Raw genomic sequence first — 144179 nt, forward strand, 5'->3', positions numbered from 1 at the left:
CCTTTTGGACTACCTCACAGAGACCAGAACAGTAGTTAGTGAAAAAGTGGCTGAATACTATGTTTATACAATGATCACAAGAGTGGCTGTTTATCTTGCCTCAAGTGACTTACAATTTGAATACACTGTCCAAATTTTTTTTTTTTTTTTCCATTTCGTAGAGTAGAAATAGATGTTCAGAATGGAGGGATTTGCACTTAAAGTTCATACAGGAAAATGGCAGCATAGTTGGGAAGTGAACTGAGCTCCCTGTTCCTAGAGTAGAGTCTTATCTGCCAGGCTGTTCTCTCAGTGTCTGTAGGTCCTTCATTGATGCAGGTAAATGCTATGGTATGAAATACAATTCAGCTGATTTACACCAATGTGAAATTGACCTTTGAATTTTTGTCATCTTCTTAAAAGAGTCTGATTATCCACTTCAAATATGTTTTGATTTCTTAGTACAAGGACTTAATCTAGAAGAGAGCATGTCTAGAGCATGTCTATTGTAGATTAAAATTCATCTTGCCTCATTCTGTATTTGCTCGTTTGCTCTATTGAGTAATAAGGTTATACAGAAAGAATGCTACTTCCTTTTTTTTTTTTTTTTTTTATTAATGATATAACGCTTGGGTAGGTATTTGGATTCCATGCCTGTGCTATATGTTTCTGGCATCTGTTAACCCTGTTAAGCTTATACAGTGTGCCTTCCTGTAAGATGCATGTTTATGGGATGGGGAAAAATGAATAAAAACATGGCAAAATTAATTGCAGAACTATGTTCACTGAATAGAATTGATAATGAAAGACATGATGTGGAAAGAAAAGTTAATGAAGAAACAGATGATAGCAGAATGACATTTCAAAAGAAGTGAGGTTTGGGTTTTACCTATATGGTTAAGAGTCAATTGCTGTTACTTTTTATGATTTGATGATATTGAGGTTCAGCTATATCAAATCTTTGAAAATGCTGTAAATAAGCTTGAGCTAGAGGCATTGCTATATATATTCTGTAGTCTTTTGTAATATAATTTATCATTTTACAGTGGTAGTTGGGAAAGGAGCAGACAAAATTCCAACTGAACTGGGGTGGGGGAGGAGTGAGAAGGCTTTTTTTTCTTCTTTTTTTTTTTTTTTTAAATAATGGTCACCAGCCATATGCCATTTCTGGTGAACTCTTGATTCCCTGTCTTCTGGGAACAATATTTTTGTGGCATTTTGACATGTTTAGCTGATTCTTCACCCGACATTTCATTAACTTGTTGGTTTTGATTTTTCCCTTACAGGGATGAAAACTGAGAGCAGCATACTGGTGTGCAGCTAGTGTGAATGAGACTGGGTTTGAATTCAGTGACAGAATCCTCCTCCCAAACCTACTGCTCAAAACATGCTAATGTGTCTTCTGGGAATCTGAGACTCCAGCTAGAGGTTGGCTAATAATACAATCTGTATAGTCTTCACCCATGTGTTAACAACTGTGCTATTCTAGCTCAAGATCTTGCACAAGAAAGTGGTGAACTTGACTGTAGAATTGATTTGGCTTGTAAAGAAACTGGCAAAAAAAAAAGAAAAAAAAAACTTCTTTATTTTCAGCTAAATCATTTTCAGTTCTGTTTTGTTGGATGGCTGCCAAATTCTTATAATGGTCTGGTACAATGGGTAAAAGCTGGCAGCAGGGATGCAAGATTGTCATTATTTTATGCTAACACTGCTGTGAAAAAGTTATTGTGAAAGGGGAGGAGGTGTCTTGAGGTGTTTTCCCTGTGTAGCTACTACCAGGTGCCAGGACAAGCCTGCAATACTCTGTTAAACAAAGTAGAAAATGATTCCCTGGTCTGGAAACTCAAGTAATCTTCCTTCTTTCTGTTTTTGAAATTATTTTTAAGAAAAACATTTTTTTTCTGTTTGATTGATTGTTTGTTTGTTTGTTTTTGTTTGTTTGTTTGTTTGTTTTTTCCTCTAATCTTGAGTACTTTTATAATTATATCCTAAGAGTATTTTTTTTTTCTGCATCTCTATATTTCCCCCTCTGATATTTTGCAGATGCACGTGATACACGCCAGCAATATGAAGAGATTCTTGTGGAAGAAAACAATGCACATAGCAATAGTGTTTTATACTTCAGGGATTAGCTAAGTAGGTCAATCCTGACTGGGGTGAGGAGAACAAACTCAGTTTCTGGTGAGGAAAAAGAATTGTGTTTCTTTCTGAGTGGTGAAATAGGATGGAAAAGAGAGACTTTTCTGCTCTCAGGGATAGATATTGACATCAGACTTGAAAATGTAGTTAAACCTTTTGTTGAAAGTTTCTGGTGGTTCATGTAATCCTCTTTTCCTTCAGTGTTAGGACAGAGTAGCTGAACCATAGATTGATGCAGCTACACTAACATAAAACTGGAATAACCTAATAGAGAAGGAGCATTCTGAATTTTAATTATTATTTTTATTAGAGACTCTGTTTCACTGTGTGCTACTGACTAGTTACAAGGTCAAATGCATCTAAAACTTGAGCTGTGGGAGATTTCCAGCTGTGTACTCTGTCTCTATTCTAAACGGCAGATTTACCATTCTGACTTCTATTAGAAATAGAGTAGTCCTTTCATTTTTGATTGTCATAGGAGTTACCATGAATATGCCCATATTATTTAATGATGTATTAAAAATATAGGCATTGCGTTTGATTATGGTAGTGTTTTAAAAGGAAGATTACCAATTAGGAAGGGGATGACAGAGTTTGGCAGTACCACAAAATGGGAAGCACTCAAATAAAACTTATCAAGATTTCTGGCTCCATTCAGAATAAGGCAGAATTTTCTTCACTGCAAATTGCTTCTCACTTAGATATTCTGCCAGCAGACAAAATTGGATTTTTTTTTTTTTTTAACAGCAGCCAAAGTATTGTATTTACATTATCTGAGCACATAATTAAGCCATTAAGCTGAAAGTTTCCGGGTTTGAGCATACAAGGAGAATATTTGAAAAGAGTTACAAAGTTCAAGCAGTGCTAAGACACTATAGACTGATGGGTGCCATTAGAATGGGCTGAGCTCTGCCAGAAGGCTTTTACAAGTGATGTAGGAATATCAGATGCTGCTGTTTTTACTGTCTTACTCTGACCCATAAGAGACAGCAGACATCCCGATCACAGGCAGAGCTTGCTTTTTGTGCAGGACCCGTTAGACTTATAAATACTACACTTTTAAAACTGTAGGAAAATGGCAAACAAGTCATGTCATCAGCTGTCTTATACAGAGTTGCAAGTCTGTGTACAAAGTTGTGCTTTTGAATTGCAGTTCTTCATCCTAGTATCTTCTTGCTGCTGCCTGTGGCCTTTACTACTACCACATTACATGTCTGACTGCTAGGATGGCTGAAAGCCTCTTTCTTCTCCTCTCCTTCTTTGCCCGTTCTCTGCAGATGCCCTAGGGAGGGAGGAAGGAAATGGATTTAAAATGAGGAAGGAGGCTAGGAGAAAAGTTCAGGAAATAGCAGCTTCCCCATACACAACTCTGTAGTGCTGATCAATATTTGCATTAATGACTCAGGTGGTGGAATAGAAGAAGTGCTAGGCTTATGAAGAACTTGCAAGCTTATTACATTTAAATTAAAAGTCAAGATATTCTGGAGAGTTGAAGATGTGACATGGATAAGTCAAAATATTGTCCAGAAAGGAGAAGTGGAAGTTCAATATTTAGGCAGAATTAATCAACAGCTTCAGTACTGGATGTTGGAATATGGGTATTACCAATTCTAAGGGAAAACATCTAGCTTGGAGTTATAGCTGATTATGAGTTGGGCTCAAACCAAGTACCTCATGCTGCTGTGAATAAAGCAAACATTACAGTAATGTGTAGCACAACCTTTCTGCTATATCCTCTTATCCCATATTCAGCACAGTCTCAGCTGAGCATACAGCTGAGCATACAATTCTGGCTGCTGCATCTTGTGAAGGATATGGAACAACTGGAGAGAGTGCAGAGGAGGGCAAAGAGAATGTTTAGTGACTTGAAAAACAGCAAGTTTCAGTAAACTGGGATTGTTCAGATAAGAGAAGACTGATCATCATTTATAAATGCAGAACAAGATGCTATAACAAGGGAGGGAATAACCTGCATTCCATATCTACCGCCTGGAACAAGAAATTATAGATTTACAGTGGAGAAAAAGGGATTTAGCTACTGAGTTAGCATAACCTCTACTAAGGATAGTGGTGTACCAAAATAAATTATCATCAGAGGCTGTTGAGTCTTCATTACTGTGCAGAGGAAATCTTTAGGAACATAAAATGCGGATCTGTCAGGAATGGCATAGGTATTGTGGTTCTGTCTTCTAGAAGGGATGTATGGATTTCTCAATTCCACTAGAGGTACAGCCTTTGTTTTCCATAAGTGCCTGTGATTTTTCTCAGCTGGCAGATTTAGAAGTTGACGCAGTGAGGATCATAGGACAATTCAGATTGGAAGGGACCTCAGGAGCTCTCTAATCCAACCCTCTACTCAAAGCAGGGTCAGCCTGGTTACTCAGGGCTTTATCCATCTGGGTCTTCAATACGTCCAAGGATGATGATGGCACAAAGAGCTACTTTTACCACTGAACTGTCAGTGCCCCTTTCTGCCATCTGCTGCCCACCTGGTGAACATTATTCCTCTTCCCTGCCCCAGTGCAGTTGAACCCCATGTCTTCTAGATTTCTCTAACTCCTGAATATGAAAGAGGCTTTGGCCCTTGCTCAGGATAACTGTGCAGGCACCTTATACCATGACACTGAGCAGAAAGCCCCTAACTGTGCATTCACTGAGACCTAGATAGTGTCTCTGTAGAGACACTGTCCTTGACTTAGAAGTGAGATTTTCAGAGGAAATCTGGACAGTTCAGCCCAATAAACCACTGTTCTGCTTTAGGAAACCCCACAGTCAAATAAATACAAGATTTCAAAGACAGATGTTTTTCTTTTCAACTGCTGTTTGTGGATGTTTTAGGAGGCATTGGATTGAAAATAATGGTTGTGTTACATGAAACAGTTAAGAGAGTAATTCTGTGGAGAAGACTAAAGTAGAGGAAAGCAAGATAAACAGGTACCCAGGGAACCATAGGTAAGTTCAAGAAATGAATGTGAATTAGGACTTCATGACTGACTTATGTATCAAAGGGGAATGATGCATGTTTTAAAATATATATATCTTGTTTCTTAACCAAAGTGCTTATTCTTTGGTTTGTTCTCCAGTTACTCATATTTTTTTTCTAATTGTTCTGTAACAGTATTGTTATGAGCAGATACACTTGCTAATAGATGGCTTAATCTAGCTCCCTCTGGAGACAAGGAAAGATTTCTATTGATTTCAGTGGGAAATGAATTAAGTCCATTTTCACTGAACTTGGCACAATTTTTCACTGCTTAGAGCTATTGTTCAGGAGACAGTATGTAACAGAAAAGATGGGAATTAGTGTCTGATCATATTGCCTAAAATGTGCTCTGAGCCAGATCCAACTTAGATATGAGTTTGTATGAATTCTCCATCATGTCAAATCAGTTTCTTACTACTATTGTTTTTCTTGCTACTATTCTGAGCCATTTTATGTTTTACCTTCCCATCTGGGCCTTCAAGCTGTATTGACCCTCAATTTGCTTGTGGCCCTCAACTTGGGGATGCAGCTCTCATTGTGCCCAGCAATGGGTTTAATAAATACCATATGCCTTGATGATGTTTTCCTGTCCAGGCCAGTCCTGTTCTTTTGTTTTGATGTTCTAGTTTCCTCCTTTAGCAGACTGCTGACTTGAAAATGTCCATGCAAATGGTCTCATTCTAGTGAGCACCAGCAATGGGGGCCTATTTCCTCTAACAGCTGGCTGTATGTCATTGTAAAATTGTAAATGCTCAAAACTTTTGCTCTCAGTCCCAGGGGTTCCCCATTAAAATAATTTTGCATTCACTACCTGCCAACAGGGCCTGTAAGTGAGCCAGCAAAGCAGCAGATTAGGCATAACTATGAATTCTGAGTGGGGCAGAGGGGCTAGAGATTGAATTTTTAGCTGCAGAAAAATGGGCCTTTCATGTGAAACAAAAGTACCAAGTGCTCTGTGGGGCCTTTGTATTGAACTGTAGTTCACAATTAACACCTCTGCTGTTCTCTCACCATGGGAATAGAAATCCTCCAAAAAAGTTGATTATATTAAGATTTGCCCTCCACATTTTGGAGATCATCTTCCAGCCAGATCCTCTTATTTCTGCAGACAGAGTAAGTCTTTGTGACTTTCTCTTTAAAAAGAAGCTGGGTATTAAATACACCATTCCAGCCTTTTCCCTAGGCTTGTAATCAATGGATCTTGAGTTTTAATCCTTTCAGTTTTACAGACCTGCAGAAATAAATAATGAGAGAAAAGCCTCTTGCATACTTTCACCTTTAAGAGCCCAACTTTTCAGTGTTATGAACAGACCAATTGTGTAGTACAACAGATACTGTGGTCTTTCATCTTTCATAACAAGGAAGGAAAAAAGTCAACTAGATACTTGTGATGTGGAAGCATTTTCTAAGGAGTGAAGCTATCTTTCTACAGTGAATATTTACCAGAAGATTTTTTCAGTTCTTAATTATTACCGATCTTTCATTTTACTTCTATAACCTATGACTGTGAGCATGGCAATTTGTTCTTTTTCTTTTTATGTGATTTGGTGGCACACATGTGTTTGTGTTTCTAGTAACAGACCATTTATTTTAAACAGTTTCTACTTTTATTTCTCAGATGGTAACTTGGCCTACATGTTGATGATTGTCTGCTGATGTTGAAATGCCATACCAGTGTATGTGTTTTGTTAAATTGGAATAATTATATTTTACTATTAAGGGTTTTATGTAATAGGTACGGTATATTTTTGTTTGATGGAGAGATAGAGGACATGCCATCTTTTTACTATTGAAATTCACTTAATGTTGTACTGTGTTGTTTTTAGTGGTGTACATGCATAATCACTTGATACTAGAGAGCTGCTAAGCAAGAGATAATTGATTCCTATCTCAGTGTTCGGTAGCATTATTAGACCTGACACCAGTACCTAAATATAGAAAGAATATTTTGTTGGTTGACATAATGGAAGTTTAAAGCAGGAAGCGCAAGGCCACAAGTAACCTGTCAGTTTAGGCTTTACAGATGCTATTTAGAGACATGTTTTCAGTGGGAGTCCACAAAGGAAAATGATCCAAACTAAGCAAAGGCGGGGCAATATTTTCTTTCTTATTTGTACTGGGTTTATTCTATTTTCATTTAGGAAAAGACAGAATGCCAGAATAAAAGTATAACTCCCATTCCTTTCCTGATAATCAGCCTATAAAACTATTAGCTAACACTGTAAATAACAGCTGTATAACTGCTGAAAGGTCTGGAAACTGAAATGTCTGGTGATGTATGATGGAACAGTAAGTGATGACTTTAAAATATTATTGGTTATATATTTTCCCTTTCTTGACAAAACTCAGGAAAAAAATATGAAGGCCAAAAATAATTAAAAATGGGCTTTAGGTGTGCTTGCTTTTTTCTTTCTTTCTGTAATTCCACATTAAGAACTTTATCTATGTGCGTATATACATATATTTCAAGATATTTGACAGCATAAGCATTCTGAGATTAATTTTATTCTTTAAGCAAATGAAGGAAAACATGGCAATACGATCAAACTGAAATATGAAAAAAAAAAAAAAAGAAGAAGCATATTTCAACTAGGTATAGACAGCAAACTAGATGAATGTATTTTAGGCTTTGTAGTCAACATATTTTACTTTTTGTTCTTTCTATTTCATCATGCTTGACTTGAGTTGTATTATAAACTGTGACATAGCCCATGGTTGAAGATTGGAGATCTTGAAAGGAATTGGACCATGTTACAGAAACAGGATTTTTTTATATATATATATATTTTTTGTAACATTTCTCCTGGGTAATTCTTAGATCAAAGGAACATTAAAAGATGAGAAGTGCACTCTGGTATCAGAATACTTGCACCCCCACCCCCCAAAACAAGGGGAACTTAAGGAAAAATCCCCAAACAATTAACTTAAGTACAGAAAAACAGAAGAATAAAAATATTACTTGTTCAGAAACATCATTTCACAATTGAGCAGGTAAAAGGCAAGAAAAAGATTGAGTCTTTGTGTTCTGCCTAATTGTTATTGAATTTTTTGTTTGAGGCACTCGTAATTAATGCCATGTTTTGGGACAAGTGGCTGTGCAATGGCTTTTGGATAGTTCCTGGCACTTGACTCATAGTGACAGTGGCCTCAGCTCTTGAGCTATATGTGCATTAATTAATTTATTTTGTTAACTCCTGAAGGTTTAGCTTTCCACTCAAGAGGGGGAAAGGATGGCTGATGTGGTGTGCTGCAACTGGGCCAGGGCAATCCTGAACATGAGTACAGACTAGGACAAGAACTCATTCAGAGCAGATATTAATATCAAACTATTCTTATAAATCCCAAAGATGAACACAGTCCTTCTAGTTTTAAGAAGTATATCGAACAGAAGAAAATTACATCCGTGTTTTTATTTGGAAAAAATATAGATGTCTTTATAAGTTACACTCAGGCTGGCGTTAAATATAAATAAACCTGGCAAGTACAGGTATGAAGAGCAGTGTGACCTTTCACAGTTTAAAGTGCTGTTTTTTTCCTTAAGTTTGACCTACAGTGATACAGTATTAATAATAGACATGAGATTGGCTTTGCCTTTGAGATACTTTTAAAACAATATGTTTTATAGCATTACATTTTATTTGGTGGTTGCTGTACCTTTGATGGGGTTTGGCTGCTTTATGCTTTCAAGGGTCTCTTAAAAGCTGAGGTAAGAAATTATTTTGAAATTTGACCTTCAGATAGTCACATGACCCTTGCAACTGATTTTTAAGGAAACGTTCAATACAGTGAAAATTTTGGTAAAGTTGTGGGTGCTGGCAACGTTATTCTGTCCATGCATATTTTTGCATGCACCAGTAGATAGTATCAAAGTTCTGATACAGCAGTGGTGCTTAGAAACATGATACAAATAGCCATTTCTGAAATGGACTGAGCATATCTAATTGTTTCATATGAGATTATAAAGCTCAGCCATAACTGTGGGTTTTAACTGGTTTTCAAACATTGATTTGGAGATTAATTGAATCACCTCTTGTATGAATTTTTATTCAATTTTAGCGGTACATGGAATACCATCTACGTCCTTTATTTGCAAGCTATTTTAATGAGTCAGAAACATGATTATCTGCAAAAAGAATCCCAGAGTATAACAGGATTTTGTTTTTTTTCTGAAAGAAGTACTTGGGGTCTTTCAGGTTTTGCTAACCTAAAAGTAGTTTGTGACTTATAGAAGGTAGGGGGCTTGTTGTCCCAGGATATTGACTTTTCTGGATCCTGTGAAATACAGAATTAGTACTGAACATTGCAAACACAGTAGATGAATGCTTTTTCCTGTGAGGGGAGAGGTATAGAAATGTCAGGCTGACTGGATGTTTAGGGTAATGAGAATTTGTTGTTGGCCAGCAATGCTCACACACAGGACTTTACAAAATTCCTCCAATATTGTTTCTATATCTGTAATTATATAATTACAGAGAGGTGTTGATTATGTTTGCAGAAGAAGTGATTTTTTTTTTTTTTTTTTTTCTAGAATTCATACTCCACTTCCACCTCTCCCAAGCTTGCCGTTTTCTTCCGAGTTCCCATATAACTTACCTCTCTGCAGATTGCACCACTCCTCGTGTTGGGAAGCACAAGGTGAGTCAGCCACTGCCATAAATATTTTTGGGGTGGGGGGGTGGTGGAAGTTTTTTGCTGTGGTGGTGGAAAGCCGTATGAGTAGTCGACAAGCTAGCTTGTATGAGGCAGGGCAGAGCAGCTTTTTTTTCTGGAAAACTTAATTATTACAACCCTTTTCCCTTTTCAGCGTATTTCAAGGAAATGTGGGACAGAGCTAGGCTGCCCAGATCATGGCATTTGTAGGAGACTCAATAGATGTCAGGTTAGCATCAGTGGTATTTTCAGCAAAACTTTGAAATCTGAGGGATGGGGATCATGTGAGATTTGTCCATTGCAAGCATTCATAAGTTAGAGCACCTCTGTCCCAGTAGACACCTGCAAGATGACATGCAGAACTGAGTAAGAGGTTCATGTCTGCTCTAGGCATAAGCCAGTTTGTGTGTACTTGGGATACAGACTTTTTCTATAATAAAACTGATTGAATCAAGACACTATAAGCTCCTAAATAGCCTCAAACTATAATAACTGTATGTAAAGCAGGACATTAATCAGATGGATTTCTAAGATATGCTACCAGTCTTCTCACTGATACTTTTTTCTCTTCAGCCCTGAGGTCATATTTTGCCTGTGTGTTTTGCTGAGTGACTTATAAGAACTCTATAAATAAAAAGTTATAACTGTGTTTGCATTTTCCTTGATTAAAATGCCATGTAAATGTATTTAAAATGATATGCAAATTATATGAAGGCTCCAGGCATATTTTTTCAGCAAGACCCTACACATTGGAAAGGTTGTTAACAGAGCAAGGAATAAATAAATAAATAAATAAAATTGAAGTCATTACTGGGAGCAAGAGGACAATGAAGGAGTCCTCTTACAATTATAAAATGGATTTAGATAGAGAAATGTTGGTGCAGAAATCACTGTTTCCTGGTGGCTACCATAGGAAATTAACTATATCCTTGTACCTTTTGCTAAGGCTTCCTTCAGGAGTGCATGCTGTAACTCTCTACTTGTTAGTGCTTATGTGTTAAGCCATAATTATGTATTATTAGGACAGATTTTACAAGGCTTTTTTTTTTTTTTTTTTTTTTCTTTTTAAATCCTAGAGTTACTCTGAAACAGTTTCAGAGGAAATGTGGGACAGAGTTTCAGAGTAACTTTCATTGATGAAATTTACAGTTTCAGTGGTTTCTTGTCCAAATTTTGACATATCAATTTGGTGGGACAATAAGTTATGATAAGAATCTTTAGGCTACAATTATAAAACACAGGGTTGTAAAGTAAGGGCCAGTAAGGTCTCTTAAAATATTGTACGCTATTCACAAAGCTGTATTCACAGAGGGATGTCTACAAATTCTCTTAGCATAGGGTTTAAAATTTCAAATCTTTGCACTTTCTGCTTGATTAATGTCATACTTATATTTTTTTGATTCTATGATTTTTTGTTTTCTCTTATAGCTATGTGCATGCATATATAAGGATGTTTGTATAGACATGTATTTCAGCGTGAACAAAATGAAAGGTGGTGACTATTCTCTTCCTGAATCTGTAAGTAATGGACAAACAGACACTGTTGAATCACGGCATATAGGCAGTTTCCTAATGGATTGGATTGCCTTAATGTATCTCTATATAAAAACACAGTAAGATGAAATCTCTGATTCATTCTGCAGGTTTTACCCCTGTTCTTTTACCTTAACTGGCTTTAGAGCTGCTTTTGGTCACTGACTTGGCATAAGGCATCTGGATCCCGCTACTCAGCTAGTTTTGCACTAGTTTGCTGTAGGCAGGAATGAGTGCTTGGACTGAAATTGTCTAGAGGTACCTCCTTGTTAACAAAGAAGTCAAAACTTGATCAAGCCTTCCGAACTAGTGCAGAAAATTCTCACCAATGTGAAATTTGCTGAAGGATTGTAAATCTAATTCAATTATGAATAAGGCAGCTAAATGGCAGAATAAAACACTTCATCAGGTATTTTTATTTAAACAAATACAGAACTACAATCCTCACTTTAACTTTTGTATATGCATTATTTTATCTCACCCCAGAGATAAATATTTGTCATTGCAGTGCTAAGAAAAGGGAATGTACTTCTTTCCTAGGTTGGGAAAATTTAGAAAGGGTAGATGTGATCTTTATTATATATATGTATATATGTATAAAGGCTCAGCTGTTCTGGGATGCAACAGGATAAGTCAGATGTAATATGCTTTGGAGCTGATCAAATTCTGTGGCAACTAGATGCATGAGTTATGAGCTGACTTGGCAGGTACCGTTCCCAAGGCAGCTAATTGTTTCTCAGCAGATTTTCTTTTATTTGCTCTCCTTTAAGAACAGTTTTCCTGGGTGACACAGAAGCCAATGCAAATATGCATAATGAGTATTTCTTTAGGTTTCAGGCAGGACACAGGGCTTCCCTCACAGTATGTGAAAACTCGAGATATTTCCCACAGCTCAGACTGAAGTGCAGAGTTGTGGTAAGATTGGGCTTTAGATAAGAATAAATGAACCCCCATGAGAAAAAGCCAGGTTATGTGGCAGGTAACTCCTTAGGTCAGCCACCACTAATATGAGAGAGATTATTAGAAATTCCTTTAATGATTTAGTTATTTATTCTTTTTTTTTTTTTTTTTTTTTTTTTTTTCCCCTTGAATGCGAGCTCAATTCAATTAACTGTGGTAAAACAAAAACAAAAAACTACCAAGGTCTTTGACATATAAAGTAAGGTACACCAATAAAGTCAAAAGGTATGTTAGTAAAGTTCAACATGTTTGTACTAATAAAATCAGTGATTCAAGAAACTCACACTTCTGTAGTCCTTGAATGAGAGGACTTGTTCACTAGGTGCGAGTGAGTCACATTGAATGCATGTCCAGACATTTCAGTGTTTTATGTTCATGAGGGTAATGTTGTTAAGAGTGCCACTGAGCTCATAAGGAATACAGAGACGAAAAAATTTCCCCTACCAACCTTCACATGTTTTTGGGAGGGAAGGAAATCTGCAGAGGAATTCATCAAACATGACTAGTACATTTAAATTGCTTGTGGTGATAACAAAATGAGACATTAATAACAGATAAAGGAGTTCTTAGTTACACACTCAAAAGCTTATTTAAAGAGCCTAGATTAGATCATAGATCAACAGAGCCTCACTGGAAAGAGCAGCCTTGTTTTACACATAGGGCTACACACGGCAGCACTTAACTGAGACTTCGGTGAGATAAAGCTGTTTGGCTTTAAGTCAACCTTGAGATGACTTTCCCTTTAAAAAAAAAAAAAAAAAAAAGCAACACACTTTGATTATGTGTTTGGTTTGCATGTTAAATAAGCTGCTCTGCTAAAAATATACCCTCACAAGGAGCTTATGTCATCTAAATGAGTGACAGATAGTGAAAGACAGGGAAGGCAGAAGAGGCAATACAAGAGCCCGAGTTTTAATTACAGACAGGATGAACTGCAAAGTTTGTATTTAAATTATCTAAGACCTAGAAGACCAAGGCATTTTCTCACAGATGATAGCAAATCCATGGCAGTTAGTGGACAGATCTACAAGTAGCATAGTCATGTGCAGGTCTGTGGACTTTGTTAATCCTGGGCTGTTGTACAATAACTTCTAGTGCTCCTATGTACTGTGAGGCACTTGTATTCAATGTTAGTCTACTGCTTATTCTAACAAACACAGCAAAAACAGCTAAAAAAAGTTGCTTCAGTAGGGGTCAACTCCTTCACCTCAGTCCCACTGTGCATTTTCTAAACCAGGTACAGAGTTGGCTGTCCCAGATAAAAAGCTGAACTGATCTGCACTATAGTTGCTGGCTGACCCTGGGCCCACAGACAGCACACATTGTGGAGCGACAGGTAAACTAGATTTATACTTCCTCCTGCCGTTTTTTTAAAAGGATATGCCCTCCAGATAAATTCAAGCACTGTCAGAACTGGCACCCTTCTCAAGAATTATCAGGAAGCAAAGCTCTGAAATACCAGATTCCTAGTAAATTATCTCAGCATTTCATTATAACCAGAGGGTTGTAGATACTCCAGGAGACCCTAAAGGGCCTTTTTATTGTTTCAAGGAACTTGTTGGGGTAATTTAAATAGATGGGAACACCGTGTCCTCTGGATGAGAGGTGGATAAGCCATGATAGGCTATTATTTTACTAGAAGGTAAGGGATGAAGAATGGGGTGTGTTTAAATTTAGAGTTCCCCACCACTCTGATAAAAAATCCAGCTCTGCCCAAGGGCTGTGGAGAGGAGGGCAGTTTTCAAAAGCCTATTCTTCTTGGTTTACTGCATTGTGACTTTTTATTTTGTAATCTCCTCAACAAAACAGGGATCAGAAATGGAAGAGGAAACCTCAACAATGCAGACTGGACCCTGGGGAGGCAAGGCTGATTAATGGACAATTTTATGGCTCATTTGTAAAAAGGGAAACTCTAACAGAGTACTCTGTTTACTTTGTCCATTTGATTCATATCAGAGTTTCAGGAGAAAAAAAAAAGGTATTGGATAGCTTGGGAGAATAAGCAAATAGCTTATGAGCATCTGCAATGAAGAGTCCAAACTACTGGAGGATTTATTACAAAGATTGCATGTACTAGAATGGTCAGACTCCAACAGATTTTTCTTTATACTCATTCTTCCTATCAATTTAATTATAAATGTAATTTTTGAGATTAGGGATGCATTTTCCTCCTCTAGCAGTAGCAGTGGTTATAGACCTGCAAGACCTGCAACTAGTCTGGGAATTTAATCACTTTTTGGAGTCAATCTGTATCCCTTTATGTGCTTTGAAATGCACGGTTTAGTTTGCAGTGCTGTTTACTAACTCTGAAATTATAACAGCAGCAACAGCCTATTCTGCATTTTCTGAACCTCAGTAAATTAGTCTAAGGTATTCTGACTATTTTCCTAAGTTTTGATTCATCCTTACCCATTCCAATTCCAAAAGATTTGCTGAAATAAATGTAAACAGCATCCACTACTCTCATGTCATCATAGAATGCTGTCCAGTTGGTCAGGCATGATTTCTCTTTAGAAATCACTTGATCAGCTTCCCTAGAGACATTGTAGAATTCCCGTCATTGGAAGTTTTCAAGATAAGATTGAATAGGATGCTTGGTAATCTCATCTATGCTTGTTATCGCAGTGGAAGGTTTGACCTCATGATCTTACAAGATCCCTTCCAGCCTGGACTACTCTATGATTCTAAATACTTGTTGAATATTTCACCTTCTTGTACTTTGTATACCTGGAAATGGTTTTCAGACTTATTTGCTTCATCACCTCCACAGGGGCTGAGGTGAGGCTGATTAACCTTAGGTCCTTGGATCCTCATTCTTGTTCAGCCTGTTCCTTCTCTACTGTAGTAGAGTACACTCTATTGCGATTAAATCTTTCCTGCTCCAGATGGTTCCCCTTGGACCCAGGGGTCTGGGCTTCCTGACAGGTGAATCTTACCAGTAAAGGGTTGGGTGAAGAAGGCTTTTATTGAATACTTTGGCTTTCGCCATGTTTTTTTTGTCTTAGGGTCCCTTGCCTCATTCTGTGGCAGGTCCACATTTTCTGTAGTTGTCTTTTTGCTGCTGATGTATCTCTAGAAGTCCTTGTTGTGTAAGTCAGTCATAATAAATATGGTGTTGCTCTAACTAAAACAAGCTCTACAGCTGTTCTAACAGCTTATCTGAATTCAGCAAGGCTCTATTAATTTTGTTTCTCATGAGAAACTGCCCCTGTGCATGAGGTAGTTCTCTGTTTACACTTAAATCAAAACAGAATTTGGTTCTGGGCACAGAGGATCCAAGTCACCTTCTGTATCCACGGCAATGCACAGATATAAACTGAAGTATTTGGCCTAAAATGTACTGCATGTGCTAAATTTTCTCTGATGAGACTTGAGTAAAACGTTGATAAATACTGATTGTAACCTCTTGTAGACTTAAGCAGTTATTTCTACAGTTGGTAAAATAGGACTACATTGGGCATTTAAGTGTGTGGGATGCCCTTTTGTAAAAACTGGGACCAGACCCAAAGACAAATTTTGAGCGAGGTAGTTTGTAGACAAAATGCGGTTACCTTCAATTAAGTGCTGTTCTGCTCAGCCAGAGTTTCTAGTGAAATGTAACTCTCAGTGTGTCTGTTACTATATGTGAAGGTTGAGAAAATACATCTCAAATTTGTTAGTTTTCATGAACATTCATTACTATCTGATTTCACTAGTTAGTGTTAAAATTGTTGCAAAACAAAGCAGAGAAATATAGGAGGTGGAAATAACTGGGGAAGCTTGCATCTAAGTTTTAATTTTACTGTATGATTTTCCACCTGAAGTGCAAAACAACGGTGTCACACAAAGAACTTCCTATCACAAAATCCTAACAGGATCTCAGAGATGTGTATCTTTGACTTTACCACACCCAATGCAAAACTGAAAGCTCACATCTGACTGGCGGATTTCCACACTGTGCTTTATTTCAGGGTATTAAACAAATAAAAGCACTGAGATTTATTAAATGTTTGTCTTGCCAGCATTTTTATTTTATTTTATTTTATTTTACTTATGGTCTACTCTGTGCCCTGAGCTTTGGGACTACTTTACCATGTGATACCTGTGGAATTTGCTTTCTTCTAAGGCTGCCCTGACTTATTAGACCTTTAGACCTCTACACTTCTATTTAATCTAATTTTATGTATGTTTGAACAGTTAATTCCCTAGTCTCTTGGCAGACAAATTAATTGGTTAATTGACTGTTGTTATTCTTTCATGCAACATTCATAGTCATCTATGAGGGATTGTCCTTGTCTGTTGTACAGTCTTGTACATTGTGGAGGTTTTGGCATTGATAAGATGCTTTTGGCCAGACTGGCTATATATTATTTATTCCTGTTTCTTCACATACAATTATTCAAAGGTTGACTGTAACATCAAACAGAAATAACCAAACCTACAAATGTGTCTGATCAGCTTTTAACTGTCTGACAGTGCTGAGTGTAGTGGTACATGCATGTTATTGGGCACAAGCCATCGATCTCTGGAGAGGATTCAGAGCCAGAAGTCAGCAAACTAAATGGATTGGCCAGAAACTGTATTCAACAGTGTGTGCTGTGAGTGCCTGTGAAAATCTGGCCCTCCATATTTTCATGGGCATTTTAATGCCTTGGGGTGCCATTTCTCAGAACAAAATAACAGGAAGTCTGGGCTCCTCATCATGTTTCAACTGCTAGATATCAGAGGTATCCTTAGTACTAGATCTCCTGTTGTTCCTACTTCATAAGGGACTTTTTGAGGCAAACACTTACTAGGAAAAACATGGACCCATACACAAATGTAGCTATTGAAATACTTTGCATTAAGAGGGTTTCTTGTGTGATGCTGTATGTAAGGCTTGTCAAATGAGATCCCTTCTGGGTGGCCTTTGTCCATCTCCCAGTGTTTTCATGACACTTCTTTTACCGCAAAGAGGAATGAAAGGCCTTCACCTCAGAGGTTCAGGAAGAGTGGAAGGGGGTCTTGTCTGAATGATGATATACCCGGCACTTTTGTTCCTATCTCCTTCCTGATAAGCTCAAGCTGTTAAACTCCAGCTAACCAATCAGCAGAACAATTTACTACCCCTGTGTCATTTTAAGTGGGCTGTCTGGCCGGAGCAGGATGTATTCAAATGAAAGTTAACAAAGTATGTTTTCTTTTGAGGATTTGTCTGCTCTAAAGAGCTTGAAGGGAACCTTTGAACGGGTATTCTCATCCTGTTGCAGCTGAAATATCCATTGTGCCTCCCACAGCTTCAATAACTGCAGTTATTTTCATTTCTAGCACATTTGGAAACAAACAATATTGAATCTATTTTATTTGATGGGAGAGGTTCATAAAGAAATGGCAAAGGGCTTGCATTTTTAAAATATTTGGCCTTCAGATATCCTCTCCTTTCCAGATCCTTTAAGCCATGCTCAGGTGACCCTTACAGGCTGAGCAGCAAAACCCTGCTGGGAGAGAGGGGCCCAGAGCCGCCACAGTCTCCCTTGTGGTCCCTGCCTATCAATGTCTGCTCTTATTCCACAATGAGGCTGGACTGTCTTGGCAGGGAAAGCTTCATGGGATCAGGTATAATCCCCCAAGGAAAACAATTGTATACAATAAGAACTTGAAAGCATGAAAGGAAAAGACTTTCAACTCCTCTAAGCAGAGCTTTATTGATTAAAAACTGCATCTGCCAGTTTTCTCTAGTTAGTTCACTATTATGCTAAAAAATGTAGGAAAGCAAGGCTTGTGTTATTGCATAAATGAGCTTGTCTGGTAATTGAAAAATAAAATAAAGCTATTTGGCTACAAACCTTAATGTAAGGTAGATATCTGAGTGTTTTTTTTTTTTTTTTTTTTTTTTTTTTTCTTGTGCAGACTTTGCACATTTTCTCACCCCTTTCTTAAATCCATCTGCAGAAATGTTTATTCTCTTTATACCCTAAAGCCTGAATGTTATAGATTCTGGGTGAAATACTTATTTCAGATCCTTTTCTCCTTTTCTTCTGTAGCAAGTCAAGACTTGTTGGTTCAGAGAACATGAGTTCTTGTCTTTTCTTTTGTTTTTCTTTTGGTATGGTCACATTATTGGATTTTAAAACATGGTGCTAGCTAACAGTGAGATGACGGTGAAATATCTGTTTACCTCTTGTGTGACTAGAGCAGTACATTTTCCTTTAATGCAGAATGTTGAAACCAGGAAAGCTACAAGTCTATTTTTTCTTTCCGCTGCTGAGAGAACCCTTGAGAATATTCTTAAATGCCACTTTATGGGATAGCTGAACCCTGCGGGTAAATGTTACCCATAAAAAGGGAACATCATACTTGTGCCATATGTACCTGAAGTGCCTTTCTGTGTGACTGGGTTGTCAATAGGAATTTCCCAGGCACCACGCAGAACTGCAGCTAAGAACAAAGGCACTAAACTGATCTTTTGTCTGCTGTGACTGCCTTGAAAGCAACTTTATAGGCGCTCATTTTCTTTCCCTCACAGCCCTTGGCCTGCTGTGCACAAACAGGAGAGAGGCAGCACTGCCTGGGCTTGATGCAGGGTGATGGGCAGAGATAAATGGTTGGAAAGTTCTTGCCTCCATTCAGTGTGAGCCCTCAGCCCTCATACACAGCCTCAGAGAGCATATGTTTTGGGCACCTCGTGAGCCTGGAGAGCCTTAACCTTTGGCCATGTTTCTGCCTGATCTTTATTCAAGCCATCCTTTCCCCCCCCCCCCCCCCCCCCCCACTCCCCCCCCCCGGTGTGGTGAGTCTGCTAGTTAAATTAACATTTTTTAATCTCCCTAGAAATAAGACAGAACATGAAGCTACACTCCATCTTTATCTGGCAATCAAAGCTCAAACTTCAGACTACGAGAATGTAGAATAGATGTTAAAATCATACTTTCCTCCTTCCAAGGAGACTAAATGAGCACAAGGTACAATTAGGCTACTTTATTTAATCCCAGCTGTGAAGAGAGAGTTCTGTAAGAATGATGTTTTTGACATCTGTCACTTGCACCATCACCTTTCAGTCCCATCAGAACAAATCCATTATCCTTTCTGATTAGAGAGGGATTTTAGCTAACCAGAGTTATAGGGTGATACCAGCTACAGTGACAGATATATGTCCTGGAATGCTTTCCCAATCCTGATGTGTTTATAAAAGGGATACGTTCAAGACAATGTTAATTCTTTATGGCCACACTTCTGCGAAGAAAAAAAGCCATGTAAATCAACTAACTATTCTTCCCACAAAGTAATACTCGATATGCACGTATAAATTGTTTTGATAGTACACCTAGCAACTGCTAGAAGTAATGGGCACGCAATAGTTTCACAAAAAGAAAATACTACAGCATGTGTGTACTCAGGTAGCAATGGGAAATGCAAATTCACCAATGTATTTCTCATGTTTACTTTTTTATTCATTGTGATTAAAGAAGTTCCTAACTTTAAATGAAATAATATAGAACGGGATTTTATGCTGTCATATCAGTGAAACCTCTTCAAAATCAGAGTCAGATGAAACCCCTTTATCATAACATTCTGAAATTTGGAGGGATTGTATAAAACCTGAGCCTCAGCAGGCCATAGTCAAGTAATTACAGCTTTGTGATGGGTCAGCCAAAACCCCAAATCCAAATATTTCTGAACAGTGGAACTTTTAAAATATGAATTTGGTATGACTCTGTGGCTTAGCTCTGTGTTTGAAGATAAAGAGAATCCCCTTTCCCTAGACCGAAAATCACTGGGAAAAAAAAAAGTTACAGAAAAGGAAGGAAACGTAGTGGACTTCAGGAGCTGTAATTTGTGATACTCCATTTTGTAATTCATTTTTGTTATCATACTCACCTTATGATCTAACGTGCATGTCATGTGCACAGATGTACAACTGACATGTGCTTAAGGTGTCACCTAACTGAGCTTGTATCTTTGTCTTAAAGCCATGTAGTGCCTGCATATATCTGCACAGGAAGGAGAAAGGTGTTTGAACTACTGGTAACAAAGGTAAATGGGAAGGGACTTGGCTCACAGTATTCTGAAAACTTACTGGTATGTGGATATAGGTCTCAGGAAAAGGATGTCCCAGGAAATGGATTTCAAGCTGACTTCTGGTCCATGGAACTTTAATTATCTATCTTGGGAGTTAGCTAGCCATCACCATAAAATTGACTGGTATTTAATGAATAAAACTGTCAAGGACTTTTAGCCTCCAAAGCAATACCTGATAACTCTGTAGTAACACAGAAATTCAGGCTATTCCTAGTCGAGCCTTCATTGGGGCCCTAAAAAGTATAACAAAACTTGGCTTGTAGAACCGGCATGTGCAGTTCAGATGATCTTTCATGATAGTACAACGAAGATGCTTGATTAACTTTGCATCTTTCAATTATTACAAGAGTGTGTAATTGTTTGCTTCCCTTGATTATAAGTAGGAGTCTCTTTGAGAAGGAAATTTAGTAGAAAATTTAGGAGGGAAGCTCTGAAACTCATTGGAACAAGGAGTTGGAACTAACCTTTTACTATATGAATATGCTTTTCTTTAATGTTTTCTGCCTCTTCCTAGGTTAAACCTTCCTAGATCAAATGATCCCTTTCCTGAGTGGTCAGCAATAAAGATAGAAAAATTAGGAAGTTAGAAAATAAAGAGTTACCTCAGAAGGATAGCACTACATAGCACAGTTTGTTCCTTCTCAAGAGTTCTGCTAAAAGCTGGCTGAAACTGGTTCTCAAATGAATTGTTGAATTGTTTAATAGTAAACATATTTTGTACATGTGACAGTTTTTCTTTCCTTACCTCTGCTCTGAAATGTATGGAAGCCAATGGAAGGATTCCTGTTGCCTAAAATGAATTTGGGATTCTGCCATATCAGCTGAGTGTGGGAAACAAAGGCAGTCTGTGTCTGGTACTCAGGAATGGGGAAGAGACACCTGTAATATTGGTCTTGTTCAGTTGTAGTTTTCATATCCTTTTCATATGCTCATTCTTTATTTTCATGTAATTCATCACATATCAGTAAAGGCAGCTGCAATCATGCAAATAGTGACAGGGAAACAGGAGAAATTAGTCCCCCAAACCAGTAAATATGGATTAGGGAAGGGGAGAACCAGAGAAGGTTGGAAACATTGTTTATGCTAAAAAGGCTATTTGCTCCTGTAATTTGTGTTTCTCATTGTTAGGTGGCAGGGAGCCCAGTGGCTCCTTGGCTTTGGCTCAAATAAAAGCAGTGCTGTACAGAAGGCAGATCATCTTCCTGGTGAATTGAGAGTATGCTATCTGCTGTCTACAGTCAGCATGGAAATCACACAAGCCTCCAGTGACTGCATTTGATGGGTTACTTCAGCATTTATCTGAATCATTTTTCCAACTCAGATGCTGAGTTCAGACTCTGCCCTTGCACTACTTTTAAATAGATTCACTGTGTTCAACAAGGTGAATCTCACTATTCCTTTCGCCCTCTTCGCTAGTACACACTGTGCTAAATCCACTGTGAGGGAGGTTTCCTGTTCACGTGGTAAAACTTGGGCTGTGAAAACTGACTGGCCAATTAATTCTTGTGGTACCTGGGGATCAACAAAGTCTGAGAAACCAAATTCCTCCCCCCCCCCCCCCCCCCCCAATTACATTTCTGTGGTAGTGAGGATGAGGTGGGGATCACTAGAATAATTTGATCCAATTTTTTTTTTGGCAGGATTTTTCTGTGGTGGACTCCACTGCGTTTACAACTGATTTGGGATGATGTGGTGCTGTAAAGAGCTACCAATAAACTAGAAGTTTGGTCTAACGGGAGAAGAGCAGGTGAGTCAGGCTTCCTTTATGTGTCACAAGGACAAAGAGGGGCAGTTTCACACTGAACATACTTTAAGGAGTATCAGCCTCCCAGAACTCTTGTTAGAAAGCATTGCCAAGTGAAGTATCATTTTGAAACAGCTGGACAAGGCAGGAGGCAGGCTATGCCAGACAGTCAGCAGGTGCAGAGGACAGCAGGAGGGCAGCAGAATTTATTATGAAGCCTGCCATTAATGATCATTTTTACTAGTAATTTTATTAACAGGAAAGGTTTTTTATTGTTACTGTTTTTTCATTAGAAAGAATAGTGCTGGTGTGTGAGGCACTTTTATAGATTGTACACCAGGAGTAGTTTTGCTCACCAAATCTAAAAGAGCATGTTGTGTACTACTGAGCACATTTCAGGCTTTAAGTTGCATTTTGCTCTCATCTCAGTCTAGTGTTTCTCAGTTGGAAAAGCTGACTAACCTGTGTGATTTACATACACAGTAAATGCGTTGACCTGGGTTTTGGAAGGAGAAGAAGAGAGTTATGTGTGGCATATTTATTTATTTTGTTCAAATACTGCTTCAGGTGTTAGGTTGGCAGAATAAAAGCTGCCAAGTTAAGAAGAAAGTGACATTCTCTATGCTGAAGTCCTCAGGAGAATTCCTGCAGGATTAAAAGAGCATTAGAAGAGTCTCCTTTCTTCCTGTAACATGCATGCATATGACCACACACACACACACACACACACTTTGCTCTCTGCTAGCACTTACCAGTTTTTCAACAGATCTCCTTTGCTAAAATTTTGCAAATGGCTGCTTCATTCTTTGAAATGACTGTTCTGAATACGAGTCTGTCATAGATGGCTTTATCAGCTGGATGGTTAAGTGCAATTCCTTTGCAGCAGCAGACAGTCTGTTTTACTGTGCATTAGAGAAGTCAAGAAGTCAATTAATACACTGGCCAAGACAAAATAGTTCTTTACACCTATAGTCAATCCCACTGTGGACTCTCTTATGAATAAATTATTAATAATAAGTATATTGCAAGGCTCATTTCATCTCTCCAGGAGATACTTAATCCTGCAAGTTGGATCAAGACTCTCATTTGCTTTTAATCAGATGAAATGTAGCTTTGTGTATGCGAAAACACTGCTTTAGCTTTCTGCATTCTGCTGGTGAGGCTGGGAGTCAGATAGCTATTGTAATTTGAGAATTCTTTCAGTGTTGGGAAAAGCGAATAAATTCTCTATTTCAGGGTTTTAGTATGACTCCTGCGGTTTCCTTTGCCTGTTCTTTTAGCAAGTATTTCACTTAGATGCTCAGAAACAATTTGGGCGGGGGGAGCAGTATGAGGGAGAGTCTTAATGGGTCACAAGCCAGCTGCTATTCCAATTACTGAGTTGTTTTATGTTACAGACTGGCAGCTTAGCAATACATTGCAGGTGCAGCCTCAGGTGTAAAGGCCATTGAACATGGAGTATCCGATGCATGACCATCCCAGACACACCTGTGTCTGTGTATTCCCAAGGCCAGATCCCGAGCTGTATTCAGCTGGTATCTCAGTTGCCTTGCAGTACCAGGACTACACCGGCAGAGGATAGCTAAACTCAGAGGAGTTACAAGGGCATCAGAGTGAATAGGTGAGGTTCAAAGAGAGGCTCAGTGAGAGGAGAACTTAAAGTATGTGACTGTGCTGCTGATTAACCTAAAAAAGCTCAGGCTTTTCCAGAATGTTTCTATGCTCCTCAGCAACTGAGTCCAGTAAAAGGCAAAATGAGATGAATTTCAATATATGTTCTTCCCTCCAAAGATTGAGGTGCTTGGATATAATGTTGCCCTAAAATACAGAAGAAGCAAACTGGGATAGATTCTGTGCCTTAAAACCTGGTGTGAAGTAAGAATAAACTGGATACCATCGTTTTGTATTTTAATTGGTAAAAAAGCAGGATTTGGCCCATTAGACTTGATTTGCAATGTGTGGGTGCTATTAAAATTCTACTTTAAAAAAAAAAAAAAAGTGAGTTGCAATCTGTCATTTAATCTGAAGCATCACTGCAGCAGTGATATTCAGGTAAGAACCAATTAATGATAATGGTATTAATGAACATTTCCAAATGCACATTTCATTTAGCTATAACAAGATAGTTATATATGATGCATTGAATATCAAATCAGCTACCAAACTATGCAAGAGAGACTTAATAGATCATAAAAATAGCAAAATACATAAATCTTTAGCCTTAATATGAGAGTTATGTCATCTGGACAGATAAATTAAAAACCAAACAAATCACTATCTGCAGAATTAGGTTAAATAGTAATCTAGGATTTATTAAATGACTTTAACTCTAAAATCATAGAGATCATAAAGAATCATATTTGGTGACTCCTATAGGGGATAAGTCCAAGTGTAGACTGAAGGATAATTTCACCTTTATTTCCTCTGCTACCAGCAAATGCTGAGCATGCTTGTAAGAGAGAGGCTTTTATCAAGATACATGCACTGTACTGTAAAGGTCCAGTAATATAACAGAAATTACACTGAATTGTTAAAGAAAAGATAGTATGTTTTATTATTTCACTCATAGCCCAATTTTGTGGAAATGAATCTTCTGTTTCCTGTCAAATTATTTTTAATGATGTTAATATAATTCCTCCTCTACACACAGTGATTTGTTCATAACTCTGGCCAGCGGTAAGAGAAAATTATGTATTCTTTGAATTTTGCCAGGCACATTTTATTTTCTCAAGGGCATATTTACGTTAATCACAATACTAGCCAGTCAAAGAGCCGGATTGCCCTGACAGGGAAGCTAAGTACAGGATCCGAGTGTCTTTCATGTGATTAGGACCACCCATCTATCTAAGCTGGGTCTGGACATGGCATGAGACTCAGGAAAGACCTGTCACTATGGCAAGTGTTGAGCCAGCAAGAGAAGAGAATCATCTCCACAGGCAGAAGGGCAAGAGTGAAGGTGAACAGATAAAATAGGTCTCTTTAACTCCAAAAAGGTCCAGACCATTGCAGAGGAAATCAAGGGGACATTACAGAGAGCACACGTCATGTATCTTGCGTAGTAGTCATGCATCCCTGCCTCCCTGCTGAGGTGTCACTTATGGACATGCTGCAGACATTGTTAGATGTCTCAGCAGTGCCCAAGAAACATGTTCTCATCCTACCTTGTCTGATGGAATTAAGGCCAGGGAAACCTGACTGCTGCAGCAGTGGCAGTCAAAGCAGCGGTGCAAGGTGCAAAGCTTATGCCTGTTTCTCACTTTCCATTCAGCTCCCAGTAACTCAGTACTCAGAAGCCTCTAAACTTTCTCTCCTGCCAAACGAAATCCCCTGTTGCGCCCCTCCCACCCTCTGTCCCCCAAGTAGCAGTGCGCTGCTTTCTACTGCCAGTAGCCATTTATATCTTGCTTCTGTCTTAGTTTCTGAATCCTTCTGACACCTCAAAATGTTTAGCCCTGCTCCGCATCTTACCCCAGCCAAGATGTGGGATACCGCTAGTCAGCCATAATTTGGATCTATAGAAAAACAGAACTTGGAAACCTGCAAATAATTTTGTTCCTTAATGTAAGAAAACTGTCACAGAGCAAAGGAAAACTTGATGGGTGATTGGCTAAATATTGTTAAAGGAAATCAGATGTTAAGCAATGGGCAGGGTTGTGAGGAAATTCATATTCTGCTGGTTCCTGAGCAAAGTGATGCTGAATGGCAAACGTATGAGCTCGAGATGTGGTGAGCAGTCCACCGCTGATATCTAACCTGACTTCTCTATGCCTTGGCTGTCTAAACCTGAAAGGGAGCCAGTAGGTCTTTCCTACATTAAGAGAAATGTTTTAAGGAAAATGCATGTAGTACTTCAGTACTGCAATAAGTAGAATGCAATAGTCAGCAGGCAGATTTACCTAATGTAAGCAGTAATCATAAAAGACTTATCAACTGGTTTCATTTTAGAAAAGCAGAAGAATGAATTGAGATTTAACAGATTTGGTAACAGAGGAATACTCAATTCTCTCTTTGCTACCTTTTCCACAGTAAATCCACAGCTGATTGTTTTCCATCACAGGCTCAGCAGGTACAATTCAGAAAAATTCCAGTAACTTGTATGAAAAAAAAAGTGGTGGCTGAGAATCTAATTGGTCTTTTAGTACAGATCTTATATGGCCTACATGGAAGAGGCTTGATATATAATAGAAAACTGATATTGATTTATACATTTATATTCATTTTGAAATATGCTGGTGATGTGAATTCAGAGTGGTGATGAGGAATATTTCAATCTTAAATGCTTATTACCAAAACACAGCAACAAATTGTTATGGTTAAATGTGATGTTGTAGTAAGTGGCTTGCTAGCCTTTTCAGTGGCTCTTCTGATTAAGCTCTACTTGGGCCTATCAGAGGCAGTTGTGGAGGCTCTGTAGGAGATGTAGTCTACAGGTACAAAAAGCAAAAATATTCTTAGACATTCGCTGTGTGAATTAAAGGAAGAACTTGGTGCTCAATGCCAAGTTACAGCTTGACATGACCCCTTATAATGAGACCTGGAATAGAGCCCAACGTGCACTTTGTGAAGATACACAGGAAAAAAGGAAGGAAAATGGGGTTTGCAGAGGCTTCTAAGGAATTATGAAAATCTGCGGAAGCAAGGAAGGAAGTAATAAAGAATGGCCCTGGGTAGCCTGAGTCAAGCTGGTGTTGGGGATAGCATCTCAACAACTGTCTCTGAGTAGAAGGTTTTTGAATCCAAGGCTGGTGGGTAGAGATTGTGCTGTCTCTTATACAGTGCTAAGTAGAAACCTAAAGTTTAGGAGAGGAAGAATGGTTTTGCTTGCAGGAGCAAGGTAGATTTGAAGGAAAGGCCTGAAGGCATACAACCAGGATTGTCATTTGGAGGGCTTCTTAAAGGACAGGTTTTGGTTGCCCAGAACCAGAAGACTTCCATTTATGACATGAATGGCTTACTTAAAAAGATCCACCTCACATTCCCATTAAGTATGCCTCAGAAATGAAACAGGTAAAGAATACCGGCTATCTCTCTGTGCAAACGGTTGCAAGTCTGACCTGTCCGGAAAGCATTTGTGATAAAGGAAAGGATCTTTATACCTTTTTTTTTTTTTGGTGTGTGGACATCTAAATCTCATATTCATTTATGATCATTGAAATCCTATCTTCTCCAAATTACTTTCAAAGACTGAGCATGGGAAGCTTATAGGTTTTGCTTTTCTGACCGTATGTGTTCTCTCTTGATTGTATATTACAAAGTCACTCCTATTCTCTTGTACTATAAAGTTTTCTCCCTAAAATATTTGTGGCAGGCAACAGTGCTGCTTTTTAGGCCACAGATGAGCTTTCCTTTCTATATCAATTCAGAGTCAGTGGGGTCAGTGCCTTAAAACAAGGAATCCCTTGAGATGTACCTCCAATAGCAAAACGCCATCCCATTGTTGTCAGCTAGAATGCCATAATTGCTCTGGTTGCTACTTTAAGTCTGCCTTTCTTGGATGGAAATAATTAAAATTCACTGTTTTTTATGAACACTGCTATGCTTTAGTGAGTTTCCTCTGAGCAAAGTATTGGGAACAAGTAAAGAACACTTGAAGGGGAAAATGGTTAATGATGGGTTTCTGGTACTAAGGATGACTCTCACATTCAGGAACAAAACCCAAGCAAAATGTTTTGTAATCAGTGTCAGTGTGGACAAAGCAAAGGAATGGTTCAGTGGACTGGCTGCAACTAATTGTATATGTTTATGCATTATCAACCTCAGGTAATGAAATCCGTCTAAACTTTTAGGCCCTGGTCACCTGATTCAGAAGACAAATGTAGCATATGTGGGGCAGACAGCTGGTAGGTAAAGAGACAAGTTTCATTGGGACATCTTTGAATTAAACTGAATAAATGGCATGCTGCCATGCCAATGATCTTTCATGGAATGCAAATAAGTCTGTCTAATGTAGAGAAAATGCACATAATTCATTTTAGACTTTAATTAGGTTTTAATTTAATCATATATTGGTACCAAAGCAGACTTTGGCAAAAGATTCTGATATTAAAGCCTTCAAAGCTTTTCTGGAGAACTCTAAATGTCTTGTGTGGTAATAAATCAACTTCCAAAGTGGTGAGTATACAACACATGTATCTTTGCTCTAAAATGGTTGAAACAGGACTTATTATAAAACTTAAAATGGGGAGCAAGGGGAATGTAGACTTTTATGAGAGAAAATGCTAAGTGAGTCATACTGTGAGTCACTCTTTATGTTAGGGAGATTATTTATTTTGAGCATTGCCTTTTAGGATAGTAGTAAAAAGATCCTGTGAGACCTGTTGTCACTATCTCGCTCTGCTTGCTCAGCTTGGGGTTGATGGGGCATCCTCCTGAAGGGGCGGGCAGAGCCCTGCTCCTGCCATTGTGTCCCTCAGCTCCTGGCTCCTCTACCTACCTGGAGTCCTGCTCTTGCTACTCCACGACATTACTAAAACTCATACTACCTGTGTTTCTGCATGTATGTGTACTAATCTTGTACAGTTCTAGTTGTTTTACAGCTCTGGGAGAATTTAACATATCTTCTAGATGTCTGTATAACTTCTGAAAATTAACTAATACACATTTTTTTTTTTTTTCCCTCAGAGAAAAAATCCCTTTCTCATGGTGCAGGGATACGTTCAGACTGGACTGTTTATTTTTGGTTTGCTGCCAATATGTTCCTCGGATAGGACAGGGCTTGTTTAGATGTAGTTTCTCTGTCATAAAAGCTGCTACCCCTACTGCAATGGTGAACATGACTGTGAGCTTTAAGATCCAAGAGGGCTGTTCTAAAAGCAAGAGTGTGAAAATGCTCTATAACTACAACTGGTCATCCGAAGTGCCAATGAGAGAGCAACCATGTGCTTCCCCACCAGAGAAGGCTGCTGTGCCCTGTAGTCCCTCTAAGGGCCTGACTGTTGGAGAAGAGGGAGTAGCCTATCTACTTACAGATGAATTCCAGAAGGTAAGCATGGGAATGGAAATGAGGAGGGAAATGGAGGGAAAATTGCTGTGAACCTTAAAAAAAAAACAGAGCCATTTTGTGTAGATTTGAGCTACTCTTAAGCTCCGGTTTTACCTTTGTGTACAATGTCATGTTTATATCGCCAAATCCCTAGAGGTGGAAATAACTCAGTGGCTTTTGGAATATTTACAAATTAAAGTCAGACTATGATTTTGATCAATAGTACGTGTTTCTAGAGGACTTCTGATTGCTGAGGTGTTTACCAGAGCCTTAATTGGAAAATGCATCTTGCTCCCCTGAACGCTGACCACAAACAGAATTTGTATGTGGCACTTCTGAGAAATGTTTGAATGTTTTGGTTTGTTGAGTAAGATCAAAAAGTCTTGTTCCGGATCGTCTTGTGGCTGAACTATATCCCCCTGAACTGACGTAAAGTCTCATGGGAGGCATCATTCTACTACCTCGTGCTTTTAAAGCCTGGGATTCCTGGCCAGATCATGGCTCCCATCTCTGTTAGAAGCTGGTGTGTAAAGGACTTAGTGTTTTCTGATAGCCGGTTTACAGTGAAACCCGGGGATTTGGTCCTGAGCTCAATGAAATGAATGAGAAAACCTGAATTTGATGCACTGGATCTCCTACAGGGCAGTGAGATAGCAGACACTGTACTTTCAGAACATGGGGAAAGTCACTATCTTCACTACAAGCCTAACTTTCAGTTTAATGTCCAAATCGTAACTAGTATTTACTCACCAGGATTATTTGATTTTGCGGTTAGTCTTAAAAGCATATATGCTCAGTCATACACCTTCCGTAAGTAATTCAAACTTGCTTTAAATATAGTACATTTTTATGGTGGGCAGGTAAGGCTTTTTAAGCACTTACAGAAAGAAGCATGCATTAGAAAAAGCCTACACTGGCTGTAAGCTGTGCAGAAAACTAGCTTGTTTTGATATGGAGAGCAGTGGCTGTTGTTTATCTTGATTTCAGCAATTTTTTTGACATCCTCATAGACAGCTGTTGAAGTATGGGCTAGACAAATAGTAAGCTGGGATGAAACCAGGTTGTGTTGCTGGGCTCAGGGTCTACCTGAAGGCCAGTCACTACTGCCACAACACCATGGTTGAGTTCAATGCTGGGGACAGAGTGTACAATGGGACAGAAAGAGTGACTAGAAAGAGTGACTGATGCACCAGCTGGTTGTGCTGCCATGGAGAGGCACTTGGACAGGCTGGAGAAGTGGGCTGATAAGAATTTCATGAAGTTCAACAAAGAGAAGTGCAAAGTGCTGCCCTTAGGGAGCAATACCTGTCTGTATACCAGAACAGGCTGGAGACTGACTGGCTGGAAAGCAGCTTTGCAGAAAAAGACCTGAGAGTCCTGGTGGACACCCAGTTGACCATGAGCTAGCAATGCATCCTTATGGCAAAGAAGGCAACAGCCTCTGGGGCAGCATTAAGGTAAGCACGTCAAGGGAGGTGATCCTCCCCATCTACTCAGCCCTGCTGAGATGCACCTGGAATGCTGTGCCAGGTGCTGGAGATACAGGGAGACACTGGGGAGAGCCCAGCAGAGGGTCACAAATATAATTAAGGGCTTGGAGCACCTCATATGTGAGGAGAGTCTGGGAGAGCTGGGGTTGTTCAGGCTGGAGAAGACAAAACTCAGAGGGATCTTATCAATGGGAAGGGGGAAGAAGATGAAGCCAGACCCTTTTCAGTGGTATACAGTGACAGGACAAGAGGCAATGGGCACAAACTGAAATACAGGAAATTCCACTCAAATATAAGAAAACACCTTTTTACTGTGAGGGTTGCCAAGCAGTGAAATGGGCTGCCCAGGGAGTTTGTGAAACCTCTCTTCTTGGGGATGATCAAAACGTGACTGTGTATGGACAACCTGCTGTATCTAATCTTGAGCAGGGAAGTTGGATAAGATGATCTCTGAGCATCCATTCCAAGGCCAACTTCTGTGATTGTGACAGACTCCTGTGTTGATGAAATCTGATGTTGGTGGATGGAATTGTGAACTTCTGTTAAGATACCATTTTTTCTAGGGCTTTTTTTTTTGTGAGGTAATTATAATCCTTTCTGGTAATGATAGAATGGATTAAAATCTAAGAATAATGGAAGTATGATAGGGAAAAAAATTAAGGTGAATGGAAAAAGTATGAGTTACACACTGTTATGATATTACCTCTGAAACAGGACACAGCATCATATAAATAAATATTTTTTTTTTTTTTTTTTTCCTCCCAGCTGCTTAGACAGAGATATATTCTAAGCTTGCACAGTGCCACCTTTACCCAGTTAGCTTTAGACTGTATTATGTAGTGAACAAAGATGTTACACTACTGTCTCCAAGACAGGTTTCTTTCAGAGAAGATTCTTTTCCTGTAGCATATTAGAGTGTGCCTAATCTGTTATAAGAAGCCCTAATATTATTGACAATTTTTCCTTACTGGCAACTATTTCAATTTTCTATTCCTTGTAATCCTTAAAGAGTTCTGAACTGTAGCAGGAGATTTCAATACAGAAGAGCTGATCTTCATAAATAAATGAATAAGCACTGCAGCAAATGAGGTCTATTGTGAGTCTTCAGCATCGCATCTGGACTTCAGTTTATGAATTGATTCTATTCTTGCAGTGTCCACTCAGTTCAAAGGAAGGTTTTGTAATTTGCTAGGAATGTAGGCTGAAATAAGTATAACTTTATAGTAGGGTGGATCTGTGAGACAATGCAAACTTCAACTATTAAAAAAAAAAAAAAAAAGGAAAGCGCTGTTACTTTGCATCACAATGGCAAAAGCTTGTTGGCTGGACAGTCTATAGATGTTTGCAGCAGCTTTTTTTCTGCTAAATTGTGACTAAGCAGTTTGTCTGTAAGACCTGTCAATTTAGCATCATCTAGGGCCTTTGAGCTTACTTAAATGCCTTCCTTGTAATTAGGAGATTGCTCATTATTTTGCCAGTGTCTCAGCAGAAATGTTACCGGCTCAGTTTCTTGGACATTGTTATGAGTTGCTTTCCTGCCTTGCATTGTTTTCTTTAAATTGCTTCTTAGGAAGGCATGGGCTTTTACTGCAATCACAGAGAAAGTAAACATCTTAAATTAAGACAAACAAAGATTGGTTGTTAGGAGGAGAACCAGTCAGGCAGGAAATGCCAAGCAAAACAACATTCTTTGGGCGCCTGATATAAATATGATTCTTTAGGCAGCCTGTTGGGTCCTGCTGGCTGGGGCTTCCCTACGCTCGCTGCGGACATGCAGAAATGCAGGATTACTGATCCTGGCCAAGATGTAGAATTTCTCATCTGCCGTGGTATAAAGTCTTAGCCCTTAACATTATTTTACATGGATGCAACCTTTGGCATGCTCTAAAGAGCAAGGCAGTCCTGAGGCTTCCCCCTTTTGCTCTTGGACTCTGTAAATGTGGTCTGGAGCCATGTTCCTCATATAGTGTTGGTGTGGCTTGGGGTCTGATTACTTGAAAGCACCCTACACATCCTGACCCCCACTTTGTGTGGAACTGCGTGGTAGGGCTTAAAGGGTCTCTTCGTCAACCGAACCCAGGATCAAGTATGGAATTTAAAAGGAATTGTACGTCATCACCAGATCAGACCAAGAAAAATTCATCATAATGTAAAGTTAATCATCTTTTAAAACTTAAATTATTTGCCAGTTTGATGGCTTTCTGCTTTCTTCTGTCTGAAAACAAAACAACAAAACAAAACAAACAAACAAACAAACAAAAAAACATGAAAGCATGACGGTGTGTAGTTGGGGACTTCTGTATTTTTTGTTTGCTGAATTTTAGATTTGATTTTTTACAGTCATACTGCACACATACATGGCAGGAGTATTTTCTGTAGGATAAGCCTGGGATTTCTATGCAGCATTCTCTAAGAAAATGTCAGCATCACCAGGCAGATAGCTCATACAGTATTTGTAGCTCTCCTTTCTCTTCAAAATGGAAGAGGTACAAGTCAAAATGCTTTGAGCAAAGTATAGATCTCTGTTAACATATCTTTCTGCTCTGGGGAAATTATGCTGCTTTGGAAATGGGAACTCCCAGCAACTACAACATGAGCAGGGAACTGTTTCCATTTGAAAAATATGGTGTGCAGTTTTTAGTGTAACCTTCCAGTGCATTCTGAAAAATTTGTTCTACTATTGTTAACAGCAAAGCAGTTTTAAGTAGAAGACAAAAAGGATTTTGAATTACTCAGCTGCATTCTGATGCATCGAAAAGTTTTAAATATGTGCTTTATTTCAAATATTCATTCCTACTGAAATCAATCAATGCAGAGGTTAGACAAGGGTGCAGCTAACTTTTATGAAATTACAGATTTGTATGGTGTTAGAGCCATCATTTTCATTAATGTTGGACTTCTGAAAAATTGTTACTGATGGGCAAAATATCTTATTGAAAGAGGCATTAAAAGCAGCTCTAAGTTTGTTTACTAAATATGTAATAGGAAGCATTTTGCAAAGTTTCAGTCTGATACCATGCTAATGACTTTCTTGCTAATGTGATTAAAATTACTTCCCCCTGATGGCCATCATATTAATGATGGTGATCTCTCCTTAAATTGAATGAGCTGTGTAATAAAGAGAATGTGAATTGAGTCCCCATTCAATAGAAGCATGGCCTGTACCCCTTAGGACTGGTGCTTCACCTAAAGATCATTTCTGAAGCCCATCCCAAAGCTTCCCTACGCTCAAGGCATAACTTTGAGGCTACAAAAGTGAGAAATAAGGTTTCATAAAGGATCTTGCCTCACTGATGTTATAATAACGTCTGAAAGTCGAATTTGTTTAAATATAGGCCACCAGAATATCCAGAGCTGGGCAGGAACTAAATTTGGCATCTCATAGGAAGTTGTCACCTTGTTTTTAATTCCAGAATAAAAGAACACCCTCATAATTCCTTTAAAAACACGACCCTGCAATAAATCCTCCATCTATCCATCGAAACTACAGTGTAGGATTTAACCTGAATTTGTTGGTTTATTGCTACAAAATGGAAACTGATACTACATCTATCATCTGGATAGCAAAGGGCCAACTATCAGTTCTGACACTGTTCATCTGGACATGTTGTGGGAATTAACCTGCATTTCTAAAAGACTGAAATCCATCTCTTTAGATGGTTAGCTAACAGTGGGCTAAAGTGACTTCACAAAATTCCTGACCTGGGTAGCTGGGAGTTGTGGAGGGAATTTCTGTTCCAGACCTTCCAGTTCCTCACCATTGCCTTCCCTTGCCACCCTTCCCTGGCCAAATTCAGATGGGGGAAAGCTTCAAATTTCACTTACGTTCCCAGGGGTTAACTAGAAATCTTGCTTGTTTGTTCGCCTTTCTTATATTTTACATATATTTTAATTCCTGAAGCTTCAGATCAGCATATTTTTTCCTTTAATAAACATTTAAGTTTACAGCCTTTAATCATTTTTTTTTTTTTTATTCAAAACCACAAAGAAATGCACAACCTTTTATGAATTCAAATTAAAAATGAAGTGTGGTGGAAATGATTTACAGGCACTGTAGCTTAGCAGGGAAAATATGCAACTCTTTTGCAGTACATCATATTCTGTTCCTTTAATTTATAAGCAAGCTGTAATGTAACGTATTAATCACACAAAGAAAATGTTGCTTTGGTTTGAAAGATTTGTTATAGTTGAGCTTCACACACCTGCAAATTATTTATTTCTAAAAAAGAAAAGAAAACATGTGCAGCACACACTATTGCATCCACCAGGAAATCAAACATATTTTTGAAAAAAAAAAAAAAAAAAAAGGCACCAAACAGTAAATGACTTCTTTTTTTTTCTTCTTTGTCCTCCTTCAACCACCTTCATCTCCATTGAGCTTGGCTTCCCATGTTCTTTCAATCATCTATTCTGTCCCCTGTGGAAGTTAAAGGTGGCTGGACCCAAGGGAAGAGGTTGCATTTGCTACTTCGAACCTTGTGTCACATTCTCCTGTTAGAAGGGCAAGAAACTACCCGTTACCCTACAGAGGGAAGAATAAGGTTTGAAATAGTAAAATATTTTTCAGGTTAATATATTTTCATAAACTGCTTCCCTTGACCATTAAGATAATCAAAAAGATGAGGGAAAAGCTGTGCTAAATAAATGACTCAGCAAGTGTAATCAGCTTTACTGAGTACATTTATTATTTGACTGATGCTAATAGAAGAGGAGGTTCTTTTTAGTGCAACATATTTGTAAACATCTGCTACTGAGCTGACCATTGCTGTATAAAAGCCTCTCTCTGAATCTGGCAAACAAGCATAGGAGACTTGCAGGCATGGAGCATTTGGAGCCTGATCCTCTTAAACTGCAGGCAGATTCGCAGGGAGGGAGGGACTCAGGCAGGCTGCAGCCAGCATTTCAGAGTCTGAAGATGGTGTGGATATCTTTGTGATGTTAGGTTGGCCTGTGGGTTTCTTCCTCTCTGCTTTCTAAATTAACTCTACCTGGCTCAAGACACTAGGGTGTCTCCACCTTATGGGGGTGTTTCTTTCAAGAGCAAAATGATCTTGCAAAGAGTTTGTGGAGGAGGGAGAAATCATGATAAAAAATTTTGCCTTTTACCTCCTTTCCCAACCTGAATGGGAGAGGTAGTTAGGAGATGATAAACAAAAGAGGGAGTAACAGGGAGGGAGTAACAGGGAGCGAGAGGGCAGCGGCGAAACTCCCAGAGGGAATGGTGAGTCTTGTTCTCACAAGTCAAAGGCCTGCAATAATGAACCACTAGGGGTAAGTAAAAAGGTAAAACATAAGGTACAGGAAGCCAAATGCAGTGCCTCTGGGCATGTTTGTGTAGAATGTATACAAGGGAACTTTTAACTCTTTCTTTCTGCATCACTGTAAGGGTGAAATTTACCTCATGTATGTGCACCCACTACTCCGCTCCATTGAAGTTTTGGAAAATTGGCTGATTTGTTCGTATGGCATCTGGCAGAAGGTGTGGCAGAAACGGTCACTTTTGCAGATTTCCTTCAGGTTTAGGTGTTACCATTTCTGTGGAGACAGCTCACTGCACCACTCTAGTGAATTTTGATTGTCTTAAAGCAAAGGGTAACTGATAACATGTTATTGAGTGGCTGAAAAATAGAACACTTCTGCTTGACTGAATTTAATGCAGATCTGCTACTTGTTCCCTGTCAAATTTGAACATTCCTTTTTTCATACAAGCAATATGCCTGTGAGAGCAAAAGATTTGTAACTCTGGAGCCTTGAGGATTAATGCTGCCAGCTGAAGACCCAGGGAAACTGAATGACCTCCTCTATTCCCTTTTGCTGGGTTGATTCCTTAGTCCTCATTGCAAAGGTAATGTGTTAAATGGAGGAAAGAGAACTGAGGGACTAAACTAAACATGGGTTGGCTGAGATTCATAAATGAGCCAAAAGTAGCACTGTGGTTCATTTGGAAAAGCCATTTTTCCATTCAGTGGAAAAACCATTGCTTGATCTAGTGTGTTTTAGAAAACTGGGATGTGTGAATTTTGGCGCAGCACAGTATTAATGCGGTCATGCTGGTATCCGACCCAACGTGGTCAGAGGTCAGCTCCCTGTCTCCTCCAGCCTGTATGGGTGGTGCACACAGAGAGGCTTCCACATGCAGCAGCACTTACATGGTGTGCTCTCCCAGGGCCTCACGCACTTTGGCTCAGGTTTGCAGTTTGAGATTCAACCCCACCCTGCTGGAGGACTATGCCTTGAAAGCACAACCTGGGGCTGAAGAGGCAGCTGGCTGGTGTACAGCAGCTCTTGCAAAGTCTAGGAGGCTTTACTGCAAGGCTGGGGAAGCAGGAAAGGAGAACGAATGGGAAGAAGGGAAGGAGAAAGGCATAAAAGAACAGGGTACATTTGCACAAGCCTAACTGGGAGTTTCAGACTTGAATTCTGAATGCTTGATCGAAGAGACCATGTATGTTGAAATAAAAAAGAAAACCTGAACCACTGCTGCAATCAGAAAAATGACATCCCCTCAATGCTTTGGAGTGAGTAGTGTGTCTCTATGAATAGTTGAGAATGGTTTTTTGCCACTTTTGCCCTAATGTGAACTTGCATAACACCCTCCCCCCACCAAATCCATCAACACTGAGACATTTTCATCTGGAGCAATACTTTCAATATCTGGAGAAGTTTGCCAATCCAGAGGTTTGTTCCCAAGGAAAGCAAAATGAAGTTGTGAAATCCTCCACAAAAGGAACTTCCATCCTCCACATAAAAGGAGGATAAAAGGCCTGAGATATAGATGATAACTTTGTTCTAGTGCAAGACCCAAAAGTCTATTATTAAAACAGTTTATTTATTAGCAAGCTCTTCTAATGAACCAGACATAACAGATGTGGGCAAAACTCTACTCGAGCAGGTACAAACTGAAATAATAATGATGGAAGGAAAATAGCTTGACATTCAAATTACTGGCTAGACCTGCTTTTAGTGCTGCTTTGGCTCCATCTCTAAATAGAATAGCATAGTTTTAAACCTTTTCCTCCACAAGGAAAGTTGGAAATACCTAACTGAAATGGCTGGCTAAACTGATGCTGATTTAGTTCAAATTCCTTGGTGCTGAAACCACATTTCGGGAAAAGTGTGGCCTTTTAATCTTAAAAAAAAAAAAAAAAAAAAAAAGTCATTCATTGATAGAAAAGCTTTATTTTGTACCTTTTCTTCTCTTTCAGTCCCATACTCTCTTCCTTACAAGTGCACGTGTAGGTGACAAATGCCCAATGACAGATTCTGATAGTGCTGCCCTGGAATTGGGTAGTGTGCTGTGTGGTGTCTCTGCCAATCGCTATTTGCAGCTACAATTTAATTTCAGATTTGTCCCATCACTTTTGTTAGGTTTACAGAGGTTTTTTGTCAGTTCATTGTGTTGCAGTCTCTTTTACAATGCTTGTCTTAATAAAGAATATTGCTTGTTGAGTTCATCTAATTTATTGGGGGGAGGGAGGGTGTTAATTGGCATACAAAACACCACAAGTTAGCATATGTTTGTAATTTTTTCTATTAGTGCTCTTCCCACAATAGCAATTTAGATCCCTCCTAAAGACCTCTAGAAAATGATGACAGAACAGCTCATATTTTTTTGTGTGTGTGGTGCTAAAAGCTAATCGGGTGCAGCTCTGTCTTATTTTTCATTTGCTGTATGGTATTTTAGACTTTCTTTTATCCTACTAGCATTTATCTAAATTTGAAAGAGGACTAGAAGACGGCATTTTAAAAAATGTGAATGGTTGTGCTTCATGAACATGGAGACTCTGGAGAAAGAAGTATTTTCCCCCTCTGCTTCCTCCCCCTGAGTCACTGAACATCAGATCCTTCTTTTATAGCCTTTCAGTTTTGAATTGGTGCTATGCTGGCTGACTATGCAAGTCAAAAGGTAATTGTTGCTGCTCCCTGACAAAACCATGTGGGACAGGTATATATTTGAAAAACAAGGAGTAAAAATACCTCAGAGCACAAACTATGAATAAGGCTAGATTCTGACTCATTTTATAATGTTGAAAAGTCTTTGCTCTTTGGACTTCAATATGACTTCTTCCTTGGTAAGCATTACTCACTGTGATTAAAGGCTCAATTTTCCTGCCCCGTGTTATGTAATTAAAATTATGCAAATAATTCAGCTATCCAAGACAATTCAGATTGTGAACGGAATAGTCAATTTTACTCTTCACAACCTGAATACCTTCAGAACACGTATCGTATTTGTTAAAGAAATAAATGGAACTATTTGCAGTAATGAATATGTTTTAAGGTTCTAACAATTTCTTTGTGAAAAGTAATGGACACTGATTCTGAATAAATTATTTTCCTGTTTTCAGGATGGCTGTTTATCCCTCCTGCTGTCACGTTCCATCTTTCTAGCTTGTGAGCTTTTGCAAAGCAAGGTTATCAGCAATCTGCTGTAGAGTCCTTCCCACTCAGTAAATCAAAGCCTTGCTCTTCTCTGGTTCGTTTCCATGGACAGATGATTCAATCCTCCTTCACTTCCCAGCAGGAAAGGTTAGTTAAATACTTGCCTGTAGCTCCTTCCAACGTTTATGAGAATTGTTTACATAATTCTGAAAGATCTTCCTTCTTTGCTCCATGACGGTTAGACGTGCCTGCTGAGAACTGGGTGTTCTGTCCATTAATTTTCTGCTTGCAGAATCTCACTAATGAGCCAGGACTTGAGGAGAAATATAACTTTACTGAAATGGTTCCTGCTTCTTGGAATATTGTCCACAAACAACTGAATAGTTGATGTCAGTTCAGTGAAGTGAATGATACAGTTCTTTTTGGTCATCTTATGTTGTTTTTAGGGTTGGAAAATTGAAAGTGTAATGTTAGAAATACACTTAATACTGCTTTGAGAAAAGTTGTATAGTCAGTGGAATTTTGAAATGATTCAAAAAGTACATGCAAGTTAATAGAAAGATTCCTATTGACTTTACTGGAATTTGGATCAAGCTTGTTGGTATGAATCAGGAATTTATGGGAGCCTAAGCAGCAGTATGCAGGAATGTATAGTTCCTGCATACAGTATGCAGGAGCAGTACTTGTAGATAGTCTTCAGATTTCCCAGCTAATTAACTGTGCAGATCATTGCCTTGAATAATGCTGTAGAGCAGGACAGAAATAAGTTTCTATGAATTTTAAAAGGAAAAAATACAATCTGTTGAATTAACCAAATATACCATGCAAACCAAGCTCACATATAAAGCATATCGATTAAAGTATTACACAGTTCTTGCAGATCCCATGGGGTGCCTCTCCATTCTTTAAGCTTCATATGCCTGTTCTTCAGCCTGTCATCCTTGAGCCACCGCCAGCCCTGCTGACCCACTGAGCCCTGCACTGCTGCAACCATCTTGATCGGTCCAGATCCAGCCTGTCCCTCACAGGCAGCCCATCCTCTCCTCCCCTGCAGCCCCCATCTGCCAGCAAAACCCCATGTATGAGAAGTGGTAAGTATGATTTTCTATTGTGCTTTTACAGCTTTTTTTTTTTTTTTTTTTTTTTTTTTTTTTTTAACAGTTAGTAAGGTTTATCTTGGGCCATGTGTGGCCACTGCAGCCCCGTCAGGGTGGTGGGTGCCCAGGGGGGCTCATTCTCCGGGCTGTGAGTGGGCTCTTGGGCATGAGGTTGCCTTGCTGCTTCACTGTGTGCTGCTTGGGCTTGTTTTCTTCGTATTCATTATCTTCCCTGATCAAAAACTGCTATCAGTTTTTGGAAGGGTGTGATCCTCTAAGATCTGAGTACTGTGCAAAATCTGCAAATCTGCAGCTGACACAAAAAATGTAGAATTTAATCTCAAACCAATATTGTCTTCCCTTCCCAGGAGAAGGAGGGGCTCATTTTACAATGACATTAAGAATTCATTCCTTTAAATGAGGTATGTCACCTTGCCATTTTAACTTGATTCATTAAAATAGTGGCTCATTAGTTATTCCCTTGTGTGGTATAGAATTTGCACATTAAAGGCGTATGCATTTCACGTGCTCGCTACATTCAGGGATAAATTTCTAGCTATCCTTTTTTGAAAGGAAGAAGTGAGTGTGGGTTTTGGAAAAGAAAAAAAAGGTAGAAGGCATACAAGTCTGCTCCTCTTTCCCCCCATCAGTCTTTCAAACCTATTCATACCCTTAATATTTCATTTAGAAGGCCATGCTATAGAGACGAAGGACCCACTGAGGTAGTGCTAATCTTTTTTCAGACCTGTGTATTGCGTGTTGGTCTCCTATGTGCCTTGTGGGGTCTAATACAGTTTTTCCTTTTCTTAGTCTTGCCATGAAAATAGTGATGTCTGAGCTGAGACCTCAAATCCTAGGCAGAGAGGAGTTCTGCTTTTGGCTGAGTGAGAGCAAAACTCCTGCGGTTTTTCAATTGCCTTGTGTTAGGTTGGTCAGAGAAAGGCCTCTCCAGCCATCTTCCAAACATAAGCCTCTTCCCTGTGACTAGATGGACACATCCTCACAGTCTCAAATCTGTATTTTCAGGCAAAGGCCCTGCGTTATAATTCAGAACAAAAAGAGCTTGTTTCACCATTATGCATGCTGTGGGAAAGCATGGATCAACAGAGGAGGGCAGGGGTGCTCTGGGACAAGTCCCTTATCCAGCGTAGTGAGTGTGCTCTGTTGCATGAGAGAAAAGGGCAATGCTGTGTAGCCTCCTTGCTTTCCCCTGCATTCACCTTTGGGCAGGCATCTCTCTCGGATCTCAGTAAGGTTAGCTGATGGACTGGAAGGACCACAATTCCCTGAGGTCTCAGGGTGTTAGATTAAGTTCTTGAACCTTGCAACATGAACATTAAAAGCAAAGCAAAACAAACAAATCAAAAAATAACATTCAACACAGAGAAGGGGTAAAATCTCAACTAAGGGTAGCTGGCAAGAAAAAGAATAGGAAAATAATAAATTTGTTTCTAGAACTGAATCAAGCAGACTGGGAAAGATATTTGATCCTTTATGTAACATTTAGGTTCATTCCAGACCCTGACTGATGAACTGCTTCCATCTCAGAATTTGAGGGCAGAACTGTTGTTCATTTAGTAGTAAATGCTAGGGCTGGATGGAAGGAACATCACCCCTAACTAAAGCTGAAGTCTAATCCTTTGGTTTCACTGGTGACTCAGATTGCAATAATATGATATGGAGAACATTTTTCCCTCCTTTCTTACTGCATTACAAGTTACTAGTAAAATAAATGTAGCAAAAAGCTGATCCTGCTAAAAATGCAGTTAAGTACATCCACATTCTGTCTCCTGTCTTGCCTGTGATTTTCTTTTTTCCTTACCTTCTCAGACTCTGATCATCAACATCATTTGTGCTTTCAGGATGCTTGTACTGTAAGTCATTTTTTAAAATCCTGAACAAGGAAATCTTTGCCATGCAATAAAGTCCCATACAAATACAGCTAATGTCAATAAAGCTAAAAAGATATGTCAGCAAAGACCCAAACACTCAATTTATTACAGTTAAACATCCTGCCTAGACATTTTATTTACAATCAAAGCTTGTTATATAAAGCAATCCCTCTTCCCTTGATGTCTTTTTTTATCTCACAGTTTACAAATTACTGTCTTTCTCTTTGTATCCCATATGAAGTACTGAATTCATCTGTGCATGTTGACTACAGTCTTTTTGTTTCCTTTTAAAAAATGTCTTTGGATGATCACTTGAAAACATGTAAATAAATAAAAAACAAACAAACAAACAAACAAAAAAAAAAAAAACAAAAAAACCACTGAATTTGGTCCTTTTAGTCAAAAGAAGCTGTATCGTGTAACTTAAAGAAATGAAAGATGTCGCCGAACACAGTTTCTTGTTAACAAAACTACCAAAATGATTTAGAAGCATAGTTTACAGAAACTTACATTTTTCCCTTATTATCTTACATTTCATTATACCCCTTTTCCCTTATAAATAAGTACAGGAGGAAATGTTCATAGTTCTTCTTATAGCTTTTCAGAATATAGCTGTTTGGGGACAGAGGAAAAGTACAGGCCCTTCTGACAGAAAAAGAAAAAAACCTAGTCTGTCAAATATTAAGATACAAACCCAGCAAGTCATTCACGTGTTTGTGATAAAAAGACTGTTTTTTGCCTCATGAAGCAGACAAATCAAACCTGTTTAAGGCTTCCAAAAAAAGCCTTTGTGTAACCTCCCAACTGTACATAGCTTCTAAACTGGCCCTCAAACAACGTTATGGGAAATCTAGGAAGGAGACCTCCTATTAAATGACACTTTAAATCAATCATCTACGTCTTCTTGTCTGTCAGGGAATACCTGGGACGGGTGTTCAGCTTCTATCTGATGGAGTCCGCATATGTGAGTGGGTTCCAAGACACTTTATCTGGCACAGGAGAACAGTAAAGGCTTCCCTTCTCCAGACCTGCTCCAGAGATACTAAATTCCTCTGTGATAATGAGGTGTCTAGAATAGTAACAAGAGGCCAGCAATGTACTGTAGGTTTAACTGTGCTGGTATATCTCTGCTGACTTCACTGTGGGCAAGTGCAAATTCACACCAGTGTACCTGAATGAACTTGGGCCACGGTGAACAATGAAACCTTATCGGGTGCCAGATCTCGTGGGCTGTGCGTGAGAGGTATAGGGTTACTGCATGTCTAGCGCAGCTGCAACAAGCAGGGTGAGAGGAGACTGAATGTCAAGCAGGTAGAGCCGTTTCTCTTCACAAAGCTGTAGTTCCTGCTTATAAGGCTTTTTCCTGGGCTTTAATGCTCATGGTAAGACATAGTTCTTTCTTCTCCCCTGCCATGTTTTGCACGCAAAATACTTAGAAAACAATGCTCCTTTGCAGGTGCAATCAATACAAGTACTAAGGAGCACAAATAATTACCTGTCTGGCAAAGTGAATGGAGAAATACTTCCCATTCGAGACTCAGATAGGTGGAGAGTGGAACTGTGGAAATTCCCTGAATTGTGTCATTTTAAATTCTGCAGATGTTCTCCCTATGGCATTTCTTTCTCCCATCTCTGGTTTAGGCACAGCATGAAAATGTTTTGACCAACACTACAGACTCAGGAAAGGTCATACACATACCTTCTTTTACATGTTTTTCTAACCTCTATACTTGCTGTGGGTAGTCTGCAGCCTCCTGTGCTGACAAGTTTGTGATGGCTAGGGCTGTGATTAATGGGATTTCATTAACACTTGTGCAACTATCCCTTAGAACCCTCTGAGGTGCTCTGGCCTCTTCCTCAGCCTGTGAACTTTGTAATGGCAATAAGTGCAGGTAGATACATCTCACATTTTCTATCCAAAACTCCTCCCCCCCCTTCCCCTTGGGCAAGATGTGTAAATAATGATTTGTATCAGAAAGGGTAATACATAGTGATTATGGCTATATTGTCGTAACAAGAAGGAAGAGTAAAACATCCTGTTATTCCCATACTAGTATTCCACCTTTGATAAGAGGTTGCTTCATGCACAGGCATGTAAGTTTAGCTGGGACTGCTCCCTGCTTTAAGCATGGTTGGAAAGAAAGAGGCTGACTGCACAATGGTTATTTCTTCCTTGCTGGGAGAAAATGGGAGTATCTTGTATGCAGAGGGTATGGAAGGATTGAGTGGAATTTGAAGGAATTTGACAAGCAGCGCTGGGGATAGACACATGTATCTTCACTCTGTCCATGTTCTGAGCTGGCAGAAGGAAGTGATCCAAAAGTTGTGTAGTTTGTTAGCTGTGTCTAGGTGAATAATACTCTTCCCATGTTTCTTCTTTAGCTTGGTTCAGTGCACATCTTTACATTGCCTCATGTAGCAAAAGTCTTGTCTTGTTTTTTCCTTGAAATAATCAGTGTCAAACTGCCATCATTATACTTACCTGGTGCGGTACCTCTGCTGGTGTAGAACAGGATAGTATTTAAACTGATTACTGCTGGTGGAGTTTGTTCAACATCTGCAGTATGTTGGGGGATGTATGAACTGGTGCCTGCTATCTCTTAGTTACCATTTTCTGACCATCCACTATTTGCCCAGTCTGCCATAGCTCAGCTTTTCCTGTACTGTAGTCTGACATTATCTATACGTCAGGCTGATGTCTCTCTAAATTAAGTTTGTTTTAAATGAATGTTTTCTACTTTAACTCTGGACTTTTGTACTGTGGTAATGTGAAAATATGTGAATATGCCTAAATTTCTTGTGCCGTGTCGCTTCACATCAAGAGGACTGGGAGGGCAAGGTGTCAATGACAGTGGGAGACACAGAAGGCTGATTAACATATATTAGTCTCAAACTGCTACAAATGGAAGAAGAACTCCCCTGGACTGTCATATGTTCCAGAGGACAATATGCATTTTCATTATTCAGTAGCATTTATGCGTTTTAAGGAGTAAAGAGAGCTAAGATAAAAAATATATATACATATATATATGTGTGTATATATATATATATATATAAATATATATATATACATATGCCATTGCAATTCTTGTTTTGCATGACTTTAGAAGAGACAGGAAAATGAGATCTGCTCTTGGGTAGAAAAAGAGTCAAAAGTTGCTCATGGATCAGACAATGCTAACGTGTATAGCAATCAGATTGCGGAGACCTCAAGGACTTTGGCAGTTTCTCTGGGCAGAAGCTGCAAAATGCAGCTTTGTGCCTTCCCTGTGGGAGGGGAGAAAATAATATGATAACAGAGGCTGTAGACCCAAGATTGATGAGACTGCTGTGCTTCAGGTAGGTATGAATTGAGCAGAAACTGTTTAATATAAAAGGAGGTTTTGTAGCTGGCTTAAAATACAAATTCCAGTTTCTTATGTGTCCTGGTTAGGGGTAGAAACAGAACTCCAAATACTTTTTAGGTATAACAATTTGTTTAGAAGATGACAGATTCTGTGCCAGAATAAGCAGTCAGCAGGTAGGTGAGGGAACATCTCAGAGGGTGAACTACAGGCATCTTCACAAAATTTCTAGGTTATGTTTTCAAATTCTTAAAGTGGTGAAGGAAGATTTTCAAGCCCTTTACTCTTATCCAAACAAATTTATCTTGCAAATTACCTAAGATCCAAAAAGGTTTTCTTTATTACTGGGCAACTTTCCATCCAATTTCAATCTAATTCTGAACTACGTAAAACTTACAGCCCTCTGGTAGGGGAAAACAAATAAACAAACAAAAAAACTTTAAGAGTCCATTTGAGCTTTATCTGTTCCTCTAGATGCCCTGTTTAATTCTGTTAAAAGATGTTTTCTTCCACAGGATTTCTGGTGCTTTCAGAAAAAGGAGTATTTTTTTACCTTGACTTCCATTGATTTTGCCAAAAATCTTTGGGATTTTCTGAAGTTGCTCTATGAAATCCCATTTGGCAAAATATAACATTCATTCTTAGCACCAGGTTATGTCAGGCTTCCTTGTTTTCTTATGCTAATGGAAATGAATGTGAAAAACTGTTTTGGTTCATATTGATTGACATTCACTGCATTAACCTGCATTTTAACTCGACTCTATAAATATTTCTAATCGGTTGAATATATGGAACAAAATCCGTAGCCAAGACTAGTAAATTGCAATCCCAGGATCTTAAGGTCCTTGGTAACTGTAAATCAGTAGAGCTGCAGAAATCAACTGGGCTGTGCTAATTTACACAAGCTAGCTATCTGACCTTTAGTATTCATTAGCATCATTAACATTTCTTAAATGATGGAAACTGGAATTTGAAAACAGAACCAAAAGTAAGGTAAAAACACCCTTGCACCTCCCCTAGGTGAAACACAAAATAATTTGATGGGTAATTAAAATTCTCATAAAAATTATTACTTTATAGTATGTTCTCTGTGAAGAATTAGCATAGAATTTACTGATATCAAGCAACAGTTTCCAACATATGCCAGAAGGACTCCTTGTTAGAGGGAAAAATAGTTTTGGAATCGTTTCCTCAACTGTGTCATTAATATGGTATGGCTCTGTTTATTTTCCTCTCCTTCAGACTGCATTCAAACACAAACAATTTGTGAACCAGAAGAGCTCAATACCTGAGGAATTCTAATCTGCATATTCCCACTCTGAGTCAGGTACTGCTTTCTATATCTCATAAGAAACTTCAAAGCACTCCCTGTTTTCCCTCCAGCCAAAAGTTTGGGGGGGAGGGGGGGCACATACCACTGAGTTATCTGTCTTCTTAAGCTAAGTCTCTCCAGGCTTGATACATGAACATATACTTTCAATTAAACCTATACAAACTTGTGTCAGTGTGCAGCAGGCCAATGCTGTTGTGATTAAGTTTGGGTTGCTATATTTTGGGGTTGTTTTGATTCAGGTTTCATAAATGGTGAGGTAATGAAAGCTGTAATCTGTTCACCAACTTATAACAATGATCTCTAGTTGGCAAACTGCAAAACTTGAACATCCTCTGGACCAATTTCACTTTCATGAAGTCTGCCTATGTAGAAGAAGGTTTCTAGTAGTCAAATTTCAGTGCAGGCTACCAACAGCCTTTGGAATCACAGTGAAATAGGTAATAAATAGTTTGCAAAGTGTTACCAGAACAATTTTTCTTATGGAACAGCCATCCTTACTACAGGCCTTTTTTTTTTTTTTTTTTTTTTTTCTTCTGAGAGTTTTTCTTTAAGATTGATTAGGAACATTTTTTCCAAGCTTTATATGTTCATCTTGTTTGTACAGCTTCTGTCTGGCAGGTGGACTTTAAGTTAATCGAACCTTATTTGAAACAGTGAGCATTCTTGTAGTTTCAAGAATGTACGGCTTCTTAGAGATTGGTTGACTTGTATGGAACTGGCTTTTGGCAAATTTTAAATGCTAAAAACGTACAGTGCAAGCTGTCTTGACTGGAAGAATGATTTTGCCATAGCTGGATCTCTTCACTGCAGAATTGTGTTTCTAAGGTAAACAATCCTGAGTGTGAACCAACTATTTTCTTAAGTTGTTATTTTGGCAAATGATCCCAGTTTGCCACTAATTAAAGTAACCACAGTTAATTTATTTAAAAACTCACTTGCTAGTTATGGCAATAGGTCCTCAGACCATGTATAGCTCTGTATATACAGAATTTGCAAAATGTTTATGAATCCTTTGAGATGAAAAGCATTTATTTATTTTTTTTTTTTTCAGAGGGAAATAGTGACGTTCTGCTCAATTAACTTAGTAATGGCTTTGTTAATCAGTCTTCCTTGCTCTTATTCATCCCTTTGGGTTTAGTGGTTTGTTATTTCTAAGCAGAGGAATATAATGGCATCAGCTCTGTTTCTCAATGAGCAGGAAAATAATAATAATTATATTATGGAAGAGTCAGATGTATTTCCTGTCTAGTCCACAGAAATTGGTTTTGGAGTGTGCAGGATTCCTGTCTTGTCCGTGACAAAGCATCATTTCTTAAGGAATTCCCTGGAAATGACAGGAATTATGTAAGGAATGGACTGCTTTTGGGTGTGATTAGGGGGAAGAATTTTGCCCATAAAATATGACTATCATTTACTTAGTCTGTTTTTAAACTTTGCAAAAAAATTGGAGCTAAAGATTTCTTTTGGTTGTTATTAAAGTAATACAAGAAGGTCTTAACAGCTGGACTGAAATCCTGAATCAGCCCTAGGGTGTGAAATACTCCTTCTGAACAGACAGTCTGGGATATTTTTCTGTATTCCCTGATTCATTCTGTGAACATGTTATTGAGAATAAAAGCATTAAGAAATCACAAATGGAGAGGCGGTCTCAGAGGAAGATCGTCCTGGTGTGTAATAAGGCCTTTGATGTTATGAGGATTGAGCAGCAGTGCACAACTGGCATTCCAGCTACTCCATGGGCTCTTGCAGCAGACTGAGGCCCAGGGCACTCAACCCATAGGGCTAACATCTTTATGATGCCTTGGGATTTCCTACTCAAATTCTGCGTAGTTGTTAGATTTTCTCCCCTTTCTGTCATCAGCATGGCAGGATGGGTACAGAAGGAGAACATGGCCCAGTAACTGCACATGAATTGTGGAGTTCAGAGGTGCCAGATGTCTACTGAGGGAAGAGGTGAAGGCATGTGCATAGCACCTGCGACCTGCTTCCTGCCTATCTGGTTGGTCCTGTTAAGCAGAGAATATGCTTGTCTCAGGACAACTTGCGCATCCTGAGTCAGCCCTTGTCCTCTGTGTCCTTGGGTCATAATGTATGCTGCTTACATTGTGCAATGCACAGAACTGGGTCTGGAAAACCTTTTCAGCTGTGTCCCCATTGGAAAAAAATGATCCCTTGAATTACAGTTCCTCAGAACTGATCCCTTCTACCCTTTTTCTGTGTCAGAGACACCCCACTTGCCTGTTTGTGCTCTCTTATGTCCACTTAATTATTGTACATCCTTTTCCCTGTTTTGTTTTTTCTCAAATACTCTCTCCCTGCTGTAAAACCAATCTTTCTACCTTACGCGTACTTGGTATGGCAAAGCTGAACTTAGTGCATAGCACTGAGGAGCCTTAAGCTTGCTCTGGTTTAACTTAATTCTCTGTTCATTCTTTTGGTGGTTAAGGAACTGATATTTGTAGGTGAGGAGTGGGTGTAGTCTGTTGATGCCTAACTCTGGGGAGAATAAAGCTGAGTAAATCAGCTTTGCCCTGTCACTTATCTGTGTTTCACACTCTGCTCCAGGGATCCCATATGTCCCAGAGACATCACATCTGGCACTTTGTTGACATGCAGAAGGTCAGTAGGGACTAGGTCTAGAGGTAGTGGCCAGCTGATGACTGAGTTCCCTCTTTTATCAAAGAGTCACAAAGACAGCTCTGGTGCCCTGTAGAATATCAATTATTGCTTGCTGGACTCTGCATGTTGACTTCTCTCAATCACTGGCTTCTTTTGAACTGTCCCTGGAAGGCTGAATCCCAGGTTGTAGCAGTTAACACCTCCATGTTACCTTTGTTGTATGTTGCTTTAAGTATCAGTGCTTCCATGTGAGTTCATTAATTTTGATTACAGGAAAATCACTGTTCTGCTTCCAGATTCAAGTAACAGGAGCTAAACTGTAGCAGCTTTGTGATCAGAAGAAGAAGCAAGCACAAATGTAATGCTGATGTCCTGGTGCACAGTACTTAGGGAAACTTTCCCAGTCTGCCTGGAGTTGGACTTTGCCTTGTGTTTATTGCTAGCATGTCTACAGATATGATTTAGACCTTCCATATATTGAAACATAATTTCATAGCTGCTTTTTTTTTGCCCCTGTTTTGATCCTGGCTGCAACGCAATATAGGGTGTGCCAAAGATTCAGTCAACAGTCCAAAACAAATAATAAGGTTATCTGGTCAGATTCTATCATCAGTTGAGTCAGGTTTGTACAACCTGATTAAATCAGGGCATATACAACACATTTAAATATCACATGGACTGGCAGGGGGAGAAGTACCAGGAGGTCACAATTCATTTCCAACAAATGAAAACATTCAGCTTTAGACTTATGAATAAAAGATAGACTTCATTAATGCAGAGATTTAGCTAGTCAATCCACAGCTACATAGCCTGCATCAAAAGAAATTCCTGGGAATGAATTTGCCTGAAGTTGCACCTGAATCCCTCCTGTTGCCCATTAATTATTTCTCTACTTATGTAGTACTGGTAGAATACTGCATGAAGAATGTGCAACGTAAGGCACAGATCCTGCAAACCATAATGCAAGTATTCAGCTTCGCTTGTATGAGGAAATCACGTATATAAAAGTTTGTGGGATCAGGACCAAAAATGACAATGTTAAAATGAAGGAAAAATTGAAGCATGAAGTTATTCTTTCTGAACTAAGTCTGAAATAAAGCAAGAAGGTATTTAGGATTTTACTTACCTTGCGTGTTAACACTTGTGATTTAACTCATGCTTTGACAAGATGATGCAAAATTGTTCCAAAAATGTTTATTAGATTTCTACAGTGGCTTACACACTTGAATCAGAGGATTGGCTAAATATGTATACCTTTTCACTGTTGAAACTGTTAGCAAAATTAATCTCCTTCAAACAGTGCCTCTCCATCTTGTGCCCATCATTCTTTAAACCATTATTTTAACTTAAGATCTCATACTTATTCTGGCTAATTCACTCAGTCTCTAAGGACGGTCTCCCCCGACTCCTTTGTTACTGGAAACAGATTTAGTACTGACAGGCAGAGTCTTGTGTAGGTGTGGGAAGAAAGGCACACCTCATATAGATAAAAACCAGAAGTTTTTATTGGTAGGGTTATGAGGTAGTAAGAGACCAGCTTAGGGGAGGGTCTTTCTGCTTGTTTTGAAAAAATACAGAGCATACTGCAGTGGTTTATGGTAAGATAATATTTTCATAGTTAATCTCCCTACTTATTTGCACTGTACTTGCATCCAAGAAGCGTGTGCTTTCCACTTCAAGTGTCTGTGATGAGCATCAGCTTTTATTTGAGGACAGTCCTTTGAAATGGACTCTTCAAACTGTAACATTTGAGAAGTTTTTCATTGCAGTTTCACCAAAAGAGAAATGTTTTATGGGAACATATTGATGTTGATTTAATTTGGCAGAAAAGTATCTAAATAAATGGTTATAAATATTTTTACTTTGTTTTAGGAAGATGGTATTTTGACTTTCTCCTATATTAAAAAAAAATGTGCTTTTTGGCTTTGTATTTACTTTACTGAATCTAAACATTAGAATTTTTCTTTTGTGCAAAACTGTGTTTATTATCAACTGGACCAAAAGTGGATGCTCAAATTTAGAGTTTCAAGAGAAATGGAAGTTCAGTTCGGCTGGAACGTAGAGACTGTGTTTAGAAAGATGGATTTGGGACTGCGTGCAATAGCTAAAGTTTGGGACCACTTTGCATCTGAAATTAACCAACTTCTGCTGCTTTTAAAATTCTATGCAAATAACCACAGTTAGCATGTGCCTAATTTTTATATGCTGTTACCACAAAGACGTGAAAGGTGATAGAGTTGCCTGACTTGTGTAGAAAACAAATGTGTTCCCGAGTTTCTTTGTATGGCATATATGATGGATAGAAGTAATCCCATGGATTTGCTTTAGGATTACATGAAACTTTTCAGATTTAGTTGGACAAAAAAAAGTGGTCCACTGTCTCCACCACTTGTTTTTATGGGAATATGAGGCATTTTAATGGATTTTTATCTGACTGACATGCAAGTAATGGAGAACAGAGTGAGACGCTGCAACATTAAAAGGGTTTTCCTCCTAATTGTTCTCTAACTATTTACAGGGAGTAGATTTAATTTTGAGTTTCTCATCTTGTAATTTATCCTGTAAGGACAAAACAAACAAGTATTAGCTAAGCAAATCAAACTAGACAGTTGTCTTACTGTTTTATGTGTTTTTGCATCTAAGGGTGATTCTGTAGTTTGTGCATTTAGGGACATGCAGAAGTGGCAAGAGAAGTTAGTGCTGCTTTATTGAACTCTTTGCCCCCCAGTGTTCGATGGAGACAGTAGCTTTCTTCTATAGACCAGTCACAACATTCTTCTTCAGTTCATCCATCTGCAGTCTGCTCCTTCTGCCTCACATTGGTGATGAATTATGCTCTGCTTCCTCCATCTAATCCTTTTCATTTATTTATATTTTATGGAGGAAACATGAAAGACTCCTCATAAAAATCCAACTGTTTTTGATAAACCTTGTCATGTGCAAATAATGGAGCCTTGTCAAGCACAAGCCTCGTTGGAAATTTATGCCTTCTAATAATAATAAAAAGAGAGAATAAGGAACATATAAGGAATATATTGAATTGGATTCAGAGTATGTTTATGGTTTTAAATTGGTGGCAATAAAGTATTTGTTATCCAGAAATGTTTTTACACATTACTGTAATTTAGACACCGTGTTGTGCTTGAACTCTGCAGTATTCAACCTAGTAAACCTATGAAAAGCATCTTGTACTTTAGCACAGTAGAGCAGACTGATTTCTCTTTCCAGGATCTGGTGGAAAAGATCTACCTGACTGAGTAATACAGGAAGAACCAAGCCAGAGCTTGGGGTGAAAATGCAAACTGTTGGTCAGCTGAAAGCCAATCTGTGGATAAGCAAAGAATATTAGGAACACAGAAGTCAGAGAAAATTAGTAAAAACAGATTTTTATTAGAATATTGATTTTTCTATAGCAACAAACTTCTTTGGCTGGAGGCAACTTGTTAGGGGCAGAAATGGTTGTTTCTGACTGTTAAGGCTTTGTATATCCAGAAGGGTTGTAAGGTAGAGCTTAGGGATATGGTTTAGTGGAGGGCTGTTAGCATTAGGCTGGAGGTTGGACTCGATGACCTTGAGGTCTCTTCCAACCTAGAAAATTCTGTGATTCTGTGACAAGCAGTAATACACAGATACGTTTAACATCTAAAGGAAAATAAAGGTTGACCCTTGTTAAAGTCTTCAGCTATTTCTTTTCTGGATGACATTTTATTTCCTATTATAATTTTTGCTTTGAGAGCAAGACTAAACAGAATGTTAATGGTTTGCTGATGATACCAATTAGCATTTTATAGCACTTTACAAATGTCAGTGAGTCAAGGGGATCTCTCAGGAAGAAAACTTTGTGTTCAGCTGGCAGAACCTAATCCAAACAAATGAATCGCTCTAATGAAGAGGTTTCTTAGTAGCACAGCTAGGTCTCTGAATATATTGTCCCTGCATCTTCACAGAACTGATATTTATGCTCCCATGAGTGTTACTCTTTACATGAAATAGTTGTTTCATATCATTTCAGGAGTAAGAGTCCCTGGAATTCCCTTTCATGTAACACGTCTAAGCTGTCATGTTGAACTGGTAGAAATAATATTAGAACACAAAGAAACAAAGACAAAAAGCATTTTTCAGTTTAGAAATCTGTCTTGTGTAAGGCTTGTGTTCAAAGTTGGGCTTTACAATTATTGACAGTTTCACTCAGTCATGGAGAGAAATCTTATTGTTAACTTGAAGAGGATATGGATGTTTTAGTTTAATTTCATTTTGGTGTGGAACCAAGGCCCCTTCTGCCACCTTCTCATTAAAAACTTCATTGACAGACTGGGCACTTGGGGTCCAACTTTGCAAGATAACACATCCATTGTCAAACTGGGCAGTTACCAGTTAGCCAGAGAAGTTACCTAGTAATCAAACAGATTTGAAGGAACTGGTTCTTTCACACTTCATCAATTTATCAGTCTCTATAAAGCAGTGGGACCTTAATGATCTCTGACAAATATATTCTGTCATTGTTTTTGTGTTGCTCCATGTGTTTTAACACATTGTATGGGACCAGTCAGGTATGAACTGATTTTGCAATGTTGTCATAAAACGGTAAGCTTTACAAGAAGGATGCCCAAAAGGCCACCATTTAAATCTCTCATGACTCTACTAAGGAATGTCCAAGTTTTGCAGATATTAACCTCTATAGTGATGTTGGTGACACACTTCCAACAACATGTAAATAATGATGGATCTGTTATTTTCTTGTTTCAATGGCTCAGTGTAGATTTAGGCATTAAACTGTCACCAAGTCTCTGTCTATTGCCTGTATAAATGTGACTGTTAGACTACCTTCAGAACATGCCCTCCCCATCACTTTCTTCCCCACCACGAATCCCTCAAATAGCACACCAATTTTTAAATAGAACTTGGTATAGTTGGGTGCTTTACAGAAGTATTATTTTCATACCACATGAGACTGATTTGGATTTCTCTTCATCTGAATTACACTGGTGTAACCAAATATGGAAGGGAGAGAAGGTGGAGTTTTTCTGAAGTATTTTGCTCCAAGTACTTGCAGTCTGACCCTTAAAGTTAGAAAGTGAATTGCCAATTAAGTGTTTAACAAATGTTGTTTATCACTTGTGTGTGATGGTACATGAGTCACTCCTTAAGAGAAAGAATTGTAATTCTGAATGACCTGTGGAACTTGGCCAGTGTATACAAGCTGTAAATTACTTGCTACAAAAAGAGATGTTCCAGAAATTTAGACATGATCTTGTGTATCACGACAAATAGATTCTGTATTTACAATCTGGATATGCAGTATGGTGGCTTTTCTGGGTGATAGGAGGAGGAAACAACATTGCTGACGTTATTTCTGTTTTATTATTACATTAAGTTTTGAAGGATTGCTATTGAGGATCTTCTTTCTAAGGCTGATAATGCTTGTCTATGAATTCATCAGCTTTTTCCCAGTATCTAAGTCATAGAATCCATGACACCCTGAGAACTGCGTAAGTACTAAGGCTCAAACTAAGAATTTCTGATTCAAAAAGTATTTTTTCCCCCTTTTCTCACATAGGATGAGAATGTGAATATGCATATCTGTTATCTATATGCATATATATTCTCTATTTCAGAGCTTGGAAATACGTATTGTATAATTCTGAAATCCAATAACGGTTTATTGGCACACACGCAGAGTACACTTAAAAAGATAAGATTCATCAAACAGCAAGCAGTGGCATCTGCTTTAAATTTATTTTTTTTAATGATTTATAAAACGTTTAACAAAGGACACCTAACAACTTGATTTCAGTAGTATGATACACTCTATATGCAGCAGTGCTACTTATGAATCAGAAGAGTCTGTGAAAGCATAACAGTTAAAATTCCACATGAAAAAGGAAGTGGAATGTATCAATTCTGAATCAGCGAGAACTTTTATATTTTACTGAAATAGCATTTTTGGTGCACTTTCCTCTCCTACTCTAGATTCCACTGCCTTTTTTGGAGCTATCAATATTTGGTAAGAAGAGCTATGTTCCCCTCCCCCCCCCAGCCAGCCCAAGTTAGGTAGCACTACAGTTGGGCACAGGGGTTTTATGTTCTTATACTCCCGTGTCTAATTCAGGTGTTTGTGATCAAAAAGTGGAAGGCAACTGTGGACTCTCCAGACTGAAGGAAAACTCTGGGTATTTGAAATAATCCTTGAAATACTACAGTTTGTTCTTACAGCTTACACAGATTTAGGACATTAAATACATTCATGTTCTCATTCTAAAAAATCCCTTTGCTTGTCTGCAAGGATTTGACCAATCTGTGAGATGCCTTGTATGGAATTAGAATGTCTATTTTTTTTAATCCTACATCTATTATGCCTTTTTACACAGCTGCAAACAAGATATCTTACAATCAATTAGGTTGGAAAGACTTCTATGATCATTGAGTCCAACCTTTAACCTACCATTGCCAAGTCTGCCATTAAACCATGTCACTAAGCAGTATATGTACCTGTTTCCTGAAGATCTCTAGGGATGGCAACTCAAGTACTTCCCTGGGCAGCCTGTTCCAATACTTCACAACCCTTTCAGTGAAGAAATTTTTCCTAATATTGTACCTAAACCTCCCCTGGTGCAACTTAAAGCCATTTCCTCTTGTAGGAATGCATGTACATGTACATGCTGCATTCTCCAAAATGATGGCCGAGTAAAGTCGGTCTCTCAATCTTGGCCCTAATTTTCCTTCTGCGATACTTGGTTCTAATAACTCAGGTAGTTTATTCAGTCAGTGTTTTAAATACTGTATATATCCCCTTCCATCATTCAAAACATGAAATGATGAAAAGCACTGTAAGTAATTTTATGCAACATAATGAAATTAAAAGCTTTTGGTATTACTGTACTGCAGGTATAAATCTAAGTAAATGTGGTGCTAGAGAGAGATGGACTATATAGGTAAGTGTTGGAATAATTTAAGGTTGTTCAGCATTTTCTATGGATGTCCATTCTTGTTTCTTCACAAATATTGTAAGTAATTGTGTGGTTAGTATATTTCTTAAGTGTCTGAGCTTGCAGTTTTCTATTGCCTTTATTCATTGGCAATGAAAAAGTAAAGCTAATGGAAAGCAATCCATTTCAGTGAAACTGTAGATTTGCTTACCCGTCATAGTCAAATGTTAACCTGCATAATATTTTAGTGACAAATTAACTAATGGCAGATGGAATATTTTAACGTATATGCATATAAATTTCAGAGGACTGGACAAAATCTTACGTATATTTGTAACTTTTAGCTTTATCCATCAACTTGTACATATGTTCTATAATCTGGGTATTAACAAGAATGATGCTTGAAATCTAAAGATCTGCTTTGTGTTTATACAGAAGCATTTAAGTAAATTAGAAAACATATGTAGTTTTTTCTACCTCCCTTATGCATTGTCATTTACATACTGCGGTAGCAGATACACACCTTACCTCTTAAAAGCCTTACTACTTCTGTCAGGGTTTTTCTGTCACCAACCACTGTGTGGAAGATATGAGGAAGACTTTTATTCATGACAAGTGTAAGCATCTTTTCACGCTTAGTGTTTTGTAACAGAGGAGTATGTCGATTTTTCTTATTGCCTCATTACATTGCCTCTTCCATCATGGAACTGCAGTTATTTATAAGTGTGTGCTCTTAATCTATCCAAGTTGGCCTGAACTTTATTGCTCTCATTTTGTATTTACAACTGTATTCTCTTGCTTTAACCGGTATTTAGTGTTATCATCAGTTATTCAACTGCCATCATGTTTCTTCAAGGTTGTTTAGCATTTAAAGGAAATCTTTTCCACAATTAGCTCTGTGATTTTCCCTTCCCAGTCTCCTCCCCCACTCCCTTGTCTACTTTTTTAATAGCTATAAGATGTGGAACATAAAGTCTTCTCCCAGCACCTGCTTAGGTGTGCTTTCTGCCTGTATGGGAAACCTAAGGACTGAGGTGCTCACAGTGCTCATGGACCAGCAACAAGGGCTATATGGAGTAGTGGGGATGCTCTGCACATAGCCCCAGCCCAGGTGCCATTTGGATTAGCCATAAAATCTCAGCACATGCTGACAAGAAAATCCTTTCCGGTTTCTCTACCCAGTTTGTTTCCAGAGATCCCTGAATTTAGCTGAGAATAAAGTTCTGTTTCTTTTATATGTCTAAGGTGGTCCCTTCTCTATGGTTTGAATGCTATAAAGTTTTGAATCAGGTCTGATAGCCTGCTTAAGCCTGGGTTCCTGTAAACAGGCACAGTACAACTGTCCTCTAAGTTTCTGCCTACACATGATTTAGGTGTACTATTGCCCTATTGCTAGTACTAGCCCTGCAGCCCTGTGTGCAGCAAGTAGACCTTTTTAGCACTCATACATCTTCCAGCACTTTCCTTTTCCGTTTGTGTTTGTCCCTCCAAGTGTACTCTATGTGTGTGCCAATAAACCATTATTGGATTTCAGAATTATACAATACGTATTTCCAAGCTCTGAAATAGAGAATATATATGCATATAGATAACAGATATGCATATTCACATTCTCATCCTATGTGAGAAAAGGGGGAAAAAATACTTTTTGAATCAGAAATTCTTAGTTTGAGCCTTAGTACTTACGCAGTTCTCAGGGTGTCATGGATTCTATGACTTAGATACTGGGAAAAAGCTGATGAATTCATAGACAAGCTTTATCTCATTCAATTTCACCCAACATTTCTCCCTTTCTTGTTGCTAGCAAGTAATTCATGTAGTTGATGGAGTTTTCTGAGGAATCCCTTCTCTGCAAGAGAAAACTTTAAAAACTTCCCTGATATTAAATGCTCAGTCAAGTGCACTGTTATCTCTTTTGAACTGTACAAATTAAAAAAAATATATCATTTTGGGAGTGGAGAGTGCAGAGAAGGTTCTTTTTAGTTTATTGGTTATTTTAGGACATGATGGATGCAAAGCACAAGACATCTCATTTGACTGAGAGAACAGGTTTTAATTGCAATTATTGCTTTAAATTGGTGTTTTGAAAAGTGCCACATTTCAAGGCACAGAACAACCAAGCAAGACTTCCAGGAAAATCAGAGTAAAGCAGCTTGACAGAAAGTTGAAGGAAACTTTATCATCCTCTTCAGCCTTAATTTTGATTCCTGATTTTATTTTTATGCATCTGATATACATTTCTTTTAGAGTTTATTCAGTTAGGAAGTAAAACTGCAAGTGTTGCTAACAGCTGGTTTCTTCCTAACTATTTTGCGACAGTGTCCCCAGGTCTGTCTTCAGAAAGAAAGTCTTATTACATTTCTGAAATTTTTAGTCTACGTTGGAACTCCAACCTGAAAAATCACGGCAGTTCTTAGTATCACATCACTATCAGATCAAGAGCTTCATAGGGCAGTACCAGGATGACCGAACTATGTTAATCTACTGCATTTACAAACTCTCTAAGATTACTAAATCTTCAGTTATATGCATTATTCCACTTATTAGCAGAAAAAGGAGCTCTGTTTTCATACCAGTTCTGACCTTTCAGTTCTAAACAAAGACTTACTCAAGCTGAATTTTTATGGCTATTGAAAAAGAGATACTGATAGTTTTGGGGAAAAGGCCACATCTGGCATTTCCCAAAGAGCAGAGTCTAGAACGAACCTAATGTGTCAGATTAGATAGTTGAGGATTAAGTTACCTGTTCTTCAAGCCAGTATAATTTCACTGTTAACTGCATTTTACCTAAGTGTCTTTCTCATATCATAACCTGTTGATACCAGATTGCTGGTAGGATGTATTATCTAGAAAAGAAGAGCAAAATCTATTCTTAAAATATTAAGCCAAAGCTACCTGGCAGCATATTATTCCCTTGTGCTTTTATGGGGAAGAGACAGTGACGAAGGTCCAGAGAAAGACAGTGGGAGTATGTTATGTTTATATGGGACATATTGGGAAGCAAGAAAAGAATGTAGTGCAGTATTCTGCCTATTAGATCTGTGATAGGCAAGTTGGACTTTCATTACCCAAAATGACTAATGTTAAATTTTTTCATATAGTAGATACATTTAAATAAATAAATAAATAAATAAATATAGTAGGTAAAGCACCTCCGTAGTTATGAGTTTACCTGCAAGTGTCAATGATGTTATTCTGGGGCTGTGACCTGGCCAAAAGTAAGGATGAATTTATTGACATATCAGCACCACTGGAACTATCTGGCTGCCAATGTTTCTGATGCTCAGCTTAATGCTGAATAACAGCATTGTTCAGAAAGAGCTATTTCCTTGAGGCTTAATTACAAAAGTGCTTGAGACATGGTGGTTTCTCTATTAGTGAATACTTTTCATTGTATCTTATGCAATTTATCACTGCAGTTGACTTTTCCTTCTGCAAAGGAAATTCTTATTCTGCAGAATATTCTTATTCTGAGAATCAAGCAAGTAAAAATTACAACAAAATTATGAAAAGAAATAATTATGTAAGGCCAAGCATGACACCTTTAAGAATCGGTTGAAGATACTCTATCTATGTTATTTCCTACATCTAGGTAATGGGCTGCCTAAGGTGGGACTTCTTTCTCCTCTCTTCAGCTCTAAAGAACAGTAAGATCTCAAAGGCCTAAGTAATGAAAGATTCCTAAGTGATAAAATTTTAGAGCTAAATGTTTGTTGGGTATAAAGCTGTGGTATCAAACTTCCATAATCAAAAGTAGGCATGTCATGTAGATGAGTTAGCTCAATGTATGGTGCTTAGATATTTATTTATTTATTTTTTTTAATAGTCTAAGACTTCCTAGGATACTGTCACTCCAAATGAAGTCAGCTACCAGTGCATCAGGGTCTTGTCTTTCTCAGGTATGTGTCAGATATGTAAGATAGATTCAAGCTCTTGCTATGCCCTTTGGGTATCAGGCTGAATATGCATCCCTGGGATCGGCAAAGATCTGAAGTAAAGACTGTGCTCTGCAGAATAAGAACACCAATACACTACATATTATTTAGCTAACTAAATGTATATGTAGTAGGAAATCCATATTTTAAGCATATGTACATTTTCCAAAATGCAGACAGTGAGGGCATGGGGGAACTTGGTGGTTTTATGCAGATAGCAAATACTAAAAAAAGCAAAACCCAAACCTGTTAGTGAATGGAATTCATAAGCAATGATTGGGATCACAATTAGGTTTATTAATATCTCACCTTCTATCCTGAAGTACTTCAACATTCACACATAATCACTGTATATGTTGAAATGTTTATGTTTGGTTAGCTTAGAAAGGTCTGGGACTATTTTGTTTCGTGTGAAGATGCTGAGAGTAAACGATGACTAAAGTAGACTTCTGATATTGCTGTTAACATACCAGGCTAGTCAGTGAGATTGTTGTTGTTTTGCAACTTCAAAATAGCAAGAAATTACCCTCCAGACATACCTGATTGGCAAATGGGGACTGGATTCAAGCTTAAGATCTTCATTTTTTCTGTCTTTTCTGGAGTATCTTGAACTTAGAGCAGAAGTAGAATATCTTGTCTGCAGCCCGGTTAATGTTAGTTTAATTTCAGCAGCATGTTTTTCTGATCAGACCCCAGGACTTGTAAATAATACAATGTGATAAACCTGTTCATGTGTCTCTTCCAGTCCCGGTTGAATGAAGGTGTGAGATCAGAAAGGATACCTTTTTTAGGCAGATCATATAACTGAAATTGGAGTCATGCAATCAAGCACTAATAAGGCTTCTTTTTGTTGTCATTGTTGTAAAATACGGCTTTGCTTCAGAAACATTGGCTCTAATTAAGTGCCTCAAGATTGCAGCTTTCCAAAGACATGCAACTTAAGTAAAAATGTCGTGTTTAATAGTCAATGGAAATTAATGGTTTTCACTTTAGCCTGGTTTGTAAAATATTGTACAAACAAAAATCAGGCAGCTTGCTGATGCACTGTACCGTACTTATACAATACCTGTGATTTTGTATTTTTATCTTCTTGTATGTTTGATTTAAATGAGGAAAAATATTTGTTTGCATGTTTTCTACAGAGTAGGTTGTGTTCGCTAAGTTCTATTGTACAGATCCTTTGCTTAACCTAAGAATGTCTTTTTTATAAAAAGAAGCAAGCTGTCCCTTCACAGAATACTTGTTTTCTTTTTTTTTTTCTTTTTTTTTTTTTTTTAAGAAATATCCGTAGGTGTTTTTGTTTGTTTGTTTGTTTGTTTGTTTGTTTTTTTTCCAGAGAAACACTAGACTGTCTTAAAGCATTTCTTTGTTTGGAAAACTTGGACACAGACAAAAGAGTACTCGAAGATCAGAATAGATCAGAATAGAGAATCTGTTTATTACAAAGAAAAAAGCTTACTGGCAACACTTTGGAAACACTGTGCTTGCAAAGGAGAGAGTGCAGACCTGTTTCTTTGAGCAAACACTCAGAATATATCTCCACACTGTTTTGTAGGTTGGGAGGAAGAAAGTATTTTTGCTTTCCTAAATAGCTTAGAGCAAAAAGTATTCAAACTCAGAAGCAACCATCTTTAGTTATGCTTTGGTTATGCTAGACAGGGAAAAGCACCAATGTCTTTTTGATTTCTTTTGCTACCTCTCTGTTGAGGCCAGAGGCCTCTCCATAGTCTACAGGTTAAATGTGTCCACACTATGATGAATTTGGTTCTAGCATCTCCTCTGCATCATTTGTGATGCACCTTTATGCTGAAGTCTTAATAATTATGTTTGCCTTTTTTTTTTTTTTTTTTAATTGGTTGGTCTAAAATTACATGAGTGCACAGCCTGTGTGAGAGTGCATCAGCCTGGGAGGCAGTATGAGTGCCAGTGGGTGCTGGCACCTGGCCAGCTCGCACAGCCCTGATCACCTATACAGACAGAAGTAACTGCACTGAGTGCAGTTCAGTTCATGTCGCCTCTTAGGAGCAGTCCCGATACTGAGCATCAGCACAAGACTGCAGCTTTGTCCTCTGCCACAAAGCATCAGGCAGCATGCTAGCAGTAGAGCTGACCAGTGATTCAGTGCTTGAGCTTGCTTTCCATTCCAGTATAAGCACTGATTTGGGTGCAACCAGTGACAGTGGTATGATTTATCCCAATACAACTTGCAATTCCCTGGCTGCTGCTCTTGAATGGCACTGGTCTTTAAAAGAAGGAGGACATTTCATTCCTATTAAATGTTCTTTAACCTGTGGCCTCCAGGCCTGCACCTTCATGCTGCTCTTTCTTTTTACCATCTACATCCCCTGCCTTCCAGGAAGCCCTCCAGGAAGGCCCTGTGGAGCTGTCCTCCCACTTACAGGATTTTGCACATTGCATTTCCTTATCCAAAAGTCCTCCAGGAGCAGAACTGAGGGGCCCACTGGAGTTTGCAGGATTTGGGATCTTCCTTGTGATTAGTTGGGGTGGGAAGCACACAAAGCCCTGCAAAACACACCCGTTATTATTTTAGAAGATTGTGGTGCTCCCTCACTGGACAGTGCATGAAACCCTCATGACTTACTTCTATATTGGCAGTGGAGTTAGGCCTTCATTTCATTCAGTGGAAGTCAGCAAGATAGTATGAAAGATAATGCTGAGTGAGATGAACCAACTGCAATCAACAAGTGCTTTGGGAATTGAAACAATATTTTACAATTGGAGAGAATTAATTATGATTTCATTAGAAACCACATAGGTAGTTAAATGTGCATATACAGCATCAAATAACTGCTTATGAGTAATGCAGTCTTTTTTTTTTTAGGTGATCTAAAGTCACTCCATGACTAGAACACTCACTGGAATTCTCCTTTTGCTCTTTTTGTTGTTATTGTTGTTGTTGGAGCACGTATGCTAACAGTTCTGTAGATATATGGGTCAAGGTCCACAAGGACTCTCTCTAGCTGAGGCCTTGAAAAAGAGCATATGCTAATTTTGGAGTCAGTGAATTCAACCTAAGTTTGATGCATCTTTAATTTTCCTCTTTAAAGCCAACTTCGCAGCAACATGTGATTGCAGCCGCTACAGTATCTCACTATCAGATTGAAAAGGGAAGGAAAACAGTCCCAAAACCACCAAACCAACATTCAACACTTCCAATATATGTGTGTAAAATCTAAAGAATGTACAGCAAAAGACCACTATCAGGCTAAAGCAGGGACATAAAAATATACAAGTATTCGAGTTGTGTTGATAACTGAGCTTGAGGAATGTGCATTATGTCATGACCACTGATAGCTTTAACTAGACAGGAAAACACAAGCACCTTTTCTGTGATAACAGCTGGTGCCTTGATAGTCTTTACTGACCTTATCTGAAGAATAATAAATGCTCCAGTTCCTCAGTTTTTCCTTCTTAGTCCCTTTCTCTCTCTCTCTCTTTTTATTTTTTTTTTTTGGTTGATTCTTTTTTCCTTTGTCTTTTTAATGACAGCCCCCTGACAATCAAGAAAAAAAAAATCACAAAAAAACTCCAACCTTTCAAATGGCACTAAAGGGTTGATTTGGACAACAGGCAGCAGGATACCTTCTAAGTGTTTTTGGTTTAAAGCATGGATTAAGGATCAGACATTTTATAAGGCCTTGTGTAGCTATGACTGTGTGACCACTGATGCCAGAGGGGTGAATAATGCCTAAAAAGCAGGTATATACAAATCCCAGGGTTGTAAGGTGAATATCCTTCCTTAACATCTTACCTATAGCAGAAAGCCTAGGTTCTTCCTGCCCAAAACACCACTTTTTTGCTGTTTTGTCTACTCATGAGCAGCAGAAGTGTTAATAAACTTTCTAGAAGTCTGAGGAAAACATGGGAAATATAATGAACTAAATACATGTGTGCTGTTGTCTTACAAATAGCACATTCAAGTTTGTTGGACTGTTCAACTATTGATCAGGAAAAAATTATTGCACAAAATGTCACACAAAAACCTTTTGCTTTCTCTAGTCCTAATGTGGTGAGTTTTTAGGTCAAATTTCAAAGGACTTGTGACAATTATGGTGTCTTCAGGAATGCCAAATATTTACTGGTGATTTCATTACCTTTAATGCATATAGAATAGGGATTGGATGTTCTCTGTATTTTCTATTTTTTATTTTTAAAAAGTTATCTCCTCCAGCAAACAAAAATACTTTGATGTAATTTAAAAAATATTATTTATTATTTATCATGTTCCTTTGAATCAATTGTATAAAAGGCCGCAACATGAAACAAATGCTGATATTAAAACACATCATAGGCTTCGTCTGTAGCTTAATTTGGTTTCTCTGTTTACAAAATAAACATCAATATAAATATTTAATACAGAAGCTGCACTAAGAAAAAGGACAAACTATTATTACTGTGAGAATGCTGAGCACAGTGGAAACCATCTTTTAAATTATAACTTTCTCTTAGCTTGGGCTGGAGCACTTTTTCATAAAAGCAAAAGTCATAGTGCATTAATGGCAAATATCCATCAGGAAATAAGTCTAAAAGCAACTCAAAGAAGTATATTGCCTCTGAGAAAGATGGCTTTGCATTTGTGCCATGTTTATAATAAGTTCAATACCAATATCTTGAAAATAACAGTAAATATTTAACGGAAGGAATATTTCATATGATTGCAATAAATATTTAATACAATGTAACTTTACAGTACTTCAAAACCTTATTGCTGCAAATATTTATCTTGAATTTTAATTAAATATATGTATAATCCATGAAATAAACTACCTCATAGCCTTGAATCAGCAAGCTGCTCTATGGAAGTGCAGAGGTATATCATCATGCAGCTGTTCCCTTTGTCAAAACCTAGGACTGTGTATTTGAAGTCCCATTTGCTATGCTTGTGGATCCATCAATGTCAGAACTATCCCTTTTCTGTAACTTCTCCTACATACATTCACTTGCTAACAAAATCAGAGTCCAAAGTACACAGGCTTAGGACTATAACCATTGTCTAGCAGTCCTTGCAGTTAGATGTTACTTTCTGCTTCCACAGCCAACCAAAATGGAACCATAATTGTATTAGCCTCAGGAGACATCCTGCTTTTGGACTGCTTCCAGTATGCTAAATATCCAGCCTTCCTTTCCAAGGCCTTATGACATAGAAAGGAAAATAAACATACTTTCTTCTGCTGGTACAGGGGTAAATTTAATTTCGTTCTCTGTACAGGAGAGTAGAGAGTATGATGAAACCATGGAAGGGCAACCACGGACACTTGTAGGCCAATGTGTGGAGGCGTTTCAGCTGATAGTCGCAACATGGCTTCTCATGTTACATGTAGAAAGAACACAGAGCCTCTTTAGCTTGGCAGTAATGTAGTATTTCTGACCATCTTACCTCTGCACCTTACGTTATCTTGCAGCCTGTGCCCACCTGTTTTCCCCAGATTGGTTAAGATCCTTGGAGTCATAAGCTTATCATATATATACTCATTTTGTCTGAAATGTCACTGTATTTTAAAACCACAAGCAAGGATTTTTTTTTTTTTTTTCACATTTAGATTTCTTACAAGTCTAAAATACCTACAAACACTTCTGAAATACTTTCTAGTAGTGCACTACTGCTGCTGGTCCAGAATGAGGTGCTTGTAGGGCACAGCTCTGCGCCACATGGATCAGTGCAGCTTTCTTTAAAAGGAATCATTTTATTTGTTAGTTAAACAACTTTGTACCTGAACATCAGGACAATAAGAAAACAATTCTGTTAATTGATGCTTTAATGCTATTATAGAAATGGCACCTGTATTTCTGGAAACAGCATGTTAGCAAGGCAATGAACATTTCCTCCTTTATGCAAGTAATACTGCAGTAGTCTGTGATCTCTTTGACTGTTTTTGGAATGATTTTCAGTACAGAAAGCAAGGTTGCTTCGGGAGCGGGGGAGTGAAGAAAAATTAGGTAGAGAAGAAATTATCTATTAGTTCTTCAGTTTGATTCTGTTTTCTACTTTCTCCCAAAGGAAATCTGTAACTTTCTTTCCTGTCTGTGTGGAACTGGGTATGAAAACAAGCAGAGGTAAATGTAATTTCCAATAAAATAATGTTATTTTATGATTTCATAAACTGTAAACAACCCTGTTTTCTTTAAACCCTCTTTCTCTATCTGATTAGCATTTACAAAACCTTATTACTATTTTTGTTCTTTTTAGTGCTGAAAATACAATGATTGAAAAGATAAAAATATTGGAGTATTTTTCTTCATTTAGAACCTTTGTTAGTGCTATGGCTGTATTTTTTTTCTTCTGAATTGCTGCTAGTGATTGTAGAAATAGACCCTCAGATGAAATGGAATTGATGTGCTATAGTAGTAAAAGCCTTTTGATGCTAAGAGGCTACTGCAGAAGACACCAGTCAGATTAGTAAAAGTGGGCAAATGTTATGATAAAAATAGCAATGATTGATAGAGCATTTTATTTTCCTGGATTCCTCTTACAATATAGTTAATGATTGTTATTTAACCAGATACAGACAAGACCATCTACTGAGTCATGTAATTACTGTATTTGAATGTCTGTGTAAGTTCACGAGTTAAGTAACCCTGCTCAGTCAGCCCAAGAAGCTGGCCATCAGCACTCTTTCTTCGTACCACAGAAACACTGTGCCAGTGACCATTAGTAACAACAGTGCTTCAGATCCTGTAAACAGTAATCATTTGAGCGATTTTCTAGTGAGCTCACATAAATGCGGCCAGGGGAGGAGAAAAGGGTACTTTTATAGTTTTATTATGCTGCAGGTTTGTACTGATTTCAATGGAGTTTTGGATAAAGCTTCATAACTCCACACATGAGAAGTGAATAATGTGGTGAGAAATACAATGAAGATATTTGAAGGAAGAGCAGCTGCACATTTTGGGTTGCACATCAGTAGAGTTGACCGTTGCTTTCTTTTCCAGCCATAAATGTAGCCGAGACAAGTAATGTGGTGTCAGAACTGAGTGTGAAGTTTCTGCAATTGACTTATGATTCATGTGATCTGAAAATAAGCTTAGGCACAAAATCAGAGAACAGTTTTCAGTCTGTAAGGCTTTACATGACAAAACTCCATTCTGTTCTTACCAAGATAAATTGGATTTTTAGAGCTGATTTCAACAGGACAAACTCATATCTTAGGGACCTGCATGGTCACTAGACAGAGCAGAACCTCCTCTAGCATTTCTTTGGATGAATAATCCTCTGTTTCTCAAGCTCCTGCTTGCTATCCTTTTTAATCTGCACTGAAAGATACCTATCCTTCAAAGTTCCCTTCAAACTGATGTCTGTTTTCAAGCACCTCAACCAGAAAGGACGATCCTCTGTAATTGCACTTCAATCTACACCATTTATTAGTGGCACATTTGAGCAATCATCAGCAAATGCACACTACAAGTAAAGACATTTCTGCAGCCCTAATTGTGATGGTGCTGGATGGGGAGCCCTTAAAACAACAGTACCGCTGTGCTGCTATGCAGTGTGCTCAGCAAAGAAACAAGTATTGAGACAGACAGTGGGACAGTGTATGCATAGAAAAGATTTGGTTATCACAGCTTGATAAACTGGAATGCTTCACAGGTTGAAAACTTAAAAAATAATAATGCTGTAGTTTGGGCCATTAGTTATTCCATGCTGGGTTCTGTACTCTTTGTGTGTGGGTTACTTTGATAAAACATTCCTTTCTTTTGAACTGTGCACTGTTTGTCATAACAGCATGGAATGCTGTGAAACTTAAAAATAACACTGTCAGATTAATCATTTTTAGAAGGCTCCTTTTACTCATTTTACAAATGGATAACCTTTGAAAATGTAAAAATGAAGGTAAGAAAATGGCTTTTTATAAGGCAAAATTGTTTTAGATGTTTTCAGATGTCCCACTGGTACGTTGCTGTTTGTCCTTTAGTTTAGTGCTTCTGCCCCTCAGCAGACTTTGTTGTCCTCCAGTCTGGCTCAGTTATTTTAGTGACATGTTGCAATAGATCTTGCTGCGTATTCTCTGCTTCTTAGTCCACTTGTCAGTGGGCTTGTGCCTTCTCTCTGGTGTTTGTGTGTTAGACTTACACTTTCCAGCCTACAGGGCACTGAGAAAAGGTATGAAAGCAGGACACTTTTATATCTGCATTATCAAATCAGTCCTAATCGCAGTTGGAAGGGAATGACACTCATTGATGTGAAGATTATATGAGGCAAATTGGGAAGAAAAACATTGTCTCTAAACAATTAAGGTGTGTGGCTAATGCCTGCTCTTCCTATGAGGTACACGGAATTTGTCTTTAATTCCTTGTGTAGGTGGCAATTTCACTCCTAACTAATAGAAGGAAAATGTTTGAAAAACAAGAATATTTTGTTGTATGTCAGTAGATACAGCTTCCATCCAAACACATTTCTGGAGAAACTAGCTTTATCTGAGCAATGTTCTAAAGCCATGAGAGAGACCCGTGTGCTCCATCCATGGTGTACAAGCCAGAGGAGTACCTGCATGGGGCATTTCAAAGAGGGAATAAGCATTGGCAATTTTTTGTGAAACTCATCTCAAGGTCACTCACTCAAAATGTCACAGGGTCTTCCTATAATGACTAAAGGTGCATCTGGGTAGGGACAGTCAGTGTTTAGCTGCTCCTGCCTCTCTTGTTTGCAGACACACACCGACTGAAAAGCTAGGCCTGTGACTTACACACAGCAATTCAACCTTGTGTTGCCCCCTTGAGAGCCGTCCCACTCACTTTATAACAATGGGCAGAGAGTCCTGAGACTCTCCATCCCCAAAGACAAGTCACTGTGAGAGAGCTTGTAAGACTGCTCTGCAGCTGGGTCAGTGTTGCATTTTCTAGCAGAACCCCAGTGAGGCAGCACAGTGCCCACCGTCTGGCCAGGACTGCGATTACTCCCAGATGGTGTCTCCTCACATCCTAAATAGATGTCCCTAATGTCCCTGACAGTGTGATAGGTTGTTGTGCTGACACATGCACTGGCAAAGAAGACACTTAGAAAACCTGCAAAAGAGGCCGCAGCTGTGGATAAACACAGAGGCATGCTTAATCTCAACAGGAACTGCTTATGGCCAAGCACTTCTGAAAATCCGGCATGCTGCAGTTAGATGGCTGAATAGGTGCCAGGCTCGCTGGAAAATCAGGACTCCATTGTGAGGGCTGAGCACTTCTGAAAAGACAGCCCAGAGAACTGCTGCAGATGGCCTGGCCCTCTCTCAACGGGGACAGGCCACATCATGGCGGGCAGCAAGCAGGATCGGGCTCACACTGTGGAGGACGGGAGGCAGACACAAGCTGACAAGAAAACCTACCCAAGAGGTACATTTTCCATGTTGGCATATTGTACTTCATCTGATCCAGTTTTTGAACTTCTCTTTATCTAACTAGTTGTGTTTGCAATGCATTGATTATCATGATCAATTTTACTACTTTTATTTGATGGTTATGTATTTCTGCTGTTTGAAATGGTGCCAACTGCTGGCTGAGGAGGAGAACCTCAGAATTAGATGTGGTCACCTGGGATTATTCAGGATCCCAAAAGAGAGAACTCTACTGTAATCTTGGCTTTCTTATTCCCTGACGAAACAAATGAGCCCACCTGTCCCCAAGGTTGTGCAGACTTTAGGGTGGAAAAAAAAAAATAAAATAAAATAAGTTAAAATATAAGTTTCAAATAAACAAACACATAGTTATTGTGACCCAAATAAGCTGAACTTTGAGCACAAATGGAAAACAAAAACAAAAATTGGGTCACTTTAGCTTCCTGCTTCCGAAAAAATAAATCACTCAAGCACGTAGGGAGAACATAGCTTGAAGAGAGATCAGTATCTTATCGAGAAAACTTGCAAATATGGATGTAGGTAAGCTCGTGGAAGGACACTGTTGCACAATATGGGTATTGTTTTGTGGAGAGTTAAAAGGTGCAGTCTAGGCGTCTAGTTTCAATAGTAGAGTCAACCAATAATATTTATTATTGCTATAGAAAGAAATTCAAGTGAACTGCCTTACCACAGAACTTAATAGAGACCTCATGCAATCACGAGAGAAGTGATGACTAAAAGCTTGTAATAATAATGAAGCTGGAGTGGTTTAACAGCATGTTAGCTATGTTACAGTAGCCGTGGTTGAGCACACCTGTAGCCTGCTGCCAACAGTGTAACACAGAGAATGCATGTCCCTATCTCGCACCTGCACATTAATGCTACTGGCCCAACATGTTCTGTGGTTTTGGATAAGCCATGTGTATTCCAAGTGGTCTTATAACACAGAGACTATTTTGCAGTAAGTAAATTTAAGTACAGAAGGGACACCAAGAGGCTTGAAGTAATAGCATTTGGAAGAGAAGATTGATGCAAATTAAGCCAAAGTACTTAGTACTTCTGTGCTCTCTGTTCCTTCAAATAGTCAGCTAGCTAAAAAGAAAGAAACTTTGAAGATTCCAAGAGCGATAAATTTCAAGAATTGGCACTTATTACATGAATTAATTTGAGAGTATAGGTAAAATTTCTACAAATATGAACATATATGTTAATTTTTTGGGCCAATGTCACCCAATATTTTTATTGGTTGTAGTGGACACACTCCAGCTGGTGGTTTCAGAGGGAAAGGCTTTGATGAAAAGGTGACAGAGACGTGGTAACTTTGAGGAAAGATAAGTTTCACATGGGAGCTCATTCCACAGGGAGTGACTCCATTGCAGACTGCTGCACTGACAGTTTAATTCATGGCTGGGTTTCTAAGGAGATGGGTCCCTGTATTTTATACAGCTGCATCTCATTCAGAAGAGGTCCTGGTTCTGTGGAGCTTACATAGGATTATGTGAAAGGATCCGAAAGGAAGACTTCATTTTACCAGGCTACCTGTAATATTTCTGATCACCAACCTCCACTAGCAGCAGAGAATGTGCTCTAGTAAGTGGCAATCTACTTAGCTGAAGGAGGAGTGCAATATTTATGATTATATCAGATTGAAAAGCCTAAATTGCTAGTTTGCCCAAAATGACCTGCTGACCTTTCTGGTTGGTTTTCCTATAAAGCAGACATTAAAGACAGATCATGTGTATTGTTTTTTTCAGGCACTATTTTGTTTAAGTTGCCTATGGCAGTCTCTTCCCATGTAAAAAGATGCTTTTTATAACCTTTAAGTAACTAATACATTTCCATTAAGATTAACCAAAAAGAAAACAAACAAAAACAAAACCAAGCAACCAAAACAAAAACAAACAAACAAACAAACAAAAAAAACAACCAGGTAACCTCAATGGCAGAATGGGGTGTTACAGATGATTGGTGAATCTGGCTTATACCAGAACAGAGATGACTACTGTTTTACTTACTTTTTGCACTGAGGATAGAACGCTTACTGTGAAAGTTATGTATGTTTCGCTGCCTACATTTTTTTTTTTTTTGGAAAGGTGTGTTAACCTTCTCTTGTATTACCCTTCAACAACAGTTAATCATTATAGGAGGATCAGTGCTCTATATAAGCAGAAAAAAAGCATTGTTCCTGATTGCAGTTCTAATGATTCAAAGGGTGCAATCTCATAATTAGCTATGTATTTACAAGTTGTTTACTTCACTTGACTTTGCTTCCGCAGAATTCAAGGAAGTGCCTGTTATGACAGGTTTGTTTTGCATAAGCTGATGGCATACTTAAAAGTTCTACTCAACCTGTTATATTATGTCCTTGTGATTTGAGCACACTTAAAACTTTGGAAGAATTTGGATTCCCTTCTGAACTGATATCTGATGGTTATCACCCAGGCATAACCTTCAGTCTCAGCAAGCGATCTGGACTCGGCAAACACAGAGCACTTACATATTTTACAAACCCACAGTTTATACAGAGATTATTTTATGTTTAGATATCACTCTCAAGCAACTGGGACAAAGCCAGCTGCAGATCTGTATAAACAACAGATTTTACACATTAGATAGTTCTTATGGATCTAGTTTAGTACAAAGTTTAATGAAAATCTAGCAGTTGGAATTTAGACCCACCCTGATAGTTCTATTGTTTTTGTTTTTGTGGTCAAGAAAAGTAATGGGGTAGCCCTTAGACCAAGAAAATGCTGAAAGCAAATCAGATATGTGCACTGCTATGAATAAGGAGTTGCTAGTACTTTAAATGACTGCCAGATGTCAAATAGCAAAATGCCTGTCCTTCCACAAAAGTAAAAATAGTTGACTAATAATTTAGTCTAGAAGTCTGATGGTCCAGATCTCTGTCAGAGATGTATTTTAGCACTAACATTTGATACGGCCTGGGAGAGAAGATGCAAACATGGATGTAATATAGTTTACCCTGTAATCAAAGGAGGAAGAAGAAAAATCTTTGTGTTTTAGGATGCTGGGCCTCCATTTAACAAGAATTTATAACAACTGCCAAAAGTAGCTATTTTTCCTTCTACCAAAGAAGAAACAGTAGTTTATGAAATTGGTTAAATATTCATGGTCAAAGAGCATATATTTGCTTTTTAATAAATTCTTTTATTGCAAGAGGAATCATGGCTGAACAAAATGTGATACACTTCTACATACACGTGCAGATACCCATGTTTCCATGTGTGAGAGTAAGCAGAAATTACGTCTGTTTTGATTTTTAAAAAAGTTCTATATTTTAAGTGGTAATCATATCCAGTTACATTAAAAATTAAATCCAGTCTTCTGCATGTCTACTATATATTCAGAACCCACCATGTTTATGAATTGAGATGTTTCCTTAAATTTTTTGTAAAATTAAGTTCAACACAGTTAAAATGTGAGAATTGATGATCTGAAAGTCTTCATTGTGATGATTAATAATCACAGATTCTACTAAAGGAAATCATGTTGCACTATTTATTAATGTATTTGAAATAAATCCCTACCAGTGGATAAGGAAAGCAGTCCAAATGTATAACTTGTTTACATTTCAAAAGGCTTTTGAGAAGTTTAATCACAAGAGACTGCACAAAAAAAATGAAGAAGTCGGAGAGTCAAAGTGTAGTAATTTATCAAAAGACTGTGTGAGACCAAAAAAAATAGGGTAGTAAGAATAAACAGTTAACTTTCATCTTGGAAAATTATTAAAAGCAGGCTATCATAAAATTTTGTACTAAGACTACAGCTGGTCTGGAAAAGGGGAGGGTAAGCACAGAAGTGTCACATGCTGTTGCTTTTATGAAAGAGAAGGATAAAGTTTTGGAGAGGCTTGGGGCAGGCTGGAGTTATTGCAACATCACATCACATTGTTTCTTCTATTGGACTCAGATAACATGGAAAAATAGTTAATTTGAAAATCTATCAAATAATTTTATGACAAGTTTAATATTTTTTGCCATTAAGCTATGGTTGCTGTTGAAGGGAATTGCAAGTTTTATTAAATGTCTTAATAATGCTTATAAAAATTAAGGATCATTATCAGTTAGGACCTGCATCAGGCATAGATTAAAATATGCTTTATGTGTTCTCTGGTACTTCATGCTGGTTTTCTCAGGATTTTAGTTAATCGTAAGTGTGCATTGGACATAAGTGGGTATGCTGTATCTGTGAACTGGAAAATGTCTTTATGTATTTTAACACAATGTTTGAAAAAGAGAGAAGATTGGGATAGATGTTTTCAAAGTGAAGATATAACTTATCTTAATTATGCTTTTTTAAGTAATTGCTGAGCCTGATTTACAAAACATATTTGTTTCTTTCCTGCTTAGTGTAATGCCTTAGTGGCTCTTCAGCCACTTACAAAGAGTTATGTGATGCAATGATTTATAGATGCCACCTTTTGGCCCTTCAGAAACATGTCCAGTTCTGTGATTAGTTCTGTTTAAGTCACCCAAGATTGTTTCACAAAGATCCTGGGTTGTCAGGTTTTTCAGTTAAGTATGAAAATCATGGGACAGCATTAAACCTATCCCCACTGCATATCCTTCATTTGCAAAAGAGGAGACTTTCATGAGGCATTAAATGCTTAAAAATAACTACTAAAATACTTGTTAAAGGTATATACAAGCTTTGAAATGTTACCAATGTTATTATTTTTTATTGTTAAATTATGTTGCTTTATGCCCCCTAAAGCAGCAATTTGGGGGCAACTTACAGGACTGTGATTCTTGTGTGACAATGTGGGAGTAGAGAGACAAGTTGAACCCCTTTCAGCCCCTGCATAAAAGGCCAGGAAAAATGCGGTCCCTTAAGATTACATTATTTGTGTAGTGTTGGACAGACATGCTACAAACACTTAAAAAAAAAAAAAAACAACCTGCTGCCTCCTGTTCCAGCAAGTCTGTAAATTAAACTGAACATAACATAATCAGGAATGGTAGTGATGCATGTGGGAGGAGTTGATCTCTGTTGTGGTATGCTGTGAAAGAAGCTATTTTGGCTGAAAAGAGCTACAACCTGGAGGAATGAGATATGTATAAAAACAAGACTACTGTGGTTTTTATGGGTGACAATCATTGTACACTGACATGGTGAGGCAAGTGAGATTTGAAGCTATGGAGGATAATTGTAGGGTGCCAAAAATGATACTCCTACTCATGTTTTTCCAACATCTAGTTTCTATTCCTCTTTCTCCTACACTTTTATTGTGTAGGTTTTATTTTTTTTCCATACTTGTACTTTAACAAGGGACTGTAACATGTTTTCACCAGCACAGTAATTAAATGAAAAACAAAACAACCATTTAAAGCTTCCTCTATTTTTTTTTTAAATTTATTTCCATTTTACAATAAGAAAATTGTGATCTGCTCTGAAGTCTGTGCAGGGTGATTCAAGATGTATACAGACAAAGCTAGGAGCAGCCAGAGAAGCTTGCTGACTGATGTGTTGGGAGAAAGCTAGGAAGGGACATTCCTCAGACTTGGTAGTAGATGGTGTCTATGGAGGACATGTGGTTTAACAGCCACATAGAGTTTGTCTGCAGTGATAGATTGTGCATTTTGTTCTGTTGCATGTCTGGCTCTACCATGCCTTGGTTGCATCCTGTTTGGTTTCTGCAGCATCCCTTGCCCAGAGAGCTGCACTGGATGCTTGCCTCTGAGATGCGCTGGCTGGGATGTTTCTGTCTGACTGTAGCCTTTTCAGTGGAGAGGTTTACTTGATTGTGGAGGCTGGGAGTGACCTCACTTAGACTCAAGACCCCTGTTCAGACCCCTCTCTCCTGTGTTTGGCACCATGTAGCACCATGATGTGGCTTCTGCCTGCAGCCCTGGTATTTACTCTGATGTCAGTTTAATTTTAAATTAAATTAGAATCATAGAATCATTAAGGTTGGAAAAGACCTCTAAGATCATCTAGTCCAACCATTCACTTACCACCAATATTATCTACTAAACCGTGTCCGTAAGAACCACATCTACCCTTCCCTTAAACACCTCCGTGGATGGTTACTCCACCACTTCCCTGGGCAACCTGTTCCAATACCTAACCGCTCTTTCTGAGAATATTTTTTTTCCTAAAAATATTTGTTTCAGGGAAATGAAAATAGACCAGGGTCAATTGTAAGAGAGTGTTGTGCAGCCAGACAATGACAACCTTCTGTATAGTTCAGTGGCCCAAGTACCCTCCTGTCTGTTGTATATTAGGTTGCACTCCTAAAGTAGATATTGCTCTGGGGAAGTCCTTTGGAGAAACTGTTGCTTCCAGTGTGCCTAAGCACTGCTAAACTTTTTTTTTTTTTTTTTTTTTTTTTTTTAAGCATTGCAATTTCTGAAGAAAATGTAAGTTTTTCTATTGTTTTTGCTTTGCTTTGCATGTTTGTGTTTAAGACGGGGAAGATGGGGGCGTGATTCCATTTACTTATCTTCTTTTAATGCAACTTGTCACTTTTTCAGTGATGCTTTTAACAGGGACTAATCTGTACGGTGTCCATAAGACATGACATTGTTTGGAATAGTTGTTTAAGCATTGTACTTCAAATATAACATACCCAAAGATGAGCTATGCAGTGTGTTTACCAGTTGCATTTAATTTTGCCAGTAAGTTAGCCTCAAATGTGTCCAGTCTTGCTCTAACTGGTACTATGATACAGCTGATAGCTGTGGAATATATCCACTTTCTAGAGTCCTATTTTTATTTTTATTTTTAATTTTTTTTTCTCCATGGGCAAAGTTCTTTGAGATTGCTACGAAGCAATCCTGTTTCCTGTGATATTAATTTCAAGCAAATTATTTTTACACCAGTCCAGAACCTATTTTGTTTTCTTTCTCTCTATTTAAATCAACAACAATACATCAGCACCAAGTTACATTCAGGAAGGTCAGTGGAAAAAAAAAAAAAAAAAAAAAAAAAGAAAGAAGAATGAAAGAAAAACCTGTGATTTAAAAAGATGTATCTGAAACACATTTGTGCATTGTTTATTGGCATAGTCACACCCTCCATGAACAGTTTTGCGATGTCCAACAGTTCAGAAGACAGATATGCAAAATAAACTCAATTACTATATTAGCAACTGTTAATGTCAAGTTCTAGCATAGTTTCCTACTAAAGCTTTAATATTTTATAGGCATTTTTGGTCGTGTGGTTAGCACAAGGCTGCAGTTTAGGAACTCTGCTTTGATTCTTAGCTCTGTCAGAGGCTCCTTGTGGCATTGTGGGGAACATTTTTTACTCCCTTAGTGCCTCAGTTCCAGATTATAAAGTGATGATAACAAGGATGTTTCTCCATTTTTTGTAATCCTTGTCCATTTATACTGTAAGTTCTTACAGGAAGACACCATTTCTCCAGTTATGTGTTTGTATTCTTGGCAGGCTCAAGGGTGTTTCAACAACAACAAAAAAAGAAAAGTATGTGTGTGTGTGTGTGTGTGTGTTTATATATGTTATATATATATGCTAGGTATTTATAAATTATAATAGAATATAAATACTGCTGTGTCTATATTATATATGAAAAGTAAATATAAATACATAAAGATTTGTGAGTGAAAATGTTTACTTTTATGATAACTTGTATGAATCATTTAAAAATAGCAAGTGTCACAGCTGCAATTACATCCATGCATTATTAAATACCAAAAGTAAGATGTTACACACATCTTAAATCAAATAGAGCTATATTGTGTAGAGTGACATTTAAATTCACATAAAATAATTCTTGCTTCTTGTTCTGTAGCCCTGGTACTTTCAAAATTTCGTCTTCACAGATATTTGCCTTGTAAAGGCATTTGGATACTGGGTATCTATTTTCAATAATTATGGTTCATTTCCCAAGAATCAAGAATTAGTGTACATGAAAGATTATTCCTGACTGGTTTTAAGCTGCCTTGGTAGTTTTAGTTACTACAAGTTCATTGGACCAGAAAAGTTGAAGATAAAAATTGGTTTATTAGGTTGAATTTTGTTAAAGTGGCTGATTTCTATTTATTTATTTATTTATTTAAGGAAAGGCAACAATAGGTGAGACTGTCCTATCACCACCTGCTTATTTTTAAGGACTAGATCAAAGTGGCAAAGAGGATGCTTGGTTCCTCCTGGATGCCTGTAGTCTGTGCTTGGATGTGCAATCTTTTGTTAACTAATTGCATTATTAGAGCTGCTACCTGACTAGCTTTGGTGCAGCCTCAGGCTGACTGAGCCTGTAAATTGCAGCAGAAGAGCTGTGTTCTCTTACATGTAAAAAAAGCCCAAGGAGGGAAGATTCCTTTAGGATGCCTGCCTTGAGTTAGGTGGATGTTGGTAAGAAATCTGGGGCACGTGTGAAGCTGTTGGGTTTCCTCTGCCTTGCAAAACCATTCTGGTTATTCAATGCTTCTTCATGCTCCTAGAAGTGGTGTGATACAGGGAGTGAGAAAGCCAGTAAACCTCTTCTCGAACTATTTCTCTGTGAAAATCTCCATTCCTCTCCACATTTAAACTTTTAGTAGGGCTAAGTGATTCAAAAGACAGAGATTTAAAAATCTAAATAATTTAATTATTTCCCTTTTCATTTTATTAACAAAATAGAAAAGGGAGGGGAATATGCAAAATCTTGACACATATTTAGAGTGGATGGAAGAGGTATTTCTTTTAAAAGACTTCTTGAGGAAAAAATATTTCTCTCTAAAACATTCCACTTAGAATACATTTTTATGTGAGAATTTTTAATTTTAAGGTATTGAAGGCAAAGACTACATTCCAATATTAAAATGATGTTGACATAATTTTTTGCTTGGCTGAATTCTGAGGCTGATATCATCTTCTGTACTGCCCAAGGGATTTGGCTACTCAGATCCCATTAGGAAAATCTCAATCTTCATTTCAATATTGACTGGAGTAGCCATTATATTCAATTCTGTTATAGGTTGTTATCTACCATGCTGAGTGTTGAGTGACAAGAAGTAAATGATAATGTGTTCACCTAGGGACTGTAAGACAAATGTTTCATGTGTTCTGTGGACTTCTGTGAGATAACATTACGATCATATTACACTGAATAAGCATGCTTTGTTTTTTACATAGAAAAGGGAATTTGAAATTCTGGCACATGCAAATTCTTCTCAGAAGATGGTTTTTCAGCTTGATTCTTGAGATAAGTGCATTTTCTTAAAATATTTTTAGACATACTAAATTTCATAGAGCTCTGAAATGATAGTCAGTGTTCTCATTGCATTACAAAATGGAAATCATAACTGCCACTGTGCATTGAATTTTACTATTATGTAAATTAAAAAGAGGCCTTATTTTTCAAACGGCTACCTGATCTTCCTGAGGTAACAACATGTTGTTTGAAAGATTCAGAAATGTGACTTCAAAAGAAATCTCTTCCTTTAATATAGATGATTTTAAATAAATTAAATTAGTTACTCAGCTGGTTCTGGTAAAATTAGGGTCCATCTGATGACCAGACTAATGATTCTTGTCCATAAGAGGATAGAGTTTGTCACCTAGAAGTCCATTCACCAGCCATCATCTGTCAGGCCCATGAGCCTGGCCCTTTACAATGGACTGCAAAATGTCCTTTGCCTTGTACATGTGGTCAGCACAACAGCTTTCTTGAACTTGAGGAAATGCCTAATATTTCCTACCTTTAACATTTCAGGCAGGCTAGAGATGGAAATGCTGTCTATTTGCTTGTTTTCATAACTGCCTTATTTTGGAGTACGTTTTATAACAGCGTGTTTCCTATAAATTTACAGCATGTGATATTGCTTTGGGTGGGGCATAATGATATTTGCTTACCTTGGTGAGGTTCAGAGGGCTTCTTCAGCATAATTGTAACAGTTATTGTAATGGAAAAACAATTGACTGTTCTGAAACAGAATTGATATGAGGGCATATCAAAACAATCAGTAAGATCTTAAACTATGAAGAATAATTTAATGTTCTAATAAAACTTGTAATGCTGGCCAGACTTGGAACCATTAGGTTCTTTTTTTAATTTTCTTGGATACTAAAAGAGAATAGAAATACAGTATTATAAACTTCACAAATGATCAAGCCTCTTGAACTGTCAGGTTTCTGTAATAAAATGTAACTCAGGAAGAAGATATTTTTCAGTACAACTGTCATTTTTAAATACCAATACATGCTCTGTGATTATGCTTCATATACCTGTATTTCATCTCTTATAAATACCAATCATTCCCCTCGACTTTATGAGACTAACAAAGGTGACTCCAGTGGAAACATTTTAAGTGTGATTTCACCTCCCACCCGCCTCTCAGTGATATGACTCAAACTGAAAATAAAGAGGGCTTTCAAAAACTTATTTTTTAATAAATAGTCTCAAAGGAACAAAGAACCATGAACTTGCTTATAAGGTACAGTAGCTTCATGACTGAGAGCAGAAGAGCAGAAAGATTCGCATTCCCTTGTTGCTTCAGTAGCTCTTTTCAAGATGCTTCCCATTTGACCTTTGCCACAGAGAAGAGGTCTGTCCAGAATCTCAGAAAAAAAGAAAGGCAAGGTCATGCAGAGATGTCTTAATACTTCCTTTGCACAAAACTCTTTTTTCATATCTACCTAGAAGCAGTGGACCATAGCAAATAACTTGTAGACAGGACCACTCAAGGCCAAATGGCCTGGAGGGACACCATTTAGAATGACCTTTTAAAATCCTTTGTCAGTAATCTGCATAGGTGAAGTCAATTGTCTAAAAGGTCTGTCCTTGTCTAGCAAGTAAAGGATAGTGACTGTTTCAGTAGTAACTTAATCTCATGCCTTTGTAGAAACAGTACAGAGTAACTGTTAGATTTTTTAACTCATATTTTCTGAGATTCTAGAAGATCTTACACTGAGACACAAGAGTTGCTTTAACAATTTTTAAAAAAGGAAATTCATTGTAATCTATTTCATACTGACAATCAAGAGCAAAAACTAAAGCTGACTACAAAATTGTGCTCATCTTTTTAATTGTTCTTCCTCATATGTATGATTCTGGTAGAAACTGTCATTCTTTAAAAAATGGTAAAAGAAAATAAGAAGTTTCACTAAAGTCGAAATTGGGAGCTGTATTCCTTTTTAAGGCAGCATTGTTGAAAGCTTAGGATTAATGATTTGAAACTCACCAATGTGTTCTGAACTGAAAATGAGTTGAGAAAAATAACTTTCTTCTTTGTTTTTTAAATATTTCTGTGCCTTTCACTCTTTAATAATATTAAAATCTCACCTCTCCTAAAATGTTCTTGAGAGTGTATTGCAGAGTAGTTGTGATTTGACTATGTGATCAAACTTTCAGGAACAGCTGAATGGTCCAAGGAAAGCAAAGAAGATGACCAACCCAAAAAAATGTCACTGTAGTTGGAATCATGGGGGAGAATTCATATGGGAAACCTGATTAGGGAGCAGCTTACTAAAAGGCATAGGAAGCTATGAAAATTAAGATCTCAATAGCTATTTGAGCCAGACCATCAGACTTTAGAGGTGGACATGTGAACTCTGTAAGAAAGGCTCTCTAAATAGATTGAGAAATAGGATTTTATTGTGGATACCAGGACTGGTGAGAAAAGAAAGAAAGGGGAACAATGAATGGCAGTTCTGGGGTACTTCCATCTTTCTTCTGTCTTGCAGTCTGATAGGAGGAAATACTAGATTGCTGTTTATTTTTTCAGTCTGCTAAAAACAAAACAAAACAAAACAAACGAGCAAGCAAAAACCAAAACAATAACAACAACAACAAAAACAGTTTAGAAAGGACTGGAACAGCAAATAGGAAAGTTGTAAAGGTTGATGGCAGACATAAAGAAAAAGTGAATTCATTGTGATAATTGAGATGAACTAACCATGTTAACATTGTTAGCCTGTGGAATATTTACAGGAAAGGCTTTCACATGTTTATCTAGTCAGGGAACCAAATCAGAACCGTGCAGTTGGTAGTTATACAGGAAAAGAGTACTGATCAAACACCAAAACCAACCACCTGCATTTTTTGCTTATATTAATGTTAAATGTATGCATATACCACCTATTTCTATATTGTACTGAATCAGCCAGGGACTGCAGCATCCCTATATTATGAGGAAGTCAGATCCCAATCTGATGTGTACAGCTTGGACATCTCCCTAATTTGAAACAGAATCGCTACTACCCCACAAAGATTTTGAAAATAATTGAGGTCTGACCAAAAATATTTAGTGGTTTATATGAAATTCATTTATTTCCTCTTCCTTTTTTTTTTTTTTTTTTTTTTTTTTTTGAGATATCCCAACTCTCTGGTTTATGGAAGGAAGGTATGTTGAGAACAAGTGGTTTTCTTGGTACTGTCTAATGATAACTGTGTAGTATCAAGCTTTCCGTTGAGACATAGCAAATTTCCAATTCTTAATTCTTGCCACAGAAAAGTGGAACATCACAGAATTAATAGTAATATTTGCAGTCTTTCAAGTCCACTTTATACAATTCATTTTTATATTTAAAATATTGAAGAGAATGTTAGTGAAAAAAATTGTAATTGTATGTTTCTTAAAGATGCTAGCTGGCTGCATTATTACTGGTTTTACGAGGAACAAAATATAAAATTATGGCACACAACTACTTTTTGCATATTTCTTGTCAAACATTTTGAAAGCTTTGACTGTAAGACATCCATGGGGTGGGATGCCAAACCTTGGTTGCAGTTATAGTCAATGCCAAACTGAATCTCCTATTAACATAATTTTTTTGTTGTTTTGTTTTGATAGCGTGTGCTCTATCTACATAAAAGGAGACCAGCATACAATAACAAAAGCTCAAACCTTTTGTAAACAATTAATTTTAAATCTTGAGGGAACAAAAAAGATGTACATGAACAAAATCATGAAAACCTCATGTATGAGTCTTTAAAGATCAGAGTTCCCGTCAGTAATTTCAGTTAACTGATCTGATTTTTTTTTCTCTGTTCACATTTGCTTTAGGCAAAGTAGCTACTATTATGAACACACAATGGGACCAAAGATACTTCTTTAATTAGTCTAACTGAAGAAAAAAATCAATAATGTTTGAACTGGTGCTAGAAATTGTCAGAGAAAGATGAAAGGTAAGATTGAAAAGTGCTGCAGTTGAAATCACCTTGCAATTTTAGTGAGAATAATAATCAAACCTTCCCCTGAAGTTGAAAATTTTGATAAGCCAAATGTGAACAGTTAGAAAAATTGGGAATTTAAAGTCTTGAAGACCTTTAAATACTTGAAACATTGAAGGCAACAAACCAGTGTCCGACCAAAAGAAGGTTGTTATCCTGTACATTACTGATGTCCATTCCTCAAAACAGAAAGCATTCTTGACTTCAGTGGGTCTGTTATTCTAGCAGGCAAAACAATTATTTTTGGATGCTCTGTTGCTTTTACAAATCAGCTCTGACTGAGCTCCAGCTGGGCTTTTGAGTCAGCAGACGGAGCATCTCATATTCAGAAGGGCTTGCTTCTATCTGGCCAATTCAAGGAAACGGAGCATTAGACTAGTCACTCAAAAGACTTCTTTGCCAGCTCAGCCACATGAATGTGTTGTCATGCTGATATGATAGGTGTTATGAGCAGAAAGTGACACAATTTTGTGTGTTCTAAATAAAAGCCTTCTGTAGATGAATCATTACTTAAATGACCTCTCTGTTTAATTAGGGATTGGGGGAACAGAGCTCGTATTTGGAAGGATCGGGATCATTTTTATAGGTCACTGACTCTGTCGCTGTCTGCCCTTGCTCTCTGATTGCACCAGTCTCACTTCTTTAAAAACACAAAGGTGGTTCTGGTGGAGTTTTTCCTTGGTGTTTCAATGTGAACTTCATTTCAGGAAGATGTTTTTGCTGGTGTATGTGTACAGCTGTAAAAAACAGTAAAGACATGAGCAGCCTTCCCATTACTGTTAAAGGCAAACTGTCAGTATAGTTCAGCCTTTCTTCTGAGGAAGGATCTGGACCATTACAAACCCTGAATATTGCAACAAAACACCCACTGAAAGAAGGGAGAAGAGAGAATTGCTGCCAAGTAGGTATTTCTAAGTAACGGAGGCTCATTTTGTGAAGCCTAATGAGAGCTAAGAAACCATGCCTCTGGGATCTGTCCAGATTCCATGAATAAGCCAGAGAGGGACTGATGAAAACTAATAATGCTCTGTGGTTATAGTCTCAAATTCCTCACTCCCATTTGTGTTCATCCTAGGCTTGCAATCATTAGGAGAGAAGAGGTTTCTGCACTTCAGCAGTGTGCCAGCCCCAGCCTCAGACACTGTTGCTGTTGGCCACTGTGTGCCATTAAAAATGGTTTGTTTTTACAAACATGGTCCTTTTCATTCAAATATTTTTTCTGGAACTCTGACATTTTTCATGAGGGCATGTTTGAAAAATCACTTTAAAGTTTCCCTTATTAAGAGTAAGAGAGGTCTTACTCACTTACTCTGCAAAGCCTTTCTGATGGACAGAATTTGCTAAATTAGCCCCACCCTGCTATATGAAAAGCAATTTGGCAGTATGGGAAATAACAAAATGTTGACATTGCATAGGAAAGCTTGAGGGAAGGTGCAAATGTGGCTGAGAGTTTGTTTCTTCGAACTAAAATTCACAGAGACTGTAGTTGATACACACCAGAAGGTTTATAAGAAAAAATCTGCTCTCAGGGAATAACCCTCACTCATGTCAGGTAAACTCCCACATTCGGCCAGGGAATTAAGTTTTGCCGTCAAATCTCCTGCCTATTAGTTTCTGACAGATTTTTGGCATATATTTTAGCCTAATAGGGTTGGTCCTGCACAACTTGAAACAATGAGGACCCTGTGACTTGAAAGGGATGGAGGGTCATTTCAAAGAGGCTGTAATATGAACTACTTGGGTGTTAAGTCCTTGACAACTAGTTGTGGTTAGCTTTGATTTTTCAGAGTTAAATGGATACCTTGAAGAGCCTTTAATATCCCTATCACTCATTTCCTCCTCATTTCCTCCTACCTTGGAAATAGGCTGGACAAAGGAGAAAAAAAAATGAAGAGTAACTGTGAGGAAAAGCTGTAAATAAGTAACGTGTTTTATCCTGTACGCTGTAGGTTTAGGTAAAGCGCATCATCTATGAATTTTCCTACAGAATAGCTTTGTGCTGACCTGATAATGACTCCATTTGAGATGGAATCCATAGATGGTTCATGGCAAGTTAGTAAAAATTATTCTTTTTAACTGCAGATTGGTTTAGGCTGCTGTGTGAGGAAAAAATGCCAGTGATGAGCATTGTACGTGATTTTCATAAAATGGTTTGCTTTCAACAACCCAAAACAAGAGGTTTATTAACAAGAATATGATAGCAATTTTTGCAAAAATTTGGACTCTAAAGGGATCATCTATTTGCTGTGTTCATCTCTCTTTTATGATTATTTAGGATAACAGCTTTTGCAATATAGCATTACAAAGACAAATAAAAACAGAAATCAGTGAGTGTTATCAAAGGGATAACAGCACACTTCTTGCTCCAGGAATTGCGATAGTACACTTAGAAGCTGGAATGTGTTGGGGAAAGGAGGACAGCTCTGGTTTCAGTTATTTGTAAATCCATGAGCACTGGCATGACATCAACCTGGTAATCAACATTTCTCTCTCAGATTTTCACTTCCCTCTTGGAAAACTAACTGAATACTATAAGCATCATTTTGAATTCTGTATTCTTATTAAGCTTTTTCTTCCAAAATTAAGCTGCTGAAAGCCCTTTTTCTTTTTGATGGGTGCTGGTGGGAGGGTGGTTTTTTTTTTATTGTTTTTCTTTTCCAAATGTCTATGTTATTCCCCTTTATCCCTTTCCTTCTGCATTCTCTTATTTCACTAGTACCTTTTTCTTTCCTCTTTCTCAGAGAAAGAGAGAATATTTTTTCAGATATTTCATGGGCTGTTATTTTGGAGATTGTTTTCTTTCTTTGGTCTTCTTTTCACTGCTTGCATAGGTAGGGACATGACCCTTTCTTGCATCTGGAATGGTGTGCCCTCACAGGTCACCTGAGGTTCGCATGGGAGAGGTGCAGAGGGTTTGGCCAGCTATTTACTGAGCCTGTGTAGGAGCTGCAGCCATAGTTCACTGCTTTAGGGCATGGTAGGAGAGCAGAAAGAAGTTGGGATGAGCTAATACCTATTTCATCTGCAGCTGTTGGAGAATGAATGTGGGTGGCCTGTGGTTTGGGTGGAATTGAGGTCATGATGTTTCCTCACCTTTCTTGCTCCTCTTGTCTGTTGTGCACTTCTCAAACCTGACAATCTTCTTCCCCATCTGTTTCCTTAAATTGGGAAATAGTATTTGCCAACCAATGCAATACTAAGTGTCGTCCTGCAACACACTTATCAGTGGAAGTGAGCATTTTGTTTTGGTGGATGGCCATTAGTCACAAAGATGTAGTTTTATAAAAATTGGTTCCTGTACTTGGTATTGCATAGCTGAAATTACATAAATGGCACAATTAATTTTCATAATGAGATCTTGGGCAACACTGAGTGAAGAAATGGTTGATCCATTGAAATGCTTGGGCCTATCATTTTATAACATATTGTAAGGAGGCCTGGGTAGAGCTACTTGTGTAAACCAGCACAATTTGCTCTTCACAGCTTTTCACTAGCTAAAATTCCAAATCAAAATGCAGCTTTTTGCACTCTTTTTGCATAGATGTAGATAACTTTTGGAGAAGGGAATGGCGTTGCTCTAAGAAAGTACAACTCTCTTCAAAGGAGGGGAAAAAAAAAAAAAAAAGCCTGTATAAATTGTGGCAAATAATGATGTAAAATATTCTGTTACTGTTTATCAGCAGTCCTGGCTATCGGGGGAGGGCCCAATCGACTGGCGGCTAGCAAACGTGACGCCCATCTACAAGAAGGGCCGGAGGGCAGACCCGGGAAACTACAGGCCTGTCAGTTTGACCTCAGTGCCAGGAAAGCTCATGGAGCAGATCCTCCTGAGAGTCATCACGCAGCACTTGCAGGGGAAGCAGGCGATCAGGCCCAGTCAGCATGGCTTTATGAAAGGCAGGTCATGCCTGACGAACCTGATCTCCTTCTATCACAAAGTGATGCGCTGGGTGGACGAGGGAAAGGCTGTGGATGTGGTCTACCTTGACTTCAGCAAGGCTTTTGACACCGTCTCCCACAGCATTCTCCTCAAGAAACTGGCTGCTCTTGGCTTGGACTGGCGCACGCTTCATTGGGTTAGAAACTGGCTGGATAGCCGGGCCCAAAGAGTCGTGGTGAATGGAGCCAAGTCCGGTTGGAGGCCAGTCACTAGTGGCGTCCCCCAGGGCTCGGTGCTGGGGCCACTCCTCTTTAATATCTTCATCGATGATCTGGACGAGGGCATTGAGTGCACCCTCAGTAAGTTCGCAGATGACACCAAGTTAGGTGCGTGTGTCGATCTGCTTGAGGGTAGGAAAGCTCTGCAGGAGGATCTGGATAGGCTGCACCGATGGGCTGAGGTCAACTGCATGAAGTTCAACAAGGCCAAGTGCCGGGTCCTGCACCTGGGGCGCAATAACCCCAAGCAGAGCTACAGGCTGGGAGATGAGTGGTTGGAGAGCTGCCAGGCAGAGAAGGACCTGGGAGTGATGGTGGATAGTCGGCTGAATATGAGTCAGCAGTGTGCTCAGGTGGCCAAGAAGGCCAACGGCATCCTGGCTTGTATCAGAAACAGTGTGACCAGCAGGGCTAGGGAGGTGATCGTCCCCCTGTACTCAGCTCTGGTGAGGCCGCACCTCGAGTACTGTGTTCAGTTTTGGGCCCCTCGCTACAAGAAGGATATGGAGGTGCTTGAGCGGGTGCAGAGAAGGGCGACGAAGCTGGTGAGGGGCCTGGAGAACAAGTCCTATGAGGAGCGGCTGAGGGAGCTGGGCTTGTTCAGCCTGGAGAAGAGGAGGCTCAGGGGCGACCTTATCGCTCTTTATAGGTATCTCAAGGGAGGCTGTAGTGAGGTGGGGGTTGGTCTGTTCTCCCACGTGCCTGGTGACAGGACGAGGGGGAATGGGCTTAAGTTGAGCCAGGGGAGTTTTAGGTTAGATGTTAGGAAGAACTTCTTCACTGAAAGGGTTGTGAGGCACTGGAACAGGCTGCCCAGGGAAGTGGTGGAGTCACCATCCCTGGAAGTCTTCAAAAGACGTTTAGATGTAGAGCTTAGGGAAATGGTTTAGTGGGGACTGTTAGCGTTAGGTCAGAGGTTGGACTCGATGATCTTGAGGTCTCTTCCAACCTAGAAAATTCTGTGATTCTGTGATTCTGTTTGTTGGTGCAGTGAAACTATTTTCCTTCCCTATTACTGCACTCAGTGTTATTTAACCAAGAGCCTGATCTCAGCTTTGCTTCCATCGTGATACTCTAGAATCTGATACAGAACCATATGACTTAATTATAAATTATACATACATTGGTCTTTCATAGCATGACCATTAGTAAAAGTGCTTAAATATGAGCCAAGGGCAAAACAGTGGATTCATATTATTGGAGTCGTGGAAGTTTTCTTTGTTTCAAGGTACCATAGCGAAAGGTGGGAGACTGTGCTCAGAAGTCTATCTGTCTTATCTTGCAATTTCTTTCCATGGGCAACCATCAGTTCTAATTCTAGAATGACCTATTGTCTCTATTTCAGTTCTACAGGGCAGAGCTTTTCAGCAGTTTAACTGGCTTTAATTTTTAGCGACAGATTGCTGAATGTGGAGTGGAAGAGGAGGGAAATTCTCTTACTTTTTAAAAATTATTATTATTATTTATTTTTTAGTCCAGTTAATTTAGCATGGAGGTGTTTTCTGAGGAGAAAGACAGAAAGGAGCACAAGAAATTTGTTAGTGGCTCCATTATCCAAACTTTTCATAAGACCATGAGGTTTACAGCTGGCTTGAAGCTACAGAAATGGCTGTGGTTAAATGCTAGTACTACTTTACAGCAAAATGGGTGGGAAGGATTTTGTTTCCTCTTGACCTTTGATGACTTCCATTTGTGTACAGCTGGTAACTAAGACTTTGAATGCAGAACCACATTTGTTCTTAGTACAGTTACATGTATTTTCTCATAAAAAAGATAAATGGCACATTCCAGCCTAAGTCTTACATAGCAGTAGACTTTTAAATTGGGGTAGTGACTGTAGGAGTTGAATGTGTATGTATGAACCGCAGGAAACTTTCAAGTCCTCTCAAGATGAATGGGTGGCCTGGTGACTGAATAGTACCATCACGGGCTGTTCTTTGCCCTGCTCTCTTCTCTTTGTGGAAGAAGTATTTCTAAGGACCTTCAGTCCTCTGTAACCCCTCCGTTTGGTCCATTTTCATTAATTATTTTAGAATCATTTCCATGCTGCAGAGAGAGTTGAGTCATACATTTGAAGGCTGTAGATATTTCTTCACTCTTTTCAAGGGAAACTTTTCTGTCTCTAACAGATTAAATTGAATTTACTTCCTTCCCTTTAATGATGGCCTATTCACTTCCTGGACTTACTATTTCAGAAGTTTTCATTTAAGAAAGTTCTTTCTGTAAATTAATGTACTACAGATTTATTCTTCAGCATGTCCACATTTGATATATACAGTATTTCAGTTTGTATTCACTTAGCAAAGCATTTACTCCATTATCATGTAATCATTTCCAGTCTAAATACAGAATCTAGAGATTAATGTACTATAAATTTCTTCTTACATCAGTTTTATTGCTATATTAGTTATTAAGTTGCATTTGCATTGAATTTCTAAAATAGGAAAGATAGATAAGAGATTTGTTTATATTTTAAGTTAAAGTGAGACTTTTATAATGGCTAAGATTGAAAGACTAAAGATGATGGCACATGGTATCTTTACAGATGGTCAAATGTAATTCAAATTTGGAAAAAAATAGGAGTTTTGACATGGCTCTGTGATTTTCTGTTATCACAAATGCTTTTCCTTTTATTATTTTTTTTTTTTTTGCTGGAATGGTGATGGAACTTTTTTTTTTCTTTTTCCGCAAAGGCCACTAAAGGCATGAATTGGAAAAAGTAAAACAATACTGTATTTATTTATTTATTTATTTATTACTAGCTCGTAACAGGAAAATGTTAATATTTCACACTTGCAATTTTGTTCTCTGTTTAAAGAGTACTAAACTCCTTCATGTCAAGGAGACTAAGTGCAAAATAAATAGCTAATGTTACCCCTTAGCTACTAGAGAAGCTTGCTCACCTCCAAGTGGAGCTGGTTGGTTTCTCAACATGGAACATGTTTCTCTACATGTTTCTCAATATGGAACATACAGCACTTTAAGACAAGGCACAAAGGTAAGAAACAGCTTCGCTGTAACTGAATCATCTATAGGGTCACTATTTTCCCTATGAGGCAGAATGCTCTTAATGAAGAGTCCCCACTGGTATCATAGAATGAATCATAAGTTCGCAGATGGCACCAAGTTAGGTGTGTGTGTCGATCTGCTCGAGGGTTGGAAGACTCTGCAGGAGGATCTGGATAGGCTGGACCGATGGGCTGAGGTCAACTGCATGAAGTTCAACAAGGCCAAGTGTCAGGTCCTGCACCTGGGGCACAACAACCCCAAGCAGAACTACAGGCTGGGAGATGAGTGGTTGGAGAGCTGCCTGGCAGAGAAGAACCTGGGAGTATTGGTTGAGAGTCAGCTGAATATGAGCCAGCAGTGTGTTCAGGTGGCCAAGAAGGCCAACGGCATCCTGGCTTGTATAAGAAGCAGCGTGGCCAGCAGGGCTAGGGAGGTGATCGTCCCCCTGTACTCAGCTCTGGTGAGGCTGCACCTCAAGTACTGTGCTCAGTTTTGGGCCCCTCGCTACAAGAAGGATATGGAGGTGCTTGAGCGAGTCCAGAGAAGGGCGACGAAGCTGGTGAGGGGCCTGGAGAACAAGTCCTACGAGGAGCGGCTGAGGGAGCTGGGCTTGTTCAGCCTGGAGAAGAGGAGGCTCAGGGGCGACCTTATTGCTCTCTACAGGGACCTTAAAGGAGGCTGTAGCGAGGTGGGGGTTGGTCTATTCTCCCTTCGTGCCTGGTGACAGGATGAGGGGGAATGGGCTAAAGTTGTGCCAGGGGAGTTTTAGGTTGGATGTTAGGAAGAACTTCTTTACCAAAAGGGTTGTGAGGCATTGGAATGGGCTGCCCAGGGAAGTGGTGGAGTCACCATCCCTGGAGGTCTTTAAAAGACGTTTAGATGTAGAGCTCATTGATATGGTTCAGTGGAGGACTGGTTAGTGTGAGGTCAGAAGTTGGACTCGATGATCTTGAGGTCTCTTCCAACCTAGAAATCCTGTGATTCTGTGATATCATAGAATGTCTTGGGTTGGAAAGGACCTCAAACATCATCCAGTTCTAACCCCCCTGACGTAGGCAGGGATGCCACCCACTAGATCAGGTTGCTCAGGGCCTCACCTAACATGGTCTTGAACACCTCCAAGGGTTGGGGCATCCACAACCTCTCTGGGTAGCCTCTTCCAGTGCCTCACCACCCTCTGAGTGAAGAATTTCCTCCTAACCTCTGATCTAAATCTCCTCTCTTTTAGTTTAAAACCATTCCGCCTTGTGTTGCTACTGTCTGATTGAGCAAAGGGTCTCTCTCTATCCTTTTTATAAGTCCCCTTTAAGTACTGAAAGATTGCCATGAGGTCACCTCAGAGCCTTCTCTTCTCCAGGCCAAACAGCCCCATCTCTCTCAGCTTTCCTTTGTAGGAGAGGTGCTCCAGCCCCTTGATCACCTTTGTGGCCCTCCTCTGGACCTGTTCTAACAGATCAACATCTTTTTGCTGGGGGCTCCAGACCTGAACACAGTGGGGCCTCACAAGGGCAGAGCAGAGAGGGACAATCACCTCCTTTGACCTGCTGGCCACCCCTCTTTTGATGCAGCCCAGGATGCAGTTGGCCTTCTGGCCTGAAGTGCACACTGCTGGCTCATGTCAAGCTTTTTGTCCAGCAGAACCCCCAAGTCTATCGGTATCATGATGCATTTGTTATACTTGAGTAAGAAAAGTTGTTGAAGTTTCAGTCCAATCTGTATAGAAAGTTCAGAAATCAAAAAGAAGAAAAAAAAATAGGTTATTTTTCAGTATTGTCATCTCTTCTTGCTATTCAAAATGTCCTTCCAGCTTCAACAATATGATGTGAGACTATTAGAAAAAACATGTCATACACTGATCTCTAATTTCTAGATTTCATATTTAGAATGGCAACAATTATGTGATAGATAACAGAGTACCTATTTCTATCCTGGATGAAAAACATGTTGTATATGTCAGATTTAAGAATAAATCTGCAGTACACAAGGTTAAAGAAGGTATTTACATCTGTTTATCCATACAGATCTGGTGGCATAGCTTAAAATGATTTTCTTTGGTTGATTGTTTCTTCTTCTGCATTCTCTAGTCTTAGATAAGCTACTACTGTAGAGCACTACTCCCTAATAAGAACTACGCAAGCAAATCTTTCCAAGCACACCATGTGGTTTGATATAATAAACGGTATATAATATATAGTAAGATGTGTTCTACAAAATATTTGTATTGCTACACACATATTGAGGTATAATATTAACCTATTTTATTAGAGATGCATGCAATTTTCATTGTCTAAAATGAATTTCTGGCCACTTAAAATATGAATTAAGCACAAGCATGTTGGTTTGGTCAAGAAGAGACAATTTGCATTCTCTGCTTCACTTCATGTCTGTCATTTCCATCCCTTTTTTCCTCAGTTATTAAAATGCACAAAGCCAATTCTGCCAGCCCACTTATCCCCTGCCACATTGAATCAGCATTTCCACACAGAGTGTTTCCTCTGAGCTTGGAGCTATCACAGGTGGACCGAAAGAGCTGCTTTCTGGTGATTCAGTGCAGCAGGGGACAGATGCTCAAATGGCAGCAGTGGTGCACAATTAACATAGGCTAAAAGAGCATAAAGGAAATTGTAGGGCAGAGTGAAAAGCTGCAGAACCTGTAGCTGTAACTCACTCAGGGCTTTCCAATTCTCTTTGCAATAAGGAAAAAGGCAGGTTAATAAAGCACTGAATATTTTTATAAGTCAAACTATCACCCTATTTTTATATAGAAATATGAAATATCAGTGGACTAAAGCTGACTTCCATATGAAAAATGTTCTTAGGGAGAATTTGTAGAACCAAATGATGAATTGTCCTGGTTTTGCCATTCTTTAGTAAAGCTTTACAAAACACTCACAACCTCAGTTTCCTTGATCATTTTAATACTTTAAAAAAGAAAAATGTTCTCAAGTGATCTTTATGGAGAAGTAGGTTTTACTGTGAGTTCCCCTGTACTGCCAAGCTAATCAATAGTTTTGACTGATTGCTATAACTGCTCCATAAGGTCTGTGACTGAAGCATGTAGAGTATTTCAAAACATTGCTTAGCGTCTCCCAGGAGGGAAGCAGGCCTTCCACTTAGACTTGATGGGCTTGTTCCAAGCTTTGCTCACTGCTGTGCTTTCATAATGCTGTCTATCTGGGCACAAAAACAACACGCTATCTACTGTATCACGCTGCCTGTCCTCCTCCAGCCCTGCAAGCATCACTGTGACATCCACGTGCTTGCCTGTTACAGTAAATAGCGCTAATGATCCCTCCAGCAGACTCTGCAGACTCTTTGGAACTTCTCCATTTTCAAGGTCACAACGCTGCTTGAGGTTGATAAATTCATGAATTAATAATACTTAGCACTTTTCATCCATGAATGTCAAAGGTGAGAAATCATTGTTATTCCCATTTTTATCAAGGAGGAAATTGAGCTGTAGGAGCGACATAAAAAATTGCATTGCAAGCAAACAATAGATCCAGGAAAAGAACGTAATTCTGTGCACTCAGCCTGCATCTTAGCCATTGCATCACACTGCTTCACAGCACACTTTTTGCAGCAGTAAAGTCTTATTAAAGTTGAGATTTAAGTCCCACAACAGTCAGGAGATTAGACTTTGCCACACAGTGTCTTCATTGCACATTTTTATTGGACATGGCCTATACATTACCAAGTGGTCATCCTTTTCTCAAAGGGTAACGTTCAGAGGACCTCATACTAATAACTGATGCATAGTCTTGTTTATTTTACAACTGTAAACAAAGCAACATGAACTTTATTACTCTAAGTTTCGTGATTGCACTAATGAGAAACACCCTAGCTCTTAAAAAAAAAAAAAAAAAAAAAAAAAAAGATTGCAGGAAAATGCCATGCAATAGAAATAAATGTTTTTCCACTTTACTGGGATAGTCTGAAGATGACGCTTTCAAGTTCTTGTGGAACTTGAGGTAAGTCATAGGGAAGCACCCAGGGTCAAGACCATTCCTTTTGGAAATGGTGTCTGGCCACACTTAATTTAGACAATCCTCACACAAATCTTTTATTCAGCATTGATGTTGTCTTTTCCTGTCCCAGCCTGATTTTCCCAGAGATCTCTTGAACATCTATTGCAATTTGTGTTTCACTGCCAGAACAATTTCTTGAAATGAGCACTTCTAATAAGTTCCTCTATTCAGGTAAGTACTCCAGAAAATCCTCTAGATGTTTAAGAGGAGGTGCTGAAGAAACACTTGGAGCTGTCAGAGTAATACTTTTCTCTCCCAGAAAACTCTGTGAGAGACCTTGAGAAATCCTGGATGCTCTGCCAGGCACTTCAGCTACTATTTAGCGATTTAACAAAAGAGATAGTTTCAGGTATAACCCTATGTAGAATATAGTCTGATTTAATACCCAGAGTCTGAGACAGGCTGGTTATGTGACAGAGCCTGGGCAGATCCTCCTTACCAGTTTTATTGTTAAAATCCTAAAACTGCATTTAAGAACCAAACTGTAAGGTTGTCCTACTTTATATAAACTGTCTCAAGCTTAAAGTAAAGATTAATTCCTTACACAGTGTTTTGGCAAAAGGCAACCATGATGTAATGCATCTTAAAATAGTAATGGTTCTACCTATACTGATTTTGTCTTTTTTTTTTTTTTTTTTTTTTTTTTTTTTTTTTTAATTTCAAGCTGTAGCAACATTATCACTAATTCTGTGTTATTCTCATGCTGCCTTGGACTGTATCAGTTGTGTATTTGTTTTGAAATGGAACTTTGCAGAGGAAGGAAAGAAATCTGAGAAAATACTATAATGGCAATATAGTGGCTGATGAAAAGTAGCAGATTTATGGCCTTCAGGAGTGAGAGACATTGTTTATCCATGTGGCTGGTACAGCACACTCATTGGCAACTTCTCTGCAGCAATCCACCACTATACTCAAATCCTGAGGTTTAGACACCGGCACTCTCGTGTAGGAGAACTGGGTCAGCTTTAATTTTGCAAAAGCTTTCTCAGTCCATACCAGTGATCAGTTCCTAGAGGAGTGATCTTGTTATTTGGTTAGGTGCCACTTGCTGCCTTTTCTGTTTACGTGATTTCGTATTTAGAGTTTCTACTACTCTGTATGCTTGCCTCGCGTTTATTTCTATACTGAAAGACAGAACCTTTCTGCTAACAGTTTCTCTTTTTCCAGTCCCTCCTTCTAAGACAGATGCATCTAATTTCCTGTTAAAGATTCAAAATAAAGCAGTCTAGTAATGAGGTAATTTCCTATGTCAATAAATAGTATAACTGGAACTACCACTAGAGGGCTTTAAAAAGGTCCTAAATCTTATGTCTGTTACACCCATTTCAATCTTGAGTAATTTAATGGAAAATCTAGTTGCCCATCTGTCTTTAAATTTGAAAGACTGACAGCTTTTATATATATATATATTTAACCAAAGTTCAGCTTAATAAATCACGTAGATGATTTGTTTCTTTAAAGTTCAGTTAAAAAGGAGACAAGGAATTTTCAGAGAGAGGGCTTCGAACATGAAAAGCTTTTCTTAATTGTGAAGAAAAAAACCTCTTTAAAGTCAGTTTGCACACTGGTCCTTTAAATGCTGTAGGGTGGCTTAGTGTCTGGACAGAAGCTCATGGTCTGGCACTTAGCAGTGCTGAGCAGAGGGAGACCAAAGGTCGGGGGTGCTCAAGTGGACCAGCAGCCACGGATTCACATGGCTCAAGCAGTAATGCAGAGCAACAGGATTTCTCTAGGGTCTAATGACTAACATTCATCTAATAATACTTAGCGCTTACCACTTTGGGTACATCTTCAAAGAGCTGAACTAATAGCAGCTAATTTAATCTTCAAACAAGCTGAGTGAGGAGCATTACCATAGCTGTTTAACTGAAGGCCGGAGCAGAAGGCTGTGGAAGGAATTAATAGATGTATGTGACATGTTCAGCTCCAGAAATGACCAAAGGATAATGGACAAGTCAGGAGTGCAGGCCTGTAACATCCTACATAGCATCTATTCTGAATTTAAATTTCAGATTTACGTGGTTATGTGGGCATGTCACTGTTTCTACTTCCTCTGTAGCCAAGGGGAGAGCGACAGCATGAATCCTCACAAACGTTGTGTTGTTTTTTTTTTTTTTTTTTAAGCCTACACAAAAACTGTGAATTTGCTAATTTTGCATCTGAATATAAATTCATACCTCCTGCAGGCCTCAGAGGAGGCTGAATGCAGACTTCAGAAAGTTCATCAAACACCCCTTGCCAGATCGATCTACAGGTTTCTTCATAAAGACCCATCAATGGCTTCATTAAATCAAGTAAGCCTCTGGTCAGGCCTTGTCTTCTGTTCTTATTCCTTTATAGATCAGACAATGTCTTTCTATGTCCCCACTTACTTCTAACACATAGCTATTCTCAGTTCCTAGCATTTTCGCCATTTTACTATACTCTGTATTGCTTCCCTAAGCCCCCTCAAGATGCCCCCCACAACATGGAGTCAGTTATGAGGAAACTTAACTTTGCGCCCACTTTGGGTGCTCGCGGCCTGGGGAGGTGCCAAGGCTGGGCTGGACGGCACCAGAAAGGGTGGCAGAGCTCATGGTGGCCCAGCAGGACAGGGGAGATGGGCCTGGCACAAGGCCTGAGGTGCTTTAGCAGAGTTGGGCACAGCTTTGCTTCATGGCGTCATGGGGAGAGCCACTGCAGGCTGTGCTGCCACCAGGATGTACTCCTCTGCCTCACTCATGCCCAGGAACTTGCTCTGGTAAAGAGCATTACCTTCGGGTAAAGACTTAGTAAGTAATTGAGGTTTGGGCTTCTGCCACTGCAAATCTGAAAACCAAGCACACATAACTTTATGTATAATTGTACATGTGTATATACTTCTATGCATAAAATTAACACCTAGTTTTAAGAAAACAACCTAGTTTTAAACAAATGTTTTAAACACCAATTTGTTAGTAAAACTGTAGGGCATTTGAAAGAAAAATATTTTTAATTAAAGAATTAAAAATCCTTGCTCTAAGAGAGATAAAAATGTTTTAATTTTTATTATATTTTATATTTGATGTAATACTCATATTCAAAGTGTGTTTTTGTTGTTGTTGTTGTTTGTTTGTTTGTTTTAAACAAGAAATCTTGTTGCCTAGCTTTTAATACTGAAGGTAGCAGGTGTATTTCTTTCCCTTTCCAGGCAATTGATGGTGTTGTTTATACTCCAAAACCTTGGCTTCAATCCCCAGTTCTCACTGATGCTGACTGCTCTAACAGAGCGATGCCAGCCCTGTCAGCATAACTCTGATGTGTCTGTTGTGACCAGTGCTCCCCTCCTTCCACCATCTCCTTGCAACTGTACTCTGAAGTGCCAGGAGACTTAGATACCAGAGTGTTTTTGAGACTTCACAGCTTAGGGGATGAGATAATAAAAATGTACATTCTCCATCTCTTCCTTATGCACCATTTTAAAATCTATTTTGAGGAGATACCATTTTATGAACACCTCCTGCATTATACAAAATGGTGCCAACCAGGGAAACAATGGCAGTTTTTTAAAGTTCGTTCATTTTCATGTCTTTGCTTTGTTATGGATCTAATTCAGACGAAAAAGAAAATAGGATATATTGCCCTACTGGCCATTGCTTTTGAAAGTATGTGCAGGACAGAAATTTGGGGTGCCTTAGGCAGGTAAGCAATGACAGGTTGCCTGCTTACAGCATTAACTCAAAGAGCAGTGATAGCCATGTCTCTGTCTACAAAATATCTTTGAAGAGGAAGAGGTGTAATGTGATCACAGAGCACTCAGAAATGAATTCATTGCTCTGCTTTTGTCTTTGTAAATCTTTCCAATGTTCAGCACAGCAGTCCTGCCATGGCTGCTAGCTATTAGGGCTGCACACTGCTTTTCAGATTTACAGCTGTGTGCTTGTCATTTCCAGATGCAGTTTTACTAAGACAGTCGCTCAGGAAACGTTGTGAGAAGCAGCAGGTTTCCAGTAAAACATGCCCATAAACACCATGGTTGCTGGCAAAATAAGGCTTACACCCAGATGCTTTAGAAAAAAAACACAGTCTATTCTTTGTTCACTTTTACCCTGAGGGTTCAGCTCAGGTCCATAAATATGTGCAGTGCAGCAGCCTGTCCAGCCCAGCTGACGGGACGTGTAATTCCCCATCTCAGATACTTCTGCTGTTCCTATTGCACAGGTCTGTACAAGGATTCTAACTGATGAAAGCAGTTCAGAAAGATATTTCAATCAAAACTCAAATCTCGGGCTGTGTGGTTGTTCTTCTCCTTCAGTTCAGCCACGGCTAGTTGAGAATTGGATTTGAGCTGAGGGAGAATCCAGAGAGTGAAATGCACATGTTGCTTGCAGTATCTGAACTATCTCAACAACACCCATCCCCATCTTCTCCAGACTCTGGGAACAGTAGAGCACAGCTCAAAATTTGCAAAGATTTAACTGGCACCTGACAACATATAAAAGGGTGATGTTGATCTGTGAGCAGATGGGGGACCACAGGCACTGCTGTGCTTCCTGCTGTCGGATGGAAGCACTAACCTGGATCAGGGTTTCTCCAGGAGCAACAGCAACTCCTAATGGCAATGGGCTCCGCATGTTTGCTGGTGTTTCCAGGGACAGGGTCAAACTTTGGTTCGCTACCCTGTGTGGGCTCAGAAATAAAAATGGTTAATGTGTACAGAGAAAACAGGAAACATCACAGGTATCTTGACTTTCTCAGTACGTATGTTGACCGTATCAGCAAAATTCTAAATACCAGAACTAGGCACACCTTCAGAATTTTTTTTTCTTCTTTCTTTCTTTCTTTCTTTCTTTCTTTCTTTCTTTCTTTCTTTCTTTCTTTCTTTCTTTCTTTCTTTCTTTCTTTCTTTCTTTCTTTCTTTCTTTCTTTCTTTCTTTCTTTCTTTCTTTCTTTCTTTCTTTCTTTTTCTTTTCTTTTCTTTTCTTTTCTTTTCTTTTCTTTTCTTTTCTTTTCTTTTCTTTTCTTTTCTTTTCTTTTCTTTTCTTTTCTTTTCTTTTCTTTTCTTTTCTTTTCTTTTCTTTTCTTTTCTTTTCTTTTCTTTTCTTTTCTTTTCTTTTCTTTCTTTCTTTCTTATGTTGCTTACTGGATAACTGGATATCATTTGTTTACTCCTTTACATATTAGGAAAAAAAAAAAGAACCAAAGAACGTTTCCCAGCTGAGATTTCCTATAATACTCTATTATTGTATGCTATACTTTTCAATATTTTTATATACTTTTCAATACTTTCAATATACTTTTATCCGGTACTTTTCAATATTTTTATAAACGATCTGGATGTTGGATGATGACACCAAACTTGGAGGAGTTGTGGACTCGAATGAGGGCGTAAAGGCCTTACAGAGGGATCTGGACAGGTTGGAGAGCTGGGCGATCACCAACCGCATGAAGTTCAATAAGAGCAAGTGCCGGGTCCTGCACCTGGGACGGGGAAACCCTGGCTGCACGTACAGACTGGGCGATGAGACGCTGGAGAGCAGCCTAGAAGAGAGGGATCTGGGGGTCGTGGTAGACAGCAAGTTGAATATGAGCCAGCAGTGTGCCCTGGCAGCCAGGAGGGCCAATAGTGTCCTGGGGTGCATCAAGCACGGCATCGCTAGTAGGTCAAGGGAGGTGATTGTCCCGCTCTACTCTGCGCTGGTGCGGCCTCACCTCGAGTACTGTGTGCAGTTCTGGGCACCACAGTATAAAAAGGACATGAAACTGTTGGAAAGTGTCCAGAGGAGGGCTACGAAGATGGTGAAAGGCCTGGAGGGGAAGACGTACGAGGAACGGCTGAGGTCACTGGGCCTGTTCAGCCTGGAGAAGAGAAGGCTGAGGGGAGACCTCATCACAGTCTACAACTTCCTCGTAAGGGGGTGTCGAGAGGCAGGAGACCTTTTCTCCATTAACACCAGTGACAGGACCCGCGGGAACGGGGTTAAGCTGAGGCAGGGGAAATTTAGGCTGGACGTCAGGAGGGGGTTCTTCACAGAGAGGGTGGTTGCACACTGGAACAGGCTCCCCAGGGAAGTGGTCACTGCACCGAGCCTGTCTGAATTTAAGAAGAGATTGGACTGTGCACTTAGTCACATGGTCTGAACTTTTGGGTAGACCTGTGCGGTGTCAAGAGTTGGACTTGATGATCCTTAAGGGTCCCTTCCAACTCAGGATATTCTATGACTCTATGATTCTATATTTTATAAATTACGCGTGTAGCCATTACTGTTTAGCATGACTGGTAACAACACATCACATGCCAGTTTTTTCCTTATTTGTTTCTCCTGGCTTTTCTTTTTAAGTGAAAGAACTTCCTGAATCAGTTTCTGCTTGAAGGATGAGCAGTATTGCATGGAAGACTACAAACTGTATGTACCTGTGTTGATGATGTTTGCCCCCCTGGTCAGAAGGGGAAGGGTTTACAGTCTACTTAAATTCAGATGGCGTAACATAAACAGAGCACTTTATCTTTCTCCTTCATCTCTCTGATGGAGCAGGGCATTTATTTTTCTGGCAAGTGCTGTGTTTTCTTTTTAGTCTGTGTACCCCCTCTGTAGCACAGAAATCATTTCCTTATAGCTGTTTTTACAGAGCAGGGTAAAATTTGATGTATTCATTACCAAGGCTCCCCAGGCATTTTTTTGTGCAATGTATAGAGATGTACTGAATGAAAGATATCTACTGCCAGCTTGTCAGCCTGAGCATGGGACTGTGCAGTCCTTCTCAGCAAGTGCCTTGTCTTGTGACTCCTGCCTGCTCTCCAGTGGTTTTACAAAAAAGCAAAAGGGACTTGAAAGCCAAAACATAAGTGACAAATTGAAATGTAGAAGTGATACTTCAGGACATCTCCTGCCCCTGCGCACATGGTGCAGAATGATTGATGCCCTTTGAGATGCTAGCTTGTTTTGTAAAATGTTTTATTAAAAAAAAAAAAAAAAAAAAGAAAGAAAAAAAATAGAAGAGCAAAGAAGAAAACAACTTTTTATTTCCTGTAATGTTAATTAATATATAGGAGTCATACTAATAGTATATTAATAGTGCTGTAATGTAAAAATTTTGTGCCTATTGCATGTTGACTAGAGCTGACATTTCTTGTAGGAGAAAAAATATATTTCCCTGAGGATAAAAAGAAAAAGATAATGTTGACATAAACTGCTTAGAACTGTGAACTGAGAATGTTGTTCCCAGCCAATGTCAGGTTTTCTTCCAAAAGGATGATGAGCTTCATTACAAGGGAAAATCTTCATTGTCTTAGTTTTTGCTCTTTCTGCATTGAAATGCTCCCCCTGTGGAATTTTTTCTTTCTTTCACACTTTATGTTTTCATGTGCTTCACAAGATTGGTTGGATAGTCTATTAAATAACAAACTCCAGGCATTCGGACATTTCAAAATAAGTTCTTTTTGCTGTCCATAATAGAAAAATATTTTTTTTCTTGCATTTAATAAAAACTTTGTTTGGTTTTAGATTTTCTTTCCTCATTTCTTTCTATCTCAGCCCCCCCCTTTCCCCTCCGCCCCTCCACTGGACATAACACTGGCCAAATACTTAGGCTTCACTGCATTTCCTTTTGCTCCATTTTAGATTTAATTTTTACTTTTGAATTATACTCTTTTCTTTTAATTTTCCTTCCTTTTGTCACTAAAGGTCAGTCTGAACATATGATTTTCTTAGAATATTTATTAAAAAAAAAAGTTTTAAGAAGTTTTAATTCTTTTATATTACTTTACCTAATGAAAGTGAAGAGATTTAGATCTTTTTTTTTTTGGACTCAGTTTTGTCATGCCTCTTCTCCCCGTTACTGTTCAATGGGTACTATTGCAAACATCGTTCCTTGACATGTTGACACTTCTTGCTTTTTGTGCCAACTTCTAAGTTTGTCAAAGGTGGCATGATGTAGCACACCTTTTGAAATAAGATCCTCCATGCTTGTCCAAAGAATCAGTAGTGAACTCTGCTTCATTTGTGTTCCTATGTGTTCATGCAGCTTCAGATGCCATGATTTTGTATTGCCTGGCATTGTATGGCTTCAGCACGAGTAAACCACATTAATGAGGCACACACAACTGAGAAAAAGATAAATGCAACAGAGAAAAAAGTAATTACTGTGAATGAGAGGAAGGATTGCCTCTTTGCATTGAACAAGAGGTTTCTTTAGTATCTTATTCCATTAGCAGAGGGTGTGCCTTCAGGTTATAGCTGAAAAAAATAACTAGATAAAAGTTTATTTTGAGACAGTGTGAATAACAAACAAAAGCTATTAGTAAAGACTCTGGAAGTACATTAATACCTAGGTCCAGTTCCAAAGCTCTGAATTTTTCCATTTACTCTAGAGTTATAGCTAAACTTTGACAGATGATACAGTCTCTACAGTATGTTTTTTGAATCATTAATTGAAGTATATGCTTGAAAGTGACTGTACAGCTAGAGGGGTAGTTACAACTCGGAGGAAGATGGCATGATTTTTCTATTTCACTTTCATGGGTTGTGTTGATTACATCATTCAGGCAGGGCAGGGTGAAACATGGTGGTTAGGTCACCTTAATGAGGGCGAGTAAAATGTGTTTCTTCCAAAGAGGTGGAGAACATTTTTAATTAGACAGTTGTGGAGCACTATTATTTTTTATGCATTTTTTTTATTGGGGTTGTTTTCCCAGGAATCTGCACTTAACAGAGAGATGTTTTATGTGGTGTGTTCTGGTTTTGTGCACGGAGGCAGAAGTTTTAATGTAATTTTTTTTAGGAGCAAGTAATATATATAATGTATATGTACTATTTATACCTGCTGTTTAGATATACTATTCTAGTTTTTATGACCTAAGAGTAATAGAAATAGTAAGCTTTTATATATACAATTACCCATACGGTGTATGTAACATGATGTCTGGGAGATCTGTTTGGTTGTGCTTTGTAGTTTCATACGTCTAGCACTCAGGATTAAAGAGCTCTATTAAGGTTCTTTATAATTATTTTAATAGATGAATCTTATTCATTAAAAAAGTCTTACCGTCTAGAACGAAAAATCTCCAAGATATATAGTGACATCTTATTGACTCCATGCTTCCAGTGTATTTTGCAATATAAACTAGAATATTTTGTAATGGCTTTAAAACTTTTCAGATTCTTGAGTTTCCTATCTGAAATAAATTGCCTTGGGGCTACTGCAGCAAAGGAACCTAAAGGGACTTTTTGAGACCAAACGCTGGAACACTGCAGTTGCAGGAACCTAGCCACCTTCTGGAGGGAATAAATTCCGGAACAGGTACCCTGTAGGATGCTTGTGGAAAGCAGAGGAATGAGAACCAAAAAAGGAAGCATGCAGCTGGATCTACTTTCAACATGATATACTAAGAACAAGGTTGTGTCTTAAATGTTGCCCCACACCAGGACTTTAGTGCTTGCATGCTGGAAGGACACCTTCTAACACTTGGGAGTTCCCATTCTTGTGACTTCTGGAGCTCAATTTCTAAACCTTTTCTTTCAAAGCAGAACTGCTGTGGAGGAGCTAATGCCCTTATTTAATGGAATAACTCAGTGATTAATATATCCTGTCAGAGTGTGGGAAACCTGAATTCAATTTCCTCTTCTGCCTCAGGGGTTTGAACTCCAGACCACACAAAGTGACCTGATCAGCAAGCTACGGTATTTTGTGGATGAATAAGATTTTCATTCATACTTTCTAAAATGTCCAAGCAACGCGATAAAATGTGTTAAAGAAGGCAAATTTGTTCTGTTACTTGGTGGTCAGTGTTCAGAAAGCACAGGACACTGAACCAAGCTTTTCCTATTCTCGGCTGTAATTGTTAGCCCCCTTGATGCCCAGCACCCTAGCTCTAGCCATGTATGCATGGGCTAGGAGTCAGTTGGCATTTTCTGAGCTTGTGTCTAATGAGCCCTGTGGATCCAGGACATGAATGTGCACCAAGTCACTGAATCTCACAGGACCTTACAAGCAAGTGTAAATGTCAGGCTTCGCCATGCTGTCTGAAAATGTACAGAAGTGAAGCTTTAGTGACCAAGACATCTTGAACACCCGAACGGGAGGTACCACCTTGGGTGGCTCTCAAACAGGTCTTTTGAGGGCTGCATTTCTGGCGTGGGCACAGGAGTCTTTCTACAGCTTTTTGTAGATTCAAGGCAAAAGTCCCACTCCTTTCAAAAGCTGAAGGAAAGGATGAAATTTCTTAATCACTTAGTGTGTGCAGGGCAATACCATGCTTGGCTGATTGTATTGGGTATGGTTGCCTACCATTCCAACTTGCTGTTACACCGATACATTTTATTGGTCACTGAATTATTTTCATTCCCAGTGCCACTGCAGTCCTGAAACAGATTGTGGATGTGTGTAGGTCAAGGGGAAGGAAAATTAAGGGTCATTGTAAGTTAATACAGTGGTGCTTTTTCAATTTCTATAAAGTTAGCTACATTTGGGCTCCCTGTCGGGTAAGCTTTTTTTCCCTTGTCTGTTATTTTCAAAGAAGAGAGTGCATATGACAGTCTGAGAATAGCACCAGCCTGAACACAGATGGTAGGGATTACACCACACTGAGCCTTGACCTTCAAAAGCCTGCTGTTTCTTTTCAAGGTTTCTCTTCTTTGACAGGTGGACTGGCTTTTGTCAATTACTTTCATTAATGCATTTTTTTCATTATGATCAATTACCTGTGCTTTAGTCTATGTCTCAAAATTGCAGCAAAGCAGGTTCCAAATTGAAAAACTGAAACAGTTTCCCTTACTTTTCTCCTTTTTGTTGCCGCAAGGTACTCTGAGGCACTGGAATATTTAAATCACAGTGCAGAAATACCGTCCAGTTTCTACTCAAGATCTTCATTAGCCACTTGGTTTCAAAGATTCTGGTCACTGAATGAGGTAAAGGATACCCACAGATCAAGTTTTCAGAGAACTGTATTTAAAATATATTATTTTCTGAGGTAGTTATAAATGACAAAAAAAAAAAAAAAAAAAGAGGAAGCAAAAGTTAAACTTGGATTTTTATAACCTGGAAGGCAAGTTTGCAAAAGATCATATACAGCCATTCCTATACTGTAATCTAAGTATCAAATGAAAATCAGATATTCTAGGGCAAGATCACTGGACTTGGTGGTACAAGTAGGATTTACCCTTTTCTTCACTAGAGATCACAGAATCACACACAGAACCATTCAGGTTGGAAGAGACCTCCAAGATCATCGAGTCCAACTTCTGACCTCACACTAACCAGTCCTCCACTGAACCATATCACTGAGCTCTACATCTAAACATCTTTTAAAGACCTCCAGGGATGGTGACTCCACCACTTCCCTGGGCAGCCCATTCCAATGCCTCACAACCCTTTTGGTAAAGAAGTTCTTCCTAACATCCAACCTAAAACTCCCCTGGCACAACTTTAGCCCATTCCCCCTTGTCCTGTCACCAGGCATGTGGGAGAACAGACCAACCCCCACCTCGCTACAGCCTCCTTTAAGGTCCCTGTAGAGAGCAATAAGGTCGCCCCTGAGCCTCCTCTTCTCCAGGCTGAACAAGCCCAGCTCCCTCAGCCGCTCCTCGTAGGACTTGTTCTCCAGGCCCCTCACCAGCTTCGTTGTCCTTCTCTGGACTCGCTCGAGCATCTCCATGTCCTTCTTGTAGCGAGGGGCCCAAAACTGAGCACAGTACTTGAGGTGCAGCCTCACCAGAGCCGAGTACAGGGGGACGATCACCTCCCTAGCCTTGCTAGCCACGCTTCTTCTGATACAAGCCATGATGCCGTTGGCCTTCTTGGCCACCTGAGCACACTGCTGGCTCATATTCAGCCGACTCTCAACCAATACTCCCAGGTTCTTCTCTGCCAGGCAGCTCTCCAACCACTCATCTCCCAGCCTGTAGTTCTGCTTGGGGTTGTTGTGCCCCAGGTGCAGGACCCGGCACTTGGCCTTGTTGAACTTCATGCAGTTGACCTCAGCCTATCCAGATCCTCCTGCAGAGTCTTCCTACCCTTGAGCAGATTGACACACGCACCTAACTTGGTGTCATCTGCAAAATTACTGAGGGTGCGCTCAATCTCCTCATCCAGATCATCAATAAAGATATTAAAAAGGATTGGCCCCAGTACTGAGCCCTGGGGAATGCCACTAGTGACCGGCCTCCAGCTGGATGTGACTCCATTTACCACGACTCTTTGGGCCCAGCTACCCAGCAAGTTTTTAACCCAACAAAGCATACACCAGTCCAAGCTAAGAGCAGCCAGTTTCTTGAGGAGTATGCTGTGGGAAACGGTGTTAAAATCCTTACTGAAGTCAAGGTAGACCACATCCACAGCCTGACAGATACTGTCAGGCAGGTCAGAAATTCAAATGCTTGCTGGAAACCTCGTGTCTTGACCAGTCAGAGCCATACGAGTCTGCAGAACCAAGCTGCTGATGTAAGAATAGATTATCTTGGAAGATCAGTTCTTCCTCTGCTGTTTTGGGGTTTGTTGAAAATACTGTAAAAGATTTTCCTCAACATCATACAGTGGTTTCTGCAACTGTGAGAAATGTGGAAAGCAGTGACCAACCAATAGGACACTAAATGGTGCTCCCACAGTTCAGCATCACCAAAAGAGTCCGTTATGGATTTATTTTTTTTTTTTCCAACAGGCATTCAGATTTCACAGGTTACAACTAGTTAGTCCTAACCTGAGACTATCTTTGCAGAAAATATACTGAGGAGCCAGACCACAACCTGTATGTCTCTGGCAAAATGAGTTTCTTCAGTTCCTCAAGGCCTTTATGCAGCCTCCTTGCTCTGTTTGTCTAGAACGGGGGACAGAGAGGCTGGGTGGCTGGTCTGACCTGCCTGTGCAGTGTTTGCCCCAGTCATTCAGAAGAGCAGCGTCTGCAAAAGGACTGCACGAGGTTTGGCCCAGGTCCCCATTCCCAAATGACTGTCAGCAGTCAATTGCTCAAGAGCAATAGCCATGAAGGGAAGAATTTGTAAAGGATTGAAATGCTTTCCTGCCTTGATGACTCCTTTTACAGTGCGTGGAATCTGGAGGAGCAATCTAGTCCCAAATCAAACCATAAAAGGTGCTAACTTATAGGGCAGCTAGAAGCATAGAAACTCCTGATGGTACACAAAGGAGATAAAAGCAATAAATGCTCATTAAGAGTTAATAAGAGTCATCACATAAATCCTCTGCTTCCTGGCCCAAACAGAACAAAGTCTACAAACGTAATAAATCTGTCTCAAATTTATTAACATTTATTCCAACTACAGTATAATCATTAGAATAGCAATGTGGTGCTGTAAAACATTGAAATACAGTGTTACATCATCAGTGCTATTTGTTACCACAATTTTAGTAAAATACATTATGGTGCAACCCATGGTGTGGAATTAAAACTACAGTTTTAATATGGCATTTTTAATTTGCATAATACAGGTGGTCCAGGATAGTAAGGGTTTTGATATGAAGTAAATACATGATAAAAAGCTTCATGAGATTTGCTTTTATTTGAAAATTTCATTAAAAAGGGATTCATCATTAGCACCAAATATGTGGGGACAAAATCAAGACTTCAAACACCTGACTCCATTTTAATAGTGTGATTTATCATTTAAAAATAGCTTAAATAATAAAAGATACTAATTTCCACTAAAAATCTTGATTGCTTACAAAAATGAGCTATTCACTTTCAAAGCCACAAGCTACCTAAAAATTAAAAACAATTACAGAGTGCTGGTTTTTTATGTTTCAATATAAAAATGAAAATGATTTTCAGACACTTTGGTTATATGAATTAAAATTTTTCCTCGGATTCTAGTAAAAGTAGGTTAGGTCTCTAATGAGTGCTGTTGCAATGAGTAACTTGAAAGAGGCAAACCAAATATGTTTAGGTTTCTGATTTTATTTTTATTTTTTTTTTTGGACAAACATAAGAGTAGGAAATATATCGTATATTTTAGAAATTCAGCTATTTAAATGAATTTGCTCAGGTGGAATCTTCCTAAAATTTAATTACCTGCCTTACTTCTTGCTTACATGCCTACCAGCTGGTTTAGCAGTCACACTAAGTATATTTTTTAAACTTAAAGGTTTTAAAAAAGGGGATGTTATGTTAAGATCTTCTGTACATACCAGCCATTTGAAAATGTACTGAAACATGAATAATTTCATCAGTAAAATGATGCATCTCACTCTGCACAAAAGCTAATTTGCATCCTTCCTTTGTAAGGCAACGACTACAGAAAGAATCAGCCATTATTTTTATGAGATGCTTACAAATGCACAAAAAACGTTGCTACCAGCTGGTAAGATTGAAGCATATAGCAAAATGCTCATGTCCATGGGGCTGCTGACAAATGGGTTTGGGAGTGACCGTAAATCCAAGCTCTGGTGATTATAGTTGTAGGGAGCCTACCCGTGTGCCTGGGGCAGGACCAAGACACCTCCAGGTACACCCCAGCCTCCCTGACCCCAGCCACTTCAGGAATGTGGCTTTTTTCCTGCTATGTGAAGTACCCATCAGCCATACCTACATTTTTTTCCCTCCTATCCAGCTTGCTTTGGGAATTGCTCTAAAAACTAGTGTCTAAATGACAAGTGAGTGCTACTGACATGGACTCTCAGTATTCATAGCTTATTCCTCAGCAGAAGAGCTTGAGCATCTGTCAAAACACCCTGGCGAGTAATTGCAGTAATCCAAGGATACAAATAAAAACTAGTTCAGTAGAAATATGTAAATATTCTATTACACAATTCTTGTCAATGACTTCTCATACAACCAGTGCTACTGCAGGTGGTAAAACATTATCTAACTAATCACTCTATTGTGGTTTGCTATGTGCTTATTAAATTATCTGATTACTGGTGATACTCCATAGAATAAAGACGCATAGTACATGAAAAAAAATAATCAAAAAGGCTATAAAGAATATACACATATAGAAATATACATATATATACATGTATATGTATATATGTGTGTATATACATATATATATATAAAGCACTTGTTAGAAATATTATTGCTTGCTACTGGAAGAATACCTAATTAGAAAATGTGTTTTGTTCTGCTCTACCCCTCTCCCCCCCCAAAAAAAAAAAAATGTCAGAAAGTTTTCAGAAAATACCTTTTATTCTTTGATAAGTGGTTTAATTTTATTAAAAAAATAAAAATAAAAAGAGAAGAAAAAAAATAACCAAACTCACTTCTTTGTTTATTTCAAGGAGAAACATTCTGTGTAACTAGTTAATATTTTATTTTTATACTCTGAGATTACCTTTTTTTTGTGCTCACGTTCAGAAAAGCACTTGGGCATAAATTTATTGTCAAGCATGTGTCTAGACCTTATTAAAAAATACAGGGAAAAAGAAGTAAACAAACAGACTTTAGTGAGCTAGCTTCAGTGGGATATCCAATGTTTATTGCTAAGTCTGTGCTTAGGTTATAGTGAAATGGGTCTCACTGAGATTAATGCTAACAAAAAAAACAACAAATTTGCAATTACAAATATGAAGTAGTAATTTTTTTTTCATTGTTTCATTCTCACTAGATTTAAGTGGGTATCTATGAAAGAGACATTCCCCAACACTTTGATTGAACAGAATTTGCACAATAATTTAGAACTGTTGAAGAGCTAAGGACTGAGCTCTGAAGCTGAATTTTATTGGAAGCTGAAGTTCAGTTCATATGTATAGGTACTTAACAAGAATCTACAGATTTTTATTTTTAAGCTCTGCCTTAATGTGGTACTGTTGTGAGAAATTATCCCAAAACTTTGTGTGCTTTGTTCTTTAGTTGGCAAGCTCTTAAACGTGTAATATGTCAAATTAAAATAAAATTATCTGTTATTTTTCTTATTAATGCCATAATTATATTGCGCCACTATAAGATTGCTTTCAGTCTAATTAAGTCTAGGCAGAGATTACTGGTAATTAATATAACAAATAATTTTGACGACAACTAATAATAATTGCTTTCTTGAAGAATTTTCTGAAACCCTTAAGTAATTTTATTACTTCCACATACAGTATTACAGTAATTCTTTAGTAGTTAGTAGTTAATTACTTAAAGAAGTAATTAATTGCTACGTTGAATTATGTTTAAAACATAGCAAGAACAGAGTATACCTTTGCTTTCAGAACTGGCATTCAAGAATGGCTCCTTCTGGTTCCAGAGTCCCAGAGGCTCAGCCTACCACAGAGCAAGGTTTAGATCTCTTGTTCAGCCACCAGGAACACACTGCCCAGACTGCTGCTCTGCACCATCTCAGGAGCCACTAAGCGATTATGGAAATGAGCACCCAAGTCCTGAGACACCTTGTATTCCCACAGATGGTACCTGCAAAGCTGCAGTGTGGGACTGATGCACCACAGGTAACAAAGTGCCCAAAGCTCTGTTGCAGGCAAAAGCTCTGGAAACCTGAAGCAGGAGTCTTAAGCGGAAAGAAAATGCCTATATTCATGAGGTAAAAGAGTAAATTTCTTTTATTGGTGACCACTGTTTTATGAATGTGTGGGTACACATGCACTCATTGCTTGATTGCTAGTAGAGTGTTGTACAACTGTGAATAGGAATATTCCAAGGGCAAGTGGTGCAAGACATGATCTTTTGCCTAACAGATGATCTGTGCTGTGAACTAATTTGAGATCCTCTGATATACGGTCTTATCCCAGGACATGGCATATTAAAATGTGCATCTGTGAAAGTCTGTTGTTTAAAAGGCCATCTAGTACCATGTTTTATAAAAGCCGATACCCGTCTTATCAGAAAACCTTTTATTTATTTATTTTTAAAGATGCATGGTCCAAAATTTAAAAGTAAAATTTAATTTCCTCTCCATACGAAATACTGTGCCTCAGTGCCAGGCTCGTGCTTCAAGATCCATTTCACTAAGAAATCATTTTCATCTTCTATACTCTGTGTTGTCTCTTTATGTCAGATATTTTTACGTGTTTTATGGTTTTCTCTGACCTTATTTTCCCACTAACACTGAGGTACCAATTGCTGCTGCCGCCACATACATCTATCCATTCCCTAAAGTCTCTGTGACTTATTAATTGACGTAGAAGTTTCACAACCCTGAAAAGAAAAGCCCAAAGATTTATCCAACTCCAAAAGATTTAAACTTTAGCTATAATAATGAAAAAAACACTTAGAGTAAATATTATGCAGGACATGAAAATCCTGAGGGCCAAATTATAGATATCGAATACTCACCTGCCAATTAAAGGTGAAAAGAAAAGGCATCTCAGTGGGCCTGGTTAGAAAATTTTCAGCTGAAATTGTTTTCATTACAAAACCAGTTGTTTGCCCAAGATTTGCATAGCCCAATTGGGTGTGACCTCTGAGCAAAGTCTGCTTTGGCCATATATTTAGAAGGGGATTGGATGGGGAACAGTGTTCCCTTCCCTTCCCTTCCCTTCCCTTCCCTTCCCTTCCCTTCCCTTCCCTTCCCTTCCCTTCCCTTCCCTTCCCTTCCCTTCCCTTCCCTTCCCTTCCCTTCCCTTCCCTTCCCTTCCCTTCCCTTCCCTTCCCTTCCCTTCCCTTCCCTTCCCTTCCCTTCCCTTCCCTTCCCTTCCCTTCCCTTCCCTTCCCTTCCCTTCCCTTCCCTTCCCTTCCCTTCCCTTCCCTTCCCTTCCCTTCCCTTCCCTTCCCTTCCCTTCCCTTCCCTTCCCTTCCCTTCCCTTCCCTTCCCTTCCCTTCCCTTCCCTTCCCTTCCCTGATGATTGTGTTTCAATGTTTACAAATTTCCTAGAGTCACGTGTCCAGTATGAACAACCTAAGGTAGTTTAACTTGTTCAAAATACATTTATTTTTTCTTTGCATTTCATTTTGCAAAGCTTCCCCCTTGTTTTCTGGTATTAGATTGCATCAGTTAAAGCAGACATTTCAAAAATCTTGAATCTCTCTCTGAAACTTCCAATGTTCTCAATATAATAGATACAGAAGATGATAACATGATTTGTGAATTAGTATGATATCCTACAAAAGCATCACATGATTTTTCCTCCAGCATGTCAGCTGGACATCAGCCAGAGATATTTATAAAGTAAACTAAAAACAGTTCTTTCTTGCTTTTTACTGACAACTTCAGTTTTATGTTTTTGTAAGACCCCTGACTTTTTTATTGGATATTGGGATGTTTCACAAAAGGCAAAGTTTATTTTGGGACTTTAACATGATTTTGGGCTCCTGAACTTAAGGCATAATTTTTGAATGTTATTGTTAGTATTATTGTTAAGCTAGATAAAATCCGAAATGGACCTCATGTTTCTCATCAAATAGTAGGAATTAGAAAATCAAAATGTTCTTTTCCAAACATACTATAAATTTTGAGAAAAATACCCAGGATTTGTCAGAATAAGACACTTTTTTTTTTTTTTTTTTTTTTTGTGTGTGTTTTCTTATTAGTACACTGAGCTAAAAATATCCTACATATTTACTAAAAAGAGTAAATACGTTCTGAATCCTAGCCTAAAGATTTAATACTGATATACTGCTTCAAAACTTTTTCCTGTGAAAATTGGGTCCAAGTCACAATAGGTTAGATTCCAGACAGCATTCCTCAAGCTGCTATTTGAAGGTTAAATTGAGTTTAAGGAAAACCTTATTTGGGAATTTATTATTGCATTGCTCATAAAACAACATCCCATAGTTTTATTTCACTAGCTTGTGACACATTCACAGAAATCAGAAAAGGATTAGCTGACGGTAATACCAAACATATTAGAACAATCCCTTTGTATCTGACAGCAAATCACAAACAGGAACACTGATCCTATAAGCTGCAGAGTTCATATTTCAGAAGTGCTGAAATATTCAGCAGCTTATTAATAGTCAATACTCATTGTTTCATCTGATAGAAAAATGCAGTATTCCTCCAAATATTTGAAATAACAGCAAGAGCTCTGTGTAGTTGGGAATGGGAATCTTACGAATTTGAAAGAGACATTATTAAATTACTAAACACCAGCAGTGAAATGATGAACTCTGCTGTCTGCATAGATTTGCACATACCAACATGCATATGCCCACCACCATCTTCATGCTGTGCAGGAATATTGCTGATTCATAAGCACAGCAATGTTTGGAACAGGCTCTTAAAAACATTATAGCATCTTTACCTTGTCACTTGTGCAATAGGGGTCTTCATGATATAAATAGCATATAATTAAAGTTAATACAATTAAACCTGTTACAATGCCTTACAGGATAATTTAATAATGTAGAAGTGGTATAACTTGTATGTAAAGTTAATAAATGCTAAAAATTGTGATGAGAAGTAGTTTCAAATCTAGCATTAGCTCACAGACAGATCTGAACATGAGCAGTCTCTTTTCCCAAAGGAAAGGAAAGAGATCACAAAAAGAAATAAATAATGTTCATTTTATTTATTTTTTTAAATTTTTATTTTCAAAGACAGTAGATGTTGCTGCTCTGGACAGAGAACAGGAAAAAGTTGTTTTTGTTTTTTTTTTTAACCTACACAAGGTACCACAAGGTACATACGATTTAACATATATGTGAGATTTGGCAGGAATTTACACAGGTATGTGGAGAATTGATACTTTTTTTGTGCATGTCATATGGCTGTCAGCATATAAAGCTTTACAGGGAGCCCTTGCCCAAAACCTGAAAAGGCAGAAAATTTTATTTCTGTTCTCAGTGTCAAAAATTTAGTACAATTGACACCCCTCACCCCCCCCCCCGCCCCCCCAGCAAAGAGTCTTGACAGCTGATCGCAACTGAAGTTCTGCAGTACTTCTGAACATACAGCTGATAAACAACACAACAAGCTGCCCTTGTAAGTCTACTTTTCTGTGGAGATTCTGCTTTATCTACATTCATTATCATGTAACATCTGCATCTTCCTGTTACTATGCTGCTGGGTACCAGTTCTTCTGTGCTTGTGCCATTTGTGCTTGGGTAAAAAGCATAGGAATTTGTTCTTCAGGGAGAGGTACACTGTATTTGTAACCAGGCTATAAATCTGGTCACTAATACAGGTGGTTTTTTGCATCCACCCATATATTAAAAAGCTAGAGAAGTCTCGTGTAGTGAGTTGCATGGGAACTTGTGTTAATACTGACATTCATTTATTCATAAAGGTCATTGAAACAGGATAGCAGAAACATTTGATTTTTTTTTTTTATTGTCATTCAGTGATGCATTACAACACCTTTTCCTTTTTGCTTTATATAGTTTAGATAAAAAAAACATGTTTACAGATTGTTTTAGAAAGAGAAATGCAATGTTAGATGATGAAATGAAGTCAAGGTGTGCCCTTGCTTACAGAGCTAACTGACATGAAGCATATCAGACACCTGTTACCATGACATGTTTAATATTCCTTGTGTTTATTTTATTTTTTTAATACCAGAGGCAAAAGTGCACCTCATTTTATCATAAATCAGAGATTTCCTTCTCATGGTTTAAATGTGAATATTGCAAAAAGATGACCTGTAGTGCTCTTCCCAGCTCCCTGATCCTTTCACATGCTGCATTTGTGGACAGGTGAATATTTCTTCCTACTGTGTCTAAAGAGGAGAATTTCATAAGAAATCTGTTCTCCATTTTAAAGACGTTGGTTCAGGTTCCTACCTTTCAGTAGAGGAAGGAGATTCCCCCACAAAAAAAAAAAAATACTACTTGAGGGGATATTGTGTTCCTCACATTCTGCTAGATCCATTATCATTAGTGAGAGCAGGTAAGCAGATGTGCAGGTTGCATAAATGCAGCACAACCCTCGCAAAGCAAAATAAAGAATAGAATAAGCCATTCTTATTAATTTGCACACATGTTAGACTTGTCCAAACACATTAGGTGTAATAGCCTCCCTTTCCAGAGATCTCTGAAGCATACTGTGGTAGACCCATAAGGTCAGGAAAAGGGGTAATTGCAAAAGCAGCTGTCATCGAGCAAAGGACTTAACTGAAAAGTTGTCCAAAGGCCTGCCTTTCTTAATACCTCTATACAAACTGTAGTGCTTTGTAGCTCCATGTTACCTCTGCTGGTACAGGGCGAAGCATGAACATTGCTCAAACATGATTCGTTTTCTCATGTTGAGCTGTGGCTAGAGGTAAGGACTGGTTCCTTGATCTGGTGTATTTCCATTCAATGAAACAGTGATGTTTTTCACTAGCTGGAGCACTAACACAAGGCATCCTGTAGCAGAACAATGTAAAAGACCATTCTTTAAATCTCACTGATGATATTGTAAATCCAGAACAACCACAGTGCAGCTCTTGGATTCAGTCTCGCTTTGCACTTCTGTCAATGAAAATATACTGTAATTACACTGTCAGTTACCCTGCATTTGTTTATAGTGTCTGACTGAAAATTTACTTGAAATTGTTACCCAAAAGACTAAATTTATAGAGTTACATCCTGTGTGTTAGTGTATAAGTGGTTTTAAATCTGAAGTAGGACGTCTTCTGAAGTTTTGGCTTCATAATGCATGTGGTGGCGTAATGCTCCCTCACTGGAATTACCTGTCATTGAGTGAGTATGGGGAGGACCCTTCTCCTTTGGTATATAATTAATTTTGTTGGAACCTTTATGTTATTCTTTAACCTTCTACTTAAGAAAACCAGAAGACAGGGAAAACATTGTTAATCGTATTTGAATCTCTGTCAAAGACTCTTAAATGGACGCTATTTTGAGTCAGTATGTCATGAAGAGTTATACGACCACTTTGTAACACTTCAGTTCCATTTGTATAGCAGTGCTGTCTTTTGCTTCCTTCAGCTGGCAGTCAAAATTTTTGTGACCTATTTCATCAGTCATTTCAGTTTCTAGGAGCAGAAAAGTCTCTTTATCATATTTAATGACAGCAGCTCCTTGTGTGCCTGAGCCAAGAGCAGATCAAGAGAAACCAGACCCTGCAAACCACTGCTGCCTGGATAAACCTTAGGCATTTAGATAGAGTAGAAGTGCTTACAAGCTTCACAGAGCAAAGGCACTCAGCAATTAACTATTCTGAGGAGTCATAAAATAACATGTCAGTCTTTCTTCTCTTAAGGATTTTTTCTCTTGTTGTTGTTACATTTTCTCCTTCAGCAGGAAAAAAAAAAAAAAAGTCATTATTTAAGCTGGTGTAAATAATTATAACTCAAGTCCCTAATTAATGTAGTTAATTACACAGGGCTATTTTTCCAGTGAGATGCAGTGGTGAGCCTGGAAGATCCACATGTTGCCAGTACCATAATTTTATTTGTACTTGACTTATTTTTTTTGACACTTCCCCTGGCCCCAAATCCTTTATTTGTTGCCATTGCTTCCCTTTCTTTTGGAGGTCTATAGATGGAATAACCTCTATATGTTTTCTCAGGGAAGACTGTCAAGATACAGACAATTCCTCATCATTAAGCTGTTTTTTTTTTGTTTTGTTTTGTTTGTTTGTTTTTCACACACACACACACACACAAAAATGCAGTTGTTTATCTGGAGAACAGACCAGTTATTCCCTATTGGAAGAGTTCTATATCAGGAATATCCCAGACTTTTTTTGATGTAGCACCTTTGATTTCATAAATGCACAGTTGAATAAGGCTGATTTATTTTCTAGTAATTTTCTGTTGTCCTAAAATCAGGAGGGACTTCTGTTTTAAAACATATATAATATACGAGTATTTTATAATTATTTACTTTTATGCTTTTATCAAAAGTTTCACAATATTTGGTATTTTTCCTCAAGTCGCATTGCCTGAGGTGATGTGATTATGTGAGACTCTTGGGCATCATTAAAAAAAAAATTTAATGTATTTGTCTTTTAGTTAAACAGAAACAAATGAAAATATGACCCAAGTGCCTGCTAAAAACTTGCAAGCCAATGGCAAATGAAAAGAATCTAAACTATTAAAAAAAATCTTTAAATTTAATAATAAATTCTTTAATTATTTTAAAAAGTTCTTTAAATGGTATGTTCATGATTTTCAGAGGGATGATTTGTTTTTCAACACCTGAGAATCAATTCTGTGTAGCCATAATTGGAGTCTTACAAGGTATAAATGTACGAATATATTTTAAATTAAGTGTGTATCCTTTCATGTTAATCTTTTTTTGTTTGTTTCTTTGTTTTTAGCTTAGTGTATAAGAAATCAGTTATTTCCATTTGCTTAGGAAAATGATGCAATTGTTTTGTTCTTGTAAAATTTAAAGCATTGTAGGTAATGCTGAGCTTTTTCAGTACTAGCAAAACCTTCTTAAATGATTATATACTAAGCTGGCAATAACCAATAAGTCAAAATTAGCAATTAAATTAACATTATTTTTTTTTAAAGTTGCTTTAAGTTCATAGGGGAAACAATTTTGGTTATTCATTAATGTCCTCTTCTTGAATTCTTCCTGCCTCTAGGCTTTTTCCCACCTCCGCATATCAAATACAATTTATGAAAACAGCATGAAAACAGCATTCTCCTGAGTCCAGAGGACTACTTCAGGAGTTGGTATTTTGAACTGAATCTGTACATGGTGTCTTCAAATAAATGTAGGAATAAGATTGAGGTAGTAAGAGCTACACTAAGTTAGGATGAAATAATTCATAAAAAAATAAAAAATAAATCCACCCTTTTTCTAATTCCTTTATGAAGTGCAAAAGCATCAAATTATTTGTGGTTAAGGTTGCTATCTTTATTTCAGTGATGTATGCAGGTTGCCAAATATTCAGTTTCATAAGCATGTCAAAGTGCCAGTTTCACTCTTAACTTAAACCATCATGGTCATCTGCAATAAAAATCATTCTCACTTTAGTTTCCAGAACCATTGTTAAGCTTGTAGACTAAACATGTAACAGTTGTAAGCAGTCAGCAGCTTTATTACTTCTGCTGCCCTTGCAGATGCATCCTGGATTCAATTTATCCAAGTACATCAAAGTATTTAAATTTTCAAGTACTGCAAGCATTTTGGAGTGCTTAAAGACTATTTGTATTCTCAAATGTTTGAATGTAAACTAAGATGAAAATTATCAAATTATCTTTTTTTTTTTTCAGTTTTAAAGGACTGTCACAGTTTTGTTCTGAAAAGGCATTTGAAACTCATTTTTTTTTATTTTTTTCCTATGCAATTGTAAGTAATCCAGTTTCAGGTTACATGGTCAGCTTGGGTTCTTGGGTTCCTTCATTCTGAGAGTTCTCTCTTTCTGTAGAGTTTAATGAATTAAACACCTAGCAATGCCAGCAATTTGTCTCAACTTCTCTCTAAGCTTTCTTTCTCTCTCTCTCATTCCTTCCCTCCTTCCTTCCTTCCTTCCGATTGGCTGCAAATAATTACATCTTTAATTGATCCATCAGGCTAAGAGTCTAGTCCCTGACTAAAACTGATATGAAAGCCTGAATTAGTTAAACAATATTTAGCCAGCAGAAAGTTAGATAAAATATGGGTAGCTGGCTTGTAAAGGCAGTCACATTAGTCATTTTGTTTGAAAAATACATGAATTACTTTTGCAATATTTGAAATAGTGTCTAAGTAAGTATTTGGCAATAGTAATTCGCTATCCTTATATAATACTTTACTAATAATACTATACCATATACTTACAAATATTTCTTTTTTTTTTTTTTTTTTATTTATATATTTACAGCTTCAAAACGTATCTATTTGAAATGCTTATAGATACACAACCAAAAGTTTATTTTGTTTATTGTGTGCAGCATGGATGCACTGCCTGGTAGCACCTTAGTCTACTCAAAATTCCTCTGAAGTTTCAAAACTCTCAGGAAACGGACATACGTTTATACGTTTTTGCAGCCAGGTGCATGATCTGTATATTATACATACATATGCATTCAAGCTTGCTTATAAAATGAAAAGGCTGGAAAGGTCTTGAGGTCAACTGCATGCCCAGGACAAGATCAACTCTGCCTGTGTCACTTCTATCAGATGTTTGACAAAATTGTCTTTAAAGAGGTGGTGGCAGCTTGAGAAGGTCACTGGCCCAGCAGTCCCAGTAAGACCCCATATCTCTATTTTTATTTTTTGCAAATGTGAATTCTCCTGAAATATTAGTTGTTATTTTTAATTCTACTCATTTACAACATACAGAACAGGTTATAAATGTCCCTTTTCCAATATCTTTCTGTGCACTTGAGGACAGTGTTTACATTTCTTTTCACCCCTTTCTTCTTTATTGCCAATTCCCTACATCCAGTCCAATCATTTGCTGATCCCATTTGTAGTATTTTGTTGGCTCTTCGTTTTCTCTAGACCTCTTCTCTTTTTTAAGACTCTCTCTCCCTGTTCCACATCTCTGTTGTATGTAGCCTCGGAGCTGAGACTCAGCAGGACGGGCACAAGGCTTTGGCTGTGGAGGACATACTTTGGCTACAGAGGACATACTGCAGGTATTTAAACAAACGGAAATTTCTAAATATATTGGTCCTAATTAGACAGAAAGAACATGATTCATTAGAAAATCCACCCTGCTTCAGCAATCAGAACAGCCACAGAAGCCTTGTAAACTTCTGGTTTGTATGTCTTAGAATTTCTGTAAGCATGAAAGCCTTTTTTTTTTTTTTTTTTTTTTTTAAAGAAGGAAAGGACAAGCTAGTTAAAATTGTTGTGTAGTAACGCTTTCCAGGCTGCTAACCTGTGTGTCTGCATACAGTTTCAGCACCACAACTTGTGAAAACAAAAACCTAGCAGAACTTGTGAAAACAAAAACCTAGCAGAATAAGTTAAAGGATGTTTAAATATAGCCCCTATTTTATAACTTGGGATAACTTGGGCACTATATTCCCATTTTAAAACTGCCAATGAACTACTGGGATTTTTTTTTTTTCTTGATGATCTTCTTTAAGACCTGTATGAATAGCAGAGAAAACAGCTCCACTGTAATAGAAACAGGGTTTTGTTTTCCTTTTTTTTTTTTTTTTTTTTTTTTTAATAAAAAAATGAGTCACTGGGTAAAATAAAGGTCATTGCAACAACCTTTGAAAGAACAAAAAGAGTAATTTTCCCCCTTTTGCTTTTTTACTGGTTTTCAATGCAACGTGAAAAATCATTTTTAAGTTTGCCCATCTGTTTTACATAAAACCTTAGCTGACCTTACACAAAGTGAAACAAATGCACAAAAAGCTTTGCAGTTGGGTTCTTGCCAGTTAGGCAGAGCAAAAAGAAAAGAATATGTAAAGTTAGATCCTGCTCTTGTGTAAATTAGCCTAGCTCCAGTGAGGACTTATGTTGATTTATACCAGCAGAGGCTGAGGCTTGTATTTCTTATAAAAACCAGACTTGTCAAACCCAGTCCTGCTACCACTGAAATCACCTTAAGATTAGCTATTGATTTTGGTGGAAAAAGGACAGTTGCTGAAGGAGCCATGTTTGCTACAGGTAAACAATACGTACCCATATATTGGGCAAATTGAAGAGCAAGAACAAAGTGTAACTCTTTGAGATTGTGGACGTGCTGGTATGAAATAAGGATTAGGTTGCACCCTAGCTTTGTACGCCCTGTATACAAGGCTGAGTTTGAGTCCTGTCTAACGAAGCTAAGGAGCTCGTTTGATGTCAGACTTGAAGTGAAGAGGTTCTCAGCATGCAGAGGTGAGTCTCATATCCTGCTGCTTTTCTGTGTGCGTGTGTGTTAGCCTAGCTTCTCTCATGCAGTGTAATCGTATGGATCAAAAATGAATCCTGAGGAAAGGAATGGAAATAGGTGAAGCATGTGGAAGTAGAGCATACCAGCAAAAAACAGCTGCTAAATCCTCAAGTAACCTACCATGCATTTCAATAAAACTTTTGTTAATGAGTCTGAGAGGTGAACTATGCCCATTATATCAACACTCCAATCTAATATGATTAATGAGTATAAAGTAAGGTTCAAGCATTTAATTAAAAAGGCAATCATAAGTTACTGAACAGTGAAGCTGAAGCTAAGTTTCTGAGAAGTAGGTTATTTAACAGAATGAGATGCCCCAAAAGAGGCACTGGGCCAAAAATCTCCCTTGGCTTACATTCTGTAGAGAGGTACAGACTGTGATTTGAAACAACAGAATTTAATGTATACAGAAATAAACATATATATACATGCATAACAGTGAGCACATATGGTGATGCCTATGTTTATAGATTGTCTAAACATTTCATTAATAGACAAAGGTTTTCCACTTATTTGTTAATTTGTCATACATGGAATAATTTTTCTTGCATGCAAAACTAAACCCTAATGTATTTTATTTTGACATGGTCAAGCAAACTTTAGAAAAGAATCTCTACAGACTACAGACTTCTAAGCAAGATTCAGTATTTGCATCAAAAATGTATCTATCAGAGATCTGCTTTTTTATTTTTTAATCTAAAATAGTCCAGGTTTGACTGTGTCATAGGTTCCAGTTCATACATGTCCAATAAAGACTTGACAGATGTTGATATAGTCAGTAACTTTATCACTTTATATTTTAATTAACTTACTTAACTTTACAGTATAGCTTATTCCTCAAGTTTTGATCTGGCTTCTAAACAGAGAAAAGTGTCCATCTCCAGTGATAGAATAAGATGGAATATCTGCAATGAATAACCAGTTCTTTTCCTGAAAGAAAATAAGTATATATCTGGCAATAGTAATTCTTAAATACAATTAATATAGAATGAGGCATATGAATACAGCAGGTAAGAATTGCTGTACCTGAATCCAGGATTCCATCAAATACAGTATCTTATTGACTACGGTTGGCAGCAAAGGTGAAAGGTGAGCAAAACACCCAAAAAACAATTGTGGACCCCTCAGGAAAGACAATTTTGGGAGGCAATTAATAGTACCCTTCTCTGTGATACTTGATATGTTATATTCTTATCCATTTCTGGTCTATCTAAAATAATGTCATTGGTCATTAAACAGGAGAACAAGTGCATTCCACATTTTGTTTAGAAAGATCAGATCTATCTGAAAACAAATCTCAAAACTGAATGAAGTGGTTGTCTTTCTCCTTCTTTTGTGCTAGTATGGTGCTATTTAAACTGGACCAAAGTCACTAATTTCTGTACTGAAAACACCAACGCAATCTGAAATCAGTGGGCTGGAAGAGGATACAAGTTAATGGCAAGAGTATTATTTGAAATCAGTTCCATTTAGGTCAGTTTTCCTTATATGAACACCCTTTTCTAGAGAGTTGGAAGTCAAGTAAAAATGTTTTTTCTGCTAGAAAATGTCACGTTAGACACAATGAATATCCAGAGAAAATGCAAAGGACTTAGGTCACTTACTGGACTACGTGAGTTTTACCTGATCATTTCAAGTTTGCTCACTTACTTCAGCAAAATGTTTTTGGTTCTATTAGCAAAATTAATAAAAATTTGATATATAAAGAGATTTATTACACCCATAGAACAGTCAGCCTGTCTTTCTTGTCTACCTAAGGCTGCCGATGGTAACCTAGAGATCTAGGGCATCTTCAGACACATCTAATACCATGTATCAACAGGCTTCCAAAGGTTTTATACCTTCTCTCCCAAATTAGAGGACAGGCCTATAAAAGCTACCTGCAACAGCAATTACAGGACTGGCAACAGTAACTTGGTCAGACAGGAGACACCCTTTCTCAAGAGACAAGATGTTGTGGAATGGCAGCTGTTAGCTGCTGTCCCACTGTGGGGCAAGGATTTTTGTCTTCTGATAAATTTGTACCCAAATATGAGCAGGGTATTATGATTTCATACAGCTTTTTGTAGGTTGATAAGCTCCTGACCAGCATACACCCTTTGAATAGATCCCTGCCAAGCAATTTAGGCAGCCTGCCAACCCTATCTTTATGGGTGTCTGAAATCTTTTGGCGTGTCTTTTGCAACTCTGCTTCAGCAGCTTGCCCTATATTTTCCTGTTGTGCTCTAGAGCAGTCTTGTGGTTTGGTGCTAGAGGAGACAAAAACGTAAAAGGCTAACAGTTCTGGCACTGCTCTCTAACAGCCTTAAGTATTGGACAGTATTTATCTTGAACAATTATTGTTCAATATGACTGGTTTTTTTTGTGTGTTTTGTTGTTGTTGGTGTTGTTGTTTTCTTCTAGAAACAAACAAACAAACAACAACAAAACAACAACAACAACAAACCACAATCAAAACAACAACAAAACAGAGACTATATGCCTAAATTATTACACAAGAACTCCAGGTCTATTAAAGGCTTCGTTATGGATCTAAGAATTCCCATTGAGTAGCTTTATTTGTTCACAGCTGACAGAATTATGGCCTTCCTGTATTAGAAAACAATACTAAGACAGAAGTTAACCTTGAAATAAGATATATAGATCCTCTTGACAGGGTGCACATGTAGAGAATGGGAGGACTGGACTGGGCCATAGACTTTAATGGTCATTGATGAACTCTGGTCCTCCCAGTAGAATTGTGGCCTCTTAGAGGTGGGATCCTGAATCCTTTAGAATGCATCATCTTTGCTCACTGCCCTTCTCCATTCCTCTGGGATGGCAATGTTAATGGTCCATCTCTCTCACCTTTAATCTTTCTTTTTGCCTACTGGCAAGAAGAGAGATCTTCGGGGAAGAACCTGTTTTAGATTTGGTGTTTGAACAGCTCACAGCCCTCGACAGCAAATGATCTCACCTATAAAATTTAGGTCTACTGGAATACAGACAATAAAGAGCTGACTACTAAAGTATGCAGATGAGTTGAATCCCCATGGTCTCTACAGGTGTCCCTATGAGACAGATGAATCTGACTAAAGATAAAATAGCAGAAAAAAACAGAAAGGTAGTGTTATTAAAGGGATTGGTGTTTGTTTTGCCAAGATCTGCTTAAATTTTAAGTTGGATTGCTTTGAAAGCATGCTGAGCTGAAGAAAGGTGTTATTTTTTAAATGCTGTGGGGGATTCTTCTAATCATTTGAGGAGAAAGCACTACATATTCTAAAAAAAAATACTGTATCCATTCTTGTAATGAAGGTTCATTAGGCATCAGATTGATTTATTGTATTGTTTCCTTTATAAATTATTTTCATTATGTTTTATCACAGTACATGACTACTGCCCTGGGGGAATATGCAGGAATGAACTGAATGGCAAGCGTAATAGACTGCTTTAATTAAAATAGTGTAATGCATATTTCAGTACTATTAACAAAAACAAAATTGATTTTGTTTTCTGGGTAATTGAATATATTAAAGTCCAGGTGCTGTGTTTCTATTGTTTAACCCTCTGAGTTCAGTTACATTTGATGGTTTGCAGTTGGAAATACATTTATTGCCAAGCATTTCATAAGGAGAATATTCTTCTCTGCCAGTGACATTTCCTTCTTCCTTTCTTTCCTCAACTCCAGTGCCCTAGTGCACGTGTACCATTATTAAACAACAGGAAAGCATAAATATGAATTTCAATGATGAAAGCCCTTTGATCTTTTCCAGTATCTTCAAGCAAGCTCCAGACAGTGAGGACACTGATAAAAGAAAGTGCATTAGTCCTCTGCACTTTTTAACCTGATGTTCTGTGGAGACAGCAGCAGTCAGTCACCATAATTCCATTAGTTAATGAACACTTCAGGAATTTGTCCATCATAAGAAAGACCCTTTAGAATTACAGTCAATCAATGACACCTGTTCTTCTAAGTAGCTTCCTTTTCTCCTTTTCTTTTGATTTATGTAGGCTATGAGTCTTTTTTATTTCCTTTACCCTCCAGGTACCCAAAGTTTACCTTTTATCAAGAAGATGCATTATGTTGGTGACATGACAGACATAGGCAAATCAGGTTAATGATGTCTGAGTACAGCAATCAAATGAAACCAACCAGCCTAGAAAATGAACAGTGTCAGGGAGCTGAGCTGCACGACCCATCTGTCCATGGAAAGAACCATTTTACCTGATGATTGTCATCTGCCATATCTTACATACCAGATTTATATATATATTTTTTTAGAATTGCAGGGGTTGGAAGGGACCTCAAGAGATCATCGGGTCCAACCCCCCGCCAAAGTGGGTTCCCTACAGCAGGATGCCCAGGTAGGCATCCTTGAATATCTTCAGAGAAGGAGACTCCACAACCTCCCTGGGCAGCCTGTCCCAGTGCTCCATCACCCTCACCGTGAAGAAGTTCTTTTGCATATTGGTGCGGAACTTGCTGTGCTCTATCTTGTGGCTATTGCCCCTTGTCCTGTCCCCACAAACCACTGAAAAGAGGTTGGCCAAATCCCTCCGTCTCCCACACTTAAGATACTTCTAAACACTAATAAGATCCAGTCTCAGTCTTATTTTCTCCAGGCTGAACAGCCCCAGGTCTCTCAGCCTTTCCTCATAGAGATGATGCTCCAGGCCCCGTATCATCTTTGTGGCCCTCCACTGGACTCTTTCCAGGAGATCCCTGTCTTTTTTGTACTGGGGAGCCCAGAACCGGACCCAGTACTCCAGGTGAGGCCTGACCAGGGCAGAGTAGAGGGGGAGGATCACCTCCCTTGACCTGCTGGCCACGCTCCTTTTAATGCATGCCAGGATCCCATTGGCCCTCTTGGCCACCCGGGCACACTGCAGGCTCATGGTCAACCTGTCATCCACCAGGACCTGCAGGTCCTTTTCCACAGAGCTCCTCTCCAGCAGGTCGTCCCCCAGCCTGTACTGATACTTCGGGTTGTTCCTTCCCAGGTGCAGGACTCTACACTTGCTCTTGTTAAACCTCATCTGGTTTCTTCCTGCCCAGCTCTCCAGCCTGTCCAGGTCTCGCTGAATGGCAGCACAGCCTTCTGGTGTGTTGGCCACTCCTCCCAGCTTTTTATCATCGGCGTACTTGCTGAGGGTGGACACTATTCCCTCATCAAGGTCATCGATGAAGATATTGAACAAGACTAGAACCAGCACCGACCCCTGGGGAACACTGCTAGTCACAGGTCTCCAGCCAGACTTTGCACCACTGATCACCACCCTCTGAGCTTGGCCAGTCAGCCAGTTCTCAACCCACCTTACTGTCCACTCATCTGTCCCACACTTTCTCAGCTTTGCTGGCAGGATGTTGTGGGAGACAGTATCAAAAGCCTTGCTAAAGTCAAGGTAGATGACATCCACTGTTCTCCCCCACCTACCCAGCTGGTGATGCCATCATAGAAGGCAACGAGGTTGGTCGAGCATGACTTCCCCTTGTTGAATCCATGCTGACTACTCCTCATAACCTTCTTCTCTTCCAATTGCTTGGAGATGGCATCCAGAACAAGCTGTTCCATCACCTGTCCAGGCACAGAGGTGAGATCTTCCCTTCACTTTCATCACTGGAGTTTTCACTGTAAACTACTACTTTGCAATAGATATTGTAAATAGCAGGGTATTTCTGGTTGAGCTACCATGATTCTCTGGATTTGTATCAATTGTTAGGATGGCATGTTGTATTTCATATAAAAGTGTCCCTAAATATCAAGGCCCTGAGTTTCCCCCACTTCCACCCTTGCTTTCTTAGGAAAAGCACTTCCATTCTCAGATGTCTTGCTGGGGCAGTCACTATAGATAGTTGCATGTGGAAAAAAGGAAAGAGGAATTATTATCATAGACATGTTTCTTCTACTCTCCACAGTGCCAGTTGCAGAAGCGTCATTGAAGGCAGACAGTGTTTGCAGGACTGATGCAGAACTCCATTGCTCTGGGAGGATTCCTGAGGAATAGTTGCTGTTTGTTGCAGCCCAAGGTACAGGTATTCAAAACTGAGACAGATCATCCTCTGCAGTTCTTCTCAGATCTGAGGTGTGTGTTGTTTATAGCAGAGATGCAATAGATATATACGATCTTATTTCACATTTTATTGGGTAAAATATTTTGGTTGTCTAAGTAAAGAGTAAAATTCCCATTGACAGCAACAGGAGGTAGTTCACCATTTTATAGAACCTACCCTATTTCCTAGACATTTGCAGCTCAGAAAAAGTGAACTGTATTTTAAAAGGAGGAAATAGTAATTTTAGTTGTCTCTTTTTAAAGAAAAAATGACACCCCAACTAATAGAAGCAGCGTGAACTATGGCAACATCTCCTTGGGATATATGAAATTTAGGAATAAATCAAATGGCTGAACTGAAAAAAATAAAAAAATAAAAAAAATCAGAAATTCAAAATGAGAAAAAGCCAGACTGCAAAAACAGCTACTTCAAGCCCACCTAGTTACTCTGGGGCACTCGGACAACACTGATCAGCATGGTAGTCTGAAGACATTATCTATAAATCTTATGCACCTTAAGATAAAATATGAGTATCTTTTTTTCCCTATCAAAGATTTTCTGTTCAAACTCATTTACTCAACAAGAGCCTTTTAAAAATAATTGTTCTGCTTTTATAACAGAAGAGCAGGCCATAATTAAACTGGTGAGTCATCAGTCCACTGAGTTTCATAGGAAATTCCTTATTACTTTAAAGCACCTGCTGGAGTTCTTCTAATCATTTCCCATAGAAGAGCTGCACGTACAGATTGATTCCAAATAGTTCCCATAAAAGAATAGGCCACCAACCTTTTTTTTTTTTTTTTTTTTTTTTTTTTTTTTAAACATAAATTTCAGTCTTTATAGTTTCTATTCCCGCACAATTAATGAGATCTGGCTGAATCCCCAGTTACTTCTGGGTTGTGATTTATAAAGCACAAGTCTAGATTCAGAGTTTTCAGAAATGGTTTCCTACCTTTTAGTGTTATTACCTCACTTTCTATAGTGTATCTCTCTATGTCTCTTTTACTTGAAACTGGTAACCCTTAATCATTTCTAGGAAGTGTTTACGGATTAGCAGGAACATGCTGAACTGTATGGAAAAGTATTTAAACACTGCAGCATGACAAAATGTCAAGTATGTTGGCTATTCTTCTATTTGGATAAATGGCTATTAACTATTTAACTTCACAATATTTAATTTAATCAATATGTTAAAACAATCTAAAACATAGCATTCTAATATCAGCAGTTGATAGGCAGTAGATTTCAGCATTAGACAAAAATTATTACTTGCTTATTTGCTGTACAAAATTTTCAGAGAAAAGATTTGTAGGACCCAAGAGAAACACAGCAATTAATGTAAATATAGAGAATAATTTATATCAGAAAAATATAGAGAAGGTATTCTGAAATATGCCCAAATGTTAAAAACATCTCAGCAGTTTTAAAAATATTTTAAGTAGTACCTTAATTAAACTGTATCGGTGAAATAATACTAAACAAAATGCAATAATCTGAGAAGATTTAAAAAATAATAATGGCATTTTCAAAGATAAGAGTATTATATAGCCAGGATGGAGACAATTTAGCTTTTGCATAAGAAACAGGACTAGATTATTTATGGCCAAATACAATTTGTATCTTCATTTAGACTGTGGTATTTGTGTTCAATACAAATACTCTGTAAAAAAAGTACAAGTACCAAATTTGAAAGCAGCTGCTTAGAAAGTACATGTTCTGACTTTGCAAAAAAGATGCAAAATGGGAATTAAAAACATGCTTGAAAAGAGGTAAACTTAGAATTAATAAAAATCTAAATGATGAGTAACTGCCAGAAATAATCAAAGAATCAGAGACCCATTCAGGTTGGAAGAGACCTCCAAGATCACCTAGTCCAACTTCTGACCTAACACTAACAGTCCCCACTAAACCATATCCCTGAGCTCTACATCTAAACGTCTTTTAAAGACCTCCAGGGATGGTGACTCCACCACTTCCCTGGGCAGCCCATTCCAATGCCTCACAACCCTTTTGGTAAAGAAGTTCTTCCTAACATCCAACCTAAAGCTCCCCTGGCGCTACTTTAGCCCATTCCCCCTCGTCCTGTCACCAGGCATGTGGGAGAACAGACCAACCCCCACCTCGCTACAGCCTTCTTTAAGGTCCCTGTAGAGAGCAATAAGGTCACCTCTGAGCCTCTTTTTCTCCAGGCTGAACAAGCCCAGCTCCCTCAGCCGCTCCTCGTAGGACTTGTTCTCCAGGCCCCTCACCAGCTTGGTCACCCTTCTCTGGACTCTCTCGAGCACCTCCATATCCTTCTTGTAGTGAGGGGCCCAAAACTGAGCACAGTACTCGAGGTGCGGCCTCACCAGAGCCGAGTACAGGGGGACGATCACCTCCCTAGCCCTGCTGGCCACACTGCTTCTTATACAAGCCAGGATGCCGTTGGCCTTCTTGGCCACCTGAGCACACTGCTGGCTCATATTCAGCTGACTCTCAACCAATACTCCCAGGTCCTTCTCTGCCAGGCAGCTTTCCAACCACCCATCTCCCAGCCGGTAGCTCTGCTTGGGGTTGTTGCGCCCCAGGTGCAGGACCCGGCACTTGGCCTTGTTGAACTTCATGCAGTTGACCTCAGCCCATCGGTCCAGCCTATCCAGATCCTCCTGCAGAGCCTTCCTACCCTCAAGCAGATCGACACACGCACCTAACTTGGTGTCATCTGCAAATTTACTGAGGGTGCGCTTGATCCCCTCATCCAGATCATTGATAAAGATATTAAAGAGGACTGGCCACAGTACTGAGTCATGGGGGATGCCACTAGTGACCGGCCTTCGACTGGATTTGACTCCATTCACCACGACTCTTTGGGCCCGGCTACCCAGCCAGTTATTAACCCAATGAAGCTTACGTGAGTCCAAGCCATGAGCAGCCAGTTTCTGGGGGAGAGTGTTGTGGGAAATGGTGTTAAAAGCCTTACTGAAGTCAAGTTAGACCACATCCACATCCAAGTGTGTCAGTTTGTCATAGGAGATCAGGTTTGTCAAGCAGGACCTGCCTTTCATAAACCCATGCTGACTGGGCCTGATCGCCTAGTTGCCCTGCAAATGCCACGTGATGACACTCAAGATAATCTGCTCCATGAGCTTTCCTGGCACCAGTCAGACTGACAGGCTTATAGTTCTTATAGTTTCCCAGGTCCACCCTCCAGTACCTCTTGTAGATGGGCATCATGTTTGCTAGCTGCCAGTCAACTGGGACCTCCCCCAGTAGCCAGTACTGTCAATAAATGATGGAAAGCGGCTTGGTCAGCTCTTCCGCCAGGTCTCAGTACCCTTGGGTGGATCCCATCCGACCCCATTGACTTGCATAGATCCAAGTGCTGTAGCAGGTTGCCCACCATTTCCTCATGGATTATGAGGGCCACATTCTACTCCCCGTCCTCTTCCACCAGCTCAGGGGTCCAAAAACAACCGGTCTTGCTACTAAAGACCGAGGCAAAGAAGGCATTAAGCATCTTAGCCTTTTCTTCATCTCTTGTCACTATGTTTCCTCCACCAAAGGATGGAGATCCTTGTTAGGCCTTTTCGTCTTTATGTATTTATAAAAAATATTTTTTTTGGTATCTTTAACAGCAGCAGACAGGTTGAGATCCAGATGAGCTTTGGTCTTTCTAATTTTGAGCCTTTCTAGTATGATCCAGCTGCGTGCCCTGGCAGCCAGGAGGGCCAACCGTATCCTGGGGTGCATCAAGCATGGCATTGCCAGTCGGTCGAGGGAGGTGATTTTCCCGCTCTACTCTGTGCTGGTCCGGCCTCACCTCAAGCACTGTGTGCAGTTCTGGGCACCACAGTACAAAAAGGATATGAAACTGTTGGAGGGTGTCCAGAGGAGGGCAATTAAGATGGTGAAGGGCCTAGAGGGGAAGACGTATGAGGAGCAGCTGAGGTCACTTGGCCTGTTCAGCCTGGAGAAGAGGAGGCTGAGGGGGGACCTCATCTTGGCCTACAGCTTCCTCATGAGGGGGAGCAGAGGGGCAGGTACCGATCTATTCTCTTGATGGGCCCTGAGGGAACAGTGTCAAGCTGCGACAAGGGAGGTTCAGGCTGTATATCAGGAAGAGGTTCTTCACTGAGAGGGTTGTTGTGCACTGGAACAGGCTCCCCAGGGAAGTCATGGCACCGAGCCTGTCGGAGTTTAAGTGTTTGGCCTGTGCTCTCAGTCATATTGTCTGAATTTTTGGGTAGATCTGTGTGGTGCCAGGAGATGGACTTGATGATCCTTATGGGTCCCTTCCAACTCAGGATATTCTATGATTCTAATTTTGTCCCTGCACAGCCTCGCCACATCCTTATTGTCCTCCTGTGTGGCCTGACATCTTTTCCAAAGGTCATAAACCTTTTTTCCTTCCTGAGCCCTAGCCATAGCTCTCTGTTCATCCAGGCCAGTCTTCTTTTGCGCCAGCTCATCTTTGGGCATACAGGGATGGTCTGCTCCTGAGCCTCTAAGATTTCCTTCTTGAGTAGTGCCCAGCCTTCCTGGACTCCTCTGCCCTTCAGGACTGGCTCCCAAGGGACTCTGCCAACCAATGTCCTGAACAGCTCCAAGTCTGCCCTCCGCAAGTCCAAGATAGCAGTTTTACTGCTGCCACTCCTGAAAGCCACACCGCTGCCCCTTCTGTGCTGCCTGTCCCTTTTGAAGAGCCTATAGCCAGTCATTGCAGCACTCCAGTCATGGGAGTGGCCCCACCACATTTCAGTGATGGCAATCAAGTCATAGCTTGCCTGTCACAAAATGGCTTCCAGCTCCTCCTGTTTGTTGCCCATGCTGCGTGGATTAGTGTAGATGTGCTTCAGTTGGGCCACTACCCTCTCCCCCTGCCCTGACATTGTTCCCCCAGGCTCACCTCTAACGAGCCTCATTTCATCCCCATCCCCCTTCTTACCTAGTTTAAAACCCTCTTAATGAGCCCTGCCAGCTTCTGCGCTAGGATCCATTTTCCCCTTGGAGATATGGGGGAATGCATCTGCAGCTATCAGGCCAGGTGCTAAGGGCTCCGTGGTCAAAAAAAAAAAACAAAAAACAAAAAACAAAAAAAAAAAAAAAAAAAAAAAAAAAAAAAAAAAAAAAAAAAAACAAAAAACAAAAAAAAAAAAAAAAAAAACAAAAAAACAAAAAAACAAAAAAACAAAAAAAAAAAAAAAAAAAAAAAAAAAAAAAAAAAAAAAAAAAACTTCTGCAATGGCACCAGTCTCTGAGCCATGTTTATCAGGTGGGCTTTCCGGGTTCTCTCTGTACCCCTCCCTGCCATTGGAGGGATAGAGGAAACCACCAACTGTACTCTCGCTCCATCTACTAACCGCCCCTGTTCCCTTTTGATAGCCTTCAGGGTTTGCTCAGCAATTTCATCACTGCCAGACTGGACTATCAATAGGGGATAGTAATCAGAGGGGCAAACCAGGTTGGGAAGGTTTTGGGCAATGTCCCTGACCTGGGCCCCAGGGAGGCAGCAGACTTCCCTACAGGTAGCGTCAGGATGACATATAGGGCCCTCTGTTCCCCTGAGAAGGGAGTCGCCTACAATGATTACCCTTCTTTCTTTCTTGGTGAAGGCAGTCTTGAGGCGTGGAGTCGACTCCCTTGCCCTAGGCAACCTCCTGGGTAAACTTTTGGCCACATCCTCACCCACCAGACTCTCAAGCTCCAAGGCCTCAAGCCTGTTGTGTAAGGGCACCTGGGAAGACGAGGCTGGTAGGGAGGGGGGTGCCTGCAGCACCAAGCAGAGACCTGTTTCCATTCCTTCTTGTATCCTAGGTCCCTTCCCTCTGCTTGACAGCAACAGGGCAGGGGGTCCATGCAGGGGGTGCCTTTATTTCAGGCCTGGCAGAGAGTTGCTCCATCAGTCTATCTCCTGCTCACACTCCCTGATAGTCCTTAACGTCTCCACCACCTGCTTGAGCTCTGCCGCCAGGCTGAGTAGGTCATCCACCTGCTCACACCTCACACACACGGTGTGTCTGCCACCCTCTGATGGCAGCAACAGACTCAGGCACTCTGTGCATGAGTCCAGAGACCTGAACTGCCACATGTTTGAGCAGGCACTCAGGCTGGGTCACCACAGACTATCTGGAAAGAGTTTTCTGCCTAGCTCAGACCATGCCTGGTTTAACTACAGGGGCAGTTGGGCCTGGTGCCCCCTTTGGCTGCTGCGATGCCCAAGGAGCTCCTTGCAGGCCAACATCACCCCACACCACTGCAGTACAATTACGAAATGCAGGGTTAAAGAATGTTAGTTTATATTTGGAGTTTAAAATTTCACTGCAGTTCGGATTTATTTTTTTTTAAGAATATCAGAAAATAGTTTCACTCAAAGATGTTATCTGAGAGCTAAACTTTTGCACTTTTTTAAGCAACTCATGTTTGAGAAGCACAAAAGATAATTCAGTTTGTTCAGAAACACGCAGACCTTTCTGTGTCAAATCTTCACCTTAGTCATGGAGCATTCCCATTGAAGTCAACCTGCCTTCCCTTTAAAGCTTTCTTTTCTCAGCGAGCCAGCCCTACTCTATTCTCTGTGAAAAAATGTCCTCAGATGTCTGTCTCTGGTGTGTTCACTTGAAAAATTGCTACAAGGAAAAAATAAAAATGGAAGCACGTATACAGAGCATCCCAAGTTGCTGTAGGAGGCCCACAGCTTCTGTCACCACTAAAAAGGAATGAGAATTTGCTCAGAAGTAGCCAGCTATTAATGTTATGTTTTACCAGAAAATGAACAGGAGCCATAGAATGGCATGGGTTGCAAAGGACCTTAAAGATACCTAGTTTCAACCTCCCTGCTTTGGGCAGGGTTGCCAACGTGAGCAGGCTGCCCAGAGCTGCATCCAGCCTGGCCTTGAGTGCCTCCAGATATGGGGCATCCACAACCTCTCTGGGGAACCTGTTTTTAGGTATGGGTATTTAGGTAATAGATATTATGGGAACCTGTTTTTAGGTATTAGGTATGCGTTCAAATCTTTGCAGTCTCCTTAGACAGTAAAAGCTTCAAGATGCAGAGTGTGTTTTTTTGTGTTTTTTTTTTTTTTTTCTTTTTTTGGTTTTGTTTTGTTTTGTTTGTTTGTTTATTTTACAGCATATTACATGTTCATTACAAAGACCTGTAATCAAGGGTTAATAACGTGTCCATTAAACATTCCACTACTAAATAAGACACATTTTCTACTATTCTGTGCCTGAACAATAAAATAGAGCATGGCCTGCCATTTTTTCTGTCCTTAAGTCAGCCAGACTTGCTTATCTCAAGTCAAAAGAAAATGGCAAACAGAAAGTATCTTCTGCTCTCAGACAAGCTGCTAATGTAACTTCACTTTCTATAAATAGTCTGCATCAGTTAAGTTCAGCTATTTCTGTCTGCTAATAAGTTGTGCATACTGACTTGTTCATATATATAGCCTCTTTGAAGTCAAATCCATTCCAGCTAAATATGATTTTGAAAGTTGAATTTTATGCAGTAATTCTGGCTGTGATTCAGAGCTGTAACTGGACAGCTGGAACTGGAGCTTAACTTGCAATATATTCAGATATAACTTCTGTGAAAACATATGACATTTTTCTGTATTAAGTCCACACAGAACTGAAAAATAATAATAATAAACCATTTTTCAGAGAACTGAATTAAAAAATACTGATTATCTTTTTCGGTTAGTCAAGGATGAAACTTTACCCAATATTTTGGCAATCCAGTGAACCTCTGGTCCATAGTGTAGTGGTACTTAAGAAGGAAATTAGACTACAGCTACAGTCCTTGTGTTATATTTTACCAGAGATCAATTTCAGATCGGAAGCAGTTAGGGAAGAAAGGATGTGTAAATCTGTCCACTTTTCTTTATCTTGGCTATTTATCTTGGTTATATATCATTGCCTTTACAAAATACAATCCAAAATTTCAGCTAGGATAGTCAAATATGTAGACAAAAAAAAATAATTAAGAAATTATTTAGCTTATTGGTTATGAACCAATAAGGCTAATTCATCATCCAGTCTAGAAATTCATATGGAAACACATCATTAATATTTAGGTGATTAAATTATATTCTTATTAGTACAAGGTACAGTAAAAATGATTTCTTCATTCATATATTTAGAATAATGTTATCTTTTTTTATCTGATTGTGTTCTCACAATAAGCAATTTGCACTTTCTTGAATTAAAAAAAAATAATTTTGTAATGTAATTTCTAAAAGAACTAGAAGGATGAACCTTTCTTCCGTACCTCCTTCCTTTCTTTCTGTTTTGCACATTGTGTGCATTTTGCATTGTGGAGGAACATAGTACCTACTCCATAACAGAAAAAAAAAAAAAGCAGGAGGTATTTATGGAAAGTTATGTCTTAGAAATTGTATTATCTAGCAGTTTAGAAAATGGATTCAATTTAAATGAAATGACAGGAAGCAAATCTGTCAATGTACCTGCACTCTAGTGCTTCTCTGAGTCATGAAACTTCCAAGATATAAAGAAAATTTACAAATGAGACACAAAGAAGGGGAAAACAAACAAACAAACAAACAAAACAACAACAAACAAACAAAAAAAAAAAACAGAAAAAAGAACAAAAAACAATTCTTCAGAGACATAAATTTATATTTTACATTGTGATAAAAATATGATTCATTGCAGCTAAATTACTACCCATCATAATAAATCATGATTATCTATATTGTAGCCAATCATTAGGAAGTAGCAGAAAGAGAAAATTCAGTTGTTATTTAGATTATACCCACTCCTTCTGTATTTAATGCACAAATATATGAAAACAATTACACACTAATAACTTATAAAATATTAAATTGAACCCAATAGTACATAATCCAAGATAAGATACCAGACATAAGAAGGTATTTGATGAACTGGTAAGTACCTCTATCTATGGCTAATACCCATTTATCTGTGAGCCTGACATGACGTGATATGATTCCTAAGAGCATTTGCTTTGTTATGTGAATTTTCTCAGACTGACCTTCAGCAGATTAACATGGCATCACTCTATAAAAGCTGGGGGCATGTAAAGAGGGGCAGTATGCATGCTTTAGAAATAAATAGTATATTCTTTTAAAGGTTAAAAGAATAGATTTTCTTAAAGTGTACATTGCATTATGGAAGCACTTTTTACACGGCTGGAATATTCATCCCCTATATTTTCAACCCCTTTCTTTTGGACCATATTATTGCAAAGAATATGCATTTAATCTGAGATTAACCAGGTTTGTCTAATTGACCCACAAGAGTGGTCAAGTTAGGCAGAAGTCATTAGACGAGAAAAGTCCCATTCTTTGACAATCTCATCCATGTTCAACAACAGACCCCTCTTAGATGAGAGGAAAGCACAGTGGAGATGACTTTTCTTCTGGTTCTAGTTGTAAACTGTACGTACAAGTAAACACAGTGTTTTGTTCCCATCTTGCCCATATCTTTCTCTGACTTCCAGCTGTAAATTGATGTGATGTTTATGTACCAATCTTATAAAAGTGTAAATATATATCATGAATATAGAAATGTTTTCGTAGAAATGTCCTTAAACCAAAAAGAGTTTTTTCCAACTTTATTCCCTTCAGTGATGCCATTATATATGTTCAGGGCTCCATGCTTTACTATAAAATATTCCCTACCAGTAATTTAATTACATTTTTTGCAAATTCTTTTTGAGTACACACAGGTGATTCACGTGTATAAGATTATATGGTTTAAAGAGAGGAGAGGAGAGGAGAGGAGAGGAGAGGAGAGGAGAGGAGAGGAGAGAGAGGAGAGGAGAGGAGAGGAGAGGAGAGGAGAGGAGAGGAGAGGAGAGGAGAGGAGAGGAGAGGAGAGGAGAGGAGAGGAGAAGAGAAGAGAAGAGAAGAGAAGAGAAGAGAAGAGAAGAGAAGAGAAGAGAAGAGAAGAGAAGAGAAGAGAAGAGAAGAGAAGAGAAGAGAAGAGAAGAGAAGAGAAGAGAAGAGAAGAGAAGAAGAGAAGAGAGAGAAGAGAAGAGAAGAGAAGAGAAGAGAAGAGAAGAGAAGAGAAGAGAAGAGAAGAGAAGAGAAGAGAAGAGAAGAGAAGAGAAGAGGAGAGAAGAGAAGAGAAGAGGAGAGAAGAGAAGAGAAGAGGAGAGAAGAGAGGATAGAAAAACTCAATCTGTCTGAAAACCCTGTGTTTTTGAGAAGTGTTAACAGATCAACATAGCCAGATTTCGTATTCCTTATCATATTTACAAAATGTGTTGTTTTTATTAGGTTTTGACATACAGATATATTTTTTTTTTCAATAATGTTCTTATAAGGGTCATGTGGTTTCATATACTAAAAGTCCTACATTATATTCTAAAATTTAGAAGTACATGCAAGATATTCTTGTCTTTATTCTGAAAAAAATGAGAGTTCTGGAAAGGGAATAAGGATGAGTGAGATGGGAGACTTTTCTGCTCTAACCTGAAGTAATTCTGTTAAGATTTCCCTAGTGTCCTTGTAAATAAACAAACCGTTAGCATGGTTACACTTGTGCTAACAGTCAGCAACCTGAAACACAATGGAAGGCAATGTGTGCAAAGAGTAACAGCATGTTTCTGTAATGTGTATACAGCATGTTGATCTATTGAAGGTCAATCCCAGAATAATTTTGAATGTATTAGTCTTTCTTTTGTATTATTGAAATATAGCCAGTATTTGAGCACAGAAGACAAAGACTTCACAAAGCCCTGAAAAGGATTAAATTAAGGTTACAAACAGTGTAATTACTTTCTGTTCTGGGACAGATGTTTGTTTACCATAAAAATGGAACTTGCACGATTAATGTGTCTAATATGCCATTCTTTAACTAGAGAGCGGTTCCTGTATCATCTCACTGTCATTAGTACAGGTTAGACAAGTCTAGAACAGATGGATACATGCCCTTGAATAACATGGTTCTAGATGAGTAGTGGCAAGCTTAGCAGGACTGGGCATTTAAGAAGGTGTTTATGTATATCTAATTTTTGTTCAGCACACAGTAAAATTGTTTTGGTATCTTGATCTCACCTGTAAATGCTTCCTGACATAGGATGCTTCTCAAGTGTTTGAATAGTTTTGGAAGGGATAGTATATATTGTATAGCAATATATAGACTGCTTGTGGGTATGGCCTTCACCTGAGAAGTGAGTTCTGTTCAGTGTCATAAACCAATTGAACTCCTTGTTGTTCACCCTAGATAAGAAGATCTAGGTGAAACCATTCATGCCAAGTCTCTGTTGGCAGAGCTGATCCTAGTTGCCATGATTGAGTGTCATTCATTTGTTGTGCAGAATTTCCTCATGTATCAATCACTCTTAAGAAACACAGTTTATATCAAGGTTGAATGAATTTTTCTAAGTGAAATATAACATTTTGTGGTTGAGCAGAGAGGGTCAACATACAAACAGCACAAAAGGTTGCATTCATTTAAGTTCTTGTTTGAATGATAAAGCCAATGAGAAATACTGAACCTCTCACTGACAACCAGCAAGTGTTTACAATAAACAAGCAATTCTAGTGATGCCAGAGTGGTAAAAGAGCCAAAACCTCTGAAAAGAGAAACAATATGATTTCAATATTTACAAGTAAATTTTGAATGCTCACATATTCATTTATTGCAGAATAGATCAAATTTCAGTTTAGACTTGGAAAAGATCTTTTGAGAAACAGTCTTTTACATAACTGATTAGAATGTTGCTCTCACTTAAAGATATTTCAACATCATAGTTATATTTGGTTTGCTGCTTCGAAGACTGGGTGCTCTAGGCTAAATCTGGCACTATATTACAGAGAATAAATTTTTTCCAAAGTGTGGTTTGGATTTGCCTTCTGATGAAGACATAATGAATGTGTGGGGAATTTTACGGTGTTTTTTGTTTGTTGGTTTGTATTTTTATTATTTTTTTCATGTACACATCATTTTTGTACAATTTAAATAAATCTTTTAATTTAAATAATTACATTAAGAAATAAGTACAAGATTATGGTATAGAATCAAAACAAAATATGAAATGAAATGAATGAAAAACACTGAACCTTTTGCCTAAGTCTGGCTAGGATACTCTTTCTGGAAAATATTAAAAATCATATATAAAAATATATGATATATATCAATATATAATAATATCAATTATTATTATAATATATCAATATTAAATAATATATCAATATATTAAAAAAAAAAAGATTCCTAAATGTTGAACCATCTTCAGTTGGCCAAAGTTCTCTTTAAAGTCAATGGAGAAAGAGTGGTATCTCCATGGAGCTGTTCATCCCATTGAAGATGAGTATCTCATTCTACTGATTATAGAGACAGCGTAAGAGATGCAGATGACTTATACACATTTGTACTTCAGGGTTTATTTTAGTTGCCTAACTAAAACATCTAAGCCAACTGAGATGTTGTAGGGTACTCCATCTTACCTACTGCTGCTGATACAGATGCCTGTAGGCTTTCTGTAGGCTCTGCATTGTATCTGCCAACTCCTTGCAGATGTCCATGATATCCTAAAATATCTCAAATGTTATTGGATAGCTGTGTTTAGGAAAAAGGCTCAAACAGTAGTTATCGAAAGTTAGTAGAGGTAAACTTTGCTTTGGAGATGATGCTTAGAAAATTTTGTCTTGGAAATCTGAGGTTTACATAAACAATTGGGGTTCGTTTTTGCGAATCCTTAACCTATAACACCACATAGGCTGAATTGCTAATTCTGCGATTGTTCCACACATGGACAGGCTGTATCTGTCTGTCATAGTCTTGGCCTCTCCCATGTGCACTGCAGACAACATAACTGCCTGCCTCTTTCTCTCTCTCATCTTACGTTGTTTATTTGTATACTAATGTCTTTGGAGTGCAGATTATCTTTTACTATAACTTTGCACATGTTACATACTAGATAAGGATCCTACTCTTGCTTAAAATAACGGTGTAATATTATTAAACCTATTAATATAAAACAGAAAAAATATATACACTAACTTGTCCAGAGTATAGGCAGCTTTTATTCTACATCTTCATTATGTTTCCATTAGGCTGATGAATATAAATATTTTAGTTGCTTCTCAAATTTTTAATATTCTGTCCCAGTTAGTTCTACAGAAACATTCTGCTGGTAGTTTTGACATGACTAGTTCTAATTATCCTGGCTCAATCACAGGAAAATATTTACAGAAATATTATATTTGTATAATGTCAATCCTACTATAGTATGGATAGGAAGAAAATCATGTTCCTATTGTCATGGACATCATTAATAAGAGTCTGATCCACAACTTGCCTAGAAATTTTTATTTTGTTATATGAACAAATATAAAAAGACTGATGCATACCAACCCATTAAATTTAAATTTAAGCAAACCCAAAAACTTGTGCCATAGGAAAATACCAACTTTTTAGCATGTATATTTAAGCTAGGACATATAGTTAAAATTTTAAAATATTCCATGGAACACACAAACCCTAATTCCGGCCCCCCCCCCAACAAACAAACAAAACCTACAATACTCTGATCTTTTAACAGGTTATTTTTTTTTTTTTGTAACCCTCCTTCCCCCCTTTCACTTATATCATGAAAAGACCCTTGACATAATAAAGGAATTAAATAGCTATAGTATAAAAAAAAAAACCCATAGCCTACACCTTCTACAATCCATTACTGCATCCTTACAACCAGAGTTATCAGGAACAGAACACTAGAAACTGTATGGAAAGTCATTAGAAAATTACAAAATAGAAAATTCTTTCCCAGAACCTGCAGTCTTCATCTTTCCCTAGCTTTCAAACTCTTCTTTGCCTTATGCTTCAACCTCGTAAATACACAAACTGGAAGCAAACTGCTGTGGGCCAAGCAATAATGGAATTTAATTCTTTTAGAGTACAAAGTGATCCTTACCAACATGTGCAGAAGTATAACAATATCTGTGCACTATAGCAACGCCTTCGCACTCCATGTATTCTTCATATGGTCATCCCAAAGCAAAATAAAGTTTACCTAGTACACTGGATTTACCAATGACAGCAAAATTATAGTTGCTGTGCATGAAAATGGGCTCAGACAGATAATGAGCAAGTGATGCAAACAATTGTGAATGAGAGATTATTTTTCATGAAGTAGTTTATCTCCAAAATCTCAGTCCATGGTAAACTTACAAATTATCTTCAGAAGAAAATCAAGGAAATAAAAGTCTATAATTTTACTGAATACATGAGGAATAGTTCTGTGGATTTAGCAAAGATATATTTTTTTTTTTTTGTAACATTTTAATACTCTCCATTTTCATTTTAACTATTTGCTCACAGTTCTTGGCTGATTTTTTTTTTTTTTCTCCACACTACCATAAAGACTAAGGTCTTGGTATATAAGATAGTAATCTGAAACAAGGGGAAAAGATGATCAAATTGCTTAATTGCTTATCTTCCTTATGTTAAACTTGGAACAATTGTTTTTAACCTCTACTTAGCTGGACGTTAGCTGCTTCTTTTCAGGTTTGAATAGGTATTTACCGGGTATCTTTCCTCTAACTATTGACTTAATGGAAGATACTCTCCATCCTGCTTCTCTTACATCCTTTCATCATGGTTACAACAACAATCTTATAGTAATAGATAGAGGAAGTCCTGAAGTGAAGTCCTTATCCAATCACCGGAAGAATACTAATAAACTTTTGCTTTCTTTACGTAAGGCAAATCATGAAGACATATTGATAATGTTCCTGTGCACAGCATATGCGCTAAAAGTCCTAAAGTCCTTGGGATGCAATGATAGTTTAATTTTCCCTATCATTTTAGGAAAAGGTATTAAAAATAATAAACTTCACTTCTGATCTTGTTTAGCACAGGACAGGCTAGAGAGATCTCAAAAAAGATCCTAAATAGTCTTGTGATGAGGCGCAGAGTGAAAATAGAATGTAGAACACATTCTATTTTCTTGTGCGAATGTGTGAACACATTCTGTTTTCTTGAATGCTTGTGTTCAGTTTTCTGTCTGCAAACTGAGACGGTGCATGATATTTTTTCACAGATCATATTCAAAATCCCTGACAAGAAGAAAGGCTTTTCATTGAGTTTACAGCCTCTGAACCACTGTTTCAAAGTGAGAAAAGAAAAAAATTGAAATGGACTAGGTTGTCTTAATTTACTGAGAACCATAACCACGGATGCATGCTGAGGTGCAATTTCAAGAATACTGAGGCACCCATCTTAATTTTTATGCATTTTCTGCTTGTTTTAAAACAAACAAACAAGCAGACAAACAACAACAACAACAAAAAACAGGGGACTTGAAGCCTGTCATTGGGTTTCCATACTACTTGAATACCCAAGGATCTTGGAATGGGATCTAATATAAAACACTCAGGTGGCTCTGGAAATGTTTGCTTCTTGTTCCTTTCAGTGGAGTGAGGGTAAAGCCTGGTAAGGCAACATAAATGGCTCCAAGTCCCACAGCATTCTGTCGGCACCCACCTCTTGCTGCCCACCTAGGGCAGTTCTTCAGAGCTGCTTGAGTCCTTAGCAATAATTTTACCTGTTGAGCTCAACACCATGTCCTGACTTTTCACGATAGACCCCTGCATTCTTATCATGCTTGCTTTATGAAATCTAATTTGATGTATAGCACAAGCCTCATTGAGTACTGTAACACAAGCCTGATATTTAAGTAAATGAATTGATAATTATTTCTAATGTGCAGCAAAATGTTTACAGGAAATTTTGATTGTTTTCTTTATCATTGTTAAATGCCATTGAAGAAATTTAGCAGGCACTAATTTTAATTAAAAGGATTTTACTCGGGACTAATAAGGTACATGAATAATAATACTTTTCTGTCATTAATAAAATGTAGAAACTTTTGCTCCTGATCTTTAAACAGTCATTTGCCTTTCAGAAATGTGCTTTTAAGGTACAATTTGGTACCACCCATTAATTTAATTAATAACTTAGCAGGTTCAGTTTTATTTAATTTCTCCATTTTTGCACACAAGAGTCAGCTCTCTTATTCAGAATTATGAGATGTTTTTTTTAATAAGAACTAATTTCAGAAAAATACTTCCACAAGATCATTTCGTAGACTCGTGCATTCCCTTTTCCAATGACTTAACAATCGCATTAACTTTTTGCTGGCTTCACTGTGTTGCCGGACAGGCTGGTAGTATTGATGAACAGCAGTGATGATGTTCAACTAAACCATAGTCCATCAAAGCATTTAAGTGTATGAACACCTTAAACATACCTAGACTTCAGTAAAATCAATTCAGCTGCTTACAGGTTCACTTTTATGTATGCTTTGTTGGACCAAGGGCACAATTACTACTCTGCTGGTGTGAAGCTTACTAACCGGTATTGGGAGGAACCATCTCTGTGACTGAAACTAACAGTTTGGGAATTTGTTAACTGTAAGTTGACTATAGTAATTCTTGGCTGACTCTAGAGAAGATTTCATACTTAACTCACCTGTGTGGCCTTTCAAGTGATGCATATTTTGAGTAGTGAAGGTGGAAACTCTATGAAGAAAGACCTGTAAATGGGTAGGAAATTACTTATTAAACATTATTAGAATTTGGGTTAAATTGCAATAGTCTGGTTGAGATTCATTTTATGTATTTTTAAGTTGCCTCGAATTTTTAGTACTGAGTATGCTCTGAACATGCTCTTTCATGTTTTTCTTTTCATATGCTTCTGTTTCTCCCTGAACTGATTTGTAACTTAAATAAGCCTCTTGGATTTCACACAAGTATGTAGTAATATAAAGCATGTAAGTCAAGCAGCTTGAAAATAAATGGGAAAACAGAAATGATTTTCACCATATTAGAGTTGAACACTGTGAAGATTCCTCAGTTTTGCTCCTTTAGTGAACGTGAGGGACAGCGCTAGAATCTGTACTGAATGATATATTAAATACTAGGTTTCAGTCAGAGGGCATAGGAGAGAGCTTTCAGAGAAGGACCTATGTGTTCTTCAGCATACAAACTGTAATGAGATTTGTTTTCTTTACTTTAATAAATAATTATACATATATTTTTAACCAGACAATTACACTCTCTGATCGACTCTACCTGTGCTTGAGAAACACTCAGAATGACTATAAAACCAAAAGGATCACTATATCATTCCCTATTCTATTTCTGCCTTTTTTTTTTTTTTTTTTTTTTGGTTGTTGTTGTTGTTTTAGATGGTGGAGTCAGCATTACAAATAATATGACCTGGCAACCACAGAACAAGGTATGAGCTTTTGTAGGAAACAGGTAGCATGACCACCCAGCCACTGGATATCATGTCTTTTTTCTCCTCTGTTGATGTTTGTTTCTCAATGCCCACATGGGTTAGAATAACATCATCGGCATAGGTCACCTTTTGAATGCAGGCAAGTGGAGGAAGATACGTTCTTGTTTCATGCTACAGTAGTTACAGAGACATTGACAAAATTCAGAGTCTGGGTGCCACTGAAACCTGTGGCTCCTGTCTTCCGCATGCATGGTCAAACTGAAGTCTCTGGGGCCTGAATGCAGTGGCAAATTAAGGTTTTGCTCCACAGAACCCCAGATGATGTGACACTGTCAAAAAATTGTTATTTACAGAGAGGGGAAAATGAAGAAGTAAAATGGCCTCTTAAGAACTGAAGTCAACTTCTCTTCCTTTCACTACATGTATCGTCTTTTATAATAAAGTTGCCAGGTTTACAGATGTTTTTTTCCATAGAAAAGTCTGAAAATTTCTTTTAACAGAAAAATGACCTCCCTTAGAGTTTACGTGATTGAAAACACTTTAAAATAAACTATACTTCACTCTACCATAGCTCATTATATTTCCGTCTTATTTAATTTAGAGCAGTGTGGTTTGTAATCAATGAAGTTCCTTTGCTGGAGAGAAGGTTTAAGCTTCAGAACAAATACACAGCATTTTTT

Source organism: Netta rufina, assembly GCF_964035555.1.
Source record: "Netta rufina genome assembly, chromosome: 9".
In the NCBI taxonomy this organism is placed as follows: Eukaryota; Metazoa; Chordata; class Aves; order Anseriformes; family Anatidae; genus Netta; species Netta rufina.